Source organism: Sinohyriopsis cumingii, chromosome 4 (genome assembly GCF_028554795.1).
Source record: "Sinohyriopsis cumingii isolate HCF-2022 chromosome 4, ASM2855479v2, whole genome shotgun sequence".
NCBI classification, from domain to species: domain Eukaryota; kingdom Metazoa; phylum Mollusca; class Bivalvia; order Unionida; family Unionidae; genus Sinohyriopsis; species Sinohyriopsis cumingii.
This window is the reverse complement of record NC_142964.1, coordinates 32525951-32670129: the sequence shown is the minus strand read 5'-3', so window position 1 is coordinate 32670129 and position 144179 is coordinate 32525951. Positions and strand designations below refer to the sequence as shown.

The following is a 144179-nucleotide window of genomic DNA, read 5'->3' as shown; positions in this document are numbered from 1 at the left end:
AAAAAAGCACATTTCTTATCCCTCACAGATTACTTAGGAGGAGAGTGTCAACCCTCCTCAGTGACCTATAACATTTGCTACAAGGGAGGAAAATTCATGGTGCCATCCATGAGGGGGAAGGAAGACTCACTTCCTTGAAAAGGTTGTCCCCACATCCCATAAGGATTAAAAAGAAACATAAGGAAGGGAGTGGATGATGATCCAATCCCCTTCCCGAATTTGAGTGTAAAGGCTGATTCCCTATCTCCATCAGGATTAGCTGCCAGCACAGAAACTGGGAGCAGGGTGTGTTAACCTAATCACTGTTCACAGACTTATAATGAGACCCCAAGACCATGACTAGCGTTCAAAGCCCAGTGACAAGTACAGTGACCAGCACTCAATGATTGCCTGTGATCTGCACCAGTGACCAGTCACTAGACAAACGCAGCTATAATGCGCCATAATAACAAAGTTTTAATGTACTATCATGACACAGCATTAATGCACTATCATGACACAGCATTAATACACTATCATGACACAGCATTAATACACTATCATGACACAGCATTAATACACTATCATGACATAGCATTAATACACTGTCATGACATAGCATTCAAGCACTTGCATGACACAGCATTAATACACTATCATGATAGCATTCAAGCACTTGCATGACACAGCAATAATACACTATCATGGCATAGCATTCAAGCACTTGCATGACACAGCAATAATACACTATCATGACACAGCATTAATACACTATCATGACACAGCATTAATACACTATCATGACATAGCATTCAAGCACTTGCACGACACAGCTTTAATGCACTATATTAATACAACTTTATTAAAATATACTTTTAAAATTTAAATGTATGCATATTATTTAATGAAAATCAATTTTAGATGCAATAAAAGCTAGAATCATTTTTTCTACTATAAGTAAATCATTTTCATAATCAACTAAAATGAGATTATCAGAAACTCTGTTAGATAAGCATCAAAACGAATGCCATTATTTTTTATTTCTATTAATACATCAAGCAATACATAACAACAGATCTAAGAGCAAAGATAGGGACTAAATTGTATTCCAAAATTTCCTTACCTTTATACTGACCAATGGAATATGATTCCAAAAGTCAAACTTATCAAACAGTTCATATCTATCCAGTGTGACTGAAAGATGAAAAGAAAGTCCTAAATTGATAAAACAACTGTGATATTAAGACAATTAAGAATAATAAACAACTACCATATTCAAACCTGAGTGCAAATTTATTTCAATCCTGAGAATCATCTTCACTAGCCAAGGTTCCAATAACCCTATCTACTGCTCGGCAAATTGAACAGATATATTGGTGCTTTGTCCTAGCAACATCTATTGGATTTCATGTGTTGCCTCCCTTAGTATGTAATTCCAACTAACCAATAGCAGGGTGCATTGTACATCAGCCAAAACCAATGGTGGCAATTAACCTAAAAAAGATGCTTTGTAAGTTTAACATCATAAGTATGACAATATACCAGACAAAAGCTATTACAGGTCTTTTTGAGTGAAAGGTATTTGTGCAAACATGGACCGGCACTGGAAAAGTGCTTATTTATCAGTTCATTCAATTTGTGTGTTCCCCTTGTCTTGATCACAAATGAATAGTATTCAAATTTTAACAACTAAATTTTGATTGGATGCAGTGGCTTGACACCACATCCAATGAAATTCACAGACCGGAAGCACAGAAATATCTGCTCAATATGCCATGGTGTAAATAGGGTTATAGGAACCTTGGCTAGCAAAGACGGAAAGTCATTATTTGAGAAGAATTCGATTTCTGTTACAATATCAACTTGATAACTTTTTAAGTTTGAAAATAAAATATTAATGAAACAAACTGGTTTTGAATAACTTTAGTCTCAGCATTCAGAAGCAAAAAATACTGATCACCTAAGAGCTTTATACTGATCACCTAATAGCTTTATACTGATCACCTAAACGTTTTATAATGATCACCTAAGAGCTTTATACTGATCACCTAAGAGCTTTATACTGATCACCTAAGAGCTTTATAATGATCACCTAAGAACTTTATACTGATCACCTAAGAGCTTTATACTGATCACCTAAGAGCTTTATTCTGATCACCTAAGAGCTTTATATTGATCATCAAAGAGCTTTGTACTGATCATCAAAGAACTATGTCTAACTTGTTTGCACACTGAGAACTGTAACAAACCAAAGGGTTACTTCCTGTTATGTGTTCCTTATAATGTAAATCACATTTTAGCATGCGCAAAAATTATGCAAATGTGATGAGAAAACTATAGTTCGAAAAATCTATATTGCCGAAAGTGATTTCGTTAAGTATTAAGAATCAGTTACTTGTATGAATTTTCTGCCATGCTAAATCAAATGTATTCACAAAAAATAATAATACATCTAACATCCTATAGCTTACAGTAATAAATGGATTAGTCTTAAACAACTAGTGATACATGACAATAAATTTACTTCCAAGAGTTAATATTTTGACATTTTGCAGCCAATAGCATAGTGATTTTATTTATAAAGTTAGCTAAGAGTCCACTTTAAAATCTAAATTATTGCATTCTCTCTCTCTCTCTTTCTCTCTCAGTGCTAGACATCCCTCTGCAGATTGTAGTGATATGATTGAAAAATTGTTCAAGCAATGTAAAACATCCAAATCACACACACACACACACACACAAAATGACTAATAAAACAGATATGAAAAATGATAATACATTAACTGATATTTTGTACCTGCATTCAAATGCCGATTCTGCTTTTTCAATTTGTTTTGAGCTTCCCTCAGAACTTGAGGAGTAACACGAAACTTAAATGCTGGTGTAATTGCCTCTTGAGGTGGAGGAGGTGGAGGAGGAGGAGGAGCAGGTGGAGCAGGTGGTTTAGCATCATGTTCTTGTTCCATGACAACATCTATAGTTTCAGCTGCTTTCTTTTTCATTTGTAGTTGTTTTGCTGGTGGTGGTGGTGGTGGCTGATCTTGTTGTCCTGGTGATGGTAGTGATGGTACCTTTCTACTTTTAGCAACATTTACTTTCTTTATGGGCCCTTCTGGAACCTTGAGGTCCTGATTAGACGTCTTACTTGACTGAGCTTCTTTCCTCGAGTTAGCTGGAAAATTACCACATAAAAATTACTACCATCTGATCTCCTAAACTTTATACTATGGTAAAAATATACATGAAAGAATCAGAGCTTGTCTGATTACCATTTCCAAAATGGCACTGAATAAATGTTATCAAAATAAGCCAAAGATGAAATGTGGATCAATTGCATTGTATACTACCAAGGGCAATAACTGCTTAATGAATCTGTTGTTTTGCTTGTAATTTAGCTCTTGAAACACAATGCAGTAGTTTCCATTGACATTAATAACCAATGAGCGTGATATACCAAATCTGTATTTACTAGTCCTCTATGTAGGAGTTCGTACAGTATGGTTGACTTGCAAAACAGCTGATCAAGGGTTTTCATTGACCTCAACCTCTCATTAAGGTATGTGGTCATGAACTTAACTAAATGTGGAGACAAATCGTTATCTTCTTATTAGACATACCATGACCATGATCTCTGATCATTAGACTTGAGAACCTGAAGATTTCTGTATTGCCTTAATGCACGAAGTATGGTTAAGGAACTTACTGTAAAACAAAAAGTATTCTACAAATCCTGTTTTAGTTGCAGCCAGAAGGAACCCCTGATCTTTGACCCCAAAACTAATATTCCCCTTTTAATATAATTACAAGGTCTTTACAAACTTTGGTCAAGGTACTAAGGTTATGTAAAATAAAAAAAATGCTCTCTGAAAGTGACCATAATCTTTGACCTTTTGACCCCAAAATCACATAACTTCTTTGTTACTAAACATATAACTTTGATGAAATTGTTGCACAAAAGCAATATTTCTCCTTTCGGTCACAATGACCTTTGACCTTTTGAACCCAAAATAATTTTTTCTTATCCTACGTGCAAGCCAACTTCAACATTTGGGACATGACAGTAGTGTGGAACTAATATTATTCTCTCATTTCCTTCTCTCAGTCACTGTGGTTTTTACATTCCACCTTTTCACACCATACTCCATTGGATTATTCCTTATCCAAAGTACAAGCAATCCACTGAGTTTTTTCAAGGTCTACCTTGCAGAAATATTATTATTGTTCGTCAGCCACTTGTCTTCTTTCAGTCAATGACCTTGACCCTTAACATTTTTATCCTAAATCTATTGGGTTCCTTGTGCATCAAGCTCATAATTAAGTCTGCTAGCTGTAGATCATGTAAAACTCTAGTTAATGTATAAAAACCATTTTCTTTGAGTCATGGTGACCTTCACCTTTGACTTTTGTGAACAAATCTATAGGATTCTCCTGTACCCTAGGTACAAGCAATCCACAAAGCTTGGTAACTTAAGACAACACTTTATCTCATGTGGGCACCTTTGGATGCCTTTACCTGATTTGCACGGAAACACGTTTTGATGCCAGTACACCATTCTCTTGAAAGCTTCTTTTGACCCCTGCTATAAATATCAGCCATTATGAGTCGGTTTTCATAGCCCCACCTTTGGGGAAAACCCCCATATTATATAATGCATTCATTGATATGAATGACCATTACATCAGATCACGTGGTTGCTTTTTAAGATCTGATCGTAATCTGCCATTTAAAATAACTGGGTCATATTCTCCACTCTCTAAAATGGAAGACATGGATTTTATTCAGTACTTTCTTGAGTTAACTCTGCACAAATGGAAGATGTTTAAAGGAAGTTTTCAAAAGGCATATATCTACAATTTAAGTGATTGTGTAGAAACCATTTTTCCTTTTGAGTCAGTTATCTTGAACTTTAACTGAAATGAGCAGTTTTCTTCAATATCTCAAATATAAACCTGTAATAAATTAAAAAATAATAGGTTGATAGAAAATAAATGTTCTTTCTATACCAATACCCCATGAACAAACTGATAGCTTAATATATTGACAAGCTATCACTAAAAATCAAGGAGGAAAAAAAGGCCTGTAAGACATAACAAAAATAAGTAAGTCAGTCTACAACATTTAATCAGCCAATCAGGTGCTATTATGTTATTTAATCAACCAATCAGTTGCTATTATATCCTCTTGAAGTTCCAAAGACAATAATTAGTATGTCTCTTCTTCAGTTAGTTCTCCTTGAGACAAAAAGACCAGTACTGAATAATACCTATCTTGGGTATAAAGCAGCATCAAAGTTTATACATAGATCAACAATTTTAATTTAATTTTGTTTCTTGCCTTTTAAGTATCTAAACAAAGGAGACTAGTGTAATATGGAAAGTCAAAAAAGTGTTGTTTTCCATAACATAAATCTGTCATTTCATCAAAATGCAATTACTTCAGAAAATTCCATGTAACCAGATTTGGTGTATCATGCTAAATTTCTTATTTCCTAAAATCCACAATCACATACAACAATATTGTAATACCTAACTCAACAAAACAGAACACCTGGCACTATTTGTTAACCTGACCTAACTCAGCAATCCTTAATATTATAGTCACTATTAAGAACTATATTCCCTTTCCAATAATAATAATAATAATAATAATAATAAAAACATGAAACAAAGTCAGAAAAAACATGATGCGGTTCACTATAATGTAATGCCTTTATGGTATTATGAATGGAGATTTGCACGCAGAAACATTGTCCATTCAGTGTGTCAAGATTGTTTAATGTAAGTGTTGGGGCATGAGATGATGTTTCACCTATGAGACTGTTGAATTTTTGATCACCTCATTTCATGTCACTGAAAACATTATGCCATGTGAATTGCTTCTTCTAATCCTGTATGTATGCCACCCACCATCGTTTAGCTTACCATCCGCATTCTTTTATGGATAATAATAATAATAATAATGACCTTATTTAAAAAGTGTAACACAATTAGCTAAGAACTAATCTACCTTGATGTGTATGCTATGTGTTTTATACTAAGCATGAGCATAAAAACCTTGTTCTGGTCCTTGTAATGTCATGCTGTTGTCATGAATATCAATGAAATAATCATCAAACAATTCATCTGATGGCATCAACTCTACAAGCCCTGGAAGATCAACAATTAAGTGGAATAAAGTTTGCATGTTATTGTTAGCGGTTATTGTGCCTTATTGATTTCCAAGTTGGACCATGTGTGTGTCGTGCTGGAATCTCTCATGAATAGTTTCGGAAATGAATTAACTTACCTTTCTAAAATTTGGGCTACCAACTTTACCAAGGTCAGACATATGATGGTCATCTATAAATTAAGACCTCAGCCATCCTCCAGATTTTTGTTACCGAAACAGTGAGACTCAGGATAGTGATGAAATCAATGTGCCCAGCCAAAGAATTACATTTGTCTTGTTAGACTTTTGTTGAAAAATAAGTTAGAACAAATGTTACTATTCATTGTGTAAGTTCTTGGCAAAATAGAACTTGTTATTTTGCTTTAATATCCAGACTAATATATATCTGAAAGGGACTATTCCTAACTGTATTACAACTCATTGTATGTTGCATTCTCACTCGTTCGAATCTCGGATTTGCTCAATGTGGGTATGTCAGAAAGTTTGCCAGTAGCTTCTCATGGGTCGGTGGTTCTTTCTGGGGTTTTCCTGGGTTCTTCCTCCACCATTAATACTGGCTGCCATGTATAGCCTATCGTGTGCTGAAAATGGCGTTAAAACCCCACAACAACAACAACAACAACAACAAAAAGCATTCTCACTCGAACTGCATTTCGCTTGTCCGTTTTGTTCAGTTCTATGGATCATATGTATGAATGTACAAATAAGATTAAAAGTAAAAATGCACACCATGGATATTGAGAGGAAAAGTTAATTCTGTCTAAATTTTGTTCAAAGACATTTTCCCATGCAGTTTTGAACAGTTGACTTGGTTACTGCCATGGCTACATTGCTAGCCCTGAGAAGGACAAGCTTGATTGACTAAGATCATATGATGTGAATAGGCATCCATAATAAGAGTGCAGATAGTGCAGCGGTAGATAGCTGTCAGAGTGGTAAGTTAAAAAGAATGTTGGACATATATTTAAAAATAAAATTGAAAACCACCAATTACTTTTCATATAACTGATTTTAACTTAACATGATAAAACTCTGAAATAAAATCAAATTGTTATAATAAAATTTTAAGTAGATTTATTACACAAATTTAAATGCCTTATAATCATTATGTTAATGTAGTAGTCCTTTATAAAGTCACTGCTATTGCCCAAAAAAATTATTTTTCCATTGAGAGATCATGCTACTATGTCAGAATGTGTTACAGTCAATCTAATAAGCTAACTGTTATTATGCAAAGAAATTAAATAACAGAAATTATTTCACCATAAATTGCCTTTTGCCATCATGAGGAATAAATCTACTCTATATTTTCAGCATAAGCTTATAGTGTTGTGAGGAACACTGTATTGATGTAACAGTCACTATGCAATATTTAAAGGCATGTTCTATCTCACCTTTATTATTTATCATTTAAGTCCTGTAATCTGGTCTTTTCAATATAACACACAGGGTGTTGCAATATTAATGAATAAATTTTGTATGCTGCCAACAAATCTAAAACATCATATATTCAGTTTAATTTGAAGCAGATTAATGGGAGAGAGAACTTGAACAACAGTCCCTCTTTCCATACAGTGTACAAAGGTTTCCATACAGTGTACAAAGGTGCTTCATTATAATAGAAAATCAAAATTCCACATGGTTCAGCAACATGAAGATATAACACGTTATGCAGGGCTGAATTAAAGGTGAGGGCAGATGCCCCTAGCCCCATCCCCCTCTAGTCATAAGAGTCCCCCTGGTTGCATTGGATAAAATTATATGTGTTTAAATAAACCACATATAGATCTAAACCATCAAATACTTTGCCTGATGTAGCTATAATAATTATACATGTATAAGGACATAGCCTTCATTGTATATTTGTAGATCTATTAAGGACACACATTCCCAATTTTAAGTCCCCTTGGTCCCCCAAAGTACTAATCCAGCCCTGACTTTCTGGATCTTTACCATTTTTCTTTGACTCCATGACTTCAAGCTAGGTCTTCAAGAGCCTGAAAGATAAAATGACAGGCCAAAATAGCACTTAAGACTCTGTTTACTTTGTAAAGTTAAGATATCTTGCTTGGTCTTCAATGGTAGTGAAAATACACATAACATGACAATCAGTAAAAGGCATTATAAAACTGAATGACATTTTTCACTCTATTGTCACCTCGGATGCAGGAGATTGCAGGTTTGAACCCCAGCCGAGTCATACCAAAGACATTAAAATGGTAATAGCAGGTGCCTTGCTTGGCACTCAGCTTTAAGATGTTAGTTGTAGGACTGGTTGGCCTGGTGTCAGGATAATTTGACTGGGTGAGACACCATGCTACATGTCTGCGGCATGAAGCCCCAGTGCTAGACATCACTATAAATTGCCACAGTGCAGACATCGTAGCAATATGGCTGAAAAATTGTTCAAGCTACGTTAAAAACCCAAAACACACACAACACACACACACACACTAGTATGACTCAATGGTCTTAAAACAAGTATATGTAACAGAAAAAAGTAAAAAGCAACAAGCTTTGTAAAATTCACTAAATAAATTATTTCCTTGGAATACAAATGAAAATGAAGAAAGGAACTGATGGTATTGTGAATTAAATTCCAAATAATCTTAAAATTACAGACACAACTCCTAATGATTAAAGTTCTGAATAAACTTTAGTGGAAATCCAAATTAAATAAAATGCTTAAAGTTTTATGTGCCTGTAGTGGCCTATGTCATTGTTATGTACCAACAGTCTTTTGTCTGATCACAATAATACAATTCAAGAAGTCTCTGTTCCTAAGAATCTTTTTTTTGAAGAGCACTTTGTATTTCCAAAGTAAAATCACTTGAATTAAAAAATTTGAATAAATAAAATTCCAGCCCAAATGAACCACTGAACACAACAATAATACAACTGATCCTGCCTCAAGATCTTATAGCATGAATAATTAATTTCTAGTCAAACAAGATTATATAGTCCTCTACCTGACCTCATGTCACAATCAGTATTTTCTATTATAAAAAACACATTATCTAATAAAAAGTTTACTTCTGGAAGGTTCATAATGTTTACAAAATAAAATCTTAGTTATAGTTAGAGTCTACTACTAATATTATAATATAAAATGTTTAGTAAACAGCAGGAGGCAATCTCATGTGGAATTTCCAAAGTTCTAGAATCCGATGAGATAAACATATTTACTACAAAACTAAAATCAATGATTCTGGTCAGGTAGAAAATGAGCTTGATTTTGGACAAGGTCAAGTCCAACATGTAATGTCACATTATCAATAGCATGTAATGAATAAAGAAAATAACTAAAAACAACAATGCAAATTAAATATAAATAATAACTAACCTAAATATGAAAGCTATAATTTTCATTGTGAATCAAGAGGTGAACAGAATATTATCTTGAAGTGGCACCTACTTGTTCTACTAACTTATTTTAACCTGATTTTAATTATAATGGATTTAAATTATATATTTTCATATAAATTTTCCAGCCACCATCAAGAAATAATTCTGATGTTAGTGCTCTGCAAGTAAGCTAAGTGAAATGCTGCACACAAAAAATGACCCCATTCAAAGAATAAAGGTGTTTTTAGAATGTGTTCAATCATTGTGTAATCTATTGTAAACTTGTTTATGGACACAGAAATAAAATAAAACTTATGAGTTTTACTTCAAGAAATCTAGCATAATCAGAATGTACAAATATGACAGCTTACATGTACACTTCATTTGTTTAATTTGCCGAATAATATCTTCTAAAGTTAATGCATTGATCATTTTATCTTATGGAGGAAGGGTTGGGGTGGGGTAGGGAGGGACTTGGATTCTATGAAAAACAAAACATCCTGTAGCCCATTTGCTGAACAAAATCTTTAGTAATAATATACACTCAATGATATTGGTTATCTCCCCAAACCAGCCATTGGCTAATATTTATGGTATAGAGATGTTTTTTCTTAGGAACTAGACTGCCATTGGGAAATTGATTTGACCTTACATACAAGAGTCATTAGTCTAAAATGATAATCTACTGTCCAAACAAGATGAGATCATTGAGTAAACAATATGCATGTATCAATAGGTAAACTGGGTCAATGAATTGGCAATGTAGCTGGATTATTTGGCTGTTGTTAATAAACAAAGTTATTATATGATGGAAGCTTTCACATCAGATCTATCATGTGTTTTCAATTCTGGTAACCCACAGTTTGGGCCATGGGGTACCAGTTACTGTAACTCCACAGATTAGCATTGCCCTGTGTAATAACAATAATGATGTCAGACTTTCTCTCCTGTATCCAATCAAAAGATCTATACTGAAATGAGAGAGAAAGAGAATTTTCTAAATCAAATAATTTAGCAAGGAACAAAAAGGTAGACCTTAATAACCACTTGTATTTATCATGTCCTACATATGAACACTGAAAGAAAACATTAAACTGCACACAAAAAAAGTAGTAGATCAAAGTTTGAGATATCTAGATTCTAATGACAGGGAAGGGTTGTTGTTGTTGTTGTAGGGATTAACGCCAATTTTCAGCACACGATAGGCTATACATGGCAGCCAGTATCAATGGTGGAGGAAGAACCCGGGAAAAAACCACAGGAAGAACCACCAACCCACGAGAAGCTACTGGCAAGCTTTCTCACATACCCACATTGGCCGAATCTGAGACTCGAACCCACGCAGACAGAGGTGAGATGGCAGTGATCCGTAACAGAGAGCGCTTTAGACCACTCGGCCACTCGGGGCCCTGGAAGGAAGGGGGGAGAATATATTTTAGAAATTGATATATATAAAAGAATGAAATGATGGACGTTACAAGCTGATTGTATATATTGTGCTATCCTGTAAATTAACAATAAAAGAAAGCTTTCATTTGTGGATTGACAAAAATTAATAAATTCAAGGAAAACAAAAACATATTCCAAAAGCACCATTAACCTTCTTAACCATTGCTCCACAAATTTAATTCAAAGAACTTCCCAAAACTAGAGCAATACTGGTATATTTCCAGGTAAATTTAAGTTTGACAGTTAGAAAGTTCTGTACTTTCAACTCAGTTTTATTTCAGCAGGTGAAATAATGGCAGTCATATTTATCCAACTGCCCAACTGTGTATAAATGGCTTTTTTTAAAATATGGCATGCATTTCCATTAAGAAAGATCCTTAATTATACATACTATCTTCACTTCCTATAGGCCCTTCAAAATAGTCAAAAGCATGTTACACAAAGATGGAGAATAGCCTTTTTTTAGAAACATCAGTATTATCCTATGAACCATCAATAAATAAATTGTTACAGGTGTCTAGAGTGATGATGCAACATTTAATTTTTTTTTTTTAAATTGGATTTGGGGAAAGAGAATCATAAGGGAAACATGTATTGGCTGGAGAAAAAATACTGAACAGAGTTATTTTTAAAATTTGCAAGAAAGCCATGGGCACACTAAAAATAAGCCAGGCAATATTTTCTCATATGGTACCAATGATATTGATGTTGTTGTTATTCTAGGGTTTAACGCCATTTTTCAGCACAAGATAGGCTATATATGGCGGCAAGTATAACTGATGGAGGAAGAACCCTGGAAATCTCAGGGAAGAACAACCGATCTACGAGAAGCTACTGGCAGGCTTTCCCACGTACCCACGCTAGCTGAGCCTGAGACTCGAACCCACACAGACAGAGGTGAGATGGCAGTGATCTGGAACGGTAAGTGCTATAGATCACTTGGCCACTTGGGGCCCCTCTAATGATATTGAGAGGTGGGAGACCCAAAATGTATTGGCAGAGAAAACTTGGTTGTTAAAGCACCCCTGATTTCTCTACCATTATCATTTAAATGGCCCAAACTACAATATCTACAATGTATCCCATTCACAAATATTTTTAACTAATTGGAGTGTACGTGTGGATAAATTTACACTATAAGATATTAATCTGACCAATTAAGTCTAATTTCAACTTCATATTTGTTACCATGCAGTCATAAGCCCTGTAAGCTGAACAGAAAATAGCCAATTATATAGGACTCACTACTGAGAGTGATTTCTTTCTGACACCATGGTCAATCACTGCCGATTGATTTTAAAATAAAAGAGGAAAACTTATCAGGACTACATTAATATAAATACTAAATTGCCAACAATACTCGCTTATAAGTCAAGTCCAACTGCAAACAACAAAGATCCTGATCTGCCATACCATAATCTGCCTGCAGATCATAGTATATACTACTATCATAAAAATCATACAGGTCATGCAGGCATTCAACACCAAATATTTCAGTAATGGGTGTCATTTTTTAGCATTTATTCTACACACTTTTAAATTACAATTATTTACTTTACTTAGATCCTCTAAGTACAATCATGTTCCTTTGGGAGGTCATTATTTATATGCCCCAAGCTGGCAATGTTAATGTAGCATATGAACATTTTTGGACCAGATCAACCTAAAGGTGTGATCCAGTACAATCTGGAAATACAACACAGAAAAATGGTTGTCCCAGATGGCATGGACTGTATTAAAGTTATTCAAAACAGCAAGAAAGGGAAACTACAGCTTTAACTGAAATATCTATGAATGAAAAAAAGAAATGGAAATAAGGAATATTCATGTTTTTCACAGGAATAAATGAGAGGTAATATACATTATTCTATGGTTTCATTTGATCGTTTATTCTAACATTCCCATGCTTTTTATTCTACATGTTCATTTAATCATTTATTCTAAGTTTCCCATGCTATTTATTCTATGTTTTCATTTGATCCTTTATTCTAACTTTCCCATGCTTTTTATTCTTTGTTTTTATTTGATCGTTTTTTTCTAACTTTCCCATGCTTTCCACTGATTTCTCCTTCCACTTACCAGTCAATCAAATCTCTGTGTTCTATACTCTGGTCCATACTATATGACAGACTATCATTTTTTACTATAAGCTCAACTCATGATTTGATTGGACAAGAGCAAAAAATAAAGTTCTAAATTAGATCACTTTTACATATTGTAAACAGTGTGTTGGATGGTTACTTAGTATGTCAATTTTACCTCAATACATCCAGAGCACTCTCTCTCTCCATCTGGCTCTGGCTCTCTCTCTCTCTCTCTCTCTCACTTTGAAACTGAGATAAGCTGGCCAACTGAGAGTCAGTGTGATAGAGAAGATAAAAGCAATATTATGGTCAGCCTTCTCTCGCTGTCTTGGTTGGTCAGTCAACATCTGTTTTACCTCAATTGATGCAGTTATCTTGCTCACTCTAAAAACAATCTGCTGGTCACTAGCAAGTAAAGGATAATAATGACTTGAATCAACTATGAATAACTTTAAACGTTTGAATTAACTTTTGACAGCTCTTCATTTGGTTTATTTCCCTGTCATTTTTTAGTTAATAGCACGTTGATCAAAATGGTTGTGTTACTGTTTGAGACCTGAGCAATGCAATGTAGCACTCTACTTTCTTCATTTACACCATTTTTAATGCTAAAATCCTAACAGTCTCTTTCAATATGAATGAAAATAGATGCTCATAAAAAGAAGACAATTACCAATTTCCAGAAAGGCTGTAGACAGCTGCAATAGGTAGAATTATATATTTTTAAGCAGACATAATAGGCAGGGACACAAAAAGTTCAATCCTTCTGTCAATTTTTATTTTCCTGTAGCTAATCTTAATTCAGTTAGAAATGTAATCTTGTTTATTTTGTATGCAGTGTAAATATTTCAAATATATCAAAAGGATGTATGAATGCTGGCTGATTTGGACCATGACTGTTTCGGACCAAATTATGAGCTGATTTGGTTCAATTAACTGAGGCAAATCTGGACCATGTAAAATATTCAAAGAAAAACAATGGAAAACACATGCTTGACTTATCTGAGTAGTTATTACTAGTTAATAAAATTTTATTACAATGTAAATGGTTGATTTTCATCTTTGAAATTTGTGTAAGATAGTTCTTCATAAATTTCTAGCCAAAATCAGAACCAAACAGATATGAGCTATTGTATTTAGATTTTTTTAAATAAAAATAACAATTTTTCAATGTTTACATTATAAAGAAAACACAGTTACTCTATGAATTAATATCTCTGAAAAAATGCAAATGCATTATATTTCTGGAATAGCATTAAATTCAGTAAATTTTAAAATGACAATAAAAGTGGAACATAGCGGCATTGATCACATGGGTTTTGCAAATTGGTGGTCAGATGACCACACAATTCTTGTTTGCAATTAAATTAATGAAGGGCATTCTGATCAAGCAAAGTAGTAACAGATGGTGATAAAATGATGAGACAATTACAGTGACATTGAGCAAACAGTCATTCCATTAAACATGGGAAAGACAGGCTTTCATATGATCATTTTAAATCTTTCAATATATATATCACTAACATTTTATTTACTCTAATTAATACAAGCGCCACAAAATTAGCCGAATATACACATATGTTACTGATGTCTGATATAGTATTGAAATAAATGATAAATATTACAGGACCCAAGTTAGATTTGTTTGGATGCAAGTGTTATTTAGCACTATTAGTACATGTAATTACAGTAAAGTACAGCAAAAATAAATCTAACAATAGCATTAATACACTTAAACAGAATAAACATATAAACAAAAATGTTACCCCAGGTTTTATGATTTCTTCAGTCTTAGTAATGGTATTATTTATAAATAAAAATAAACTATTTCAATTTTGCTAAAAGGTCAATGAACTGCTTTAAAAAATATCACTGCTAAATTGAACATGCAACATAAAGACTAATACATTATTTCATTTGATTTCTATCTAGAACAATGCCATTATCTCACATACAATCAGGGTTTTGTCTCCTGAAATGAAGCTCTGAACTGCTCAGCAAACCTGGGAAATAATGAGAAATATCATACTCAAACAAATGTAAATGTCACATTTAAATTTACTATTTCAAATGATCCAGTCAGCCTGTAATTTAGTCCAAACCAGCCTGCACCCAAATGTACACCGTCCCCAAGGTAATAAGTCAATAAACTTTAACATACCATGAAATGTTGACATTTTTTATTAAAAGAAACTCTGCATGCCTTGTTTCCACTGAATGAAAATGTACACACACACACACACACACACACACACACATACATCAATCATTGTTGAGAGATAATGTTAAGTATTACTTATAGAAGTAATAAACAGTGTCATTATATTAGAATGAATGCTGCTAATGCCGTGTAAAAATTATAGATACTTATAACTACAATATATACGACAATTGATTTTACGACATCTGCAGTTTTAAGAGAACAGGTGCGCCGGCGTTCATCAAAACAGACTAAACTAATGTACGTTTCCTTGCTTATTACGTACCTAAAGATACTTCAGTGCATACAGACGCATGGAATTGTTTGTTCTGGGATCATCCTGCTCACATTTTCCGTAAAGCTAGCAAGCAGAAACCTTAAATTTCTAAAATGTAATTGCCGTTGTCATAGCCAATAACAACAAATGCCGTAAACAATTTATGGCCGGTTTGATTTGTTTCGTTGGATGGACACATTAATAGGTTGTGCAACTGTAACAGAACCGAAAGTTTATGGAGAGAAGAACAACTAAAGTCTCACTGATAAAAATTTTTTTTTTTTTCGTGGGGTGCATTTTCATTGAATTTAGATAGGTTTTTGAAGAAATTATGTACGTCAGATTTTAAGTAATGTATTCAGGTTAATTCCTTGCGCAGTTGAATGTGTTTAGACCAAACGAACACTACTCAAACCCCTCTTTTATTAAGCCTTCCCAGATGGAACAACATTAGTACGATAAATCAACACCCCAAATCTTTGATGATACTGATGGACGATATCACCAAGGGTGAGGGGCTGATTTATTGGCCTAGAACAATAGTGCCTTTAACATGTGTGTAAACTATAATGGATTCAGTTTTTTAGAAAATTTTAGAAAGTATGTTTTCAATGATGACAAGAAAATCGCTGTATCCTGAAATCTCATCGTTACATATGGATGGAACTAATCACTCTCTAATTGTTTTATATATATATATATATATATATATATATATATATATATATATATATATATATATATATATATATATATATATATATATACATAAGATTATACGATATTTTGTGTTTAAAATACTTGTATATTTGTTTAGGTATATGGACTATGCGGCCTGAAATAGACTTCTTATGCCCTATGATTTTAAAGTTTTAATTTCCAACAGTCAATGGCTATTTTGAATTTGTCCTCTGACAAGATGGCTCAAACAAACAATATATAGACACTATAAATGACTAAAGTTTACTGCCATTATAACAAATTGGCGTGCCTCTCATTAATCCTCAACCATCTCGACATTGACGTACGCACATCTGTAGCAGGCATACTTAAATGGTCCTACCAAAAAACGCAAAGACAGGACAAAGACACGCAAAAGACAAAGACAATGAAAATACGTCTTAAATGTTCAATACTGGAAAATCTTTACTGGTCGATAGAAAATTGATCAAAATGAATGTATAAGAATTAGACATTTAACTTTGTGCGTTACTTTTTTTTTTTTTAAATGTCTACTTGCGCTCAGTGTTATAATGAATTATGCTAACTATTCAATAATGCATCTTGTCAAAACAATAGAATCTTCTAATCATTATTTGTAAAATATTTCATCTCATTTAATACTGATGCAGAAAGTTCCTCGTGAGTATGTATTTTTATGTACATATAGTAAGTACTGGAAAAAGATGTTTTAAAACTACTTAATTGGAAGTGTCCTGTTGATCATAATTGTTTTATTTAAAAAAATATGTGTATGTAGTCTTTGAGATGTCAGTTGTAGACTTTTAAATGCAATTTCTCTGCAATAATTTCATTTGGCGATTTTCAGTTATGAGAGTTGAGTTGTTTTCACCTTTAATTGTCGCTTGTCTCTTTTTTTGATTGGTGATGAAAGACTCTCATGTAAATTTCTAAAATAATTAATTCCGGTAAGTGCTGAGACAAGAGATAAGACACGCTAAAGATGAACAAAGACAGGATAAAGATGGCGCAGATATGTTATATATTTACAATGCTGACAAATACTGTTGATACAAACATTTTTTTATTTAAATATATAAGAATAGGAGTAATGTTTGCTTTGTCTGTGCGTTGATCATTTTGTTCTTTAACTATTTAAATACTATAACAGTTATAAATTGAATTTTCATCACCTTTCATAGCTAATTCCACTCTCTGTTATACTGACCATGTTTTCATGTCGATTTCGAAAAACAATTATTACATTAAGTGACGTGGGCAGGAATAAGACACATAGATGGACAAAGGTGGTTTGTACTGTCCATATAGTGATCTATTTAGGGGTAATTGGGATGGTACATCTATTTGTACTCAAGAGTTGTGGTAAATTTTCAACATGGACAAATGCAAAATGTTCTGCCCTACTACAGTGTAATTTTGACTACCGTGTTCTTCATTATATGCCTGTGTAACGTTGAATATTGACCTCCGTAGAATTTTTCTGCACATAGTACTTTGCTTTATTGTGTGAATGGTATTATTTTTAAACAGAGAACCAAAAGTTAATCACTCCATGAAACGAAATACGAATATATATATATATATATATATATATATATATATATATATATATATATATATATATATATATATATATATATATATATATATATATATATATATATATATATATATAGTGACTCTAAGGTCTTAATCTAAATAACAGAAAAGAGCGAAGTCAAACAACTTTTGTCAAATTCAACAAAAAATGTATTTCCCTTGAATACAAAAATACAAAAGTAAACATTTAAAATGTATTTACGATATTGTGAATAAAATCCTGAATAGTCCAAACAGTTAAATCACAACCCCTAATGAATTAAGTTCTAATTGAATTCCATTGGTTATCCAAATGAGATCCAGCGTTAAATTTGTCTATGTTTCTGTACTCTTAAATGTATCCATATGCCAGTGGTCTAAAATGTGGAAATGTGCCAACAGTTTTTTGATGCTTGAAGATAATATAAACGTCCTTCTCCCAATTCACTATAATTCCAACTTAGTGTTTTCTCCAAGAATATTACTGATGAGCACATTGTATTTCCAGTGAGTATTATTTTAAATAAATTATTCCACCCAAATGAAATACTAAACACAATAATAACAATGATTATGCCTGAGATGTTAAATGCAAGAATGAGTAATTTCTAAAGTAAACAAGATTATATAAAAGCTAAGTCACCAAAATAGAACCAGATGAGGGATAAAAGTTAATTCCTTGAACATTCCGTATTGTCAACAAGATAAAAGCAGTTACTAAAATTATAACAAGAACATGAAAAACTTCCGGTACACTGCGTATTTACATTGTTGAAAACGAATGTCCTAGTCGCAGATTAAGATAAACATGTTTACAGTAATAATGATCTGCATACTTAATCCACGTTCATATGAAAATATTAGCTATGTATTATGTTGTTTACATAATAAATGAACTTGATTTTGGTCAAGGTCAAGTCCAAAATACAATTATACTTAACATATAACCATGGAGAAAACTTCAACAAACAATCCAAATTAAATATGCAAAAATCCTCCCCTCATCAAAGAGAAAGATTTATACAGTAAAGCATTCCTTTTACATTTAGTCAGATATATTTGTGAATAAAACTTCCACAAGATGACGTCTTGTGAATGACGCAAAATATACGTGAAGCAGTATAATACTTCTACATATGTGAAAATGCATCTGTCGTTAGATTAGCTTCTCCTTGATGTGTCTGATGTCAATATTGTATATTCCTGCAACATCAAACTCTATCGTAATAGTATCTGAATGTTTTTTTCATCTTATGATCACCGAATACATTAACCAGAGAAGAAGCTGACCTATTATACACATCAAAGTGTTGCAAAGCCAATATCAAAGCCAAACATTCCTTCTCAATCGTGGAATAATTTCATCCGGTGCTTGTTTAATGTTTTGTGATTTTTGTGCAAAAATAGCATACTAGATGATCTACACCATTTTTGTCTTCCTCGATCAATACTCCAACAACCCCAACATCACTTGCATCAACATAAATTTTAAATGACTGAAATTTGGAGCTGAAACAACTTATGCACTCTGATGTATGGCCTTTAACTTATCAAAAGCTTCCAGACACTTTTCAGAAGAATGAAATTTGGTTTTCTTACTCAATAAATTGATCGGGTGTTCAGCAATTGTGGAAAAATTGGAGCAAAGTTTTCCATAATATCCAGCCATACCCAAATATCGCATCAGATGCTTTTTACTGATAGTCACAGTGAATTCAGAGATATCCTTGACCTTAACTTCTATAGGTTTAACTTGTTTGTGTCCTGCAACATGTCCAAGATATATAATACAAGCACGGCAAAACTCATTTTTACTTAAATTAATTATCAAAGTTGCATTACTGAGTCTATAACAGGATTTCCAGCTGGTCTTCAGGTGGTCTTTCTATGTGTCTTTATAGATGATGATATAATCGAAGTAAGTGACACAGTTCTCTAGACCAGATGTAATTATGTTCATTAAACGTTGGAAAGTACAAAGCGAACCTTTCATCCCAAACAGCTTTACTTTATATTGATCAAGTCTATCTGGAATTACATATACCAAAATTTCCTTTGCTCTTTCTGTCAGTGGAATTTGCCAGAATCCTTTCAAAAGGTTAAACTTTGTGACATATTTTGCATTTCCGATTTTGTCAATGGAGTCATCGATTTTTGGCAATGGAAATGAAGCTGACTTTGTCACACTGTTCACTTTGCTGATGTCAGTGCACATGCGGAAAGTATTATCTGATTTTGGCACAAAAATACATGGTGAGCTCCAGTCACATTTGCTCGGTAAATTAAATCCTTCTCCAGCAAATACTGAATTTCTTTGTTTTCAAAATTCCTGTTTGAGAGTTTGAGAGGGATATTCACGTATGGATTCACAGGTGTGGAATATACAATTTCAATGTAAAGCTAGATTTTATTTGTTTTTGTTAGAACATCTTGAAACAAGTGCTCGTATTCAAATAATAGCTGTTTTAGTTCACTCCTTTCTTATAGATGTAGACGTGAAGGTTACTGATCCAGGTTATTCAATTATTTCTGAAGATTAGTTACAACAAAATTACTTAATTTCGATTGCATTCAATAGCTTAAATCCCGACTGCTTGGGACAGGTACAACTACATTAATTGCATGGTTGAATAACATGGCTATCTTTATCAATATACTCCTTCAGTTTTAACATCACAAGAGTATTAATCATGTAATTTAAGTCACTTGCTTTCTTTCCAACTTTAAAAGAACTCAGCCTGAAGAAAAATGTGAGGCATGGGCAAGAGATCCAGAACTCAATAAACAGGCGGAAAACTCCTTTCCTTTGTATTTTGGCCATCATTAATTTCATTTATGACATGCTTTTAGGTAAGATACCGACACCGTCTACCATTATTCTACTAAATGGTTCATCAAATGCAGTAATAGGTTGCAGATGAGGTATCGACTGATTAGGTTTTCCAACCAGTTGAAAAGTTTGACAAGATCCACAGTATTTACCAACATCAATTTTAATTTTTAACCAATAAAAAGATTCAAGATCTTCTAATACGTCTTATTGACTCTAAATGACCCGCCAATGAGTTTTATGGATTAAAGTAATATTTTCCTGTATATACCCCTTGGGAACAACATTTTGAAAGCGCAATGGCCGCACGTCGCCAGTGAGGACCTCAGGTGGCCTCCATTTCCTCATCAGGACCGTATTACTAACAATGTAGCAAACGGGCACTTTTTTTTACTTCATTTCTGCTAACAGTCCTCTGAAACAAAAATGAGATATCAGGATATTATTCCTGTTCGACAAGGAGTGATTGTCGTTTCTCGTTCTCATTAGAATAAAGAGAATGCATAGTGAAAAAGAGGATCTTTGTGATCAATGCCTCTTGATTTATCAAACCACGAACCAAAATGACCTTACCAAAAGCCTGACCAATATATGTGTCAGCTAAAGAAATAATTTCCTGATCAAAATCATTCTCAGGATCTTTCGTTTTCATAGTTCTAGTACCTACACAAGCTGGACATAAATCAGGGATTTCATTTTCAATATGATTGATTTTCTGATCCACGATACGCTTGTCACTTTCAAGTGGATTAACCACAATCTATATCTCCATCTAAGTCATTGCCTAGCAATCAATGAATACCCCCGATGGGAAAATACGTTACTTTTCCGACTGTCAACGGTCATGAGACTAAGAATGATAAATGTACGCAGTGGAGAGGAAAATTAGCAAAGTCACACTTTACTCCCTGAATAAGAATACTTTCATTAGAAGAAGACTTCTCATAAAAAGGCAAAATACCTGTTAATAAAAGACTCTGAGAAGCTCCTGCGTCCCTTGACATTTATTAGGCATAGGATTGACAGAATCACCCATGAGTAATATAGAACCTTTCAACATGAATGATTCATAATTATCCATAATAAAATCAGACTTGGGCTTGTTAGACACAACAAATGTATTGCTTTTAAAACATGAACTTGAACTTGACCTCTTAGAAATAAGAGCATTTGGAATAGTTCTGTCTTGATTATGTTGCTTATTGTTCAATTAGTAGCAATCAGAAATAACTTGCCCTTTCTTCTTGCAATAGTTGCATGTAGGAAGAGACAAGGATTTCTGATCAGTCTTATCAGAAACCTGGTTCCTAAAAGTTGTACTAGTATGAGATTTTGAAGTACTCGTTTGAGACTGAAATGGCGTTTAACCAATAAACTGCTGAATATAAGTCTTTCTGGCAAAATAACGTTGTATGTCAAGGAATAATCGTCAGCTATACGAGCAGCATTTTCTAAGGTTTCGAAGTTCTTGAAGTGTTCAATTGACATGAGTTGTCTGAGGTTATCGTAGTCTTGACGAACTGTCTTGGCTAAGCACTATCTATAAAATAATTGTTCTTTTTCTCTTGCAAATTCGACATGGGTCAATCCTGTTTCCTTATGTACAATTTCTAAACATTTGTCGAAATGCTTCGGGTACCAACTCATTAAAAATATTATAAATACGAATTCGCTTGTTGTATTATGCAGTTTGTTCCAAAGGAAATCGGAGTCGATCTGACTACAAAACCGCCGTATAGGCTAGGTGCATAATTATTTTCTGGGTGCGGGTTTGGGGGAAAACATGCAGTGGTCAACTATTAAGTTTTAAGGATTAAAGTCAAAATATGTTTAAAAATTACATCCGTGCTTATTTCCCCTTGCCCCCTATGTGCGGGCGCCCATGCAAATAGGTAGCCAAATATATTATTTTGCTACTCCGTCTATATGGACTGCCATACTTAATAACAGTTTTGTTTAGAAAGTTTTACAAAATGTCGTCAACGAAATGGCGAACATCTGATCTGCAATATAGCTGCATCGTTTACTGCCTCAGCTATGAAATTTGAAATTTATTCTTAAATACTCTACAGGAACGTCATATCTGCCTGGTTTGAGGTTAAAGTGATTGACATTTATGCGTGTATTAAAACTTATATTTTGATAAATTTTAACCATAATAATCAGCAAGAACAATATTCCAAAATATGTGGCATCTTTTACATCTCACAATATTGTGAATGCATTTAAAGGACCCAGCTTGTTTATAGAGCATTTTGTTTGAACCAGCTTATAATCTTGACTTGTTCGTTACAAATAGTTTTTGACATATTTTACATTAGATTGCTTATTAAAACAAGATATTGAAGACGACATATAGTGTCCGCCAATATATGGGTTGACATATTTTACATTAGATCGCTTATTAAAACAAGATATTGAAGACAACAGATAGTGTCCGCCAATATATGGGTCTCTCTCTCTCTCTCTCTCTCTCTCTCTCTCATTATTGCACATGTATAAACTTTTCTTGAAATTGTTATAAGAAAATGTATCGTTACATTTTACTAACAGTGATCTTGATCATGCAAAACAAAATCTATGGGTCATTTATGGGGAAATGAGTATATATATATATATATATATATATATATATATATATATATATATATATATATATATATATATATATATATATATATATATATATATATATATATTCATAAGTTAATAAACGCTGTATGTGTATTGGTGATGATTATTATATGGAAATATCTGCAAGGCGAAATCTGTTTTTAACGAAGAGAAATTAAACTTGAAGCTACTAACATCGAGATTGGTAGGGATCTTTTTAAGGCTAATTTACAATGAAATATTTTCAATACAATTTAAAATATTTCTAGAAATGTAATGTAATGATTTGGATGTCAGTAGCGAGTTTTCTATGATCTTTCTCACCCATTTTTAGATATCTGGACATGTATGTTAGTTTGTGACGCCATAACATAAATGTCCAAAATATGTAACACGGAGTTGGAAACGTCAAAGGAAACTGCTGTTAGGCAATCAGTGGCTCTAGGGTAAATATCCTTGTTACTAAAAAAAGATTTTCTTTATGCATTTCATTTCCGTTTACAACTACGCCTGTGCACAAATTGTATATATCAAGTACAAAAGTAATAATATCGTTTTTATATGTATAAATTTTATATACACAGCACAGTGAGCTAATGTAGAGCTTTCAATAATCACGTGACATTGTGCGTCATGAATTTGAATTCGTAACTTTAAGCCTGAGAATGACAAATAACTTTGACAGTGATGACGATTATTCTAATGTAACTTTTGGCACTGAATTAAAAAGCTTCCCAGTCTCACAATGGGAAATTAACTGAAACTTTAAGATCCAATTTATTTGATGCTTTTTATGTTAATCGGCAAGATTTTCAAGTTTTAGTACTCTTTTCTTCTTTCATCCATCTCTTTAAATTCGGAAATTGTTGCTACGGTTAACTATGATTTAGCAGAATGATTTTGAGCAAACATGTTAGGATTTTGCTTGAAAAGTTGTATGACTTCAAGGACAGGTTAAAATTTTAGTACTCTTTTCTTCTTTAAACTATCTCTTTAAATTCGGAAATTGTTGCTACGGTTAACTTTGATTTGGCATAAAGATTTTGAGCAAGCATGTAAGAATTTTGCTTGGAAAGTTGTATGACTTCAAGGACAGTTTCAAATTTTAGTACTCTTTTTCTTTTCTTCTTTAAACTATCTCTTTAAATTCGGAAATTGTTGAGCAAACATATAAGAATTTTGCTTGAAAAGTTGTATGACTTCAAGGACAGGTTTCTGTAGTTTCATTCTCTATAAGATTGCTAAACATTACAGCTTTTGCATGTGCGAATCCTTGATATCCAAATGTTGAATTTCAAGGAAAAGTCTAATATTTATACTTAAAAAGATCAATGGATTCAATGACTGCATATTCAACCTCCAGAAGTGGATTCCTAATTTTGGTGTGTGTGAAAACAGCAGCTCAGTAAGAGCCAATAAAATATATGCAGAAAACTACAGTAAAAGGAGATAGAACGAAATACGTCTTATGGAACTGTCATTACAGTTTCTAATTTAACTTTCAAGTTATTCTCTGACTATACTTCGGTCTATTTAATTTTACGTCTTTATTTTGGCAAATAAAAGCGCTTGTCTCGTTACTTTACTTGGATATTACATATGTACCAGCTTTATTCGCGGGGATAGAAAAATGATTTTCCAGGCTAGAAATGAGTTGTTCCCAAGATGAACAGTCCAATAGCACTGTAAGACCGAGACCAGAGACCAGAGTTTGAGGTTCCTATGATGCACAGGAAGAGCTTTGAGTGAGGTCTAACGTTTATAAATATAGCCAAGAGAACAAATAAGTACGAACAGTATGCTTTAGTCAGTAAAGAAAGAAAAAAATTCAATAACCACTTTCCCAAATCAAAAGATTACCAATCACTAATTTGTCTAGAAAAACCATAACCCTATACGTTGCAGGCGGCACAACTTATAACTAAATAATGAACAACCTTAGCTTGTGAGATGTAGCCTTTAATATTATTTTGATATTAGCATTTCGGTTTTGAAAAGAAACTGTGAAATGCTTGCAATCTCCGCATTATGAAACAAAGATGAAATTAAGGAACTAGAGTACTTCTAATGTATACTTCCAAATTCATCAGGTCAGTAGATGTCAGTCTCATGACAGAATCTGTTTTTAAGACGAATAAGTATCCAGAGTAATTTTGGTGTTGCTCTGATTGTGAGGGTTTAAAACACAAAAATATGTTAAACAATTACTCTGATTGGGAATTAACTTGACGTGCAGTCACTTTAACTAAAGAAACAACAAGATAATGTTTCAGCTTTAAAGTATTTCTGTGCAGGTTTTATAATGTTGTTAGGTTTGTGTACAGGATTCCTGAAGTGGCTGCGATCAGTAAAGAAAATGACACTATTGAAATCAAAAGGTTATACAAGTATGGAAGCGAGACTGATGGTTACATGTGAAACACACACAAATCTAAAGTCTTCTCAAAACCTTAGACATGTAGTTCATTCATTACTATATACTTTACATATGCTTTCCATGAGATATTCCCTTACCCTAGAACCTTGGAAATAATTCGGATTCGGTGTCTCACAGTTGCCATCAAAATCTCTTTTATAGTATGATAGACAGGGTCCTGTCAGAACGGGTCATGGGGGTAATCTGAGGTAATTTTGTCACTCGGTATGGTAATTTTCCTTCAGGTTAATACTTTTTTTTTTCAAAATTAAGCTCGCGTCGAGAAATTATGTGTCAGTATGGATAGAGATTTTGCAAAGCGGAACGCTAATGTGGAAAATCCTTATCTTATCTTAAAGTTGACCTTTATCCTGACTCGGTGACTATTATTAATTTCTTCTGCGAGTGTAGTACACACAGTGTAGCAAAACCTCCTCAGTTTCCATCATCGCCTGAGATATATTTCAGAATAATCAAAATATACATTAACTGTAACACTTTTAAGAAATTAAATAGACAATGCTTGAAAATAAACTTTCTCACAAACATGACATTTTACACTGTATGACCTCGCTACATGTACTGCCTTTTTGTAATTTTTATTTATTGCTAATTAATAGAATTCATACACTCACGTTCCAAGCACTGGCACTTTATTTACTACGTCATTGCCAGGAGAAATAAAACAGGCGGGATATACAAGTGACGAAATCCGTAAGAAATGCAGAATGATAGACCGATCACATGCTTATAATCTCCAAGCTCAGTAATCTGAATGCAGCCTAGCAGACGACCACAAGGCACAAAAATGCCCCAAAACCTTAATGTCACCAAAACGTTAATGTTGAAACAGGAAAATGTGAACCAGGCGTTTGTTTTAAGAAATATGCAGTCAACTGGATATAATAGATACAAGCTCCGATAATGTCGAGGAAAACTAGGCATCCTTCAGAAGCTGTTTATTAAACTGCATCCAAAAACCCCGGCCTCACCACACGTAAACATCAAGGTTGGTTTGGTGAGAACTATGCTACCATACAGAGACTTTTGAACGAGAAACATCGGTTACAGACGGCCTAATAGCACTTTATCATCTAAGAGGGCGGCCGTCGTCAACATCAAGAGGACAGTCCAGTGCAAACTGAGAGCTGCAAAACTCATGCCTGAGCAGTAGGGCAGATGAGATTCAGTCTTACGCAGAAAGGAATATGAAGAACTTTTGTGATTCTTTGAAGACAATCTTCAGGTCACAGTCATCAGGAAAATCTTTAATATAGCACCACACTGCTCATTGACAAAGAAAATTTACATCAAACACAGACAGGGACACTTGAACAACATCCTCTCAGTCAACAATCATCTATCAGCGAGGAGGCTATTGACCAACTAATCCAAGTGGAAATTAACATATCACTTGCTGATCTTCCAGACCTGACTGATACTGTAAAATCAATCTACCTTTTGTCAAATTGCTAAGCGTCTGGAACAGATTCTATACAGCTGAAGTCTACAGATTCGGAGGTTCGCACATGGCACAGAAACTAACAATACTCTGCCAATCAACGAGGACCCGGGAAGTATACCCCAGAAGTATAAACAGGCATTTGACATCCACTTGCATCTATGAAAAGGCCACAGACAGTGCTTCGAAAAACATCGGGGCATCTGCTTCCTGACAATTGTCGGCAAATTACTTGCCAGAATTCTGCTAAGTTGTCCTGTTCATCACATATAAAAAGAGCTCCTACCAGAAATTCAGCCTGACTTCAGGAAAGAACAAGGGACCAAGATATGGTGTTGGCAGGCTCGTCAACTCCAGGAGAATGACATAAACAGACCTTGAACCTGTACACATTATTATCGACCTGTAAAAGCCTTTGACACAGTCAGCCGTGGAGACCATTGGAAGATCATGACAAAATTTGGTTGCCCAGAGAAATTTATAATGATCGTTTGGCAATTCCATGATGACATGCTTGCTCGTGTTATGGATGAAGACGAGTTATCTGAACCATTTCCAGTCACCACATGAGTCAAGAAAGGATGTGTGTTGACCGCAGCCTTCGTCAGTGTGATGTTCTCCACCATGCTTTCCGTGACTTTGGCATTACGACTGACATCACATAGGCTACCGGACTGACAGCAAGGTGTTCAGTATGAGAAGTCTACAATCACAGACGAAGTCACAGGAAGTAACTGTTCTTGATCGTCTATTTGCTGACGACTGTTCTCTGAATGCCAAATCTGAGTCAGGCATACATATATGGACCATTTCTCTTCATCTTGTGCCAATTTATACAATTGGCATCAAGAAGAGAGAGAGAGCTCAAGACCGATCAGGTCAAGTTCTTTATTTATTTTTTTATTTTTTTGGGTGGGGTCCCAAATTTCAAAAGGACCTTGACTTTCCTCGAACAGAAATGTGTTTAAACTTCATTTAAGTCTATGTTCAGCTCATATTTTTACGCTCCGTCTTAAGGATATGAAATTTCAATGTGTTGTATGCTGTTGAACATACGCCATTAAAACTTCAGCCCTCGTTCTTCGTTCAGGAATATTAGAAGAAAAAAATGTATTATGCGCCGGTGTTAGATAGGATAATTATACCCTCGGAAATCAGATTTCTATAAAATCTCGATTATCTGGTGAAATATCCCTATCCTACTCTGACGAATACGAAGGTTTATTATTACAGTCCAGTATAATACGTCCCAATTATGTTTTACCCCTTTAATGTAACCAGGAGTTTGGGACGGGGTGCTCTGCACCGGCCCTCCACGACTAGCAGAGCCCCGGAAAATGAAATACGAAAATCCAGTGCTTTTAGTTAAACATTTATTTTAAAATTAAGACAAATAGTCACTTTGCACGACTTTGTGATGAGGGTGGATAGTAATATTGTGTGTTGATATAGCGACAATTGAAAGTTAACATTAGATATACAAGAGGAATCAAACATTACCACGTTAGTTCTTAGGCTTAACATAAACTTCAAATGATCAACTGATGAACACCCAGTCATGTACTGCTTATTTCCACCACATGTGCTATCCAGCTCATCGAATGTTCTATTCAACACGCCGTTTGGAGTGACCAATACCCGCTCACCTACTAACCATACAGGGTATGGTGCAAAAGAATGAGTATAAAATGAAATTTAAATCCTTAATTAACAAATAAAAACTTTATATACAACGTTCTTATTATCCCCTTAAAACCAAAAGGAAACCCCTATCTCAAATAACTTCCCTATTAAACCATTATAAACAAAACTAGCACATATGTACCAGTGAAAAGCATCGATAGACAAAGGGATGAAAATATAAGCAATATATTTGCCAACATATTTGTATATTATCGCTCATGGAGTGAACGAAGAAAAAGGAATAGGGCTGCTTTCACACATACACAGACATGAACTTCTACAGACACCTAATGACTTACTTTTACAACCCGGTCACAGACATATTTATACACTGACATTAATGCTGTATTCTGTCAAGTGTGTTTAGAATGTTTAATAATGTTCATTTGTATCGATTTTGTCACATTAGATTTAGTTCTCGCACTAAACGGATGCCTATAGTTGTTTGATAAACACTGGCAGCAAGTTTTGCCGCAAACATTTTAAGTGAGTCACATTTAGTTCTTGAGTTTGTTACAAATTTACGTTTCGCTGCTCTAGATATAGTGTACTGATTAGCCTTTGATTATTCGGTGTCGGTTCAATACGTTACAACTGTTGCTTTGTTGCATAAAAATGTGTGTGTCAAAACAAAGATTGATCGAGAAAGTAAGTACAATTTTCTGTCCATGTTTGAACCGGCAAAACTTAAGTACGTCGAAGTTGTGCATCGTACATGGGGTGTTGGTACTGGCTAAGAAAATATTTTTTGTTGTCCTTCAAAATGCGGAGTAATCCCCAACTTCCATATTCCCCTATAACTTCGCCATCGTCCCCTTTTATATAAAACTACCATCTCCTACCACCCTTGTAAGAGAGAAAAGGGGTGGGAATATATACTAACTATGCACTCAAACATACTAATGCACTTCAAAAACAGTTAAGGAAAACAAAAGGAGTAGGAGTGCTTATACACAATCAGGATGCAGAGAAGAACAAATGCAAACTTAAGGACTAGGTAGTGCATTACTTGTACAATCTAAAAGTGTTAATGCAAAAATAACAGCTAGTTTGTTAACTAAATTATGTCGCATTGCAACTTTAAAACTATCTAGGCTAAATTATGTGCTACTGCGACAGTAAAAGTCAGTTTCTACGCTAAAATGTGTGCTACTGCAAACCATAAAGTCATTTTTTTTCCCCACTAAAATATGTGTTACTTCACGTATGATTAACATGTGTGTGTCTTTAAAGGGTCAGAATGGGATTATGTCACAAATTATTCCATAGGTTTAATATTATGGGTGTCTCTACTGAATCAAGAAGGTCATTGTCACGGAATAAGGCAAGAAAATAATTCGGTTTTGCATTAAATGAGGACAATGTATATTTGACTTTGTTGACGCGTACAGTGTTAACTAGAGTAGCTCGCTTTTATTACCTTGACATAGAGTTACTGAATGAGTACATCTCGCTGTTGGTTGCTCGTAGCGTGATGCCCATGTTTCTCAACATGCACGGGTACTCTACCCTTGGGTCTTGGCCGTCTTGTTTTTTTTTATTTTTTATATAGTATAAATAGTAAGGTTTTACTACAAGCGGGACATCATCGCTTGGATCTTGTCACGGAGTGTCGGTTTGGGACTGGTGGAGGGGGAGGTGTAGGTGAACCATAATGAAACTGGGAGGCGTTGTTGCGCCAGACTGAAATTGGTGGGAGGCGTTGTTGCGCCAAACTGTAACTGGTGGGAGGTGTTGTTGCGCCAGACTGAAACTGGTGGAGGGTGTAGTTGAGCCAGTATGAATCTGGGAAGTTGAACCAAAGTGGAACTGTGATATGTTGTGCTTTTTATTATTCAAAGTAGGAAGTTGAACCAGAGTGCATCCGGCGTGGGTCGGAACCATGATGTTGTTTTGTTTCATTTTATGCAGTATATTGGTTATATGAAGCGTCGTCATTATCAGTGGTATTTTACTATGTCGTCATCATCTCAATCCTAGTCATCATCATATTTATATTAATTTCCACTTAATTTCCCTTTAATCCCCTTATAAACAAATTGAAACTCCTATCCCATATAACTTCTCTACCATATCCTTTTTAAATAAAACTAATATCGACCACCACATTTATAATCTGTATAACCCCACAAGTGATGTGCAAGAAGAGAAAAAGGTAGAAATATACACACTATACTCACAAACATACGCATTTACTATCTCACGTTGGGTGAAGGAAGAGAAGAGAAGTGCCTACACATATATAAAAACATAACCTTCTATAGAAATTAAACAGGATGGATGAAAGAACAAACCCGCTCTTAAGGACAGACATTGGCTTACCTTTTACAATCCAAAACACAAATATACTTGTACACTATCATACTGTTTTTCGCTTTTTCTGTCCCACTTTTTATCTTGTTAAACGGCAGCTGATTGTCCTTTTCTGTCTTTAAAAATGTCGAATGATACCCACCTTCTTATTCTCCTATAACTTCCCTACCATACCCTTTTAAAGAAAAATACCATCCCATAGCACACTTATAATCCCTATCGCCCTAACGGTCAAGTGCAAGGCGAAAAGAAATGTAGAAATATACAGGCAAACATACTTAACAAACATTCCCCTTCCAATCCTTCCCCGAGAATATACTCTTCCGATAAAATTTTGACTAGTACATATTCACTGCACAAAGATGTCGCCGGAAGGTACCAAGTTAAATGCTTGTCGCCTAAAGGTAGGAAATCTCGTTACACGCACACAAGCATGGGGTGGTGGAGATATGAGAGATCTCTCGACTCCTTAGGGTTGTTTGGTTATCATTATCTAGGAGATGATCGACCACTGTGTTATTGCTCGGATAGAAATATAAGGGATGGAATAACAGAACTGAGCAGATGTACAGAATATAATATGAACACCCGTATGTAAAATACAACAATTTAATCAATTAGAAAAACAAAATCAAATCGAAAATGGCATGTGAAACATTCAATTTCTCGCAGCAACACTTCCAAAATTATGCGAATTGTAATTAGCCGTTATGTTACTGATAGAACAAATTTCATCATATGATCGAGTGACAGATCGAACTCAGATTTCCTGGCATGACAACATCACCGGGTGATTCCGGTCTTTCCCAAATCACTGCTGGTGATCGGTAGGAATTTCCGTCTTTTTCCTTCCTCTCTTTTTCTGTCTCTGTCTCTGTCTCTCTCTCTCCTCTTTGGGTGCAGACTGTACTTGTTTCCCCACTGTACAATATAGGTGTGTAGAGCTATTTTCTTTTCCTTCAAAACCAAAATATATCACCCAGCCTAAATGCATGTCAGACTTGTTCTTCTACAGGGATCAACCAATATTCCTACTCACTTGCGTAAGATATCGTCTATCGAACTCAACTAGTTATTGTCATTCGAACTAATACACAAACAACCTATTATCATAAATCGATATCTTGTTATCGACTATCACATTCTTAAATGCTAACCATGACATAATTAGCACTCTCTGATACTATTATTGCCTCCACTGTGTCAATAAATTTACCAGCTGACTTATGATTCGACACGCGTTACTCGATTCTCAGTTGAAGAGAGTTCACACTTACACACGAATTAATGGACTTCACTCTTTGTCCTAACTGCATTACTTTGCTAATGAGCGATACATTTACATGCATTTCCAAGATCAGCCCTCAATATAAATGATACAAATCATATAAGACAGATAATTGACATATTCACCCAATTTGCCTCAAAAGATATGCATGAAGTCTTACTCTACACGATTTGCTACATACAAACAATTAAATCCGAACTCTTTCATATAGCTAAATATTGTATAACATTCGTACAATACGTCAATCAAAGGACATGCACAGTTATTTCTGAACTCGAGGAAACATTGAAGCATGAATTTAAAATGAATAAATTCAAAAATCATTACAAACTTACATCAATGAATATAAATTGCATGCAATCGAGACTAACTTCGTGCTTTATTCTACATTTGCTCTCACTATGCAGCTGAATCTCTCACTTTTCGTGTCCTCAACTTTCCGACACTCTTCCTTAACGAGAAACACTTTCTATTCCCAGAAGTCTAAAGAGAAAAAAATTGGATTGATTAATTCTACGAAGGGAACTATTCTAAAACTCTTAATTCCGTCTGAGAACACACAAGCCCTCGTTTAGCTTAGCCAATCAGGATTGCTACTTTGACCGCCAAAATTCCTTATCATTCCCATCGAAGTCAGAAAATAACCCACATCCGCCTTTTAAATAACTATTCTGGAAAATATCATGCTATGGCACCTGCTTCGAATGGACTCCAATTTCCTAAAATTGTCCACCTGGTTCATATCAACCTGGGCATTATATCACTATGACCTCAAGTTAACATTGCACTCTCGTCTCATACTAGCTGTTAAACAAGCTGGTACTAATTAGAATTCAATTCATCCCCCAAGCAGAACAGATTTTATCCCTCGCAGTCAGCAGATTATTACAGGACTAGCTAATACATACATTTTACCGGGTACGTGTCACGCTGACCAAGGAATATTGTAATGTGAAATTTATAGTACAGACTGGCTATTCTACAAAATTTTGCACCATTACAATGGGAGCAAGCCGGTAACGCATTAGAGACTTATGTAATATCTCTGTACTATTCACCTAATAGTCATGTTGCACGCACACATATTGGATATTTGTGGCCACAAATTAAACATTACATAATTAAACAACGTGAAGCACTGATAAAGCCAAATAAAATATTCTGAACTTTAAGATTGGTTAAGCTAACAATCTCATGCACATTAAATAAGCATGCAAGGAAAAGGTTCCATGTAGAAGTGTTCGTTAGTCATGTAGATTATCAATTTCTGGCGGACATCGTTCACATTTTTACGACTCTGTGGTCATACAATAAGTAACAAAAACAAGGAAAAACAACATGTTTTGACAAGCTTAACAAATAATTTCATTAATAAAGTTCTGAAAATGTGAGAGGAACTTACAGTATTGCGAAGTGAATTCAAACTAATCCTGACAAAGTTCTATGAAAGTGCAAAAGAATGAAAAGTTCCGTATAAATTTCAAAACCGGAAATGTACTGGTCCGCCAAAATCGTGACGCCGTCAGAAAGACGTCGTCCAGAACTCGTTTGAATAATCCACAACAGTTCCAGAATAATATTATAGTAAAAAAAATGAGCATTTTCTATTTCCCCTGAACAGTCCGAACAAATGTTTTTCCTCTCGAATGATTTCTAAGTACAACATAAAACACGTCAGCAGACGTACAACAGGAACAGAAGAAATGAGAATGACTCCAAAATATGAATAAAACTGATTGGTCAGTTCTCTCCTTATATATACCTTCTATTACGACTATATTTCACAACATACCGCAATTTATTTAAAAACTGCCTATTAATGTGACCTAGCCCACCCAATAGGAAGTAATTAATTCTGCTATGATCGTCTAAACTCCATCAGCTAATGAAATATTATTTCAAGGTCATGATTAAGACCTATTTGTACGATTATTATTAATAATTGTCAACACATTCGTGAGCATCTATTTATAGATCCTATGTAATTTTACGCTCTTAACAGACCGTCTTCACGTAGGCAAAATCTAACTAAAGATAATCCGTACAATTTACAGCCATGAATAAAAATGACACTAATTAATAAAAAAAATCATGTACCAAGAGTTACAAAAAATAAAGATATACATAACAACATGCATGCATAAAAAATATAACACTGGATATAAATACATTTTGACAGTGGTAGAAACTGAAAAACGTATGGAGCAAGAAAATGAGAAAAAAGGGAGCAAGCCATGCAGATTTGCACTTTTTAAAAATCTATCTCTTGATTTAATTTCATTTAATTTTTTATTTTTTTATTTTATTTTTAGGTGGGGGGTAATTACCGAGCAAAAGTCTTATAAGATACAGTTCAATGATGGAAAGAAATTTTTTCAACCGAAAGGATAAGGAATTTATGGAGAATCAAAACACATAAAACTTTCCGCTTTTTGAGACAAAATAGCGCCTGTCGTGGAAGGGGCGTATCAAACCCTACGACTAGATTGTGGATATATTATATTGAAAGTGAAACTTTTAATATTAAATTATCTAATGCTTCACCTATAATAAATTTAAGTTTCCAAATGCATCATTCGTCAGTTAATCAAAGAGACTCATCATTATTTTTGGTATGTTTTCTTTCTTGCTTACTTCATCCAAGGCCATGTAAATTGATCTATGCTGAGTGCTATTGTAGCCCTTGATTTCCTTTGGTAAAAAACGTTAGCTCATTGTTTTGTTTCGTTTATCAGGCAATACTACATCATTCAAGATTTTATGACTCTGTTAAACACTTCCACTACGTGTACTTTTTTTTCTGAACAACTTGAAACGTATTCGTTGTTTTTCTGTCTGTTAGATCCTTCACTGTCCTGTCCTAAACCGTTTCCCAGTCCCTGCCTGAGGCCCCGCGAGTACGTAATTTAAAAAAATATATCTATAGAGAGAAAGTAGTTTTAAAGCTATGGAAGAAACTTTTGACTTCAATATCATATAAAACTTGTTTAAAAGTTTATTTCCAAATGCCGTACACACAGGGGGCCCCGGGCGTAAATCCAGGAGGCCCCGCCAAAATGATCCAAATCGAGTCCCGAGTTTGCTAAGGTAAGTAGTGAAGGGGGATACTTTACGTACAATGGGAATTAGCATTACAGACCCCCTTGGGAACATATACGTACAATGGAAATTTAACATGGCGAAAAATCGTGGGAACATATACGTACAAGGGGAATTTAACATGGGAATAAATCGTGGGTCAATATACGTACAAGGGGAATTTAACATGGGATTTTTTTTTTAAAAAAAATTTAAAAATTTAAAAATTTAAATTTAAATTTAAATTTAAAAAAGGGGTAGGCAATGGAAAGGCTATCTCTTTTCGAGAAATATGGGGGCCCTGAAAAGGGCCTTTGGGTTTTCTTCTTCTTCTAATTTCTTCTTTTTCTCCACCAAGTTCTTATTTTATCTCCTACACTCTTCTTCCCTTTCTTTTTTTTCTTCTCCTCCTCTTCTTTCTTCTTCTTCTCTTCCTCCTCTTCTTTCTTCCTCTTTTCATTTTCTTCTTCTTTTTCAATTTTTTCGTTCCATTTGCGTATTCTTATTCTTTCCTCTTCATCCTCCTTCTCCTCCTTTATCTCTTTCATTACACCACTAATCTTGTCCTTTGCTTTTCTTAAGTTATTAATTTCCATCTTTACACGATGGGGACTATAGGAATAATGGTCTTCAACGAGTCTTATTAGCATCTGTTCCATTATTCCTAAGTTGTCTAAAACGTCTTGCAAGGTTTGTATTTTGTCCATTTGGTTTGACGCCATCTTCTTTTTATTCTTTGCAGAATGGTTTGAACAACGAACACTGCGGGTTCTTATAGTGAAAGCGCGGACGTGAAGGAAAACATCCCCTAATAACATAAAATTGATCTTACCTAGATCATGACCGAACATCGCGCGTACGTGAAGGAAAACATCCCCTACTTTCTCATTTCATATAATATAACCACAACTATACTCTCTACATACGCTAAGAATCCATAAATAAACCCATAATCTACTATTCACACAAACTTACTTCAGCATTTACAAACACAAACACACAAACACATACACTTCCACTATTAATAAAGAGTTAGTGTTTATTTTCACACTACTCTACCTACACACATTGGCAAATCGATCATTATTTCTTTTCTAGAGTATTGGGTAGCCCTGAAAAGGGCTGTTTTGTTTGGAACTTCATGGACACCTGGTTAATGGTGGCACCTTCCAGGCCTGGCGCCACATACACATCTTATCCCCCAGTTACTTTTTACCTTTTGGGGGGAGAGAGCAGAGGCAGGATATGTCGCTTCAGAATCCCAATTTTCGCTCTCTGGGATTCTGAAATTTTTTCTTCTCTCCTTTTCCTCCTCCTCTTCTTTGTATCTTCTCTCCTCCTCTTTGTATCTTCTTTCCTCTTCTTCTTTATATCTTCTCTCCTCCTCTTCTTTGTTTCTTCTTTCCTCCTCTCTTATCCTTCCCTCCTCGACAATGGCTTCCGCGGCCATTTCATTTAATATGCGCCTGGCATATTCCAGATGCACATGAAGTTCCAACAGTTTCTCCAGTCTCGTGTTCATTTTTGGTGTTGATCAATCAACAAGGGTAGCTGGACTGCCGAACGAGTTTCAATTTATACTGAAAGCGCGGACGTGAAGGAAAACATCCCCTAAAAACATAAAATTCATCTTACCTAGATCATGACCAAAAAAAACAACAACAACGCGCGGACCTAAAAGAAACACTCACTCACTTTTTTATGCTACCCATCACTATTGTAAATTTTTTTATAAATCACTTCAATAGACTATCCACATAAGCAAATCAATCCAATCTAACCCCAAATATACACCTCAAACACCAAAAAAAGACATCATTTTAATCTACTATCCACACCAACCTACTTTATCACTTACAAACACACAATCCTATACACAAACACATACCCTCACATTTTTTTGAAAAAGAGTTAGTGTTTATTTTCACACTACTCTACCTACACACATTGGCAAATTGATCGTTATTTCTTTTCTAGAGTATTGGGGTAGCCCTGAAAAGGGCTGTTTTTTTTGTTTGCTATGGCATTCTTTTTTAGTTTCTAAGAATGCGATGTCCTCTGAGGATAGACTTTCTGGCGATAGGTCTGCTTCTTCGGAAAGAGAAGAAGAACTCTTTGGTGTCGATACGGCAATCGACAAAGCCTCTGTCAGCTTCAGGTTGTTGCTGCTGTTGCTGCTGTTGCTGCTGTCTCTGAAGTCTGTACTTCTCTGTCCATTCTTCTTTTTCCCTGTTCATTTCTTCTCTGAAGAGTTCTTCTATCAGGTCTTCAGTGATTTTTAACATTCTCACATTCTCTATTTCTTCTGGCTTCGGTATCAGACTGTGTCTGACCCTATGCAAATTCACGTAGGCTTCGTTGAGCTTAGCTAGTTTGGAGCACATCTTCGTAGGAGGATGAGTCGACAATGGATGGTTAGACTGGAAACAACCCCGGTTCTTAAAGTCAAAGCGCGGACGTGAAGGAAAACATCCCCCCACACGGTTTTCGAGCCGCAACGTTCAGTGAGTGTCATGAGAGGGATAGTAAGAAATTAAAGAGCATCAATCCAACATTCTTATAGCTAAACAAACCACAAAGGCATTTTTTTCAAAACACAACATTTTTATTCAAAAATCACTTAACACTAAACAACAACAACTCTAACATTTTTTAACAATAATATAACACTATAACATCAAACATTTTTTTCTAATCACAAACATTTTTTTCTCAATTAACAATCTACTTAGAACAGGGCTGACAACGTTGTGAATGAAATTGTGATTTCCACTGTTGGAAATCATTAGGCCATTGATGGACACTACGTTTCCTAGCTTGAGACAAAAGATAAGCATAATGGTCACAAAACCATCGATCTACTTTCACATCGTTTCTAGCAGAAGAACGAGGATCGAAATGAGTCACTAAATGTTCTAAGGAATAGCCCAGGCTGCGATGATGCAGAAAATACACACAGTACTGTCCACACACCAAGGAATCTGTGCCTTGTAATTTCACATTATTGAATCGGGTGGTTTGAGCATTTCTTCTCATAAAGTCGATGATATCGTCTTCCAAAGGGGGCAATCCGTACGAATCGAAATATTCCACACATCCTTCTTGAGGAAAGTAGACGGCTACCCAGTGGGTTCCTGGGAGATGACTGTCGTCCGTGTTGATCACGTAAGCTTGATGGTCTTTAGGTTTGCGATGAGGGAGTTCATCTTTAGCACAGACGACAGGATTCCAAGAAGACGTATACGAACTGTGGTTCAAAAGGTAATAAAGTTCCCAGGTATCCATTGTTTTGTGTTTTCTTCTTCACAGGTAATAATAAGTTGTCAATTCGATCCTGACTTTTTGCTTAAAAATGTCTGACGAATAAAAGGTTATTCGTTCTGTTTCCTCACTCTGATTCAGGAGTACTTCGATACGATGGATCTCTTGAGTGGTTAATGGTGGACAAGAATGTTCACGCAAGTCTTTATACCACTGGTGCAACACGTCTTTGTTCGAGATGAGACTCCAAGCTTCGTCCAGATACTCGTCCAATTTTTCTTCTTCACTTAACATCAGGCATTTATCGTGTTGAATTTGACTGGGATGATCGTTTTGACATCCATAGCAGTTTTTCTTGATCAATTCTGTTATTTTGTCGACCAAGTGTTTGGCAAAACAGGAGACTAAATGGGCTTCTTGTTCTGGCCATCTTGACTTCATCATGATCACTTCTTCCACAGTCTCCTCACATTTCATGTCCAAAGTTTCTTCACTAGGTAAAGAGGGATAACAGTCTTCCATGACTTTTAATAATCTAGAATGACTTCTCTCAAACTGTTGATTTCTATGGTATTATCGAATTCTGCATACAGGATGACGTTCACTGTCTTGTCCAGTGGCTTTGCAAACTGAAGTTCCACACGAATCTGGCCTGATTTTATAGTGTGGAAATGTCCCTCGTCGCTGCCTTGGTCTGAAGTGAAATCGAAAGCCCACAAAGCATAGCCTCCTGCATAATCCTTGTACTTAATGCCGTGACTGGTGTTGGTTCCTAACTGACCGGTGGCTTCGTACAGGGACAAGTACGATCTCAAGTAATTTGTGTTCTCGTCAGTAAAGTCAGGTTCGAAAGGTCGGGTACACAAGGTCTTGCCATCGCGACTGACTTCGATTTTCTTCACGTTGAAGTGTTGAAAGTTGAAAGGATTTTTAGGGAAGGCTCCGTTGAAGGCTTCATTCTCGACCATACCAAGGATTAAACGCTTGGGTAACTGTCCTTGAAACAGATGATCTTCGATCATGGAATGATGTTGAGCGGGAATGGTGAACGTTTTCACTTCCACACGTCGTATGGGATACTTGGCGGTCGTTCTGCTCAACGTTTGATTGATGTCGTTACCTACTTTAGGTAACACTTCTACGCGTCGTACGTAGAGTTTGGCTTCTAGGATTTTGCTTTTAGGAGCCTTAGCAGCCTCAGCCTGCAAATGGAAAGTGGTACTGCTGCGATTCAGTCTCAAGCGGACATTGACTCCGTTCAGCAAATATTTCTCTTGCAACCACATGTCCAAATGCAAACGATCCATCAGTTCTAAACTCCTATTGTTTAAGATTTCTTTTGCTCTTGTCTCAAAGCCGGAATTGGTTCCATCCAATTTGTCGAACTTGGTCGCTGTGTCAGGTACCCACAGCACACAGGCATTGAGATGACTATCCTTGGCTTCTTTTCCGTACGTCAAGAGATTTTCCAGGTAGGCACGGTAAGGGTAAGTATCCATGCTGCTGATGACCAGTTTGTTATTCAAGTACAAATCCACTGAGCTGAACAAGGAATGCATGAAATTGTTGACGGGAGCTATATCTTCAGTGTCATCTACTGGACCATTATCTTTATCTAGAACTTGGACTTTCAAGTACAAGTAACTGCTATTCAGATCGATGTAATCTTCGGGCTGTCCCTTGATTTCAAACTCGATGGGAGCGGAATCGATCAATGAGGAGACGGGATTAAATTCCACCCATTGGGATTCTTGCATGGTCATCATGGTGGGGGGCATGGCAAACAGATCCAGTTCCGTCTTGGAACAGGCGCAAGACTCTCGGAGCATCATTTTTTTCTGTGTTTCAATAATCGAAAACGTCTAAGTCTCGAACGGTTCTTCTTTTCTTGGTCTTTCTCGCTTGAAGTCTGGTGAAAGGGTGTTTTCTTCTTCGTCGTCTCTTTCTGCCTTGTCCTTGCTGAATGCTTGACTCGGTAGCGTGCAGGGCATTTATAGGTGTGTCTCGTCGGCCTAAAATGTCTTTGCCCGTTTGCAGAAAGACATTTTTGCCAGCCCTCATGAAGGCTTCTTTAGGGTTTTGTTTGTCGATGATGACATTTTGGAGAAATTCTTTGCCTTGCGTCAGTGCCGCATCTTTCAAGGCGTGCAATCCGCGTGTCACCATCGGTTTCAACACTGGGGCCACCGAACGAAAGGCCGATTTTAACATGTCTCCTAAACCGTGTCCTCGCTGTCGAGCAACCCCTCGGTACACTGGATACATGACTTACTTACGAATCGTGAGAAAACCGTTTTCGAAAATGGAGTTTCACCGTGACTTTTCCTTTGGTGAATGGAATATTTTGTCCCAAATCTCCTTTTATAGTAATGTTGACCGTGTCCAAATACGACTTGCTGACAGGCAAATAGTGAGGATGAACAAATTCGCGGTGAACGTGGTAAGTGTTTCCACCTTCTTCGTCAGCGTTCGTGGCAGAATCCACTTTGAAAGGAATGACACGCAGTAACGGCACGGAGGTATGTCCCACCACGTTGTACTCCACCACATCGGAATACACAAAGATCAAATTCAGTCCTTGGTTCAGTTCTACCGGGGTACGAAAATACTGGCCAAAAGTCGTGTTGTCGTAAATGATGGGTAATTCGTTTTTTTCTTTTTGTACTTTCTCCCTCATCTCCATGTCACCGCCCAACATGTCAAACAATCCAGGACAAAATACAATGGAGACGATTTTAGGCCGTTCAAATTTCATCAAGAAGCGACGAGCTACTTTGTGGTACTCCATGGTGACACTTTTGTTCTTGATATTGACATTGGAACTCTTAAAAGCTTCCCCAAACACACCATTAAGCTTGGTAGCTATGGTGTTGACCAAATGTTGACCACTGAAATAATAGCCTGCGGGAATCACCAAGTTGTAGGTCCACGTTTTAGTTTTGTCATCATAGGTTTTATTGGTATATGTGCTACTAGTCTTATCCAACTCTTGTTGCAAATGTGAGTCATGAACTTCCACCGTAAAATAATTTTGCTGGGTAAGGACATTGAGGACTTGGGTTGGGTGAATCATTTCTACCAAAGCCACTTCCCAATGGGCTTCGTGATCTAAAGGGATGGCTTGAGGTAATTTGGCCGTGTAACAGCACAACGTGTTGTTGGGAAACACCTCCATGGAACTGTTACTGGGTAAAGTTAAGTAAAATTGGTTTTGGTGACTCATAATTCCAGAGTTCTGTGGCTGTCCGAGGGGTTACTGGACGTCAGAGGCGTGTCTCCGCCCAAAATGGGGTTCTGGTTGTGGTTGATGTTGTTGGAGTGGTGACTGGCACTGGCGCTGGACACAACGTTCCCGTTCGAGGAGAATTTCAGGGAGGGATTGGGAAGCAGGTAACCGATGCAACTGCTCAATAAAATGGTCCACAATTGTTTGTCTCCTTGTTGCAAACTCAAATTGGCGATGGCTGCCCCGATGACACAATACACCACGAAGATTTGGCAGAAAAAGACGATTTGCGTTTTAGGCACACGTTCTCCACACCACACCCACAAGGGTTGTTTTTGTAAATCTTGCACAGAAGAACTAGGTGAAGAAGGAGTGGTCGACGTAGCTGCGTCTGCTGTGTGAAAGGGCATGATGGTCACTTCTTCTTTTTATAGTCGATGACTTGCGAAGCGTCGATCCAAGAATCGAAACTGGGTGGATATCCTTTCCAACGTACTTTGACTTCTTTGACACGTCGTTTGCCCACTTTACGGGTTCTGCGTTCGAGAATGCTTTCGATGTCGTACACGTCGTCTTCTTTTTTGGTGACACGTTGTAACTCGGGCAAATAAAACGTTCCTTTGAGTACTTCTCCGTTCATGTCTTCCAATTTATAGACGGTAGGATGACGGCCATGCACTCGTCCAGTGACGCGAAACAATTCGGTCGTCCAGTTAGGTAAGTAACCTTTGTCGAAAGTGCGTTTGGTTTTGCCAATGCGCACCCAATCTCCTACGGCCAACTCTCCACTTTTCTTGGGGACAGCCCTCGTCGGGGACGTACCGAACAGGCGCTCGAACACCAGCACTTCGTTGTCGGGAGTCACGTCTTGCGGGGCACGTCCGATGCTTCGATGGTAAGATTGGTTGTACGCTTGCACCAGGTGCGGTAAGATGTCGATGTACTTCAGAGTGTGGTGATGCGTAAAATATTTCCACATGCGTTCTTTCAAAGTGCGTTGAAAACGTTCCACGATGCTGGCTTTGGTTTCGGGATTCTCGGTGGTAAAAAAATGAATGTCACGTTTCTTTAATTCTTTTTGGAAAGCTTGGTTCAAAAATTCGGTGCCTTTGTCCGTTTGCCATCGAAGAGGGTGACGACCGCTTTGTTTCAACACCCGTTGCAGGGCTCGCACTAACTCGCTGCTCGATTTGGAAGTCAAGGGTACGACCCAAGCAAATTTGGAAAAGACGTCGATGACACAAAACAAATATTTGTAGCCACGATTGTAGCTTGCCAAATGAGAGACATCGGCTAAATCGGCTTGCCATTGATGATCGATGCCTTCCACTCGGGTGCGACTTCTGGCAAACTTGCGTCGAATGGGTTTGTGTAAAGTGTAGGTAGCTTGTTCTTGTAACCATCGTTGCACTTGAGGTAAACGGAGACTTTTCAGTCGAGTTTTGGCAGCACGATACAATTTTTGAACTCCTGCGTAACCTGCAGGATGCGAGGGATCGTAGTAAATGCTGGCTAAGACTTTTTCCATTTTTTTTGTGTTTGTGTGTTAATAAGGCACCCACTCTTGGAAGAGGATACTCTTTTTCTCTTGGGGTATTTTCTTGGATTGCAAGGCTTTGCGTGTGCGACCGGCAATAGGTGTCGAAGAGGAGGAGGATGTCTGAGCGGGGGATATCGGTTCTTGTTTCACTTCTGTCTTCACTTTCTTTTTCTCTTGTGAGGAAGAAGGGGTGGCCATCATCTTTTTAATCCATCCAATTCTGGAGGTAGGTGGTGTTGTTAACTTGCGTACTTTTTCTGGTGGAGTTTGAAACCCTTCTTCTTCTTCTTCTTTTCCTTTTTCTGTCTTGACCACTGGTACTGGTACTGGTACTGGTACTGGTGATGGTGCTGGACTTTTCATCAAGGTCTTAAAATCTTTCAAAGTGGATAGAGCTGTTTCGTCTAAAGCTTTCTGGTGAAAGAGTTGCAGTCGTTGCAAGAGTTGACCGTACTTTTGCGATTTTTCTGTTTCGGACAAATCTTGGCGATCCATCAAGGACTGCAATTCGTGTTGTAACTGGGACATCTCGCTCAAATTGGGATTGGGAGGTAAATGAGGGGTGCGTTGTTCTTGCCACCGATGGTATTCCATCCATCGTTTGTAAGGCACTAAAGCTAGTTTTCGTCCTTCCATGGGGTTGTCAGGGGTCGATTCTGAGATCTTGGGACTTCCGAAGGCCTTTTATCTTGCTCCCACCAGTCCTCCCAACATGGTTCCCAAGACTCCTTTCAGTATGGGGCCTAACAAGAGAGGCAAAATACCTCCACGTTGCACTAACATCTTCTTTTTTTGACGAATGGGAATTTTCTTTCGAACCATTTGGCGAAGAACGTGACGATGCTTGCTTAAGCATTGTTTCTGGTGTTTGGACAAAGGAATCGTGCCTTTCAAAACGTTCAAACAACATTCGCACACAGTATCGATGACCTCTTTGGAGGCCGTTTGAATGAGTTTTTTTCGTAGGGGTGGAGAAGCTTTGGACAGGACAGATAACAGGTCCCCATGTTTGGCTAAACGTGGTGGCAGTCCTTTCCTTTTCTTTCCTTGGGGTTTTCTGGAGGGTGACATCTTTGAGTCTTTAGGAGCACCAAAAAACACTGATACCCTACTCGGTCACAGGCCTTTTTTATACTGGAACGCGTCGCCACTGATTGTCTTTACGTCGTATTAGTTTGAGGACAGGCATGACACGTCGTGCAGGGGTACGTAACGGACTAAATCGAGCCAGTTCTTGCTTGGACAAATCCAGTAAACTTTGTAACATGCCCGATCTTTCATGGACTTTGATTTTGGGAGAAGGTACTTTGTGAGCAGCAGCCACTGCCGCTAAATTGGAGGGTCCTGCCACTGGGGAAGTTCTTTTGGGGGTCATCAACGGAGAAGTTCTTGGTGTGATCAACGTCTCCAAGTACTCTTCAGTTCTGGGTGTCATTAACGGAGAAGTGGACAAACGTGAGGCTGCCGGAGACGCAGTCACCGCTGTGGCAGGTCGTGGTTTGCGAGTGTAAGGTTGCGTCCTGGCCGAAGTGCCTCTCTTGCGACTAGTTTTCTTCTGTGGACTTTTCTTTTTCTGAGGACTTTTTCTCTGTTTCTTTTTCTGGGGGCTTCTTTTCTTTTTCCGAGGTGGTGTCTGGTAAGAGGAGGGTCCTGCCACTGGAGAAGTTATTCTTCTTGGGGACCTGGTCTTTTTCTTTTTCTTCTTGGGGCTTCGTTGGACTTTTGTCTTGGGGATAACTTTGGGGGCATTAGGATCCCATCTTAAGAGTGAGCGAATGATGACCCCTCCTAGAGTACCGCTCCCTCCAGGTTTCAAAATGATTTGTTTTTTGGTTTGAGTGTCGATGCGGGGATCGGCCAGTTGGACCAAAGCGACTTTGTTTCGATCGAAAAAGCGTTGGGTTTGATGAGGAATCTGAATGATTCCTTGGAGTATTTGACGTGCTGTCACCGTGAACCATCGTAAGACTTCTTTGAGACTAGCTTCTAAGACACGAGCTCGTGTTTGTGGATTTTTTTCTCGACTGATGCCATACAAGGCACGAATCAATTTGACGGGAAGATGCGACTGAAGGGACGTCATGTTCACACTGTGTGAGACAGACGAAAAAGGGTCTGAGGTTTTTATAGATTTTTTTTCATGGGGAGTGAAATGAAGTCGAGGACGGAGACGTGTACAGGACAGGCCCTCCGTCTTGGCACCAGTGGTGAAACAAGTGGGTACGAAATCGCAAATCCTCGGGAGTCGTAGGTTTCAAATCGACGAGTAAATAGGCGTGTGGCGTTTGAGTGGCATCGTCGTACGCCTGAGTCAGCCAAGGCGTCCCTAACTGTTTGGCTAAGACTTGCACTTGCGATTTATCTCGAGGGCTTTTAAACAAGACCACGTAATGCGCATTGAGACTGATGGTGCGATGGGCTTTACTTTGTTGAAACAAATTTTGGGTGATGTAAACGACACTGGCATTACGGTGATGCCCTTTGCGCGTGAACCACAGTTTAATTTCTTCTTCGTCTTCTCCTAACATGTCGTCGAAAATGACCAAATGGGTTAGACGGGAGTCAGAGACGATGCCGTCGTCTTCTTTAGGAATGCCTTCCACAAACACGATGGAATCGCCTTGACTTTCTCGCAAGAGGCTGTACGCCGATTGCCACTCTTTGTAACACCACACGATCCGTTGAGGGGGCCGATCGATCAAATGATGTTTATGTTCGATCAAACGTTTGACGAATTCGGTTTTGCCTGAACCGCTAGGTCCAGCAATGAGCATGTTAAAGGGATGACGAAGATACAAAGCCTCCCAACTGGCACGATCTAAGTGTTCGTCGATGACTTTGACAGTAGAGGAAGAGGGAGCAGAGACAGTAGAGGTAGCTATGGTGTGAGAAATGTCACTTGTGACACGAAAACAAACAAGAGAAGAGTTTATATACTTTTTCAGAACACGTTTATTGAATGTTTTTTTTCAAACATGAATACGAAATACAGAAATACATAAAAGCCGAAGGCTTAAGTACAAGGATAAAAGGCACATGATAACGATGAACGTGGAATAAACACAAGTGTCTGTACAACAACATGTTTTGGGTAATGTTCTAACCAGTTCTATAGTAGGGGGTAAGGTCACACAAGTGTCCTCCCGAAAGGGTCTTTCAGGTCTGTCCACGACAGTCCTGTCCTGGGTGACGGGTTCTTCTGGCACCGTCACTAACACGGGTTGAAAAGTAACTTTTTTCCTTGAACAACTCTCGTGCATACTGGACCACTTCTTGGGTCCAAGCCTCAAAAGCCCATTCTTTCCAGGCACGGACATCTGTCCAATGGGGATGTAAGTCACAAGCTACACACACATCGTCATACACGTCTTGGGTAGCTAAAAGTTGACGAATCTTTTTTTCCTGTTGAGGTCGAGAAGTATCCAGATGAAAACGCAAGGCTTTGAGCAAAAGGAGTTTTTCGTGACCATTTAAGGCCATGGAGGTGGTAAGTACTGATCGTAAAGAGTCCACAAAGAATCGGCTGGTAAACGAAATCCCAGAAAACAAGTCACTAAGACACACACCACTTGTCGTCCCAAATTGAATGGATACAGTTCTTGTAATAATTGATGGTAATGATCCACAGTTTGAATATGGTCATTGAGTTCCTTCCACGGAATCTGTTGGATGACATGTGACATAAACCGTGGCATGGCAGCCTGTTTTTATATTCTCTTTTTTTTGGATGCAATACACGTACTTTCTAGCCAGAGATCTTCGTTCTCCAGTAGGGAATCTAAATCTTGCATACTGTAACCGAAACGTCAGAGTTCGTTTAGAAGTTTCCTCTTCCGCTAAGTAGATTCCACGTAACAAATGTTGGTAATCCTTTACCTTGTCTTCCTCAATGTATTGCTGTAGGTGAATCTCGAAGTAACCATAATCATGAACATGTCGATCATTAGCGACCTCAAAGTTTTGAACAATGTCTGACCATTGAAAGAATTTCTGACGAATCAGTTCTCTTATACCATTCAGGTACCAGTGGTTAAAGATCTGGTGACGTATCGGATGCAATTGTTCTTTACGTTTCACTTGTATTTTGACCAGCTCTCGGTAAATCCTTTCTCTCAACTCCTCAGGCAAGCCCAAAATGTTCTCTTGTAAAGTATCCATAAGTATATACACTGTTTTTGGAATCGTTGGGTGGTGTCCAATAGCCTCGTTTAACTTTGTGCCTAATGTAATATCCACTCATAATCAGTCTTCTTGTACTTTGGAACAGAGCATAATTTAAAACCGGACGAATCACTTCGAGTTTGCGTTTCACTTGTATTTTGATCAGTTCTCGGTAAATGCCTTCTCTCAACTCCACAGGCAAAGCACGAATGTTCTCTAGCAAAGTATCCATGAATAGGTCATACTAAATCCTCTTTGGTCTGACACAAGAAATGTACTGTTTGCACAAACATGGTTTTACTTCAGTGTCGAATTTAAATCGTTGAGTCACTAATCTACACATTACAATTCGTTCAGAAGTTTCCTCTTTCACCAAGTTGACATTGTGTTCAAGATGTTGGTAATTCGTTAACTCTTCCTCTGGAATTCGATGCAGTACGTTTACAATGATGTAGGTAGAATCGTCCATACCAAACCAATCCTTTTTAAAACTAGACGATCGTTCATCAATGTCTGTCCGATGAAACACTTTCAATTGAATCAATCCTTGTATAGCCTTCAGGTACCAGTGGTTCAAACACCGGTGACGTAACGGATGCAATTGTTCTTTACGTTTCACTTGTATTTTGACCAGCTCTCGATAAATGCGTTCTCTCAACTCCACAGGCAAAGCACGAATGTTCTCTTGTAAAGTATCCATGAACAGATTATTATGGTAAGAAGTTACTTCAATGTCTCGGTCCCACTAAAGGTAAGTAATGACAATTCGGTGACCATCGAGCATGTTCTACGTAGGCCGAATCTTGCGGTTCCCAGTGGTGAAGTGACACACCGCAACTGAAGCACTTGACTTTATCTCCTTCGCCCAAGTAGAAAAATCCGGCTCTGGCTAATTCTTCGGGGGTCGGTCCTCCCAGATACTTAGGCCATTTTCCTTTGAACGATTGAAGACGATTTTCAAAGTCACAGTATTCCGACAAACGCACAGGAAACGAATATTCGTTTTTCACAGGTTCGTTTCGATGAGGGTTGGGTGACAGGAACAGGAGTTTGCTCAGGGCTGGGTGACATCCGTAGGGGGGTAGACGTGAAGGTGAACATTCCCCTTTAAAACGAAACCCAGTAAAATGTCCAAGAGGACGAGCAGCATCGCTTTCGCATCCCACAGGTTTGACACGCACAGCATCACTTTCCATGACAGGGGCAGTGAGAACAAAGTTCCCATGATGCTTTATGGCATCGCTCAGGTCACAAGGTACAGCATCGTATCCATCGCAAGGCTCACAATCGCACTCGTCTGCAAACTCCGTTACGCAATTACAATGGTAACCACATGGACAATCGCAGTTTCCTTCCGGACATTTTCCGTCGCAATGTCTGGGTCTTATCCATCCAGTATTAGTCACACTAGAGAAAGATACAACTTTTTTACAATCCCCAAACTGGAACGATGTCTCTTTCAAAGTATTCATCTTGTTCACTCGGTCTTGGTAGTCACAATGAACTATCGATCTTGACCATAGCCCCCTTTTTATACTAGTCGCAATGCAGTCTCCAGCTTGTACATCTTTCCTTTTTTACGTTTTTATGTCTTGTTTCGGACGGTACCGTCTCTAAGGTACCGTCAACATTGTACCGTAGTGTGATGGGTGGAAAGGCCATAGAAAGGTAAGGGCAGTGCCGAGACCATCGAGTATGTTCCAGAATAGCTGAATCTTTATAGATACATAGATCCATTCGTAACTTCAGTCCGCAAGCGAAACACTGTACCTCGTATCACAATCCTGTCTCAGGTCCCAAGTAGACAAATCCTGTTCTAGCTAAAACATGCGAAGAAGGTAATCCTTCCCTATCCGTAGGCCATTTCTGAAACGTATCCAATCGACGGGCACAATCACAATAGTCAGGTAAGAAGACTGGAAAATGGTAGGGTTTGAACTTGGAGTTCTCATCGGGTTTCTCACTCGATTCTTGCTGTGGCGAAGTCATCTTTCTTGTGGGTGGCTATCCTCTTACAACCAATGTTTTATACCAACGTGTCCATACGGTAAGGTGAAATGATTGGGAAGTCGCACTCGCTTCTGGTACACGATTTGATAGACTTTTTCCAAAGGTCGACTGACGATGTGATGAGTGGGTAAACGTACAATCTTGTTCGGTTGATAGGTGGTCACTTTAAAGTTTCCATCCTCTCCCGATTGCAAGGCTTCTTTCAATACCCCAAAGTTGACCACTCGACTGGTACGATAATTCAGAGTCAGTCCTTTCACTTTGCACGTCGTGTGCACTTCTCCTTGTTTGTCACGGTATTCGTAGCCGTAATTTTTGGGACCGCCACTGACGAAACTTAGAATCTTGTCGTCGGGATGCTCGTCTGTCCAGGCTCCTAAACGGTCTCCTTCGATGTCAGGGTGATGTTGAATCGGGTGATGGATGTAAATGCAACTGTCCGTGTCAAAGTACAGGACGCGTTCCCCTAACAGTTCTAAAGCTTCGTACAATTTTAAGCGAGCATGAGCTGTCACGTAAGCCACAATGATGACATTTCCAAAAGGGTCGTCTTGTACAAAGTCCAAATCTTCTTCGTAATTGACCAAGATCAAATTCTCTCGAACGACGTCCACGTGTTTCATGTATTTGGTTTTGTCGTGAATCATCTGGAAGTAGCGGGAAGGTTCTGTCAAATATTCCGTCTTGGGTAAACACGGTCGTTGTGCCATTTTACCCCACAAGCAATTTAACATCACTTTGGCAAACGATCGCCTGCCTTCGTTTTTCTCGATGTGGTCTAAAGTGATGCCTTCTTGTTCGTAGTATTTCTCTTTGAATTTTATTTGGTCTTCGGGAGTGTGACACCAGGAAGGATAGCCGCTGAATTCTTGCTTCAGTTTCAAAAAGGCATCCACGTAGTCGGCGAAAATGCCTTTCTGACTGGGATCACCCTTGTGGTATTGTTGTGTCTTGGGAAAGTGACAAATTTCGTACACTTCTAACAGTTGGTATCCCATGTCCAAAGCTTTGAACAATTCTACGCTGACCCAGGTTCTCGTCAAGGCCCGTTCTTCCTGGCTGTGATGACAAGGCTGGTCTTGGTTGCACGTTTCGGCACAAGTACGGCACAAGGGAAACATCAGTTTGCCTTGACAATGGTGAGGTAAGACGGGATGGTATAGGTTCGTGGGAGGCAAAACTTTACACTTGATCAATCCTTCGTATTGTCGAATGTTTTTCAGGTCGATGTGTTCCGTTAACAATTGCGGGTGCCCTACAGGAAAGCGACAATATTTGCACACGTAGGGATACAGCGAACACACGTCCAAGTATTTGATTTCTTCTCCTTTCTCTTCGTCGGCTTGGTACAACAAACAGGTGGCATTGGTCCTTCCTCCGTACAAACTATCCCTCGGGTTCGGCGGGTCCATGAACTGGTAACTTTCCACGAGGCGTTTAAACTCGGGATCGGTTTTCATACGGTGATCGTACTCGTGTTCCCACATTTCCACCACTTGGTATCCTTGCTGTTCTAACTTTAGGCGTCGCTGACAAGTGTCCTGGTACAAGTCTTCCATGGTTGCAAAAACTGATTTTTAGTGCCACGGTCAGGGTAACAAACAGGACATCCGTGAAATAAGCAACCGTTAAACTCGTACACGATCTTGGGGTTTTCTAAGTCCCAGCAATCGACCGAATACGTTCCGATGGTCTTTTCGCCTCCTCCGTTGCGGGCATGCTGAATCCATTTGTCTTCCTTGTCGCACAAGTAATGTAACCAACGTAGGGCTTTGACCGAGTATTGACGCTTGACATAGTGGGTCGTTTGAGGACTGATGACAGCCACGGTGTTTTCAGGCATGAATCGTTGGCGGTACACTAAGGAACACGCTTTGGCAATGGTGCAAGCTTCTTTCAAAGGATCGACCCCTCCGTGTTCCATGAACAGTTCTCGAAATTTTCCACAGCAACGCCGTAAAATGTCCACGTCGGAACGACAATACTTTAGCATTTCTTCCTGAAAGTCGAAAGGGTCCGAGGCGTGAATCTGGTACCAAGCGTAGAAAGCTTCTCGTTGTTCGGTACGCATGTTGTCGGGGTCGTAATAGTGAGCCTCAGGCAAATGGGGTAGAACGGCATGTTGATTGGCTTCCGTATTGAAAAAGTGTGGAAAGTACCCTTTAGCCATTTCTGTCATTCCAAACGTTTTAGGCATTCGACTCAAAGGCATGGCCAAATAGCTCATCGAATCTTTAAACTGCACTTGTCCCACTTGCATGAAAATGATTTTGGCTCCGTTCAAAGTCACTTTAGGACGCTCGGTGCCTTGTTCCGTATAGTATCTGAGAAGAAACTGTCCATCGTATCCGGAAAAATTGTGAGCCATCACCGTGGCATGACGATGACAATCTCCGTAACGTTCGATGTCCTCTTGGCTCCACGTCTTGTCGACGGGGTCTAAGACCCATTGGGCAAAATCGGCTAACGTGTTTGGTCCCCGAAAGATTTTTTCACGCCCTCCGGGAATCTTGCTGCAGTGAGGGCAATGACTGAAGATAGGTTCTTGAATGCACTTCTCGCACGCTCGATGAGCCACGCAGAAATTAGGAATGTGAATGCCAGTCTCTTGCATGCATTCGAAATCGAAAAAGATGAAATTGCCTTTCTTCTTGTGACCGTCCTCTTTCTCTGTTGGGGGTTGGTATTTTTGCACGTAACATTCGTGTTCCAAGTCCACGATGTGGTGACAAATGTGACATTTTTTCTTTCCTGAACATACGTGTGCCTTGGTATTATTGGTACGTATGACTTGTTCACACGTAGAGCACAATCTCAGGAGTTGACAAGCGCATTTTTTCTGTGAACCTTGCGTCTTCAAATGTTGTTGGTAACAGGTAGGGCTGACAAACGTGCGCAGACAAGTTGAACAAGGCACTGGTTCTTCGCTCAGACAGGGTGAAGAGGCCAAACATCCTGTGCATTTCGATCCACAATGCTTGTGTTGCTCTCGATTGTTATAACCATGGTCACATTTCTCACAGTAATAACCGTATCCCAGGAATCCGGTGATACTGGTAATGGTATCGAAATGGTCATCGTGATGATAAACATGAATGTATTTTCCGTCCTTAAAATCTTGGCCTCGAAACAATAGAGGCCCGCGCATTTCTTGAGGGTGCACTTTCAAGGTGTATCGTGGAGCTAGGACATCTTGCAATTTTTGCATCTCAGGAATGCCACAGGGTGTGTCTTTGGACAGTCCGGCTTGTTGTAACAGGAGTTCTGCTTCGTTTCGTTGTTTGGCTCGGTCGGAACGTTGAATAGTGTTCCAGGTTCTTTTCCATTCTACCGTGTCGTTCTTGTTGGCATAGGTTCGTCCCACCACGATGGCACGGGCTAAACACATCTGGTCATGAGGGTTGTTAATTCGGACGAGACTCTTGTTGGTGTTGCGAAGGTCGTCCACCAATAACATCTTTTTTGCGTCCAGTCCCTTGAGGAGGAGAGACGTGGGTCATGTCCAGTGTGGCTTTACCATCGGTGATGTCAAACTGATCATTAGATTGTTGTACGTGTTGAATCTTGTCCATGACTTTGGAAGCAGTCAATTCTGCAGGGGTGCTAAACTCGATCCAAACAGGGGATTTCAAACCGTCGTGTTGTATGGAAAGTCTCAAGCGATCGTCTTCTTTGGGTTGACATTGTCGCTTGAGTGCAGTGAGCAAAGAATCCCACACCTCAGTGATGAACACTTCTGCTTTCTCTAACGGCACTTCAGCCTTGAAATCTTTAAACTTCACTGTGTATTTGTAAGCCGTGGTTCTAAATTTTCTAGAGGAGCGCTTTTCCGTCTCTCGAATGGAATAGTACTTTTCAGGGTTGACTAAGGGTGGTGAAGTTGGTTTAGAGGGTTCGGATTCTGGTTCACTCATGTCCTCTTCAAAATCACTGGCATGAATTTGTGCCAAGATTTCAGCCCTGGTACGAGGCGATAGATCACGTTTCTGCCTCTTACTTTCTTCTTCTTCTTTCTTCTCGAATGAATTAGATCGTTTCATCTTGAAAGCAAAAAGTCAAATGACTCAAGTTCAAACACCATGAGCTACTTTATAGTCATGGCAGACCAGCGTATATAAAAGGGTGTGTGTCTTGTCCTTTCACTATTCATTTCACTCTCAAGCCGAGCACAACGATGGAAGAGACTAACCAGATGGAACGTTTCGTCAGAGCTTTGCGAGGGGTCATTAGAAAATTCTCTTCAGACCAGCCTACGGACTACTCTCCTTCCTTTCGAGATAAAAGTCAAGATACTTGCTATATCTGTCAGAAGAAAGGGCATTGGTCTTCAGAGTGTCCAGACCGTCAAAAAAGAACAAAAACAGGGACTAAAAAAGACAAAAGTCAAGATACCTGTTATTATTGTAAAGAAAAAGGACATTGGTCTCCAGATTGCCCAAAAAAGAAACAAGAGGAGTCAGAAGAAAAGAGGGATTCTTCAGAAGAAGAGAGGGATTCTTCGGAAGAAGAGATGGATTCTTCAGAGGAAGAAAAAAGACAATTCTATTTACAAGAGGCAAAGAAACAGGAGAAGAAGAAAAGAAGAAGGGAAGAAAATGAGGAAAAGACGGTGAAGAAATTCAAAAAACAGAGAGACTAAACAAGGAGAAAGAAGAAGTCAATGAACTTTTAATTAAAGTGTTGTGAATTGTGAATTGGATTGTAAAAAAATGGATAAAAGAATAAATGAATGATATAAGGTAAGAGTCTTTTAGTTTTGATTTTAAAATAAGAACGTACACTCACGCACTCATACACAGACACGTACTATAAGGGTAAAATGGGTGGGGTTTTTTTGAGTTATTGGCAAATTGAAATTGTATTTCTTTTCGAGAAATGTGGGTGGCCCTAAAAAGGGCCTTTTTTCTCTTTATGGTGTAGGGGTGAGTTTAAGCAATCAACTTTAACTGCCTTATGCCTTTGCCACGGCCAAGGCCTACTTCTGAACTGCGTAATGTTGATGATGATTGGGTTGAAATCACTAAGGGTGGTACGGTAGGCTTAGTCACAGGGTTGACGTGTTTAGCTCGGGAAGGTCGTATTCTCTTCGGTCGTAATAAAGAAGTCTGATACATTTGTTTCAGACTTCTTAACTCCGCTAAAATGTCCAACAGTACCGTGACCGTTTGATTTTCACCCTCTTGTTTCTTTGCTGCTACTTCTTCTTCTTGCTGTTGCTGCTGTTGTTTTTTTCTTACCTCTTCTTCTTGCTGCTGTTGCTGTAGGAGAAAAGCTTGTTCCGCTTCCTTTTGTCGTTGTATAAATTTCTCCAATTCTTCTTTCTGTCTCTGTCTAAAATTCTCCACTTGCGGTAATGAAGAAGGTAACGAAGGTTCCGGAACAAATTCTTGCGAGGAGAGAAAATCCACAAAATCCCAATTCACCTCTTCTGAAAGTAAGTCCGGGTTCCCTTGCGCGGTCTCCACTGCCGGTGCACCCCAATGGATCGTTTTCTGAGTTTCCGTCATGTTGAATCACTGTCGCATAGATTGACTGCACACAAACACTAGCGAATCTATATAGACCACGTGACGTCACAGACTGCTCTCTTCGGATTGGATGCGAGCTGACTGAATTTTGTAACGCGTGTTCGGATTGGTGAATGAACTCAATCCGTTTCAATCCTTCCTCTGCCTATAAATAAGCGCAGTTCACTGCATTGATTTACCTGTTCTCGGCGCCTCAACATGTGGACCGATGTGCACTCTTCAACGCTTGTGTCAACGATGATGTTCAGGACGGACATGCTCACGTATGTCCGATTGAAGTGGACCATTGTCCACAGGACAAACACCAGCCTGTGGATACGTAGGATCTACGTTGAAAGACAAGGATGCCTGAAAAGAGTGCTAATTTACGGACCAACAGTGAGACGCAGCCTAAGGACAAGAAGAAGACCAATGCGGTGCCATTTATGTTAATGAATACATTAACATAAACCCAAAGGCCCTTTTCAGGGCCAGCCATATTTCTCGAAAAGAGATAGCCTTTCGATTGCCTACCCCTTTTTTTAAAAAAATTTTTAAAAAAAAATCCCATGTTAAATTCCCCTTGTACGTATATTGACCCACGATTTATTCCCATGTTAAATTCCCCTTGTACGTATATTAACCCACGATTTATTCCCATGTTAAATTCCCCTTGTACGTATATGTTCCCACGATTTTTCGCCATGTTAAATTTCCATTGTACGTATATGTTCCCAAGGGGGTCTGTAATGCTAATTCCCATTGTACGTAAAGTATCCCCCTTCACTACTAAGGTAGCTACTGCCTTTTCCCATATAGATTTTCTCTTTTTGAAGATTTCCTTAAAAGCTAAGATGATGATGGTCAGAAACAATATTTTTCTCAATAAGGTGTAGTGTATCTTCAATCTTTAAAAACATACAATTTTTAGATTTGACATTTCTTCAGTTCTTATGTTTGAATCTAAAAAGCTAAGTCATATCCTGAATCAAGACGTGTTGCTAAAAATAGTGCTTTGATCTCCATAAATTCTATATCTGTTTTTGCTGAATTGTTGTTAACTGACGTTGTCAAATTGAGATCTTCGAACTGTACTGTAAATTAACTGGATACAAATACGTATGTTTTACCCACATAAAATTAGTAATGTATTCCTTCTTTTATTGCATTCTTTTAACTATATTGCTATCCAGCTGATGGTGCTGATTTCGAGTTTACCAGAAATATTTTTATTTAGTATAATATTGTCGAATCCCTAGACGAGTTAGATAAAGCTATTGTAGTTAACATTGTTAATAGTGATACAATTAATGAATGATTGCGCTTTGTAACTGCATATTATAAATTATAACTGTAGGTATACTAATATTCCGTTCATAATTTAGCAACAATAGTTGGCATCAAGATGAGTCACAATAATTTTTCTTAAAAGTATCTATTGAAAAATATCAACTATCTTAAAAACGTAAAAGCTTATGAAAACAATAAAAAAAAATAATAAAAAATAACGGAAAAAAGACGAGCCGTATAATTTTTCAGAAACGAAGACGAGTATTCAGCATAACCGACACAATATTTTAATTACTATGATCTCAATCACTAAAGCGCCTGGTAAAAGTGTCACGTGAGAGAGAAAATGGCCGACGACAGAGAACCACCCCCGTTTGAAGTTGATGAGGGTGATGCTAAAAAGGATGACGACGACCTGTTTTCAGATGCCAGTGAAGTTAGTTGGAATTATTAAGAATAGCAAACGTATTATATTTTAGCAAATCATGTGAAATTGAAGAGTTAGGGAACTTGGCGATATTGTTGAGCCGGCTTGTAAGGGGTGTGAGCCAATAAGGAAACGACCATGAACTCGTATAATATCGGTTTATTACTGAAATCTAGTTAATAAATATTTATGTCCTTAACAAGAAAGTATATTGACACATATGTAATTGGTCGTTAAATCTTTATCTAAAGGCTGTGAATATACTTCGACTTATTAAGCATTATCACAAATATCTTAGCTCATACGATAGTCCTACAATGAATGTTATACGTCCACCTTGATATTTGCTGTTTTGGTGCGATTTCTTACTTCAGCTGTCGGGATATTATACTAGTCCAACAACATATGATGTTTAACCCTGATATTTATGTTTTAGGGTGGATGTCTTCGTAAATAAAGGCGTGTAGTGTGTACCATCAACTGACAAGGGAATGACAGGGTTATATTTTTAGGAATATCTCATACACTTGGCAGTCCTAGTGATATGATGTACGACATCGACCTTGATATTTATTTTTTTGGGGTCGGTGTCTTATCCGTTGTTTTCACATGATGTCAAAAAACGTGTGTAAATCCATTCCGCCATTTTGATTCTCTGGTCACACAAACCGGTACCTAACAACATTGTTCATCCCACATAATTATGAAGGCATGTCTCATTTTGTGCGCAAGGATATAATATAACATCACATTCTATTGTGCATATCAATTACACGAGACCAAATGCGTGACTTTTCTCCTTTTTCTACAGGTAAAACATTGAAATTTCAACCATCTTTGTTACTCTTTCATAAACAAATAGATTCATCAATAAACAGATGCATAATAATAATAATAATAATAATGAGGACTTTGTATAGCGCCTAATCTTTAGAAGCTCTAAGTGCTTAACAACATTAGACAACACCTATAAGATAAAAAAATCATATAATAATATTATTACAAAAACAAACACCATGACATTAGAAAAACATTAAAAAAATAAAAAAAACATGCTGAGAATATTTCAGGTAGGAAACATTATTAGGTCTTTAAGTTTGTTCTTGCTGTCGAAAATAAGTGAGTTTTGAGAGCCCTCTTGAATGTGATCACTGTGTAATTGTGTCTAAGTTCAGTGGGCAATTCATTCCACGTTGCTGGGCCCTGGTATGCAAAAGAACGCTGTCCATATGACTTTGTTTTCATAGTGGGAATAATGAGTATACGATTGTCAGAAAAGGAGCATAAGTATCTTGCTGGGGTGTACACATGGGTGAGGTCAGATAGTTATGTTGGACTAGAGTCCGACAGTATAACGTAGCACAGAGAACAAATTTTGTGTTTGAATCTGGATCGAATGGATAGCCAGCGTAGGGTACAGAGCAGCGGGGAGGTGTGCTCTGATCGTGGTAATCTTAAGAATGATCCAAGCAGCTGTGTTTTGAACTTTTTGAAGTTTCTGGAGTAGATATTGAGATGAACCAGACAGAATTGAGTTACAATAGTCCAGTCTTGAAAGTACTAATGAACACAAGTGTTTTAGTGGCATCAACTGAAAGATATTTGCGAATTGAGCTGATGTGTCTCAGCTCAAGATATGCAGCCTTGCATATGTTCATGACATTTTGGTGCAATGTGAGAGTACTGTCCAGAGTAACACCTAGGTTTCGTACTGATTGTGTGAATTTAATGTTGGCGTTGCTGATATTTATTGTTTGAGGTAAAGGATGTGAATGAGAAAGTCTTTGTGTTGTGATCAGAATGGCCTCAGTTTTATCATCATTCATCTGCAGCTTGTTACATGTCATCCATGATTTCACATCAGAAATGCACCTCTCTACACCTTGGATGGTAGCATCAACTTCAGTTGGGTGGCTAGATTTGTATGTTTGGGTGTCGTCAGCGTACAATTGGTGAGACACTGGATGATGATATATGACACTTGAGAGCGGCTGAGTGTACAGAATGAAGAGAACAGGTCCAAGAACAGACCCCTGGTGAACACAACATAGATCAACTGGGCTGGAGTGTATTCCATTTGCAGATACAATTTGTGTCCTGTTGACCAAGTAGGACTTGAACCACAGTAAGGCTGTATCATGAATGCCAAATACATGCTGGAGATGGTGAAGTAACATATCATGGTCTATTGTGTCAAATGCTGCAGACAAATCAAGGAGGGTGAGGACTGTAATCTTTCCGCTATCCAACGCAGAGAGAATGGCATTAACTACTTTCAGAAGAGTAGTTTCAGTACTGTGGCAAGGGCGATATGCAGATTGTACATTGCTAAAAAGACTGTTTGAATTTAGATGAGATACAAGCTGGGATAGAACAATCTTTTCTAAAATTTTGATATGAATGGGAGATTAGAAACTGGGCGGTAGTTCTTCAAATCGTTATGGTCTAGTGTTGGTTTCTTCAGCAGAGGCTTTACAATGGCAGTTTTGAAAAATGATGGGAATTCCCTGGATGAGAGAGAGGTATTAATAACATCAGTTAGTGAAGGCAATACTGGATCTAAGCACTCAAGCAGCAGTGATGTTGGAATTGGATCAAGTTCACATGACTTTAGTGCACTCTTCATCACGATTGTACGTATGAAATCCATAGAGACAGGTTCAAATGCTGTTAATAGTTGCCTGTCAAGTTCTGTATCCCAACTGTATGGTGATGACGAGTCAGTTGAAATTGTGGTGTCAAGCTTATCTCTAACAGTTTGTACTTTTTCATGGAAGAAATTTGCAAACATGTCCGGAAGGTCGACTGGAGAGAAGGTAGTTGGAAGTGGTGTTGATTTGTTCCTTGTTAGTAATTAGCTTGTTAGTAATCTCGAAGAGATCTTTGCAGCTGGAACTTTCCATGATCTTAGTAGTGTAGTGGGCTGATTTTGCTGCATGGATTATATTTGAACATGGAGTATATATAAACAAACAGATACACAAACAGGTAGAAACATGTAATTATTTTCAATTTACATGGGCTGAAATCAATAATTTGATTATAGTTCAAGTTAAAAAACCAATTGTTCATATATATTTTCATATTTTTTAAAGTATTTAAAAAATAATCGGTTTTGACAATCAGTACAAAGTCGTGCTTCATTTGGCAAATGTTTAATTTTAATACACTTAAGATGAAATTTCTTTGAACGGTTATGGCTTACATTCAGTATCATCCTACGTCCATAATCTTCACCACAAATTCAATATTTGACCCTACTTATTAAAACTGGTTTGTCAGCTGTCTTTAGCACATGCATATGTTTGCGAAAGGCATTTGTACATAAAAGTTCTGACATAATACACATGCTATGACAGTTTATTTCTGTAACCGTTTTTGTATCCTGAAGATCATTGTCCGCAAATAATCTTTCAAGATGACAAGCTTAGGGACATCACACAAAATATTTTTTTAAAAGACAATATTGTATGTTTGTATAAAAAAATAACTGCATTTATATTTTTGATAGCAATATGCATGATTATGATTCAACTTCTCTCTTCTATCTTTCGATATAAGCCAGGTAACTTAGATTTATTTTTATTTTCGTGCTATGGGGCACATAATTTCAAGTATAATATATGTATCATTTCGATTAAGTAAATATCCTAATCAGCAATTAAATATGATTATTATCTTGAATATACACAATGATTCGTGTTGATAAAGATTTGTTAGGGACTCAAAATGGCGGCACAAGATACGCGCTCTTTGCATTATGGGTGTTTGCATACACACTCATGACATGTGTGAAAACAACCCATTGCCTAAATAATGGTGCGGTGTTGCATAGACTAAAGATATTCAGACTATACTTACTCTAATGTCTTCTTCCAAATGCATATTCTGACAGATGCAAAAGGGCGTGTTTTCAAGTTCAGTTGACCTGCATTTCACTTGGCTGAAATGCTGTGGAAGCCAGGAATGCCAAAATTACTTAAAAGGATGATAAGTATCTTCAAGAAAATGAATCTATCTAAACACTTTATTCAATATTAATATCATTTTTATTAATTTTGTTAATGCCAAATGAAACAAAGCTATCTAAATACTTTCTTCAGTATTAGTATTTTTTATTTGTTTCGTTAAAGAAATATACTTCAGCTTATCTAAATTTGGCATTCCGAGTTCAATTTCATTCCAACCAACTTAAATATTGTCAGATTCATCAAAAACAGCACATATCAATGATGATTTTGTTTTGTCAAGTGATGACCTCGTTGACATGTGCTCTATGCTTGATTATTCTGGCTTTGTCAAGGTTGTTGTGACAGTGTCAGGTTTCTAATCATTATTCAGGAATAAATATGTTGAGTTTGTGTACTTTAATTCTTCTACCAAAAAGTATGGGACTTTCATTTAAAGTTTTTGAATTGTTATACAACATTAGAAAGAGGATTTATCATTGATATCACATGACTATTGGACCTCTGATATCACAGACATGTAGATTGCAAGATTTATATAGTCATGTGACAAAAATGCAGATGGGGAGTACCAGGTAAAATTTCATCAGTGTTGTAGTTTTGTCTTGTCTGTCCGCAGATTGAAGACACAAGAATTATAAAGAGGTCCAGTATAAACCACCATTGCATGGTTTACTTAATTGGATAACAATGGCTAGATTGGTATGTTTGATGGCTGCAGTGAGTAAGCCCATTGTACTAATTTGCATATGTAAAAAAGATCATGAAGTGGAACAACCCAATATAGGTAAATAAAACATGCTTGATTCATTTAGGAGAATAAAAGTTATTACATACCATTGCCTTGATTGAGAATGCTTAAGGTATCTGTATTAAAGATTATTAACAAGTTTGTGAACTGTGCCAACATTTCTTACCTCATATATATAAAATGGAAAACATGATTATTTCAGTTGTTGGAATAGTGTTCAAGTTTGAATAATTTTGGAAGGCGATCTAGGAGGCAAAACAAGCCAAAATAAATTTCAGAACTCTTGGTTGATGGAGTTTTACATTGTGAAGCACACCAGCAAAAATGAGGGGTGCATTTAATTCTTGGCACATATGGCAAACAACATATCGACATATGTCAAGGAGACCACCTATATGTAACATTCTGATTACTTAATTGACCCATGCTTTTGAGTATGATTTTAGCCATGAAATAGATTCAGAGATCTCGGAAACGCTTAATTACCTGTATTTGAACACCAATTTTTTATCTGGGATGCAGAAAATCACTGAGCAGGGAGTCCTCCGTACGCATGTGATAGGTGTGTGGCAAAATTCAAAGACTTGCCAGTCCTGCTTCAGTCACCTGCTTTGTGGTAAATGTGTTGATCAATTAGCTGTGCTGACATTTACAATGACAGAATTCAGTGACTGAAAGACCCGTTGATGTACATACATGTTGCCATTATAAGAGTACATCAAAAAGAACATGATGCAATAGCTGGGCGGCCAGTTCAAAGGCTTTGACTGGCAGCGGGTGGGAAAATGTACTGATATTTACAGTGATTGAATTCATAGTCAGAAAGACCCGGAGGTGCACATGTGGTCACCTATAAGAAGTACATCAAATAAACAACTTTAGCTTTCGTTATTGTGTTCATTTCTGAATGTATCGGAATAAGTAGTGCACGAGAATCAAGACATGTTAAGACTTAGACAAAATGCCATTCGTAAATTTGGATAAGTATTTTGGGATTAAACGGCAAACTTACAAAGATTGTAACGAGATTCAGAATAGTGCTAAAGCTGCTAGAATTGATAGTTCGGATAGGACAGTAGCTAAGTGTAAGAAAGTGTCTGATGCCTAGCATAGTGTTTGGAATAAATCCTTACTTGGATTGACAAAATTCAGTAACACTCTGATGGACAAACAAGAGCTATTTAAGAGGTACATTGACTGACCATACTTTTTTAAAAATGCCCCTCACCTTAGCCCGGTTAGTTCTAGTGTTTGTAGCGAAATGTATTCATCAATAGATCATTAGCTAGGCCAAGTTTTGATATCAATTACGTTGACAAACAAACTCCTGCCCATTCACAAGCATATGTTTTGATAGCTGATTGACCATAAACCCTTTTTCGAGTAAGGTAGCAACTATCAATTTCCTGCATGTTATCCTTTGATGATAAAACATACAAACATGTTTTTTTAAGATCAGAATCGGTGATCTGGATATATATTAACTGCCTCTTGCACACTATTTTGTCATAAAATTAGTTTGAAACTGTAAGTGAACCAGTAGGCCTAACGGGAAATAATGGCAGACTTCGCTAAGTCTGGGATGTACCAGTTTATTAGATTGTCTTTTTTCGTACATCATTGGGCAAATATTTTCAGAAAAATATACAAATCATTGAAAGCAAAGCCAAGGTATTATTTTATTAAAGATTTAACTTTAAACTGCAAATATGTAGGTCAGAAACATAGAGGACAATGCTATGTTGTGGAATTCGTGAGATGAGCTTTATGGTCTAAGCTGTTTTACGACTTGACACGTATTTGCGAAAATACGGGGGAAAAACAGCAAATCAGATACTATTTAACCATTGCCTAAAATTACTACAAGGACATAGACAAATAAATCATAAATTTGCAATCCTGTCAATGGACTGTTGTAATGAAGCTATATTAAAGTGAGTGATTACATTACGGAAACCTCTCCATCTAAAAATAGTTGCACTCACGTCTGTGTTGATTCTGTAGGAAAGAAGGGACTGCACCTTTTGATGGTGGGACTCCTATTTTTACCAAACTGGGAGTCCTGTACTCCTTGTTTTAAAATCCTAGCAAGATCTCTGAGATTGGTTGATAGACAATAATAAGCATATACTTGTTTTTGCATGGTTGATTTGTGTTATCACACATACTGGACAGAGGATTTGAACTGTAGCTTGAGCTTGTGAAATTTGAGTCTGGGCTTGTGATTTGTTTTATAGTCTCCTGGCCCTGTGTCTAAAATGATTTGCTTTTAGCACTGGCAAGGGATTTATTTAAAACATTTTCAGTATTTATTTTCTATGAATAATAATTATCACATAAGAGGGTAGGAAATTATGTTATGTTGCTTAAGCTGTTCAAGAGAGTGGTTGTATTTTTTTCAAGATTACGGAGCAGTATATCTTTTAAACCTTTTTATGCAGAAAATGACTATCATCAGCCTCAGATATATAAAGATTTTCTATCTTCACTGATTATTTAGTTCAACTGGTTATAGACCAGAAGAACTTAAGGGATGTCTGCGGTAGACCATGTTTCCATTATCACAATCTGAAAAACTTGTTATTGCTACTCCATGGATGATCATATCATAATGGGGTTTTCAGTAAAAGATTTCTTATGATGACCGGTTAAAATAATGCACATCTGATGGATAAATTAAGAGTTTCCATCCAGAAAATCATGTTATTGATACTTGTCCTGAGTGGAAAGTATTATTCACATGTAGTTTTCACCAGAAGACTTCTTATTCCATCTAGAATGCTGCCGATCTGATATCTAATACGGTCACAACAGCAACCATCTTGAAAATTTAATCGCAGTGCTTTCTGAATGTAAGGTGATGTCATCATCGGGTTGGTCCAGAATTAAAATTATGCTGTAGGACATCACAGCAGCCATCTTGAAAATCTTGTTATTGCTGCTCCTGAGTGAAAAGTGATACTGACATGGCGTTTTCACAGCAAGGTTTCTTATGATGTCTGATTAGTCCTAAATGAAAATGCTGCTACTTGCCCATCCAGTATGACTGCCACAGTGGTGAAAATCTTGTTATCATTACTTCTGATTGAATGGTCATATCAGCATTGAAAGATTTCTTATGATATCTCATTGTTTATAATGGCTAGTTATATCAACATTGTGGTTTCACTAAATGATGACTTGGGATGTCTAGTTGGTCTTACATGGAAATGGTGCAAATCTGTTATCTATTATGGACACCATCATAGCCATTTTGAAAATCGTATCATTACTTCTCCAAAACAGAATATCAAAACGAGGTTTTGACTAAACACGTTCTTGTGATATAACTTGACTTGTTGGTCCTGAATCAGAATGTTGCTGATCTGACCCCCAATATGAAAATGTTGTTTTAGCTACTTCTCTTAAAAGGAAAGTCCTTTTGACATGGGTTTCGTCAGAAATATTCCTGTAATGTCTAGTTGGTCCTAAACGAAAATGACCCAAACTGACTGTCAGTATAGCCACTATGGTGGTCAACTTGAAAATATTGTTATCTCTACTCCTTCCAAAAAGTTGGCTGTATCAGCATGGATTTTTCACCTGTTGACCTCTTACAGTACCTAGTTGGCCCTAAATGAAATCATGCCAGTCATACATCCAATAGTGCTGCCATGATGGCTGTCTTGAAAGTATTGCTGTCTCTACTCCCTTTGAATCTATGGTTATATTGAAATCAGATTTTCACCAAAAAAAACTTCTAATGACATCTACTCTGTCTGAAATGAAAATGATACCATTCTGACATTTAAAAAAAATCAACCACACAGCAGATATCAGAAATGGTTTCAATACTCCACAGATAAGAGGAAGAAATGGTTTTATCATGAATGAATAGAAATTCTTTTCACTCAGTAGAACATCAGTTCCTTTGAGAGAGTCTTGTTTAAAAATATTTATTTCACCGCCACAGTTTCAAAAATGAACCAAAATATTATGCTACTTTACATATGATCATGTGTAATATCCTTGAACTCCACCTATACTGTTAAATGTACATTTAAAGGGTATTTAAATAGAGTTTCCATGATCCCTAGCCCCAGGGACATAGCCCGTGTGTAATAATTGGAAACTATTGAGATGCCTACTTTATAACCACATATAGACACTCTGGGCATCAGAAAAATATGTACATACAGCTGACTTTGTCCCATTGTCCATTCCTACAACCATTGAAAAAGCCTCTGGATAATAACTTGGAATCTTTTGAGCTCACCACCCTGTAGCTATATATAGACTTATATGAAAAGCAAGTTATTACATCTGAAATTACCCCACAGGGTCCATCCTTGCTTGAAGAGATTTATCCTCAGGGTGAATAGCTTGAAAACTATCATGATCCCCTCCCTTGTATATACTTACTGTATATGACAGACGAATACAACTGACATTTACCCATGCGGCAGTCCAAGCACACAGAAGCCTACCCAAGGGACTGAAACTTCAGGTTTTATGTCATATTGATGAAAGTGCAGAGATGCATGTTTTACATACACAAAATTCTAATTTTGTTTTTGGGGGGGAGGGGGGTACCAGACAGTGTTACTTGCAACAAAGAAAGAAAAAGATACAATTAAGGAACAATCCTTTCAATTGAATACACATTAATGAAACTAATGTTCATTTTGGCACATGTATGACACATAGATTTCTTTATAATCAGCTCAGCAGGTCATAGACCAAAAGAAATAATGGGATGGTCAATAGTTTATCGTCTCGCCATACCTGATCTTCAGGTCAGGTCCATCTGCAAACAACATGGACCCAGATCTGCAACACATTATGTGATAGCAAATCTGGGTGTAGGCAGCTTTTAGTTGGACTTGTTTCCAAGTCAACTGTAACAACATTTGACTCTTATCTACCATTGCATAATGCACTGGCATAATGTTCTGCTGAATGCTCCTTAAAAACTGCACTCACCATCTCTGCCAAAGTATTATGTGACAGCAGATTTGGGTTTATAAAGTTTGCAGTTGGACTAATAAGCAAGTACATGTATATATGGTAATGTTATGTGTAATAGGAGTTGAGAAGATTTATAACTTTTGATGTTGTACACTATTTCGTTTACAGATATTATTAAAAATCTTCACTCAAATCGGCTCATTAAATATCAAACCCGCATTAGAGTATTTACTCTGAACTAAAAACTTTAATAATAGCATGTAATAATTCAAAGTTTGCAGATTTAATCACTGAAATTTACAAAAACTTTTTCAATTTCAATTTGTTAAATTTCCATCATGTTTTGAATGAGAATGGCAAGAACCTGCATTCATTTAGTTTGTTTTAAATCAACAGTTTAAAATCATATAGTCACGATTTTATAATTTTCAAATGAACTCTTATTGCTGTCACTTTTCAAGCATTAGTTTCTATTTTTAAATTTGATTTTGTACTAAACTTGCTTTCACAACAGTCTCATATATGATGATATCAGAAGCTGTTCTTATTTCTGCTTTGAAAAACAAAAACGGGCTTTAACTTGATAAGTATTAGTTACTTCACTTTAAATCATTTGGGCCTTGAAACATCCATCCATCCTACCTGGTAGTATTGGAGCAATAACAAGTGTATTTCAAGAAAAAAAATGACATAACATTATAGTCGCATTCTGGTTTTTGCCCTGCAGAAGTTTAATTCAGTGAGAATTGCTTGGTTGACCGTTTATTTTGGATTGTTGCCCAGAAATCACTTGTTTAGCCTTTCATTATTGTAGATATTTTAGCCTACTCTAAAAATCACTTTTGTGGCCTTTCATTGTTGTACATTTCAGGGCCTAATCCTGAATTCACTTGTGTTGCTTTTCATTAATGAAGACTTCAAAACCTATTCCAGAAATGTTTTGTCTTTCGTTATTATAGCCTTAAACCAAGAACCACTTATTTGGCCTTCATTGGTGTAGACTTTAGGGCCTAGTCCAAAAAACATTTATTTGGCCTTTCATTAGTGTAGACTTGAGGGCCTAGTCTAGAAATCACTGTTTTTGCCTTTTATTATTGTAGACTTCAGTACTTTGTCCAGAAATCACTTGTTTGGCCATCATTAGTGTAGACTTCAGGGCCTAGTCCAGAAATCATTTGTTTGGCCATCATTAGTGTAGACTTAAGGGCCTAGTCCAGAAATCACTTGTTTGGCCATCATTAGTGTAGACTTCAGGGCCTAGTCCAGAAATCACTTGTTTGGCCATCATTAGTGTAGACTTCAGGGCCTAGTCCAGAAATCACTTGTTTGGCCTTCATTAATATAGACTTCAGGGCCTAGTCCAGAAATCACTTGTTTGGCCTTCATTAGTGTAGACTTCAGGGCCTAGTCCAGAAATCACTGATTTTGCCTTTTATTATTGTGGACTTCAGTACTTTGTCCAGAAATCACTTGTTTGGCCTTTCATTAGTGTAGACTTCAGTACTTTGTCCAGAAATCACTTATTTGGCCTTCATTAGTGTAGACTTCAGGGTCTAGTCCAGAAATCACTTGTTTGGCTATCATTAGTGTAGACTTCAGGGCCTAGTCTAGGTCCCACATCTTAGAAACATTTTGTGCAAGGAGCTCTAGCTCAGGCTAAAAGTACAAGACTAATGACCGTTTAAAAGTTGAATTAAAATAAATCTCTAGATTTATTTTAATTCAACATTTAAACGGTCATTAGTCTTGTACTTTCTTGTAGACAGAGAACTTTCAGATTTTCTAACTTGTGCACATCTGCTAAACAGAATTCTGTGGCATGTGAGCATCCCAAGTATTGTATTTGAATTCTGGGTTTCAGCTTGAACGTTTTGGTCAGCATGTTTCAGGTATACCAGGCGGGGATCATCTTCTGCTTGTGATTTCGTGTAAATAGCATAGATCATGAATTTCCTGATGATGGAAGTCAGGATCTGTACTGCTTGCAGTTGAAAAAGTGTTATGTGTAGATAAATGCAGCATGATCTTTGTTTCTTTTTTATAGCATCAGAAGACAGACAGTGTTAGAGAGACTCAAAAGGAAGCAGAACCAGTGAAGAAAACAGTGCCAGTTTATGTTTCACTCAATGACCAGGATGATGAAGAAGATGATCTATTTGCAGGTAATGCATATGATCGCTTTTTGTTTGAGCTGTAACTGATGGAAAATTTCATTATTATAACCGCCCATCCTTTTTCTACAGAGTGTTTACTTGTGCATATGCACAGAAAATTTTCTTTGACCCAAACAAACCTAAACTGATCAAGTACTTGATTCCAATACCACATACTGAAATCAAGAGTTGACTTGAGTAGCATATTGGTTTTTGAGCAGTGATACTCTTTTATTCCACTGAATATCTTGTTTTTGAAGAAGAAATTTTTTTTCATAAGTGTGTTTGGTTAGCTGTTTAAAATGGTGGAAATTTTGTTTTCTTTGATGGTTGTGACCCTACTGTTACATGTCATTCTTATTCATGACATAGTGGTATTATCAAATAATCAATCACTGGCACTGTGTCAGTGATGAGTATAAAATATTGGTTATATGTTATTTATTACAAATTATGTGTGACATGTTTGTGGAAACTTTGAAAGTTTCGTTAGTGATAGTACCAAAGGTATAGAGTGTGCCCACACGTTTTGAATTTTAATCTTTCTCCAGGGTTGTAAATGACTCCTAAGCTGTTAGTCCGTATGTCAGTTTTTGTGAACAGTGACCCAAGTCTCAACATGTGTACTCACACAGCACTTAATCTCAGAGAAATGAAAACAAATACATCTTTCCATCTTTATACACTAAATAGACAAAGGGAAGAAACTCTTGCCTATTAATTCCCTGTACTAGCACTAGTTTGGCAGTTTTGACTAATTGCTAATATTATCACCATAGTACTATATGACCTTCTGAAATCCTTGAATATCTTTTTGTGATTTCAACCCATTCATCCAGAAAGAGGGTATAATAGTTGTATTAATGTACATCTTACAAGTTGTACACATTGTGTTTGATTTTGGGTCAGTAATTGTGAATATTGTATTAGCTATGCACTTTATTCTGTCCTTTTTCTCAGTCACAGAATCAATGGTGCATGTTGTTGTTTATTCACACACAATGCATTGTGAACACTTTTGGGTTGTTACCTTTTTAATCGTGTCCTTGTCATTTCAGCTAGACAGTGGCAATGAAATACAAGTGCTAGATATTTAAAACTAAAGAAGACACATTTAAGATATGTCTCACTTGCACAAAGTGTTTGTTATCCTCAGCCTGCAGTGTTTGTGTTATATTCAGAAGGTATCAGTTCCACTGTGCTGCAGAAAAGCATCAAGAGCAAGCAGACATGAAATCTCAAATGGAGTGCAGCATTTTGAACCAACACATGAAGATGTAATTCCCACCTGTCCTCAATAGAGTATGAAGCCAATAAAGCTGTCCGAATTTTAGGAACCTGTTGATCCTAATAGTCGGTCACCTGGGTACCCAATCAAACGGCAATTGTATTAAATGTGGAGCTGAACTGCTTTGTTGTAGGTTCATGCATGCCAACCCCAAGAGATTATTAGTGTATTTATTATTAATATAAATGGCAAAAAAGCATACTCTGAGCTTAAAAAGAGCAACCTACATATTACATGATATACTTAAAGAAAACTGTGAAAGATGTATGTTTATTTTTGCTACTTATCTGGATCTGCAGTTAAAATTCTTGCCACAAAGCAGCTAAATCCATGTGGATTAGTAGTTAGAATGAGAGTATAGATGCAAAACAGACTGGTAAATTATCCATGCGTAACACTCACTTTTAACTAGTCTAACGTTCGATGAATGGTTGTGAAGTTCACAAAGGATGATTGCTATATTACATTAGTGTCGAATTCTTTTTTCAAAATTTGTAAAATGCTATTATTTTTCTTTTTCCTGTTGCAGCATGTTTCTAAGTTTAGCAAAATCCCTCTCCTCTAATATTTTTTAGTCTTACAACATCCATGAGTCACATCAATAAAGCCTGTTTTGCTTAATATCTGGTGCCATTTTTTCTTCAGTTTAGTCTGGTCTGCAACATATGTGTGGTTCAAAATATAATGAATCTGTGACAAGTGGTTTTACATTCAAGAAACCAATCTATTTTCCTGTAACTGTTTTATATACAGTTACTATAACTAGAAAATAAGGAAAATAGATGAAGTCTAATGATGGATAAATGCACAGCAACCAATAGTCACAAGACATGAGCCTCAGACTGTAGGTAATCCTTATTCTGTGTCTTGCTCACACTTTGATCTGAACATGGAAACATTTTGTAAAAAAATTGTAATGGGTACTCGGTTGCCCATTTTATTACCTGGGTTGTTATCAGTGGGTGGGTACACAAATATATGGTTACCCGTTGACAGCTTTAGATGCCAACTGTGTCGTTTACATCTGGCAAATTGGAGGAACAAAAGGCTGCAGAATTGCCATCCCCACAGTCTTCCCAGATCCTCTGTAGAGTTACCGATGCAGCACATGGTACAGAAAGCGACGATGCAGTTGCTGCCCTCAGGACAATATTTTTCAATACAGCCATTGCAAATGTTCATGGCAGGTTTGGAAAGGAGAGTATCTTGTCTTGGCAGTCCAGTGGCAGTAATTCCCCTTGAATGTCCAAGAAGAGCCTTTTGACCTTTAGATCTGTGTGCATGGAGTCTTTGTTAGAGCTCAATTATGTATATCACCATCCTTACATGATGTGTTCCCACACTGGCTGCCGACCAGCCAGTCCTGTTTGGAAGGCTATACCTATCATGACCAGATAACCATGACTGTGGTGAGCTGTGCCACAAACCGGCCAACAGTTCTGTTGTGGTGGCGCTCTACAGTTTCGTATTTTGCATAGGGTTAGGATTTTAAAGAAAAAGAATTTCCCCGGCTTTCGTCACTGGTTATACTGGCTATTTAAAAAAGACCTTGTATATATTAGGTATAATGCAAAGAACCTTTAATTCCTTTATTTTGGTGTATGATTGATAAGTGTACTATGGGTTATAGAGTATACAGCTTGGCCTTACTTCAAATGTGCACCTTTCAAAAAAGTGCTAGCTCTACTTGGTCATTTTCACTTCCTGAACTTTAGAGGTAAATTGCATAAAAAAGAGCCGATAACTTTTTTTTACATTTTATATATTTGATAATTCATTCATTGCACTTTCAGAAGCTGGTATTGTCTAGTCTGGCAAAATTCATTTTCCCTATTTTAATAGCTGCTATGTATAGTGTACTTTAAACTAATTCAGACTGATTTTTTAACACAAGGGAGCAGTCATTTTAGTTAGCAGTGTGCTTAAATCATGTAAAATTTCCAAAAGTACAATATCCAAAAGAAATATCATCCACATTACATTAATGTAGCATAGAGGTATGCCAACATTCTCTCCACTGTGCATGTTTTAAATGCGAACTACTTCACCTTACATACGTCACTCTCTCAAAAGTACATATTATCTGGTGAGCACCCCCTGTGTGTGGAACTGTATGGGGATCAGTTTGATTGATTCATCTGTTTGCCACATGTTTTGCATAATTGGTTCCAGACCTAACCATGCTTCCAACAACCATACATACTGTCCAGCCAGCAATTAAGCCAACCACCCAGCTGGTCATCCTGCACCATCTCCATCCAGCCATATCAGCAAGACAAATCGTGGAACTTACCTGAACTCTGATTTATCTAGTGAGTCCTTTGTTCATGGCTTATCCATTGGAGAGATACCATGACACATTTAGAGATGATGGCAATGCCTTGTCCATGCCTCCAGGAATGTTTTGGATGACATCTTCCAAAAACACATGGTAAGCTTAATTTCGGTGAAGGACAGGAACAATTTTATGACCCTTTTAGGTGATTTAGGCCTTTTTGTGAACTGTGCAAAGTCAGATCTCAATCCATCTCAGCGTTTTGTGCACCTGAGCATAAAGATTTTTACCATTTTCAGCTTTGTCCATCTCGTATACGCTTGGTGTGTGTTATTGAACTTGTGGAGTTTATTTCCATTAGAGAGTGGATCTTAGTAAGAGTTTTTTGCATCTCCAATTTGCCCTATCCAGCTGCAGATTTAATTCTTCCTGCCTGCCATTTCATGTGGTCTTTGCATATGACCCCGCTGGCCTATTGGCGCCTCTTTTCTCAATCTGTGAGTTATGGTCATGACCAAAGTAATATTATTCCTGCATCAGTGGCACACACAAAAAACTCTTTTTCTTGGCAAGAATCATATGGAACTTAACCAGAAGGCATAGCATGTATGGATGGTGGTTGATACAGTTGGGAAATGAAACATGTTGCCGTACTTCACCATTTTGAGTGGCAACTGGGGTCAAGAAGAGTTAACTCTACACATCAACCATTTAGAAATGAAGGATATAGACACCTCTCTTCATTTCTGGAAGGATCATTTTATGGGAGAGCATTCCTTACCATGTCAGAACAAGAGATAGGGAGGGGTGATTCAGAAGCCTGGGTATTGGATAAACTGCACTATCAGTCAGTTGGAAGGGATATTGGGCCTGTAACTACCAAAACATGGTTTAGTACAAAAAATAATAATGAAATTGAGGAGCCAGAACTGCAAAGGGATTATTTCAGTTCTTTTCAGATTGACAAAAGCTGGGTGAATGGTTATTCAATCTAGCTATAGATTTTCCTAGGAAAATTCCAACAAAACTGAACCTGCTCAAACAGCCATGGTCACAAGTGTTTCATCCCTGCTCAGACTAGATTCTCCTTTGTGACTGACTCTTGTTTGGCAAGCCTTACTTGCATTTGTGGAGAGAATTTCATGAGCTAGAAAGCCCTGCACTTTGAATGCTGATAGTTCCATTTCAGCATTATTATTCTTACCAAAATGTGGCATATTTTCAGAGATTGGTGCAATACCTACAGCTTCAACCTTTTCAGCACTTCATTCCCACAGTTGGTTGACTTTTCCATGGAATTTTTTGAGGGTTAGGCATAAGCTGTGATTGCTATGAAAGGCCATCATTCCATGATATCCAAGACTTTTTCCTCAGCAAACAAGCTTTTTGGCTGTTGTTTGAATGGGAGGCCATTCCCTTCAAAAAAATGCATTTGGAAAAGAGTACTTCAGTAGTCATTTGCAAAGGATGTACTAATGAGAAAGAAGTATTTTTATACTTTGCTCTTGTTGTCAGTATATAAGTATAACAGGGTGCGATCTTTTGTTGTATAAAAAGAGGTGTTGGGTTAAATTTAGGTGGTATTGACTGAAACACTTTAAAAAAAGAAACAGAAATAGACATAGCATTAAATAATTTACAACTAGACAGACAGTGTGCATGAATCAGCTTTATAATAATAGTTGAGTTTCCAGGTTTAAAAATGGACACACTATTCAGTGTTGAACATATCAATCAGTCACTGAGCTGCTTTGACAGATGATGCCCTTCCATATTACAAAATCAGCATGTTTACTGCATTGATACTTTTGACTCAACATTTTGAGAAAACTTTGTATGGGGAGACTTGGTGGGAATTTTAAGTGATCCAGGTGTGTGTGTTGTACCAAAAGTTAGCCCTGGTTTTCCTGGTCCTGAAGAAGACAATAGATAGTAAGTTCTGGTGATGGCACATCTTTGTCATTAAGAACCTTGGATTACCTCCAGTATTTTCTCCATGACAAGTCTGATAGGTTTGATTACCTCCAATGTTTTCTCCATGAAAAGTCTGATACATTGGATTATCTCCAGTATTTTCTCAATGATATGTCTGATACACTGGATTACCTCCAGTGTTTTCTTCATGACTAGTCTGATACATTGGATTACCTCCAATGTTTTCTCCATGAAAAGTCTGATACATTGGATTATCTCCAGCATTTTCTCTGATAGGTCTGATACACTGGATTACCTCCAGTGTTTTCTTCATGACTAGTCTGATACATTGGATTACCTCCTATTGGGCAGATGTTTGTTTTAGCATGCCTATTAGTGGTTCATTCATGGATCCTCTTTTCATGTCAGTATCCTGCCCATAACAATGGAAAAATTCCATTTCAAAAATGGTGGAATGGGAATTCTCCCATTGGAAAACCTGGGCAAATGACTGACATCATTGCAAGAGGCAGTATCAAGATACAGTTTACTACAAAACTTGTTTGCACCGCTGTTCTTTGCTGGAATAACAGTTAATGTGTGTTTCTTTTCAGAGGAGGAGGTTGTACTAGACTCGGAAGAGGACGAAAAAGATCCGACAATTACAGAAAAATTTATACCAAAGCTAGAAGAACCCAAGAAGAAGGAGCCAACGGTTGCAGAGTTCTTGGCAGCTGTACCCCCCGAGGCTATTCGTCCCCTTTCAGCAGAAGAAGAGCGGCCCAAACTACCTGTATCTCAGTCATCAACATCATCATCAAAAATAACTTCTTCAACAAAAAATGCAGAAGAGAAGACCGAGGTTTGTTTGTTGTTAAAAATGCCCTTCATTTACTTGGTTGCTTCTAATAAAACATTATTTTGTGTGGCAAAAAGTATGCAATATTCATGCCTCAGTTGTAGAATCAGATTGTTTTTATGTTCATGCCTTCTTTGGTTGACAGCTATCTCAGTTATACCCAGGGAAGTGTAGCTTATGAATTCATATTATTTTGTAATTACATTTAGATTATGTCCCACAGTCCTTGATAAATTGCTCAGAAATTTGGCAGGCATTGTCAGGAGGCCTACATCCACATGTTGTTCTGACATGCATTTTTTAACTTTACTGGTTATAGACCAAAAACGTTTATGGAATGGTCTGTTGTCCATCATCTGGCACCCATCACCTCTCATCCATCTGGTTGCATAAGTTTGTTATTGGTACTCCTCCTAAACTACTGAGAGGGTTGCCTTGAAACATGAACACATATATTCATCCCATGGTTTAATTGGTCCTAAATGTAAATTGTTCTGCTTGGACATCCAGAATGGCTGCCTTAGTGGTCATTTTGAAAATATTGTTATCTCTACTGCTTCTGAATGGACAGTTAACACAGCATGAGGTATTCACTTAAAGACTTCTTTTGATGTCTACTTGGTCGTAAATGAAAATGGTGTTGATTTGAAGTGACCTATGGCTGATACAGTGGCCAACTTGAAAATCTTATTGCTTTTGCTCCTGATTGGATGGGCATATCAACATGGGGTTTTCACTAAAAGACTTCTTATGATGTCCAGTAGGTCCTAAATGAAAATGGTGCTGATCTGATCTCACTATAGCTGTCACTGTGGCCATCTTGAAAATCTTGCTATAGTTACTTCTTTTGAATGGATGTGCATATCAGCATTGGATTTTTACTTCATACAGTGTCTAGTTGGTCCTTAATGAAAATGATGCCGATCTGACAACCAATATGGTCACCATGCATCCACGTTTATTATGTATTTTCATTATGATTACTTAAATATTTTGCAATCTTATGATATAACTCGTTCTAATTTTGAAGCTAACTACAATTTGTGAACACCACACAGATATAAACACAATTGAATCTTGCTTTGTTTGTGTGTTCAGTAGATACTTAAGTATAATTTGAGAAATAGTAACCATCCTAATGAGTGTGATGTCCAATACTTGTATCGATGAACAAAATAACACTGATTGCAACATCCAGGAAATTAGAAACAAAAAGTTTTTTATTTAGGCATAAAAATGTTAGTGAAATCTTCTGTGCGAAAGAGGCCCAAATTGAGACCAGGATTACATAGGAATGAGTACTAGGTACCCATAAATTTATTTATTTTTGACTGTTAATGAAAATTAACAGTCTTTATAAGTAATTAGAATAGAATTGCCTGTACCTGTCTTTGTTGCAAACAGAAGTAAATTGATTACAGATTTGTCCCAACATAAGTTCTCTTGTGAGACACATTTGATATTGTGAGTTTTACTGTTGCTGTCAGTATCTCTTACAGATAGCTTTATAACACATTCTGTTAATGATTACAGTCTGCCAAATAGTTTTTTCCTCATCACTGGTATCTGCTTATTTTCTCTTTTGAATACATACCCTCAACCACATTAATGTTATAAATAAAGCTTCAGTACATCCCAAGTCCACTAATTCCAGAAAGATGAACATTCAATCTTTAATGTCTACATGCCATTCATCTACAAAGGGAAGAAACTCTTGCCTGTTACCTCTTTCTACCACTGCCAGGTGGCACTGGTGGTAAACCAGATTTAGCTTTCACTGCAGTACAAGTAACGTCATTCTGCATCAAATCCTTCAAGATCTTTATGGTTTGAACCATCCATTTACATGCATGGTGATTTATTAGGTTTTTAAACTTGCTGCAAAGGGTAACCTTTCTTGGGAATTCTCAGACTTCATTGGTTTTTTTTACTTTCCCACCTGGTAAGTCACATGCAATATCAGCCCATATTTGTAAGCTGTATTTTTAATTGCAAACATGGCATCAGTTTGATATATTACATAATTGTGGGTGATTTTGAATTATTGATATTTTTAGATTGTTAGTTCCAATTTTTGTAGTAGTTGTCTTTTCACAAATATCCATAAAATGGTCAGAAGTACAAGGTCAACAGGAATGATTGGACTTGTGTCTCGCATGTAGGAAATGTACTTCAGCAATAGTATGTAATATTTGCATCCTTCAAAAGCACGATAGTAGTTTTGCTGTGGGAAAGAACAGAATTATCTCACTTTTCACCTATTTTTTCTTTCAAGTAAATTGGGAAACATTGAATCTTGTCCCCTTTCAACACTTCATCCTTTTGGGTATGGAGTTTTTGACTATTCTTAATTTGACTTATCTCCCTCAGATATGAATTGCACAGATTATCAATCTCTGTATCAGTCTCAAATGAAATGGGTTTCTGCAAGAGGGTCTCTGCAGCTCATGGTTTTTTAAATGCAGCCAATGATTTGATTCTTCTAGGTATTTCATGTTCCTTCTATAGATAGCATTGCTCAGTCAGTGGCACCCATTTTCATGTCTGCATCAGATTAGACAATTTTTTGGTCCTAATGACACAGCTGGGTAAACGTTTGAGCTGGTCATCCAGTCCCTATCCATCCATTGACATGCTGAGAAGGGAAGCTATGAAAGATCCCATCTGCACTCTCAGACTTTATTTGAAATGCATGGAGAAGATATGTGGGTCCCACTCACCCCAAGCCCTGGCATTGTGGCTGAAGCAGGTAATATGTGCATCATACTCTGAGTTATTACAGGATAAGATATCCTTCATGACAAATGCTGTTCATTTCGTTAAGAGCAATCCTGGCAAACCTTGCATTCCAATTGCCATCTTTTAGTCTGAGATATAAGTGAAGCCATTTCCTGACTTGCTGAGTCAACTTTCTTTTTTACTATCTCTGAGAGCTGTCATCAAGGAGTTGAGAATTGAGCCTGGTAGATCCAGCAGCTACTTAATAAGGAAAAGTCTTTCTTTTCTCCTTAACTGGTGTTGTCATCACTGGTATAGTAACTGTTGGTTTTGCCACCTTCATGTTGGGAATTCTTGCAGTCTCATTTTGAAGGTGGTCACTGATGCTGCATTTCCACAACCTTTTATCTATTCTCCTGTCATTAATGTGATCTGGGAACATATTCAAAGGATAAAAGAAATTTGTTAGTAAATTATGTTTCTGTGAGAATTCTTACCCAATATCATTATTTGTAAACCCTCCCACACCTCCCTGCATCCATATTGATGTAACACTCAGCTTAAACTATTGGTGCCACCTGGCAGTGATAATGGGAGGTTATGGGTAAGAGTTTTTTCTCTTTGTATATATATGTATGTAGACAAGAAATACAATTTTCACCTTTCTGGGAGTGCTGGATTTGAGAGGTAATGAAGCTTGTTTTTCTAACGTTAGTGTGATCAGGTATGCATTCTTGGAGAAAGATAATCTACGTAGAAGGTAAATTTTATAGTAAATTATAAAATTTGCTTTCTGTGCAGATTCAGTCTTGGCAGGCAGAGATTCAGTTTACAGTATTCTGTCATACATTATGAATACCTTGCAAGTATTATTTATATCATGTATGTGCTTTTATGCATTTATTTAAGGGAGAAGATGACCAATACTCCCTGGAGATCATGGTGACAGAGCCAATGAAAGTTGGAGATGGTATGGGAGCCTATATTGTCTACAAAGTCATGACCAAGGTGAGAAAAACATTTCACATGCATACAAAAGCCTTTTTAGGTCAACTAGTTATTAACCTGGAGACCTTATAGGTTGGTCTGTTGTCCATCAGCTCTTATCCTTTAGTACATGTTTGTTATTGCTGCTGCTACTATGAAACTTTATCCTCCCATGCTTTGTTTGGCCCATAGACCACAGCTTGAACACACCTCCACTGTCTGGAGCCCACACACAAATTTAACCATTCCAAACACTGAAAAATTCAAAGCAGAGCAGCTTTGTGGGTTAATATAAACTACTTGCAAACTGGCCATATAACTGTGGTAGCAGTCAGTTATTCTTACTAGTGTTTTATTTCCTTTGGCAATTGTACAGTGGATTGGTTTTGGTTCATTGTGGTTTAATGCCATTTTTGAGCACATAATGGCAAGCTTTCTCACATACCCACATTGGTTTCATCTGAGACTCAAACCCCTGTTTACACAGTTGAGATATGGGGGAGCTGTAATGGCAAGCACCTTGAACCACTTAGCCACCCAAGTGCCGTTGTACAGTGGAATAAACTTATTTCACTGTCTTGACTGATCTATCTTCCTACCAGTCTGCAGTCTATATCTTTGTGTGTTTTAGTTTTAATACTATCATACTTTTGCCTTTATCATTTGGCTTTTGCTGTCTCTTGCTTAATATGAATAGTTTGCACATAATCATCAGAAGAGGTTGCTGCAGTATGGTGGATCAAACTCACAAATATTGCTATCTCGCTTGAACTAGTCAGCAGTTCACAGTCTGCAGTATGGATAGGTAGATAGGTAAAGTGAGAAGCTCACAAATGTAAATGGATGTCACAGTTAATTTATAGAAGCTTTATCTGTTTGTACTCAAAAACTAACCAGCAGAATGGAGCACAGCTGAGAAGTAATGAAACTAATCCATTATATCCTGATTATTTCTCTGTGTTTTACTCAGCAATCTATTTTTTGTGTACCAAATCATCACAGGTAATTTCTTATGTGCAGACTGAGACTGTCAATTTATTTCTTCCATTTCAGACTAATATTCCTGCTTTTAGGCGAAATGACATGTGTGTACCCAGAAGATTTAGTGATTTCCTTGGTCTTCATGAGAAGTTGTGTGAGAAACATGTTCACCATGGATGCATTGTACCTCCAGCACCAGAGAAAAGTGTACTTGGTATGACCATAATAGAATAAATGATTAAGTTAATGAGGTTGTAACAAGATTGGACTAAGAAATATCTACAATAATCATTAATTACTGTTGTTCAAACGTTAAAATATTATGGTTTTAAAATTTGGATTTTCTTTCTTATGCTGGTAATAGAAGACAGGTGATAAAATTAATTCTGTGAATAATAAATAACCAAGAGAAAACATAGGACAGGGCTGCTAAGCCTAAAATATTCTGCATGGAAAGTTGGCTTATGGATGATAAGAATCCATTGACCAACAAAGTTATAAGTGGATATAGCATTTTGCATTTTATTTTGTGTTAATTTATATGATCGGTCATACGTTCAGTTGTTAATTCATTTTTTTATTTTCTTTATTTTCATTTTTTCTACAGGTATGACAAAAGTAAAAATGTCTAAGGAGGAATCTGGTTCAGCAGATTTTGTGGAGAAAAGAAGAGCAGCTCTGGAGAGGTGAATAATGTTCTTTTGTCATTGTTAAGGTGGCGCTCTACAGTTTCGTATTTTGCATGTGGTTAGCATTTTAAAGAAAAAGAATTTCCCCAGCTTTCCTCTCTGGTTCTACTGGCTATTTAAAAAAGACCTTGTATATGTTAGGTATAATTCAATGAACCTTTAATTCCCTTTATTTTGGTGTATGATTGATGGGTGTAATATGGGTTATAGAGTATACTTCTTGGCCTTACTCCAGATGTGCACCTTTCAAAAAAGTGCTAGCTCCACATGGTCATTTTCACATCCTGAACTTAAGAGGTAAATTGTATAAAAAAGAGCTGATAACTTTTTTAACATTTTATATATTTGGTAATTCATTCTTTGCACTTTCAGAAGCTGGTATTGTCTGGCAAAATTCATTTTCCCTATTTTAATAGCTGCTAGGGATAGTGTACTTTAGACTAATTCAGGCTGATGTTTTAGCACAAGGGAGCAGTCATTTTAGTTAGCAGTGTGCTTAGATCATGTACAGTTTCCAAAAGTACAGTATCCAAAGAAATATCGTCCACATTACATTAATGTAACATAGAGGTATGCCAGCATTCTCTCCACTGTGCATGTTTTAAATGCAAACAAATGCATACCTTACATACGTAACTCTCTCAAAAGTACATAATAACTGGTGAGCCCCCCCAAGGGTCGATAAGTGATTTTGCCCATTCCTTGAGCTGCTTTTTTATAAAAACTTCTATCAAGAGTTGTATCCCTTTCACTAGGACAATTGATCATTTACAATGTTAAGTCAGTATAACTATAATTTCAGGTGTTCTTCTTTATCTGGCTACTGCAAAATTGAAAACCATTTACTCTGTACCATCTGAATAACATTAAGATAGATGTAAATGAAAGCAAATTGCTTTCTAAAACTTTGAACAAAAAATTGGTTGAGTCGAAGAGATTTATTGTTTCATGCCTTTATCAATCACAAGTCCAAATTTCTCAGAGCCGTGACAGTTCGTTCCAGTCTCTCAGGCATTTTGTCCTGGGCCTGAAATCAAAGTGTGTGTTAATGTTTGAAGGTCTACAGATAAATTGCACTGATTATCACCATTGGTGTCTTCCTTTTTCTAAATATTCTCTGTGATGTGTTGTGCATATGAGTCTTGTAAATGTGATTTCATTTCTTTGTTGTAGTGGTTGTTTACTAAAATAAGTTTGTCTATACAAGAGGCAGACACAAACGAATGGATGATTCCATTCACTTCACTCTAATTGTTGTCTTTCTTGGATGGCTTTGTAAACATCAGAGATTACCACAGGAGTTGTTGGTCTCATATTTGGTTCATATATAGAATGATGACATTATCCACAAAACTAAGTTTACCTCACTTGATTCACTGTGTTAATATCATGATCTTCATTATAATGCAACTTTATATATAGTGATTTAACTTTTTTTTTTAATTAGTATGCTACTGAGTAGATGTACTTATTTTTAGGTCAGATGGTTCCATAATTGGATTTTGAATTCAATGCTTACAAGAAATGAAACTTTAATATAAAGAGACTGTGAGCACTCAGGGAAAAAATGTTAGTTTATATGCTTTCACAATTCTAGTCATATTGCTATCATGTCTGCAATGTGGCAGTTTATAGTGATGTCTAGCACTGGGGCATCATGCTGTAGACATGTAACATCATGTCCCACCCAGTCACATTATCCTGATACCAGGTCAACCATTCCTCATACTATCCTCTTATTGCTGAGGACCAAGCGAGGCAGCTGTTAGTGCCATTTTTATAAATCTTTGGAATGACTCAGCCTGGGTTTGAACCCTCAGCCTCTCTCATGCAAGGTGGTTGCTCTAACCACTTAGGCCACCTTAGCAGTCTATATGATTTGTAATGTAAGTTTAACTTGTTTCTTTTCATAATATTTATTTGGTAAACTTAAAATATCACATGTACAGTCTGGTACATACAAAGCAAAGAAACAATATACATGACAAAGACAATTACCTTATGCTTTCATTTATCTTACATCTTAGTCAGAATGCCACAACTATTAGCATTCTTTGCTCAGAACAGGAGCTTATGAATTTAGTGTTTATGGTTATCACTCTGCTGTTTCATCCTTTTACAAACCATATTTAATTCAGTTGGTACAGTTGACAACCTGTGAATCATTCCAAACATACACTACATTGTTGCCTTTTTTTCATATTTGTCCCATATTTTGGACCTGAATACAGGTGTATGTTTTTTATTGTTAAAAATCCATATTTTTTAAGTTAAAAAAAACTTAAATTGTCTAGTTTCTTACAATCTTTTGTTTAGAATGGGCACCAGATTCCGTTCAGAGAGTAAATGTATCACATGTACATACATGCCAACCATTACGCTTGGCATAATCGTTATGCTTTTTTTCACTAATTTATGCCTTTACGTGTAAATGTATTTGGATTATGCATTTTCGGTATATCCCCCTCCCAAAAAAATTAATAATCTGTTTTCTCATTTTTTATTAACAACCCATTAATCCCGCCGGCCGTATTCTAGAAAAGATGGCTTCTGTGTAACTACAACACAAAAGTACGCTTGTCTGTAGATTTGCATGCACTTTCCTAAAAGTATTATGTTCTATTTATAGCAGCTGCCCTATTTCCAAGAAACATGCTGGTTTCTACTTTCAACTTTTGACCTTGGTTTCTATTTATAGAGCTGTATGGTTTAGTTAGGAGAGAAGAGACTGGTTTTCTAACTTTTAATCTTTGCTCGCAGATTCTTTGTTCTAATTTATATCTGGTACAGATCCAGCCTGAAGGTATTTGGCACTAAAAGTCAAGTCAGATTTATTCTAGTCGATGCGTGTGTTAGAACAAAAATATTTTTCAAATAATTTCACAGATGGATTAGGAAAAGACAAAAAACCAATTCAGAGATGAATACATGAATTACACAATATAGCGTTCCATTCTAGGGAAGCTTCATGCCCCTTGCAGGATATGTGGAAAGGATTTTATTATTGGTCATGGTGGGATAACAAAGAAACCTCGAATTAGCTCATTTAACTGACTCCAATACTAAGGTAACTTCTTTTTTACAGCAAAACTAAATTGCGGACACAAATTTTAAAAAATGCAGCGGCGTTATCTACTGAGTTCGTAATAGAACACGGACTACCTTTAGCAGTAGAAGACTGCATTGGTCCTTTGTTCAAATGGATGTTTTCTGATTCCAAAATTGCAGAAAATATGCATGTGCAAAAACAAATCATCTAATATTGTTAGGTGTTTAGCAAAAGATACTTCACTTAAAACTGCAGAAGCCATGAAAATTGTGCTATTTTGTATTGCAACAGACAGGAGTAGTGATTATGACAAAAAAGTTGTACCCAGTCTGTGTAAGAGACTTTGACAACAAAAAGGGCAAAGTCAGTGTGCTCTTCTTTCATTACCAAAATTAAACAGAAGATTCCACTGGAGAAAATGTTTATCATTTGCTTGATAATGGTTTGAACAAACATAAGTTGGCAGAACTGTATGGGGTTTTCAGCTGATACTGCATCAGTGATGACTGAAATTCATAAAGGAGTTGAATTCTACATTTTGAAAAATGTTTCTATCATTGTATATATCAGGTTGTCTCTGTCATATGATGCACCATGCTGCAGGAAAGGCTGCTGATAAATTAGAAGAACTCCTGAAGTATCAAGTTGGCACTTTACCTGTACTTCATGCAGACAGAATTGGGTTTTTTCATCATATTTCCCAGCTAAAAGACCCAATAACTGGAAGATATAAATATCCTCTTCTTTGTCAGGATATGAAAGGAATAGTGGTTCTTTACCGTTCTAATGCTGACTGTGAGAGATTGTTCAATATTGTTAACAAAAATAAAACTGAATTCAGATCCAGGCTCTGTAACCCAGCATTTAGTACTCTACTGGTGTGCAAAACACTCAAAGTCTCAGATGGTACAAAGTGTTTTGAAATGCAGTATGAGAGTCTGTAGCTTTTTAAAGCTCAAAGTGTTGAAAACTTGAAGCAGTAATTGATGTTAAAAGTTCAGAGGGATAAATAAATCATTTTGTATGTATGCTTCTTAAAGTTTTATCATGTTATATGTGGATTACTTTTTTCTGCTCGGATTACTCTTTTGTCCACTTTGATTACACCTTTTCCTCACCAGGGGTTGGCATGTATATAGGGATATAGAGTTCTAAAATATGATTTGTTAATTCAAAATGGAGGCTGCCATGCCAGCTTTTAACCACCATACTGGATTGCGCAAAAGCAGTTGCCACCACAGGGACTCATTAAAAAGAAAACTAATGGTAACAGTGAATGGAGGGCTGGGGGGGCGGTACATTGTTACTGGTTGGGCCTCCCGCCATCTGTTCGTTGATGGATAATCTTAATTTTCTTGGTAACAAGCCCCTGTGATTGCTTCTATCACTGTATCTCATCTTCATAATATTCACCTTCTAGTCATGTTGAAAAGGAAAGCAGTAGATTCAGAATTTTCTCCAGCAACAAAAGGAAAACAGAACTGGAAGGACAATTATGCTGTTATCTTTAGATTTGTGAAACCATCTGATGGTTGTAGATGTTGGAAAGAGTTACATATGCATTAAAGTTTTAAAAATCAGTATTTGTTCTTGAAAATCAGTATATTTTGTCATAAGCAGTTAGTATTTTTGTAATCGGGGGTTGGCAGCTATGCTACTGTTACCAGGGGAGATAACCTCTTCTTTCTAAAGTAAAAAGTGGAATTTTACTCAAGTTTGTTACATTACATTACAATGTAACTAGGATAATCCAATTGAACAATAACCATGATTGACGTGGATACTTTGTAGGTTTCTCAAGAGAACAGCTGCACACCCAGTTCTTCGCATGGATCCTGATTTTCGTGATTTCTTGGAAAGAGATGGTGAGTTGCCCAAGTCTACCAGTACATCGGCTCTTAGTGGAGCTGGTGTGAAGAGGTTTTTGTCTAAAGTTGGTGATGCAATGGAGAAAATTTCTTTCAAAATGGATGAAAATGATGAGGTATGCATGTTTTTTTTTCTGTCTTAGTGTATAGTATGTATATAAATTAGACTAATTAAACAAGAATCAGATAAATAGTTGCTATGATTTTTTTGTGTGCAAAATTGCTTTTCTGATCTAAACTATTTGCATTCATAAATCAAGGTCTTTCTTTATTGGAGTGAAAAGCATGGATACTACTGGAATGAGAAATCTAAGGGAAAAAGTTGTAAAAGATGCAGATTCCATACATTTTTGGTTAACACTAGTAATTACCACACTTCATGAAGCATTATATTTACATTATAATAAGCACATAAGAAATAGAGTGAAGTATTTGGAAAAGGGTTCCCAAACTGTATCACATACAAAAAAAGACTGCCCAGTTTACTGTGAAACACTTTTAATTCATTTGGTTCTAATTTTCATTGGTGAGCCAGACCATGAATTTAAAGTCATCAAACAAAATATTTACCAAGTTGGCATTCTACCACCACCAACCATCGTAAACAGGTAAAAAATGCCACCTATGTTTTTTGCTTTAATACTATGGCTATCTGTAGTACTGAGAATATTAAATGTAATTAGGAAAATTACATGCATGACAAGGAACAAAGAAACTGACAGATTGATTGATTACAATTTAATTCAAATGCAAAATTTAATGAATGTGAAAACTTGCGCTAGATGTAATGACTCTACCCAGTGTACAGTATAGTAATAAAAGCAGATTTACACACTGTGTCCTTAATTACTTCCCAAAGCACATAATAGTCCTATTTATGAGTACATGTTTGCACAACGAACTGTTATTTAAACAATCGGCAGATTAGTCCTGCTTTCTCAAAGTCAGTTTCAGTCAGGTTTCTGAAGTGCTACTTTGTCATATTCGGCAGATTAGTCATGCCTTCTCAAAGTCCATTTCAGTCAGGTCTCTGAGGTGCTACTTTGTCATATGTGCAGATAAGCCATTTTGAGTGAATTGGCTTAAAGATAAATATCTTCCATTCAACTGAGACCTGATCTGAATGTAGATCTCCACTGTCGTCTAGTTCGTTTATCTGATTATTCACCTGTCGTAAATGAAGTCGTACATTATAACAATACTTTCTGCACCAGTCATCACAATACATACATTAATAAAAACTGCTATTCACCCGAATTTCATACCACAAGGTCATGGTCACCCAGCACAAAGGATTCCCATGCAGGATGTTGAAAACTTTGTCATGGTTACAATCATTGTTTTTTGTTTCAAGCACCTAAACCCTAATTGTTGAGAACTTTATGCCAGATAATACTCTTTAAATAACTCTGAGAACCTAATTAAGGTTACGTAGTGGTATTAAATGTGTCAGCTCAAATGTGTGGAAAAAGAAGTCTGGATTTTATTTAAAATCTCACATTTACACAATGAATAACTAAATTACTCAACTAGTAACTGCAGAACAGATTAAACCTGTTTGATTGCAAATGAAAATGTATGTCATTAAAGTAGTGAACATGCACAGACATTGTTTTGGGTGGGTCTTTGATTTTTTGTTTTTTTTTTGCAATGATAGATTGATAAAATTTGGTACCACAAATATGTATTTTTTACCCCAACCATGAAATTTGAAACCCAGAAAAATAAAGAGTTTTACATCATTTCAAAAATTTTAACTGCTCATTGAATCCCTTTATATGCATCAGTTATTAAATTTATTATTATAGAATTACAAACTGCCAGACTTACAAACACAGACCAAGGTGTCTTGTGTTCCAAACAAGATACAAATTCTGTTCTTACTGAAACCTTTCATTGGTAATTATTCGTTATATTGTGTGGCAAGACCTCAGATCTAATAAATAATTAGTTTTAGACATAATTTGTATTTCCTTTAATCCCCCTGTGGGTTCAAGGATGTAGAATAGGCTTGATGCACCCTCCTACAGGCCAAAAAAGATGATTAATGGAAGCAACCATTTTACCCTGTGAAGGACTTGAACTTTATAAAAGTGTCCCGTTGTTTATATAACCATTTTGACTTTGTTATTGTTATGCATGCCTTTTGAGGGAAGCTTAAATTTTTTACTCAGTGCTGTATAGCCAGGATTGTAATGATGTGCCATTAAACCATATAACATGTGCACATACACACACACACACACTACGTGCCCGCCCACTCAGAATTGTTTCATATTTCTTACGGGATATTTGAAATGCATTCACAATATAATGAATGCATTGTATAATGCATTAACTTAGCTCAGCAACTTTGCATAAATTACTGCCATTCCATTATCTGCAGGTACATCTTGTTCACATGCTCATGATTGTTCTTGATGTGACTGATAATTTCTAGATAGTTGAGATGTTAATTCATTATGTCACATTAAAGGAAAAATTATTCTTTGGTCTTAACCATCCTAAAGTGGTTAAACATAGGGTTTTTTTTTCTGCTGGCAGCAGCTGTGGTGTGAGCAGTGTTAAAGTTTTGCATTAAAAGTTCTGGGTTAAAGTCTTTCTAAGTCATTGGGAGATATACATCTACGTACAGATGCAAGTGGATCACCAGTTTTGGTAGAACAGTTGCTTTCTAAATAACATCTAGGCCTCTTATCTTAATATGGTCATGCTGACTAGAATAATGGAGTTGTGATAAAAGGTAATCAGGTAGATGAATTAAGGCATTTAATAAATCACATTGTTAAGATGACTAGTTACCACAAAAGATTAAAGAAACAAAATTTTCAAAATATATATGTCTGTAATGTATATATCAGTGAACACTAAAAAGTATTTTTGTTCTTTTTATTGATTTACACATTTCTGACACAGTGTGTCCCATGCATATATAATATGTATACTTCTTGCTTCTTAGTTGTTTTATTGCACTGAAAACTCTATAGGCTACCTGCATGTCATAGCTCATAGGTTAGAAATCACTGTCTCAAAAATATCTAGTTCCTAGATCACCAGTTGTGTTAATTTATTTTTTCTTGCAGACAACATTTGGTGTATGTGTTTTCTTTGAAAATTTGCGTTTTCACCTGTGTAAGCATGGTGAGATAGAGCAGTCACTTTTCCAGTGGCTTCTCTCATGATGTTGTCAGCAGCAACAAGATTAGTCAAGTTTTTCAGAGCCAGGAATAGTGATTATTCAGACAATCATATGGATACAGGCAAGACACCTTGTTCCATGGAACTCATTAATAGAGATGTTAATTGTTGAAAAAAATTGTTTCCAAATTGATTTCTCTAATATCTTTGGTCATACTTACTAGTTTTACCTGTTGGTATATTGATGACAAATTTGAACTGCTGTTGTTATTTTTTTCTTTTTTAATGACTTGCTTGCTTATGATTTTACACTGACAGCATCAAGCTTGAGCTGCCAGCTCATGATGTGGGTCAGTTCTAGTTGCAACATTAAATGTGGCTATTAGGAACTTAGTACATACCCCTATAACTAGTTATGATAACATTTCACAAGAAGCACTTTGGTATCAAGACATATCATGTCTTAATTTTTTAAAAATAGTAATATGCCATCCAATAAGGCTGTAATTACTAATAAAGTAGGAATAAACTTTTGACAAACATTTCATAAAAGATATAAAACCTAATTTGACTACATTTGCCAAGAGAACATGCAGGGAAAAAGGCCTCTCAAGTTTGTATCATTGATGCTTAGGAGACATTTAAGTGGCTGTTGTAACAAAAGAGAGGAAGAGACAAAAACGCTTTTTTTTAATTCGTCTTTGTTTTGTTGCCATTTAAATGTTGTAAATATGATGCCAATCTGCTATTTTTTGGCTATCTCTTGGTACAATTACTTCTTTTAAAAATTGATTTTGATTAACATAAGATTTGTCCCCTGAATGCAAATCTACTGTCATAGGAGGAAAAAAGCATGACCGATAAATTATTGAGATTTATCGACTTGCAGGCATCTTATTTTTTCATACATAATTTGGTTGTTAGTTCCTTTCATAGTTCACATAAAAAGTTTGTTTTGTATTTCCATAGCTGTACATTTATCAGTTGCATTTTGTAGCACAAAGGTTTCATTTCTTTATTTTTTCTTCAACATTTTTTAATAGAGTTTTCCTAAAGCTGTGTAAATGTGTTATATGTATATGAAATGAAACAAATGTTTTCTGTCTGCTTTTGTGCTTGTTAATGTATTGCTTGTTTTTTTTTATGGGTTGGTTTTTAATGGCACCTTCAATACATTATTGGCTATATCATGCCAGTGAAATGGGAGCTGAATGCCTTGCTGAGGGAAACACTATGGCAGCCAGCATGGCTGACCTGGTTGAGAATTGAACCAACAAGCCTTGGGTTACAAGTCCTGCACTCATTTTCATGTTAGGAGAGATTTTGCCTCTTTTAGCAAAAATAAACATAAGTGAATATTTTATAAAAAGTTAAATAAAGCCATGGCATAATGTCTTGTGGACAAAGCAGAAAATTAAAACACCTTAAACATTGTAAGATGAAAATAACCTCCAATACAGTAAATATATTTTATAGTTGTTTGACTTATGTACAAATACAGTTTAATTTTACAGCATCTACTTTTAGAATATTTGTATTATTTAAGAAAAAGAAAATTATTTTATCTTTACATCCTGAACAAAGCAAAATCTCAAACAGGATGTCGTTTCTGTTCATTCTAAAACTCGCCTTGATGCGATTACAGAGATTCTTACCTGCTGAAACAGTTCTTCTCAATCACCATTGCAGTGCTCAAATATATTGTTTTGAGTGATTAGTTTTATCTCAGGGAACACATTTCCTTCAACATTTTTATTCCTAGAATCATGGTGATGAGAGTCACATCATGATGCACTGTTAATTAGAAAAAGATGTAAACACTAGTATTGATGACAGTCCAAATTTTAGTTATCTGGGAGATCTCAAAATAATGTTATGACTGTTTTGTTATTGGAATAGTTATTAATACACATAATTAAAGGCACAGATTTATTTGGTCATATTTGACATGTACAAGTACAGGTATTAAAATGATCTTTATTACTTCCCCTTATTAATTTCCAACTGCACATGGTCAAATTCAGCATGTGCTTTCCCCCATAAAGCAATTCAAAGATGGAATCGTTGTTCATGGACACCTTCTGAGTGGGTTATTGATTGCTATAAAAACTTACTTGGAAAGCCACTATAGGCTAAGAAGAAGCATAAGTAATTTGAATGTCAAAACCTGTGCTTTTTTGAGAATCATGACAGGAACTGATAGGGTGCCAACTGATATGCAAAAGGCAATGTCAGGCTCATAATTTTCTTCATCCAAAATATTGTCATCCCTTTTGGAACAACATAGGCTGAAAGAATAGCTTGAACAAAACAAAATAGCTTGAACAAAACTTTTCATTTGCACCTCCAACAAAGGTGTCCAAGTTTCTTTTCAACTAAAAGGTGATCAGTGTTGTCTAAAACTAGGAAATAAATTCTGTACATAGCAAGATTAATACTGCACTTAATTTGGTCTCAAGTCCAAAACAACAAATTGTATTTGTTTAAATGTTCATTATTCTGGTACGAAATGTAATTATTTTTAAAGAACTGTATAAAATTTAATGAGGACAAATATGGACAATATGAAAAATATGGACAATATATATTATAACAGAAAATGCTGTCAACTTGTGCTGTTTATTACATTCAGCAATATTATGCACAACAGGTATCATTGCCATATACTTTATATATTCCCATACAAGTTCAGTTCAGCTGCAAACAACATAGTCCCTGATCTGCCACTGCAAAATGCTCTGGCTGATCAGAGTGTTTATATTTGTTTGTTATACTGATTATTTCTAACAAACTGCATAGACCCAGATTTGCCAGCACATTATGCCACAACATATGTTTGGTTTGCAGTTGTACTTAGCTTAAAAGTGAACATATATTGTAGCTCTTGGTTTCAGCAATTGTATTATTCTGCTCTTGCCCAAGGACATAGTGCACTTGTGCCTACCTTTAAACTTTATTTAACATAATTTTTCTCAGGAAGTACTAACAAAATATGTATATTCAGCATTTGGATGTCTGTGCAGTTGGGTATTTGAAGAAAAGAAAACTAGTGAACATGGGTAAAATCACGGCCAAGGACAGGGAGCCATGTATCCTTGTGCATGTTTAAATTGGGGATGAAACTCCTGTATGAATCATATTATTTAGTCCCTTATTTACCTTCCAAAATGTTACAGTATATTTGTTCAGCTGTAATTCTGGAAGAAATTTATTTTTAGCATCTGTTTTACATTTTTTATTTGATAGTTAATGAATTACGGGATTAAAAGATATTTCAATACTGTGTGTATTGATGTAATTTAATTTTTGAACCTTTAAAATTGGAAATGGTAAAATTTATTGCTATAGAACCTACCCTATTATACAGCAGTAGTTCATGCAATGTTTATTTATCACAGTTCTCCACCGAGTGGCTAGGTTTCTATTTTCATACTTACTTTTGCTCCGTTGTGCCCCGCTCCCCCTCTGACCAGTGGGACTATGACATGGAGGTAACTTTGATGTTTTTCATTTTTAGCAATATTGTTTTGTTATTATTATGTTTTTTTAAAATATTTGCCAATATTGTTTCATTATAATTTGTGTGTGGTATGCTCTTGTTTGGGTCAGATCCAAGTTGCACAATATATAGAAACATATCTGCAAAAGCTGTCACATCAATTAGGGACCATGTAATAAATTCAGTTTCTTGTCATCATTAACTGTAAAGAAGGAACTAGAACATGCAGTGTTCTGCTAATGCATTAATGGGATTTTCATGAAATTTCACATAAATCCAAACTCATTTGTATTACATGTTGAAGTTAGAGCAGTAACAGGAAATTGAACTTGCACAGCAGAGTTTTCAATGTCTGGAGCAACAGAGAAGGTGATACTTAATCCAGAAAGAGACTGGCACAAACACATTAAAAAGAGTCCATTTCATCTTGCTAATTATGTGTTGTAAACTTTGTCATTTCATTTTGTCTACACAATTTCTTTTATTTAAGTTTTATTTTTGGCTTAGAAGAAGTTCAGCCCCTCCATGCTTGTGTCATACTATCCACTCTCTTCTACTAAACATATTTTGTGCTACTAATAATAGTAGCAAAGCATTATTCTTGCTAGAATGGGTATTAATCCATTAGGCTTTCATGTAAAGTTTATATCAGGGGAGGGAACTCAAATTTAGGTAAATAACTATAGTTCATTGTAGTTAGCCCATTTATATATTTTTCCACTAATGATAATACTTGAAAGAACAAAAATAGAAAATCCATTTAATAGCAAATCACCTCACAAATTCTTAATATAATATTTCAAATATTAATGTAAATTCTCTACTGAAATATAAAGAAAATTAATGTCCAGTGATATAAATAATAAATATAAAATTAGTTTTCTTCACCCACCTGAACCAACAGTAGTTTCAGTACTTTGCTTTTCTTAAAAATCAGTTTGGTGCAGATAACAACAAATTAATCAAGTATTGCTAACAGTAACCTATTAATTGTAATGGAACAAATTATTCTTCTTGTTTGATTTAGGCATTAATGTAGTTTCTTCCTTGAGAAAAATTCATTTTTCAGATTTATCTGGAGATTGGATTTCTCCATGAACAAAAGTTTTTTTAATACCTTAAATTTTTATTAGGTAATATTTTTCCAACAAGAGTGAAGATTTTATTACATTTTGTCATGAAATGAGAAGATTGTTATCTCAGAATTATAGATTATTAAATTGCTGGAGAGGGTAATAAAGGCTAGAGCTGGCTAATGCTGAAAAAAAACAAGTTTAGAAATTTTGAGTGTCATTTAAAAAAAAATGTATTACCTTAACTGATATTATGGTGGCATATGCTTTTGACAAATGGAGTGTTACATAGAACCTGATTGTTAGATTTGCATTTTTCAGCATACTTTTTTCAGACTTGATTTTACTTTGCTTGAATACTTTGTATATATGCTTTTAGATAGTTTTAATGTGTCTGTGTTTCAGTTGTACTAGTATTTAGCTGAATGTTTGAAGTGAAAGAAAGTCTTATAAAACTTACCAACATCTTCTATAACTGTGGAATGAGGCCCAACAAAAAACATCATAAATGAGTGTTTCCAAGCCATCAGATATGTTCCCCAATCATATTAACATTAGGGATATAAGCCTACTACCTCACAAATCCAGCCCATCCATAAAAAAGTGAAAATAGTCTTATCCTATCTCATTAAGACAAATGGCAATAACTCTTGCTCATTACCTCCCTTTGCTGCTGCCAGATGTTGCTAGTTTTTAAGCTTCATTGCTGTACTGATAACAACATATATTATACCTCCAACAATCCAAGCTATCTTTGTGTCAAAATTGGACCATCCCATCCAACTTTTTAATTTGGATTTATTGTTTTGGACGATCATTCTCCTACAGGATGTAAACAGTATTTTTACATTTCATTCCAAATTTGTATGATTTTGTCAGCTTTACGAATTTTGTCTGCTAAAGTCCACATTACAACAAGCTAGCGTTACACTCGTGGTCACATGAGTTACTGATACATTTACTATTTTCACTTATTCCGTTATTAGAGAGGGTTGGTTTTAGCGAGTTAGTAACATGCTAAATTGCTAATTCATGCTTTGTTTTCTCATGTTGTTTCTGTAAAAATGTCAACTAGATGCATGAAATACAAAAAGTTCAAATCAAAGGAAGACAACTATGAGTCATGTATTGTATGTACTAAGTGTACATCATCCATGCAAATTGTATACTACATGGACAGAGTAAGTCTGAGCTACATTGGTCTAGAAAGCAGATAAAGGGAAGAAAAGATGGAATAAGTCAAGGAAGGATGATGTTGATGTCCTCAGTATGCATCCACAGATCTGCCAACCATTACGATTTTGCTGTAAGTCTTAAAAAAATTACCCTTAAAATATGAACTTAACATCATAAAAGCAAAAATTACAGTTGCCGAAAAATCTGGATAATTGGTTCATCCGTGTTTGATTTGGATCCCGGTTTCATATTAGAATTAGTGAAATTAATCAGGGAACCAGATTAATTTTGCAGCAGCACCTCAGATGCTTTAAACTGCATCTACTTGTTCATGTGAAGCTTCTGTAAGATGAAACTGTTGATTATAGAATTTGTTTACAAATGGCATCCAGCAAGTGTTGCATTTTTAAGACAAAAGGGACAATAACCTTTTGAAAAGTGTTAATAATCAACACAGAAGAATAAAAAGAAGATTTAGATTTTTGTGAATAAAAGCTGGAACAGTTACGTTTGTTTGACATCACATGCCAATTTGAATATGTCTAGTGGTGGGACATCTGTTTGATGTCATTATGTGAAATGGATAAAGAATTTCCAAGAATTACGTCAAGTTGAGAGATAGCAACTAGCCATTGAGTTGCATAGGGTTTGGAACTAAAGTTTGTACAACTGTATTAGTGGTAAATAAAGTCGAAGTGTACTTTACAAACTTTTCAGTTAAACATAATGTTTATCGATAATTTAATTACATTGTCTGGCTTTACAGTTACAGTTTATGATATTTTGTTACACCTCACTGAAAGCTAGTCAGTCTTATGGAAACAAATCAACTGCCTTACCGAGATGGACTCATCGGGTTTGGCAGGTCTGCATCCAATGTCAACTCCACTGCAAGTCTTGGGGGGGGGTGCTGCTCACCTCACCTCCTCCACAGGCAGTTTGTTGCTTGCAATCATCAGCCACAATAACAACAGCGGCAGTGGAGGAGAAAGATTTTGGGATGGTACAACCGTCCACCTTTGAAAAGATGGATCATCTGGTCCAGGAAACAATAATGCAGTTATTGATAACAAGCCAGATATTACCTTTATTTCCCTTGTTCACTTCCACTCCTTTTTCCAACTAATAGTGGGAATGACCCCCAAATTTTAGGCTACCCACTTGGCATATGTCCCCCGCATGTCAGAGCATGTTCATTGGGCCTGTAAGTCCATACGCATATGTTTTGTTCCAGATCCATTGGATCAGTTTCAAAATACAGCCTCGCAATCACTGGCTGCCCAGCATCCCAGGATGGGGACATTTTTTATAAAATGGTCTGGCCAACTAAGATCAATGGGAATCTTGGTGACAGATCCATCTGTTTAGCCATCCCATCATTGACATGCCCATACTGTGACAGAGATTTCAGTAAGAAATCTTTCTGCCCTTGGAACGACCAGTACCAGTGATAGCCGAACAGTCTTCTATACTGCCAACCATATGCCAGGCAAACTAGGTGACCATTCCAGCAGTGCCAGATTTCATAAGTTAACTGCTTATCCATGTGCGAGAGTTAGTGACATTTTCAGATAGGACAGAATTGTCACTGATGCCACCTGGTGCAACTTATCTAGAGCTACAAGCTGAACCAGACTAGGACTGAACACATAGTGAGTGTGCCAAAGCTCCTACAAATCAGCTGTTCTCAGATCTTACCATGGAACAGACTGAATCTAGCTTCAGGGTCGTTGTCTTGGAAATATATAGCGTGTTGGCAACTTCAGAATGCCCTCCACTGCCTACCACTACTCAAGACTATAAAGTTAAATTATTGGCAGACTTCAACGAGGAGGAAGAGAGGCCATCTGTTTGACTCTTTTATCAATCCGTCAAAATTAAGGAGATCAGTGAGTAGCTGTCGAGTCGAGTAAAATTGGTGACCTGGTTAATTCTAAGGCTTTGGTACTGGTATCCTGGCCCTTGGTAAAGAAAAATAACTCTAGCAGCAAGTCACATGTCTGCTCCAATATTTTACAAAGAGGACAAGATGTCTTCCATGCCATATCAAAGCTAGTCTGGAACATTGTTGCTACATCTTCAAAGATAGATTTGGCCTCATTGGCGATTTTCCAACACTCACTGAGAAATCTGGCAATAACCATACTTGGAAGACTAAGGCCAGGACTGCTAGAGTCATTAACTGGGCAGCTCACCATTCCATGGCTAATCCATTGCCGCTTCGTTCTGTGTTCCACATCGCTGAAGCCTCCTCATTACCTGGCTTTACAGCTGACCCTGTTTGGGTCACCATTACTCTTTGGAGGGAAAATCAAAGAAGTACAGAGACAGGCAGCTCAGGAACTGCCCCTCCAGCTCACAGCTCAACCCACATGGGCATTTCAAATCAATCAGCCCCTGCTACTGTGGAGGGATGATAAGCGGACTCGGGATACAGAATCTTTTGTCTGATGCAAATTACAGATCCCAGCCCAATGCCAAGAGACAACAGTCTAACCAAGCTAGGAGGCAACCATACAGAGGCAGCAAGAAACCAAGTTTCTCTGCCTTCAAACATATTGATCTACTCTCCCCACCACCCACAGACAGCTTACCTGTGGGCTGCCACCTCTTGCAATTTCTGGCTCACATGTTCACCCTATTCTCTCAGAATGATTGCATGATCCAGGGGGCTTCAGATTTCATTTATCCAACCCCTTCCCCTTTCCTCCTCTAGCTTCTTCACAGATGTACCATCTGATCAGGAGAAGGATGCCTTTCTACAACAATAGTTATGGACATTCATTGAAAAACAGGCAGTTTGCAAAAACTACAATCTCCTGGGTTTTTATTCCAGGCTGATTTTTATTTGGAAGGCGAACAGCAAGTTGATCAATGAACAGAGTCACCTCTACCAATACATTTTGCCACCAAAATTTGAGATGTAGAAATACACCCACCCCCCACAGTATTATTTTTTTTTGGGGGGGGGGTACATTTTCTTCAGCTAGCTGACCTGGTTGCTTATAACACGGTTCGGTATATAACGCGGTTGGGTTCTATGGCTCCCATCTACCATGTTATAGCGGGGTCACACTGTACTGTAAAAATGAAAAAATATGAGAACTTACAGTTTCCAGAATCAGATCCAAAAATAATACAAGATTAATCCATGAATAAAAGTTTTGAAGTCCTAATATTGAAATGTTCTAATGATTCCAAGTTCGAGTCCGAACAAAGACATGTAGCATGATGTCCCACCCAGTCACATTATCCTGACATCAGGCCAACCAGACCTAACACTAATCTCTTAATGCTGAGTGCCTAGCGAGGCAGCTGTTTGTACTATTTTTATAAGTCATTGGTATGACTCAGCCCAGGTTCAAACCCGCGACCTCTGCATCCAAGGTGGATGCTCTAACCACTAGGCCACAGGAGTGATCAAAACAGCAGAACTGAAATTGAACCAACTTTGACACAAATTTTCCAAGCATAGGGGTCCTTTCAAATGATGCTGATAGCAAGCCATCAGATATGGATGAAGATAGAAAAAACTAGAGGAATCTTAAAATAGTCAGGTTTTTTTAAAATGTGATCAAAGTGTTGGAAGTAATTTTAGCAGAAAGCATCCTACTGACCCAGATTTCTTGGGATTTGCATTTGTCTACTAAGAACTTGAACAATCTCAGACCCACTTGGGCCTCATCTTTAGATATTTTTATCCTTAATTAATATCTATCACTATTTAAAAATAAAAATTCCTGCAAATAAAATATAGGGGTTATTAGATCCAATCAACTAAGTTAAATATAACTTTTGATTTAGTATAAATTTTCACTGCATTAGACTGCATGCAATGATCCCCCTTCCTTTTGACCACAGAGCCACCTGTAGGAAAATTTAAAAAAAACAATTACTGTCTTGAAACTTTGTGGGTATGTATCTGGTTTGTTGTACAGTATTCTAAATATAAACTTGGTGGGTATGTACCTGGTTTGATGTACAGTATTCTAAATATTATGTAGTTAGAATATAACTGTTGCATTAGAATAAGCATGTCTTGCATTGAATTTGCTTGCTAATTCATTAATGTTCAAATTACACTTACTATATATGCTTGCTTATAAGTCGAATCCAGGTGCAGACTACATGGACCCAGATACTTCTGTTGCATAAGGTGTAGGTCTATGCAGTTTGTTAGGTGTAATCAATAGAATGAACAGCATAGACTCTGATCTGCTGGTACATTATGAGATGGCAGATCAGGGTCTGTATTGTTTTCAGTTGGACTCAACTTATAAGAGAATTCACACGGCACTTGACAGTTTGTATTATATCACCATCTGTTTACTGCTATTCTGTTTTCTTTGTGGTTAAATTTGAAACTGGCTTGAAACCTTTAGCATTTATCATTTTTGCAATGTTTAAATTCACACCCTACAATATTGATACATTCCTTGTTTATCAGAATTTTGTGACACTCATAAAAGCAAATATTCTAATCAATCTTTCTCCTTGGTTATGAAGAATATTTATTTAGAAAAAGCTTTATTTGGAAATTGTTTCTTCAGTACTTGTTACATTATGTAAATTGTATGTAGGTACATTAAGCATAAAATGTTCCAATAATGCCCGTTATTATTCAGTTTTTCTTGGTTGTTTATAACAGGTTTTTCCTAGGACTTAAAAACTGGGAGACCTATTATGGAGTTCTCCAGATGTTTTTTCTTTTATATACTACTTTCTGAAAACAGGGCAATTACACACACACAAAACATTTGCAATAATTTGTGAGAATTAATTACCCACCATGGATATCAAAGGTGAAACCCTGTTTGAACTCGTTAAATTGCTAATAACTCTCTGTGCATCTTTAATAAAATGATTGTTAATCATCGCACATGCTTAGACATTGTATTCAGTCAGTGTCTGTTAGAACTGTTGATACTATTTATGCAATGGTAGGAGCAGATAATGTTCTTGTGTTTGTCTGGTTGAGTTTGCATTTAGATTACTTTGATTGGACATTCTTGTTTCTTGCTCTTGTTCTTGCTCCTCTAGATAGTTCCACTGATATGAAGTAGAAGTAATTTCACCATGTTTCCTTGCTGTGGGCCTTTGTTTTTATGGCTCATTTTCTGTTAATCATTTCTGGAATATTGCCTGGATTTATTTTAAGTTCATGTTAAAATGAGTAGTAAGATAATTGGCAAAATCAGTATGTTTGCTTCATCACTACCCTCCAGTGAGTAACCAGAACCTCTGACAACTAATTACTGACACTTTTATGTTTTCTTACAGTGGTTTGAAGATAGACATCAGCAAATAGAAAATCTAGACCAACAGCTGAGGAAACTACATTCCAGTATGGAGGCTTTGTCTCAACACAGAAGAGGTAAATGTTGTCATTCTATAAATAATCCACCCACAACCCCTGCAGTCATTTCAAGAAGAAAGATTTTAAGGGGAGGGAATAACTTTTCTTGAGAGGTCTGTCTCAATTGAGTCCACTTCTTCTTTTAAGGACACCTTGCCCAGTACCAAAATATTATACTTCATCCACTTTGTCACCCTCATGAGAGGCCACCCCATTGAGAAGGTCACATTTTTGCTGCTGATGGGGTGACATAAAAGGTTGAACACTGTAATATTGAAGGAATTTTTTTTCTGCTCACTAATTTTAAAGTATTTAGAATTTGGGCTTGTAAAAATAATGTGCACATTTTATAATTGTGACTTTTGGCTATATTGGTCATAGACCAGGATAGCTTAGATGATCTGTTGTTTGTCCACCCATTGGTATGGAGTTTTACCAGAAGACTTTTCATTATATATAGTTGGTCTTGGATGAAAATGGTGCTAATCCCAGGCCTGACCATAGTAGCCATCTTGAAAATCTTGTTATTGTTACTCAACCTGAATGGATGGTCTTATCAAGATGGATTTTTAGCTGAAAGACTTCTTTGATGTCTAGTTGGTCTTTAAAGGTGCTGCTAGGATGTCTAACAGAGCCACCACAGCATCCAGCTTGTTATTGCTTCTCTACCTGATTGTGAATTTTACTGAAAGATATCTTATGATGTCTAGTTGGTCCAAAATGAAGATGATGCTGAATTTGCATCCATTATGGCCACCACAACAGCCATATTGAAAATCATATTATTGCTACTCCTTAATGAAAAATCTTCAGAGTTAGGGTTTTACTGGAAGACTTTTTATGATGTAAGGTTGGTCTTAAATAAAAATTGTGCCAATCTGATATCCGATATGGCCATCACAGGTTGGTCTTAAATAAAAATGGCATTGATCTGACCTCAGATATGGCCACCATGGGATCCATCTTGAAAATCTTGTTACTGCTGCTCTTGAAAGTAAAGTCATATCAACATGGGGTTTTCATCCAGTGGCTAGTTGGTTCTGAATTAAACTTATTCTGATCTAGCCATCTTGAAAAATCTTATCAGTACTACTTCAGAATTGATGGTCATATTAGCATAGAATTTTAACCAAAATACTTCCTACAATATCCAGTTCATCCTAAATGAAATGGTGCTTGCATACTTTTAATAGGGCTGAAAATCTTAATTGAAAATCTCTAATTCTTCTGAGGCAATCGTCATAGTGGCATACGGTTTCCTTCAGAAGTCTTCTAATCATATCTGGTTTGTCAATGGTGCCAATCTTGCATCCAATTTGGGTGCCACAGTGGCTAAGTTGAAAGTCTTAATGTTCAGTAATATCAAACATGGCTTCAAAACTCAGCAGTTAAAAAGAAGAAATGGTCTTATCTTGAATTCCTGGAAATAAATTTTAGACAATAGAGCATTGGTCACTTCAAAGAGCCATTGTTCAGATATTAAAATTTTCACATGGGTTGTGGGATTTGTGACAAAAATAACATCTTAAATTCTAAACATGCAAGTTTTACCTCGGGTTGCCAAAGTCTATGTGAATTTATGGAATAGAACATGCTGCACAAAAATGCATCTTTGTTTTCTTGATGAGGATTGATTGTGTTAAATAATTCTCAATCAAATGTTGTTGCTTGTTTCTTCTGTGAAAACAACAGGACCTCTTCTGCAGTCTTTATATTTAAGTATCATCTTTAGAAAAATAAATGAATTTACAGAACTATATACATAATAGCATTGTTCAGTGGAAAGAAAAGTCTTACATACGTATTTAGATTTTGCTTGTTTATGGGATGATATAAACAAAATATTTTGGCTTCCTTTAAAAGCAAGGTATTCATAGCAGTAAGCACCACAATCTTATCATCATCATCATTGGCGACTCGGTCTCGAAAGACCATGCGAATAGCGCCCTTGGGGTGTTGCCTGTCTCTGTTGGCAACGTCTGCTGTGGCTGTGCAGGCCTATACGTGAGTGACAGTCCCTACTGCAGTTGGTGCAGACATACTGGGAAGTCTGCATTACTGTGGTGTTGCGTTCTTCTTTCTCTTACGTTTCTCTGCCACCAACTGGCCTCTCCTCGCATCAGCGACTGATATGCCATTGTTTACCATCAGTCTCCAGGTGCTTCGGTCCTCAGCCAGCTCTTCCCAGCCATCGGGTGAAATGTTGCATGCCTTCATGTCCCTCTTGCACACATCTTTGAAACGGAGTGAGGGGCGTCCGACTCTTCTCATGCCAGTGGCCAGCTGTCCATATAAGATGTCCTTTGGCAGCCTTCCATCCTCCATGCGTCGGACGTGACCCAGCCATCGAAGGCGGCGTTTAATTAGCAGGGAGTACATGCTGGGGGTACTTGCACGCTGCAGGATCTCGCTGTGTGGAACACGGTCTTGCCAGCTGATTTTCAGGATGCGTTTTAGGCACCGTATATGGAAGGAGTTGAGCCGGCGTTCTTGCCTCATGTAGGTACTCCACGTCTCACTTCCATATAGAAGGGTGCTGAGAACGCAGGCCTGGTAGACTCGGACCTTGGTGTGCTCTGTCAGCGCGTTGTTTTCCCAAACCCTCTTTGTTAATCGAGCCATGATGGTGTTTGCCTTTCCAAGCCTTCTGTCCAGCTCCATATCAATCGAGAGAGTGTTGCTGATGGTTGACCCTAGGTAGGTAAAGTTGTTGACTGCTTCCAGGGTGACACCGTTGATTTTGATTGAAGGGGCAATGGTGGTATCTTGCACACTGACATTTGTTTTTTCCAAGCTGATTGTGAGACCAAAGTGCGTGCAGGCAACAGCAAAACGGTCTCCCAGTCTCTGGAGGGCTTCCTCGGTGTGGGCCACAAGAGCTGCATCATCTGCAAAAAGCATCTCCCTAATGAGCACAGCTCTCACTTTGGTCTTTGAGCGCAGTCGTGCCAGGTTGAACAGGCTCCCATCAGACCTGGTGTGTAGATATATGCCATCCGTGGACGTGTCGAAGGCGTAGGACAGGAGCAGGGAGAAGAAGATCCCAAAAAGTGTTGGTGCCAGCACGCAGCCCTGCTTCACACCACTGTTAATTGGGAAGGAAGTTGAGGATGATCCATCATACAGGACTGTTCCCTTCATATCTGCATGGAAAGAGATTTATCATGCTGAGGAGTTTTGGGGGGCAACCGATCTTACTCAGAAGTTCAAAAAGGCCCTTCCTGCTGACCAAGTCAAAGGCCTTGGTGAGGTCGATGAACATTATGTAGAGTGGTTGACCTTGCTCTCTGCTCTTCTCTTGGAGTTGTCGTAGGGAGAAGATCATGTCTGTCGTCGACCTGCCTGCTCTGAAGCCGCACTGTGATTCCGGGTACACACGGTCTGCCAGCAACTGCAGCCTGTTGAGTATGATGCGGGCGTACACTTTACCAACAATACTCAAGAGCGAGATCCCTCTGTAATTATTACAGTCACTGCGGTCGCCCTTGTTTTTGTAAAGGGTCACAATTGTGGCATCACGCATGTCTTGGGGGACTACTCCTTCCTCCCAGCAGCGGCAAAGTAGCTCGTGCAGTGGTTTAATCAATGCTGGTTTTCCACGTTTGATAGCTTCGGGCGGGATGCTGTCACTACCTGGTGCTTTGTCGTTTGGAAGGCAGTCGATTGCTTTGCTGAGCTCCTCTAAGGTTGGCACTTTGTCGAGCTCTTCCATGGTGGGCAGATTCTTTATGCTGCTGAGGGCTGCATCAGTGACTGACGTTTCTCTGGAGTATAGTTCTGAGTAGTGCTCCACCCATCTGGCCATCTGTTGCCCACGGTCTGTGATCTTCTCTCCCGTCAGGGATTTCAGGGGAGCGACCCCTTTCACTGTAGGGTCTAGAGCCTTCTTGATGCCACTGTACATGCCTTGGATGTGTCCGGACTCGGCACTGCGCTGGATCCCTTCACACAGTTGTTGCCAGTACTCGTTCGCACACTGTCTAGCAATGCGTTGGGTGTTACTTCGGGCACTTCTGAGAGCAGCAAGCGTCCGTTCATTAGGGCATTTTTTGTAAGCTATGAAGGCTTTTCGTTTCTCCTCGATTTGTGGTTCCATCCTTGATAGGTGTGCATTGAACCAGTCCTGGCTGGGTCGTTCCTTCTTGCCAAACGTTGACATAGCTGTACTGTAGATGGCACCCTTCATGGCGTTCCACTTGGCTGTAGCGTCATACTCAGGCAGGTCCTGGAGAGCCTTGTTCAGGGCAGACACATACTCCTCCACCTTGGCAGGGACTGACATCTGTGCAGTGTTTATGCGAGGACATCCTTTTGGTTTTGTGCGGTGTAGCACGTGTGGCTGTAGTCGCACTCTGCTGCTCACAAGGGCATGGTCGGAGTCACAGTCTGCACTGTGGTAGGTTCTGGTGGAGAGGACGCTGTTAAGGGCAGATCGCCTGGTGATGACCAAGTCGAGTTGGTGCCAGTGATGAGATCTGGGGTGTTTCCATGACACTTTGTGTTGTGGCTTACACTTGAAGAAGGTGTTTGTGATGCACAGGCCATGGTAGGTGCATAGCTCCAGCAGTCTCTGGCCGTTTTCGTTGGTCTTTCCAGTGCCATGATATCCGAGGCAGGTAGGCCAGGACTCGTGGTCCGCACCTACTCTGGCATTAAAGTCGCCGAGGAGGAATAGTGGTTCATTTTTGGGGCATCCTTTGATCTGTTCGTCCAGCTGCCCATAGAACTGATCCTTCACGTCTTCTGATGACGTGAGGGTTGGGGCGTAGACACTGATGATGTTGACAGGACCTGAAGTAGTGGTGAGGCGGATGGACAAGAGACGCTCAGTGCCCCCTGTTGGAGGTTCAACCGAGGCCAGGAGATTGTTTTTGATGGCAAAGCCCACTCCGTGCTGACGGGGCTCCTCAGGTTCTCGACCCTTCCAGAAGAAGGTGTAGTTTTCCTCTCTGAGGGAGCCACTAGAGGCGAGCCTGGTTTTCTGGAGGGCAGCTATGCTGATATTTAGTCTGGTGAGTTCTCTATCGATGATGGCCGTCTTTCTGGTGTCGTCCACTTCTCTGAGGTCGTCGGAGATGCCTGTACACATGGTGCGCACATTCCAGCTTGCAAATCGAAGAGCTGGAGTCTTCTTTATTGGTTTCTTGTTTCTTTTGTCTGGTGTGGAATTACCGTCTGCTTGTCATGCTGAACAACACACTGAGCTCCAGACACCCACTGGAGCAGGCAGACGATGGCGGGTCAACACCTTATTGACCGGGGGCTGCCCGGCTTGAGGCGGGCGATAGTTGGCCAGTGGGACACGATGATCCCTCCCACCGTCAAAGCTGACCCGTGGCGCCCCTTCCCTACGCCAATCGGGTGGGACTTATAACCCGTAAACTGTCAGCTTCCGTGTTGTTTCCTCACTCAGTAGCGAGACTGGAGTGTCCTCTCCAGGGCGCAAGCCTGGGCATGGAATATGGAGATCCTGGGCTGCCCAGACGTCAGGATCCCCCTCTCGTCCTTGCTGGTGGGGTCCAAAGGAATGCTGAGCATGACATTTGGCACCAGTTTGGATGCAGGAGCTGCCGGAAGGAGGTCGTAGTCGACCCCCAGCCGCCTTAGGGGCTCCACTCCTGATTTTCTGTCTGGGTTTACTCCCGTAGCCTTTCCTTCTCCCGAAGATATCCACAAGGCAGTGGAGCCATAATCCAATGGATGGGACTTGGTTGGTTTTGAATCAGAGTTTCCTTCTCCTAGATGAACTGCCTGACAAGGTTAACGAGCTTCATCTGCCCGGGTTTGGGGTCAGAGTTTCCCTTCTCTTAGACTGGTTGCCTGCCAAGGCTAATGAGCCCAGTCTGCCCACCCAGTTATACCGCCGGGTACTCGGTCGCGCCACACAGCAGGCTCTGTTAAAACAGGGGGCACCGCGTGAAGGTGCTGCTGTGGACACAATAGTGTAGGAGAGGCCATATGCAAGTAACCTCCTGCCCCGCAGAGCGAGACAGTGGTCCTGCGGCGATCACTACACCTGGGAAGGAGAGGCTATGAGAGACGCTTCACTTTCCTTTGGCAAGCGGGACGTCAGGCCCAGGCCACGCACCCCCACAATCTTAAGTCAATGATAAATCCATTAAATATTCACCATTTACATGCATATTTCATATTCTTGCTACACACTTATGTCAGTGATAAATCCATTAAATATTCACCATTTACATGCATATTTCATATTCTTACTACACACTTATGTCAGTGATAAATCCATTAAATATTCACCATTTACATGCATATTTCATATTCTTACCACACACTTATGTCAATGATAAATCCATTAAATATTCACCATTTACGTGCATATTTCATATTCTTACTACACACTTATGTCAGTGATAAATCCATTAAATATTCACCATTTACATGCATATTTCATATTCTTACCACACACTTATGTCAATGATAAATCCATTAAATATTCACCATTTACATGCATATTTCATATTCTTACAACACACTTATGTCCTTTGTTAATCATTACAGAATTAAGTCAGACAACAGCTGTGTTTGCCAAGAGTGCTGCCATGTTGGCTAATGCAGAAGAGCACACAGCGTTATCACGAGCCCTGTCCCAGCTAGCAGAGACGGAAGAGAAAATTGAACAGCTACACAAGGAACAATCTGATCAGGACTACTTCACCATGGCAGAGCTTCTGAAAGATTACATTGTCTTGATAGGAGCGGTCAAGGTGTGTAGAAACTGTACATGTGTGTTTACTGATTCTGAAAAACAATTCTTTTGTTTCAGTAGTTATTTTTAAGATTAAACCAAACTTGCACTGTGGGTGCATCATTTGATACGCTGTTTTAAATGCTCAGCTCCTTGCAAATGATAATACCTACAGTTAGTTAACTCAACCTTGATTACAATTCATAAACAGACTCAAAATTCAGTGCATTTTTATATATTGAGATCAAGATAGCAATTCAGGAACAATTTTATTTTGCCAAAAGTGGGTCATTGTGACCTACTTTCCTGGATTTATTTAACAGTTCTCTGGAATTATGATTCCTATCACAGAAAGAAATGTCTCTTTTGAAATCATACTTGGTATTTACTCATGCTCCATGTTTATTATGAAAATCCTTTAACATGTATATACATAATTTTACAGGAAGGTTCCTAATACCGCATCTGTGTTAAAACAGAGGCAGACATATGTGCTGATAATTGTGAGGAAAACTGTTAATACAGAGCTCGTATAAAAATGTTTGATCCATATGTATTGATAAACCTCAGTCAATACTTTATTTAAACATATGAGCAAATATATGTCTTTGGATTCATATAGTTTAAGAGATTATATTTCATAGAGGTATATTTAAAAATTAAAGAATTGTTCATAGAATCTGTCATAGTATTATTTGTGATATTGCTATGATTGACTTATGAAATGTTTTGAGTTCAAAATATATAAATATATACTCGTAAATCAAGTCAAACTGCAAACAACAAAGATCCTGATCAGCAGTAGCATAATACACTTTCAGATCGTTGTCTCTGTTGTTTGTTCTACTGATTACTCCTCACAAACTAGCACAAACCCAGATCTGCCATCACATTATGTGGCTGCAGATGTGAGTGTGCAGTTAGCAGTTGGACTTGTCTTGTGAGTATATATGGTTAGTGCAACAGACAATATCAAACATCATTTACTTTGAAAATTCATTTTCATGCTCGGTGATGAAATTGGTGTCTATCAGCCCTAAAGTCCTTCCACCCAGAACACCTTGGTTTTCATGTATGGGTCAGTTTTTCATGTACTTTATGTCTGCTGTATCATGCAATATACTTCTAAAAAAGCTATATCATTGTGACCTATATTTCATGTTTCAATGAAGTTTTAGTTTTACTGATCATAGTCCAGAACAGCTTTCAGGATCACCTGTTGCCTATCATACATTTTCATCTTGAAAATCTTGTTATCACTACTCCTAAACAAAAAGTCATATGGACATGGAGGTTTTTACCAGAGGACTTCGTGGGATTTCTAGTTGGTCATATATGAATATGATGCTAGTCAGACCTCCAATGAAGCCACCATAGTGACCATCTTGAAAATCTTATTGCCATTCATAGGTGGATGGTCATAAACATGGGGATTTCACCAAAACACTTTTTATGATCTCTAGGTGGTCTTAAAATGAAAATGAGGCTGATCTGATATCCTGTGGTCACAATGGCAGCCATCTTTAAAATCTTGTTACTACTACTTCTCCTTGATGGATAATCATATTAATATTGAGTGTTTACCAGCAGACTTGTAATGATCATTTGGTCCTAAATGTTATTTGGTCATTGTGGAGTTGACAACTTGTATGGAAGCCACAGCTGCAACTTTGGAAATTTTGTTATCACTCAAGAATATTAACGATAGCTTGAACACTCCTCAGTTAAAAAGAAGAAATAGTCTTTTCATGGATTCCGTGAAATCCTTTTGTAACAAAAAGAAAAATGTAGGATCTTCATCCCGTGAAAATTTCAGTGATTTTTAACAACTTTTAATTAAATTTTTAGCACACCTTGTGGTCCTGCATGTATTGTCATGTATCTATCAACACTTGTATGTAAACACTTCACTGCTGATAAGATTTTGATCATACCTGATATGTAAGCTTATATTATCAGGATACACCACTCCCTCGATAACTCGCACCCTGATAACTCGTGAACCTGCTTATAACGTGGTGTCAGGCTTGGATCCCATTTTTTAAACCCGAAAATTCCCAAAAAAGTTATCCCTATTTGTTGAACTTGAAGAAAATCGCGATCAAAATTGGTTACAGAAACTTTGATGTAGTGTTCATTTTTTCGTGGAAAATGGTAGATAGGACCTGGAAATTTTAATCATCACTATGAAATATCAAATTTAAAAATAACTTATACAATTTTTTACATTTTCTTTCCAAACAACATTCCTAGTACACTGCAATTAATGATATGTAAGGAAATTTTGATCAATGAAAATATCACTTACGCCGAGTGGAGGCAGTACTTTAATAAATAAATACAAATTAAATAATTTTTTTTATCAATTGAAATTTGTGTTCTAGTTCCATCTTTTAGTTTCTTTTAAGTGTAATCGTCATAAGTGCAATGTGTCCTCTTGTAATTAAACATGCGTCAATCTACCGTAACTGCTATGTCCGCAAGAGTTTCTCTGAGAACCTAATTAAGTGCTGACAGTGTTTTGATAACTGACTTGTGGAAGTATTTGTTGTATTGTTGCACTGAATTAAAAGCTGGCCTCCTTTATATTATCACATTAATTATGTCTTTTGAATAAAAAAAGGAGGTGGAATAAAAGAAAAGTTAAAAGGCACAAAAATGGGACTAACTTAAAATCTAGCGGCCTCAGTCATATGTCGGGTGAACTCACTTCATTTGATCAATCGAACACTGTAATAAACGTTAATGTGCATGTAACAGAAACTACCTTAAATTAACCGACTCTTTCATAACTGTGATAAAAAATAACAAGGCAGCCAAGCGAAAAGAATACTTTGTTAAATAAAGAGCTTGATTTCACAGATACGGACCATTGTGGGCAAGCGAGTTTAAGAGAATTCTTGAACTGGCATTTAGGGATATCCTCAGGGATGATAAGAAATTTCATTATTACTTCCAATGAAATCACGACATTAACATTGTACTAATTGAACAATAAATAATTGAGTTTCGACGTAGACATGTCACGAAATAAATGTCGCATGTTTTTGACAAAAAAGGAATCTTGTTTGGTAGTGTATCAACAGGTAGTCTAGTTCCCAAATTGTGGACTACCGATTTGGCAAGATACTATTAAATACCACTACTGGAACCAGACTCATCAAGAAAACAAAAAGCAGTGATGTAGTACACAGATTTTTTGCGTACACATGATGGTTGTTCAAACCAGTTGGAACAATCTTTCATATGTTGGATATTTTGAGAAAGAAAAGGTTATTTAAACAGAATAACAAACAACTTCATTAGAAAAAGCGCATTATTAAAAAGTATTATTGACGTGATTGTAAAATGAGGATTCAGTCATTAAACAGCCTAGTTCCCTAATGCCGCTCCTCCCCCCCACGGTTTTCTCTCTGTCAAAGCGATTTTTTTTTCTCAATTTTTGGAGGTTCCTCGGTAACTCACGCCTCGCTTATAGTGCAGTCTATGTTTGTGGACCCCATTGTACGCGAGTTATCGAGGGAGAGGTGTATTAGTCATAAGCAAAATCCATTTGATGAGGCTATCTTGCATCTGATAGGTGTAAATCCAATCATTATGCTTTTGGTCATTTTTATTTACCTAATTTTTATGTCTTGCACTCCACTGTATATGGATTATTCTTTTTGAGGGTTCATAAAAAGTTAAAGTAATATCATTTTTGTTATCATCTCTTTGGTCCCACACTTATAAATTTGAGAACACTTTTAAAAAGAAGACTAGCCTGCTGTGTTTGAGTAGCATAATAATTTATGTATTGTAGACCTCCATGTTCTTTCCTTTTTCCTATTTATAGCAACTTCATATGACACATTTCCATGAAAACAGACAGGTTTCTTCGATTTGAAAACTTCTCACAGATTCATTTTAATTTTATATACAACTAGGTAGTGAACCAGTTTGTACTTTCAAAACTTGGTGCCAAATGTTAAGTGAAACATGCTTTATCGATGTGACTCGTGGATGTTATATAGCTGAACAATTTTAGAAAAGTTTTTTTTAAACTTCAGAACATATCAGATCAGAAAAAGGACAACTCAGTAGCGCTTTCGAGACTTGACTTTACGACTGTTCAGTGATAGTTAGACATAACAAATTTATCAGTTTCTTATGCTTTTTTGAATTTTTGTACTAATCCACATGGATTTAGATCTAGTTTGAAGCAAAAACAAATATCTTTTTTATAATTTCCTGTAAATTATGACATGTAATATATAAATAACTTTTTTTATGCTCAGAATTTTTGTCACTAATATTAGTAATAATTACACTTATACCTCTCTGTGGGTGGCATGTATGGATAGGTTCAACTTTGATTAAACTTGGTATGTAAGCCTATATCATCAAGATCTTGAATAAATTTGATTGTAAACTGTATTCATGCATATTAATGAGGTGATCTTGCATCTGACTGGCTAAGCTTCAAAAAATGTATGAAGCCTATATTGGCCAGGTCCAACAGTCACTCAGCATTAGAAGCAGCAGTAGTCACACCACACTTTTACCATTTGAATATTTGTGAATTAGATGTTTTTGATTTTGTTATGTCGAAAGGGACAGGTTTATAAGACATTAAATGTTTTTCTTTTATTTCAACATAGGATGTGCTGCATGAGAGAGTAAAGGTTTACAAAACTTGGAAGGAAGCTGAAGCTACCTTGACAAAGAAAAGGGAGACCAAAGTGAAACTGGAGCTTTCCCATAAGACAGATAAAATTTCTCAAGCCCAACAGGAGATCACGGAGGTAACACAGTGTGAGCCTAGTAATGATAGTAAATTAAACATTATAGCTAATTGTTAAAATTGTGTTCATGTGGTTAGTAACATGATTATAAAAATTGATTATTGTCAAATTAATATTTTGTAACAATTTTGTAGTATATAAATAACATATTTACTAAATTTTCACAAATTTAAAAATGGAATACTTTGACTTTGAGTATACATTGGTCCCCCTCTTGAACGGCCCCCCTGACCAGTGGTCCCCCTCTAGAAAGGCCACCCTCATTATAAGGCCACTTCCCTGCAGCATTAGGGGTGGCCTTATAAGAGGGGACTACTGTACAGGTAGCACATGTTGGAGAGTAACTTCGTTTGTGGATGCATCTTGTTGGGTAAAATACTAATGACAAGAATAACTCACATTGACCGAGATTTCATGCTTCATTGACTTTAAGTTTGCATTTTTGTCATTTTATCAGATGCTGTTTGCCACAGTCATGGCATTTGATATGTTGATGTGTCTTTGTGTTTTCTTTCCACCAAATGAAGGTCACTATAACCTATATTCCATTTCTGAGCTTGTGCACAGGCTTTAATATTGGTTGATGGCAAGCTTCTTATTGGCAGATAAAAACAAAATTATACAGATGAAATTAAATGTTTGTACAATACAATGTAACTTTTCCCAAAGTGTGGAAAACATTTAATGTCTTCTGTTGCTATTTTGAAATACTGTTTGAAGATCTCATGCTACATGTCTGTGGCATGATGCCCCAGTGCTGGACATCACTATAAACTGTCACACTGCAGACATTGTAGCGATATGACTGAAATTTTTTTAAAGCTACGTTAAAAATCGAAATCACATCACAACACTGTTTGAAGATCACATATTGGAGTCCTCAAGAGATATTCACCAAGCTAAGCAATTTAGGTTTGTAGTAAAAGTAGTATGATAAATGATAAGTAAAAAGTTTACACCTCCACAGCCCTTGGTTTGACCTGAGGAACTGTGCAAGAATCCTGGGTCTCATGTCAAATACAGATGTTCATAGCTGCCAACCCTCACGAATTTGGTGTGAATTTCACGACTTTTTCAGCAATTCACGGATTCACGCCATAAGCCAAAATTCATGAATTTTCCAATCCTCAATTATTTGAAATCTTTAATAAAATAACCAATTTCCCATTAAGCGCTAGTCGTGATATTCGCAGTTGCCGAAACGGTCCAGTACTGCTGGTCACGATATTAGTAGATCTACAGCCCATTAGTACAGTTGGCCCGGTAGCAAGCATATTAGCCTATTTTAATCTATATGTATAAGAGTAGTTTTACAAATGCTTTTGAGGGAAACTGGAGCCTAACCGGAAATTTGCTTCGCGCATGTGTCAAAACACTGATTTGAGTTACCGTTCAGCATTGCATATAAGATAATGAAAATGTCTTCACCACCAAGAAAAAGAAATGTATTACTCAAAAAGTGAAGTTTAATTTGGAATATATCAAAAATTGGCTGTGCATTCTGCCATTAAACATTGATATTCATTCATGCTTTTTGCACTCAGTGTACCATTGCAGAGACGATGTGAGGAAGAATGTCGGTTGCAAAAAACACATAGAAGTAGGAAAAATTAAGAATTCACAGATTTCAGCTCTGGAATATTTTAAACCATTGGTGGAAGACCTGCAGGCTACCAATGCTGAAGCATTATTTGTGAGTTTTCTTGTCAAACACAATCGACCTTATCAGCTGGAGACCATGCTAAACATTTGTTCTGACAAATGTTCCCGGACTCGAAAATCACTTCCAAATTTTCCTGTGGAAGAACCAAAAATGCTGCAGCTCCTGTGCATTCCTCACAGCAACAGTGATAGCAAAAGAGTATTTTCTTTAGTGAGGAAAAATAAGACAGACTTTAGGGCCTCCTTAGCTGCAGAAAATTTGTCAGCAATTTTAGTCCCCAAGATCAACCAGCAGGCAAGAAGTCTGAACTGTTTAGAAAACAAATTTGCGATCAAACAGTTGAGGAAGATCCGGTCTGCCACAGTATCATGTCTTGATAAATAAATATTTCTGCATATATGTAGTGTTTTATTTTTATTTTGCGAACTTGATATAGTGTAGTATTGACGGTCGGAGTGGTCAGAATGGATGGAGTTATTGTCAATGTATTTTTCACGAATTCATGTCCAAATTCATGATTTTTTATCCCTTTTTTCACTAATTGTGAGCCTGGAAGGTTGGCAGCTATGGATGTTTTGTATGGGTTCTCCTGTTTCCTTCACCCTAGTGCTCATCTCAAGCCAACACTTGGCAAGAATGCTTGATACAAGGTAATTGAGCTTGTCCTTAAGTGAATGTACATTTCACTGAAATGCGTGTATAGGTTACATGTCATACCTATGCATAGACCACTTGTATAATACATTTAAACCTATTTGTGGGTAAAATATACAAAGCAATAAAACATGTATTTAACACATACAATATAGTCACACCTATGCATTAACCACATGCACAATACAGTCAAACCTATGCAGTGTTGACTCAGTGACTGTCCTGAAATGCCCGTCATTGACTGGTGGCCTAGATGGTTACACTAACAGGCAGCCAGAGAGATGGAGAGATCAATATTTACCAGGAGAAAGATGAAACAGTATTTAAAATTCTGAATCTTAACATGACATGCATAGCTGCCAACACTCACGAATTTGGTGTGAATTTTACGACTTTTTCAGCGATTCACCGATTCACGCCGCAAGCCTAAAATTGACGAATTCTCCAATCCTTGATTATTTTAAATCTTTAATGAAAATAACCTATTTCCCGTTAAGCACTAGTCGTGATGTTTGCAGTTGCCGAAATGGTCCAGTACTGCTGGTCATGATATTAGTAGATCTACAGCCAATTAGTACAGTTGGCCCGGTAACAAGCATTGTAGCCTATTTTAATCTCTATGTATAAGAGTAGTTTTACAAGTGCTTTTGAGAGAAACTGGGGCCTAACCGGAATTTTGCTCTGCGCATGCATCACCAACACTGATTTGAGTTACCATTCAGCATCGCATGTAAGATCTTGAAAATGTCTTCACCACCAAGAAAAAGAAATGTATTACTCAAAAAGTGAAGTTTAATTGGAATATATCAAAAATTGGCCGTGCATTCTGCCATTAAACATTGATATTCATCATGCTATTTGCACTCAGTGTGCCATCGCAGAGACGATGTGAGGAAGCACATCGGTTGCAAAAAACACATAGAAGTTGGGAAAATTAAGAATTCACAGATTTCAGCTCTGGAATATTTTAAACCATTGGCGGAAGACCTGCAGGCTACCAACGCTGAAGCATTATTTGTGAGTTTTCTTGTTGAACACAATCTACCTTTATCAGCTGGAGACCATGCTAAACATTTGTTCTGACAAATGTTCCCGGACTCGAAAATCACTTCCAAATTTTCCTGTGGAAGAACCAGAAATGCTGCAGCTCCTCTGCATTCCTCACAGCAACAATGACAGCGAAAGAGTATTTTCTTTAGTGAGGAAAAATTAGACAGACTTTAGGGCCTCCTTAGCTGCAGAAAATTTGTCAGCAATTTTAGTCCCCAAGATCAACCAGCAGGCAAGAAGTCTGAACTGTTTAGAAAACAAATTTACTATCAAGCAGTTGAGGAAGTTCATGTCTGCCACAGTATCATGTCTTGATAAATAACCACAAGAACAAGTGAAGTTTATGAATACCATAATAAATAGAAATGCAGCTATATTTCTGCATATATGTAGTGTTTTAGTTTTATATTGCGATCTTGATATAGTGTAGTATTGATGGTCAGAGTGGATGGAGTTATTGCCATGGTATTTTTCACTAATTCATGTTCAAAATCATTACTTTTTATCCCTATTTTCACTATTTGCAAGCCTGGAAGGTTGGCAGCTATGGAGCTAAGTGCCTTACATAGAACTCCCAAAGGCAGCAAACTCAAGCAGGATTGGGTGGGTTACAAACCATCAACTTCTCAATTGCAAGTCCAGCATTCAGCAAGCTGAGCTGCCATGGCTTCCTGGATTGATTTTTCTTTATTCTGTCACATTCCACAGTGCACATGACATGTACACATTTTTCCTATTTCAGTGGAGTCATAAAGTAGAGAAAGGGCAAGCAGAATTTGAAAGAATATCAGCAACAATAAAAAAAGAAGTAGCTAGGTTTGATAGACTTAGAGTTGAAGATTTCAAGAAAAGTGTCATTTCATACCTGGAGCATCTAATGGAGAATGAACAAAAGGTAAAGATAATTCTAACACATCACCAATATAACATGCTTTCTTCTTCAGAAGTAAAGTCTGTGACATACTGTGAGAATTTTAAATGCATTTACGACATGTTTTTTGCTGTAATCTATGGTTTGGAGAGTTACATTTTTGGATATTTTAACAAATTTTCCACAGTGGATAAAATTGGAGATAATTCTTGTTTGGTTGAAGACGAGGTGATGTTCATGGTGATTTTAGATTTGCAAATATCCTTTTTACAGACTCTGCTGGTAAACTTCAGTTGACAACATGGAAAATATTATAAAACTTGTTTCCAGTTTTGTGGAATTTATCTCCTCACATTTATTTTGATATTTACTGGTTTTATACAAGTACAAATTTTTTATTTAATAAGAAGAACAGTAAATTAAGTGCAAAATACTTGTTTCAATATTATATTTACAGAGACAATTGTGATTGTTATTAGATTAATGGAAGGATTGATTGATTGAATGACAGTCACTTGGAATCCTTCAAAAGTTCATAGCCATGATTTCTTGCTTGTTTTTAATATACAATGCATCTATTATTTGGATGTAGCAATATCATTTTCAGCAAATTTTATTTAGATTCAGGATTTTTACATACGTGCTCATTTCATATGTTTGATAGATCAAACTAAGAATCTATTGTTCGCTTGAAAATCTTCACTGTTTAATTTTAACACTGTAAAATAAGTCTTATACAGTCACATCTGGGATGTTTGAAAATGGCCTCTTTGGACAGCTTGCTGCTTAATCGAGCTTTATTTTTGCTCCAGTTTGTTACAAGGGGCATAAAAGAAAGTGACTTTTAAAGGCAAGTGTTTGCCTAACAGAGGTGAGGCAGGATTGACTGTTTCCTTGAGTGAAAAGTTTAAAGACCTAATGATAGGTTCATCTTATGGTTTCTACATATTTTAACCTATTGCAAGATGGATTTTTGATTTGGGAATATGGTTGATTTATATAAAGCACAGTGATACCTGTTTTTAATTTTGTAAAGGACACACAGAATAATGTCAGATCAAGGATATTTATCATGAGTGGTGGATTGTGGAATTGGAGTAGATTTTTTAGTTCACCTGACAGTAATGCCAGGTGAACTTAGGGGCTGGCTCTACATCCACTGATCCTTATCCATCATGCATTCTGTCTTGTATGTTCACCTTTCTACAGTTGTTTGTTACCTCTGGGATCCATATTTCTAATCCAATTCCAGTCAAACTGAGAATATGGATTCATATCATCAAAATCTTGGATGATTTACATGATGAGCGAGAACCATGCATATTAATGAAGTAATCTTGGACAAAGATTGCTTGATCTTGCTACCACTCTGGAGACCATATTTCTGTCTGATTTTAAACAAATAATACTAGTATTGTAAAAACACAGCCTAGGCAATCTTCGGTAGCCAAGGTTCCAAGTGTTAATCCTATCTACACCTTGGTGGATTGTGCAGATATTTCAGAGCTTTGTCCTTGCAACATCTGTTGGATTTCATGAATTGTTTCCCTTAGTATGTAATGCCAACTAACCAATACCATGTAACAGCAGTGCATTGTAAATCAGCTGAAAATGGTGGAGGCAATTGACTTCAAAAGGATACTTTGTAAGTTTAACATCGCAAGTATGACTATATACCAGAGAGAAATCTTTTCAGATGTATTTGAGGAAAAGTATGTATTTGTACAAGCATTGACCAACAGTGGGAAATTGCCAATTTATGAGTCCATTCCATTTGTGTGCTCCTCTGGTCTTGATCTTTAAGGAATGGTGTTCAAAGTCGAACAGCTTGATTTTGATTGGATGCAGTAGCTTGCCACTGCAGCAAATGAAGTTCACAGACCTGAAGCACTGAAATATCTGAACAATGCACCAAGGTGTAGATAGGGTTAACACATGGGAACCGTGGCTAGCGAAGATGAACCTAGGCATCCTATCTTCCAAATTTTATATCCTGAAAATAAAATTGTTCTCAAGATAATTACATAATTATTATCCAGTCTCTTGCTCATAATTGAAGTCATCCGAGATCTTGAGGATATATACCCATTTACCAGGTGAATTATGTGGTGGTTTACTGTTATGTAAGCTATGTGAGTGATATATATATATATATATATATATATATATATATATATATATATATATATATATATATATATATTTTTTAATTCAAATAATACTATCATACAGGTTAGAGAATTTTTAATTCGTACTGTATGGAGATTTGAACCCAGATCCATGGGTGAATGGCACCCATCACCTTGCCTGCACACACCAGCCCATATTCCATCACAGCTGAGCACACATCACCAAAAACTGATGCTACTTAATCAGTGTTATATATGCACTTGTGTGTAGCAGACACACTCGCATAGCGACCTGGGTTCGAATCTCCATATTGTACAAATTAAAAATCCTCTAACCTGTATGATAGTATTATCTGTATTAAATATTAATTCTGCCTACTATTATCAAGCATTCTCCTATAGAATCTTATATATATATATATATATATATATATATATATATATATATATATATATGTACACCCTACTGAATCTGCCACAGTCAAATTATGGGCCTTGGTATAGAGGCTGTAATTGAAATCAGGAAATGGGGTTGATATATTTGTATGGATTTATGGTCTTAAACTAAGTAATAGAAATAGAGTGAAAACCAACAGGTTGTGTAAAATTTAACCAATAATTTATTTTCTTAAAATACAAAGTGAAAAATTAAAAATAACTTATAGTATGGTGCTGATGTGCCAGTAGTCTGGAGTAGCTTGATCTGCTAACAGCCTTGTTGTATCACAATGATAAAATCCATAATGTCTTTAAATAAATTCACAGTAATTCCAACTCATCTGTTTAAATTAGGGTTTATGAGCACCTTGTAGTTTCAGTTAGTAATTGAAATAAATTAAACCCTCGCATTTGAACACAACTAAATGACTCCACTAAGACTGATGCTTAAGATAGGAATATTTGATTCTCAGGTAAACATCCCTTGTGTACAAAACTAAGATGTGGTTTCAGGACCAGAACAAGAATTGAATAATCTTTTCCAGAATCATTCAGAAATTATGTCAACTGATTTTCCAAGGGGGAATCCTAATACCTGAACTCAGATCTGTCAACAAGGCTTCTTGAACAACTTCCAAGGTCAAAAAGCCACAATAACTTGTTTACCAAATGAAATGACCTCATCCTAAAGTACAAACCCACTATCTTGTAGCTATGTAATGTGTTTAAAAATTACCATTACAAATAATTTTATAATCATACAAATTGACACATATTTTATAGATATGCATAAAAATATGTCCTTTTGGATGTGTCCACTTAGGCAAGTTTATCTGTATCATACAGTGCATCATACTCATGAGAAACAGAACATATTAGATAGTTCTAAGTTGCTGCATTTGTATGTTAAAATATTGACAGTTTTTTAAAAATAATATTGCATGACCATTGGGAGAACAGTATTCATCAGAGAAAACGAATTCATATTTACCCATACAAATGCGGCAACCATTTTATTATATACTCATTTTCTTATTCTACCTAAGGCTTAATTATATTTAAAAAATGCACTACAAGAAACAAAGTAATTGAATTTATGATGTATTCCAAAATAAATACACAACCGTAGATTCATAAATACACAATAACATTAATGTGCACATTGCGCCACCCAGCAACCTTTGAACTTCATTATGTGCTTGACAGTAGTTTAAAAAAGAATTGTCATTTTGATCTACTTAAAATTGGAATTTGGAGTCATATTGTGAATGAATACACATTGCAACAACTTTTTCATTTAGACTGGAATGGATGGATTTTGTTTTTATATTGAACAAGCTCAGTTCTACTTTTCTGATTATGATGGTTTGGATTATTGGGTCAATTCAATACAGTAAGGAGAAAGGATTTCATCTGGAAATGTACTCAAAATGCCAGTTGAGTTTTGGTGTTTATCAGATTTGCAGGATATGTCGTTAGGATTTGCAGAATTAAGAAAGTACATTTTAAGATGCATAAATGTAAGTATATTTATTACCATTCTTATTACCAGCTAAAGAAGACAATGTTTATGCCCTGTCAATTGCATCTCACTGTTGGAGGGACACCAGCTATGACCTGTATCATATAGTGTGTCTTCTATCACTAGTCTGACATTGTATCAAGACAGTTACACTGGGAAAATTGCAAAGCAGCTCTTGTGTGACAGTCCATTTAGCCAACAGAAATAATACTTTTTTTATGTCTTAGTTTATTGTCTTTATGGTTCTGTGTTTCCAACCGAAACCTTTGGTTGCATTTTTTTCTCAAATCTAGTATTTTGACAGAATTGTAAAATGGTATGTCTCTGATAGATATGAAATAGCCCTTGGCCTCAATATGCTTTTCTTTGCTATATTTTTATAAACCATAGAGAGTACTGGTCATAGTCTGAACCATTCTATTTGTGAAAAGGTACAAATATTTCTCCTAAATAATTGTTTCAGTGATTAGAACGGTATTTTCAATTACTGCATCTCTCACATTATTGACATTGCGAATATCATATTCATTCATGTGCTTGTTTGATAGTTTTATTTCTGACTCATTGAACTTGTCTGCATCATTAAGTTTATTATCTATACTTTCAATGGAGGAAACACTATATTATGTTTAGCCACGTGTCGTGCACGTGCATGCAGTATCAGCTTGTTCAGTATTGTAAGATACTGCACGATTCTGACAGTGTAAAGTTACGGAAACAAAAATGAGCATATAATAATTTACAGTTATAAAACCACATTCGGCTACAATCACCAATTTATTATTCATAAGGAATATATGTAACTATATCATGAATCAAGTAATATTTCCTCTTCTTTATCATTTCAGTTGATAAAGTATTGGGAAGCTTTTCTACCAGAGGGAAAGGCAATCATATAGGCTTTGTGATTCCATCATTTCACAGACCACCTTACCTGTTACAAACTATCATCATTTGTTGATTTTCTATGCCACAGTTTGGTGCTTCAAGTACAGTACTGCAGTGGCTGTATAGAGAAGAAGTTGAGAGAATAGATAATACTGGTTTGAGCAATCAAACCATAAGTGTCTTGGCTTTAAATATTATTTGCAGATGTGAGCAAGAAGTGATGGTGAAGAAAAAGTATATGTCCCAATTATCTTTGTGGAAATTGACTAAAATTTTTGTATTAATTACACATTCATTCCACGAAGTTGTATATTGTTAGTGCAATGGGATAGAATTATCTGTAATTATCTATTTGCAAGTTTCATATTGCATTACTTGTATTGGATAGGTTAAACATGGATAAAGTACTGTATTTTGCAGCCAATAAGTCAATGTAGAGTACCACTCAATGTAACTAATTTGTAAATTTTTCATCCTTCATCCATATACAAGTTGTAGTAGTGTTTAAGACAAAGTCAGATCAACACATTAGCTTTGTCATTTTTTCTTGTAACTTCCAGTTTCATGAATATTGTATCACTGTATGCTGTTCCAAATTAATTATGAAATTGCAGTCTCTGATGCTAACATACTTTTTCCACCATTTCATTTTGGAGAAATGGGTAATTTCCGTGTGATTGTAATCTGTATTATTCAGTTACCTGATGATTGTGATCCTCCTCATGGACAAGGGAACTACTATATTCCATTATCAATTGACACCACTGAATAAACAGTTCATTCTCCTTTTAAATAAAATATATGTTGTCATAGGAACTGCATTGCTTTACATTGTTATTTATATGCTAATAAATTACAGTTGTTTGGGGGCAAGATTTGACAAACAAGATAAAATCAGTAAGGCTACCAATAGAAATATGAGGCTGCAACATGGAAATTAGAAATGGAAAGAAAATTAATGAAAATGTAAATGAGAAGAAGGAGGGCTTCATTGCTTGTGGTTCTCAATCCATTTGAGATCATAAAACTGGTAATTGGTGTGGATTAATGATAGAGAACAAAGGGGTTACCAGCACTGCCTAACACCCAAAGTCACTGTCATGGTTTAAATTGTTAACTGGCTTGGATTGTTGTCATAAATCTAAGATCAATTCATCAATTATAGTCAGAGAATCAGTTCATCAATTATAGTCAAAGAGAGACACCAAAACAACAACTTGTTAAGAATAATAAGGGTGTGTTATTACATTTTGTTTTCAGCTTAAATTCAAAATTAAAAATGAATCATTGATTATCTACAAGTATTCTATCTCTGCTCTGAATGTTAACCTATATTATGGACATTCTTTTGTGAATATGTGGCAGTATTATGAATATATGATAATTTTGTGCTTAATCTATGGTATTTCATAAATATTATCGAACATTTGACTTGTTAATATGGATTGTATCAATGAAATTTTTTTACCAATAATCACTCATGTGTATAAAATAAAATATGGTAAATCAAATATCAGTGTACCTATCATTAAAAAGTTATCAGGAAGAATTAGGTTTGATATAAAAAAGAAAGGATGAATTAAAAGCAACAACTGTTCATATTGTGTTGATTTATTTGGGGGTGAATGTTAAGGAACAATCGATGTGCTTTGCATAAGTAAAGTACACTATAGAATTTAGACCATAAGAGTGCTACGCAGCCCATGAATTATGAGCTCTTTGTTTTCTTTTATTTCATGTTTGAGCAATCAGAAAAACGCACATACAAATGCATACAAAATAATGATAAAAATTTTAATATAAAATGAGTCATATTAGTAATGTCAATTTATTGACATGGTAATTGGTACAGCTATATGACCTGTTTTGGATTTTGCCAATTACATTTCATAATCGCACTATTACTGGTACTTAAAGCAATTTCAATGACATAATCCACGTACAAGTTGATTCAGGGTATAAGATGAATCCTAGACTTCCAGATCAAAAAGTATTGACTTATTGCCTGGAAAATACAGTACTCAATATCTGTTTATTATTTCAGACATCATGATGTACAAATTCTGCATAAATGTTTTTGTTATAAATTTATATAATTTTGTTGTTGAAAAATCTTTCAGTATTGATGATTATGTACATGCAGTTCTTCAGGAACAAAGACTTTGATATACCAGAACATTATGTGATAGTAGATCAGATATCATTTGCAGCTGAACTCAATTTGTGAGCATATGCAATACCACTTTAGGCAGGCAGATAAAATTTGGCAGACTTATCTGTATTGATATGTACATGAGTGCAGTAGATTTTCAGGCCTTTTTTTTTTTTTTTACATTTTTTTTTACACATTTCATCAACTGGACAAAAACCATGTGAGCTTGATTAATTAATGAGCAGCTGAGGTATATAAATGAAATTAGGTACATGTTTCATATTTAGATGATTTTAATTAATGTTTATGCCATTATTGTAGTTTTTTCAGATTGTTTCCTTTTTTTTGTTTCCTTTTTTGTTCTTGATGCTAATGAACCTTTCTTGAGCAAGCATTGATGTTATACATTACATGTTTTGCAAAGACTTTTGGAGGGGGGTCTGCGGTGATGGCATATGTTTTTTTTTACTTCTGATCTAGTTCATTTTTTGCTAAACTAAATAAAACTTATGTGGTTTAATAAATGTGCCCTTGAAGTAATTTTGCTATTATATCTATATTCTTTATTTTTGCCAAAAAAGATGGGCTGATATTTGTGATGGCTTCCATCAGGGTATTTTTTGTTCCACAACATGGACAAATCCAGCCATCACTTTATTCAACTCACTACAGCTGCATTTGTGAAATGCAACTGTTATCTGCAAATTAACCTAACATAAGGTGATATGCAGCAAAATCACATGCTACATGTGAACTGAATGCACTAATCTTTTAAATTGCCATCTTATTGTACCCCCATTTACCTTCTCATTTTTTTAAGTTTTGTTTTTCTATTTATTGATCACAATGATTACTTGAAGCTATCATTTTTAATTTGATAAAAACAGTTTGAAATGTATTGTTAAGTAATATCACTTGTACAGTATAGCTGGTTGAAATTATTTTGAATCATCCTACATGAATTGCATTAAGTACCTATTTAGAATTTACTTAAGTATTTTTTGCCTGCTTATAGAATTTTCTCATACTTTCTTCCCAGATAAGCTAAAGAAGATAAGAGAACTTGTGTAATGTGACTTATTAGACATTTCCTCGTAAGGAGTTATGTGAGAGAAAAAATGTATACCGTATATACTCATGTAAAAGTAAAATCCAACTGCAAACAACATTGACCCTAATCTGCCATCACATAATGCAGTAGCAGATGTGGGTCTGTGTTGTACTGATTACTCCCAAATAGCTGCATAGAGCTAGATCTGTCAGACAGTTTGCAGTTGGGTCTGACTTTTACTCAAGCAGTGTATTCCCTAAGGGTGCAAGACTGAGAGTCAAAATCTCCTTGGTGTCAAAACTGGGGGTCAGACTGAGTAAAAAACAAACTTTGGTATCAAAACTGGGGGTCAAATTAAAAAAAATGGGGTCTCTGAAGTGCAGATGAGGGTAAAGGGAAACACTGTCAAGCTTATACAGTCATTGTGCTGTTGCTTACGCTAATTATAACAGTAATTAAAGTCAGTGATAATTGCAGATAAAGCTGATGAATAAATAATCTCAGAATATTTTAGACATTATATTAGTCATTATGAAATAATATCTCGTTAAATATCCTTGGTCAGTGTGGTTTGACTTGTACAGGAACAGCACCAGTTGCTTTATGGGATGAATTACTTCATGGTCATTACTTTTGACTGTGCAGTATTTTTTAACAAGCACAGTAAAAAAAAAATCACAGTTTATAAGGTTTTGTTGTTTTTTTCTTCAGTTTTTTTTTAAGCCCACATTTCTTTTAAGATATGCGGTATTATTTGCAAAAGTAGAACTTTGCTTTTGTTGAAAATGAACATGTAATGAGTAGTTCTGGTCATCTTGTCTCTAGTGGCGTGCCTATTAAAACCCAAGCTGTACTTGTTACCATATTTACACGCATACAAGCACATAATTTTGTTGTGACCAGATAGGTCCTGAATTCTTCTTCTGATACCTTACATCTGTTGATGATTGATGTTTGGTACAGTTTATAAAAGATATGGAAAATACATATACATATTTGTCATAGTTGAAGGCAATTGGCCTTTAAAAATGTGTTTATAATAGAGAATGGTTGTATGTGTTTAATGTGTTACATAATGCATTAAATAAGTTAAGTGAAACACTGGTAGTGCAGATAAGTGTTGTTATGGTATACAATATTGGGAAGACTTTATGGTATATGTTATATATTATTATTTAATATAACAAGAATATTTGTAGAACAGCCTTTTTAGTTTTTTAGTGCCTGGTATCATTTCAGCAGTCTAGCAGCACAAGTGTCATATTTTTTTCTTGCCTTCAAAAACATAGTATTGATGTAAACATTAAAAAAGTTTGCATATAGTTTCCTTGATGCTGTTGTATATACAGTCATTAAACTTTATGAGTTTATTCATTATGGAGGATACTGCTTATTAAAGACAAACAGAGGTAATGGTGACCTACTTTTCGTGATTCAGTTACTTTGCTGGTTATTAGAAATGTCTCTGCTGAGCAAGTGAGATGTAATATTTCTGTGGATTTCCTGTAATAAAAAATACATTAGAATCTGAATAACATGAATGAGAGATTGCTTTCTCTAATCAGTCAAGTTCATTGTAACTGTACACATTCAATTGGGTCTTAAAATCCAGTTAATAAATCTGGCATGTTAAAAATTTTGAGATACTACCGTAGTATGCATATAGTACCATTTTATAATAATGCTTTTATTTTAACATGCGTAGAATTCCAATTTTTTTTTACAGGACATGATGTATCTCTTTAGTAATCAAAGACAAGAAAAATTGCCCCGAAAATAGACCATGAAGAGTTGATTTTTACACTATGTTACTGTATAATGCATATGATGTTAAAGTTTTTTGGCATTCCTCTTGTGGGTATTTCTGTCTGGCTTAACTTTCACGAGGATTGCTGGACTCAGATTTGTCATATAATTATTTATTGATTAAAAAAACCAGAATGAGTTAACTTTCCACAATATCACTAACAATTTGCGTCTACTGACTTTGGTTTCTGCAGCATAACTTCATCATGGTTTTGATGGAATGTTGAAATTGCATATTTGTCATTCAGTTTTATGCTGAGGAGACCATGAATGTGTTTGATTTCCTGTATTCCACATTATCATTTAGAAGAATTATAGCCACTGATTTCCTGTCACTGGCATTCACAACATTACTTTACTAAGGAAAGTTGGATTTCACCCAAATTTATCATGCATAATTATATTCGTAGCATTCTATGTCATTATAGAATGGAGTTACTGCCCATTCTCTAAACTTCTGTTTCCCAACACAAGTAACCTCTGTTTAACGCTTTATTGAGCAGATTGTACTGTACGTACTTGCTTATAAGTCCATTCAAAATGCAAGCAACAAAAGATCCAGAGCTTCCAATGCATATTGTGTATGAGATCAGGGTCTTTGCAGTTCTGCTGATTAAACTGCACAGTTGTCCCAGATCTGTCAGTGTATTATGTACCATCAGATCTGGGTTTGTGCAGTTTGCATTAGTATTGACTTATAAGCAAGTATATGTGTTAGTTACCAGGGCCCTTTGTAGTGCACACATTAATCATAAATCTGCATGTAATTCTAAACCTGACAATAACTGAAAACGATCCCAAGGTATTGGATGGGAGATTTCAGTTTAGAGATTTTACTCAGGTTTTTAAAACTTTGTAAAGTAAAATAAAATCATGTATTATATTTCTGCTTTGTTAGTACACTTAAAAGAGTTTCAGCATAAAGCAAATATTTTCAAACATTTGCAGTACTAAATTTCATGGAGAAACAAAATTGTGCATTGCATAGGTACTCTAATAAAAGTGAAGATAATCATAAAAAAAACTTAAGACATGAATGAAAAATATAGTAGAGGAGATGCAGAGACTATTGATAGTTTATGACTATGAGGCTTGAGGCAAGTATTGATAAGTAATAATTATTGATTACCAGTAATTCATTGGTATGTTTTTTATGCCAATAAACAACTAGTTTTCCTCAGAACCATTTTTTATAGGCACTATAAGGATTAAATATTTATATTACTGTGTATATTGGGTGAAAACAAATGACTCAGTGAATTCAATGGTAAAGTTCAAAATATTTGTAAATTTGAAATATATTTACTTTGCACAAATCAAAGAAAAAATAAAATGGTAAAGAGATCATCCACTTTGTTTCTTTCTTTCTCCAGATCTCATACATGAAGCAAACTAAAGATCTAGAGAGCAATCATAAGAACTTCTTTTTAGCTCTACTGGTGAAAGAGCAGAAAATATGCAACTGGATTGCATCTGTTATATGCTTGCCATCTGTTAACAGATGTTTTGTTATGGCAACTACTAAATTACTTGAGGGGATAGGCATGAAACTTGGCATACCACATAGCTGCCAACCCTCACGAATTTGGTGTGAATTTCACGACTTTTTCAGCGATTCACGGATTCACGCCGTAAGTAAAAAATTCACGAATTTTCCGATCCTCAATTATTTTAAATCTTTAATAAAATAACCGATTTCCCGTTAAGCGCTAGTCGTGATATTCGCAGTTGCCGAAACGGTCCGGTACCGCTGGTCACGATATTAGTAGACCTTCAGCCAATTAGTACAGTTGGCCCGGTCGCAAGCATTTTAGCCTATTTTAATCTATATGTATAAGAGTAGTTTTACAAGTGCTTTTGAGAGAAACTGGGGCCTAACCGGAAATTTGCTTCGCGCATGCGTCAAAACTGATTCGAGTTACCGTTCAGCATCGCATTTAAGATTTTGAAAATGTCTTCACCACCAAGGAAAAAGAAATGTATTACTCAAAAAGTGAAGTTTAATTTGGAATATATCAAAAATTGGCCGTGCATTCTGCCATTAAACATTGATATTCTTTCATGCTTTTTGCACTCAGTGTGCTATCCCAGAGACGATGTGAGGAAGAATGTCGGTTGCAAAAAGCACGTAGAAGTTGGGAAAATTAAGAATTCGCAGATTTCATCTCTGGAATATTTTAAACCATTGGCGGAAGACCCGCATGCTACCAACGCTTAAGCATTATTTGTGAGTTTTCTTGTGTCGAACACAATCTACCTTTATCAGCTGGAGACCATGCTAAACATTTGTTCTGACATGTTCCCGGACTCGAAAATCGCTTCCAAATTTTCCTGTGGAAGAACCAAAAATGCTGCAGCTCCTGTGCATTCCTCACAGCAACAGTGACAGCAAAAGAGTATTTTCTTTAGTGAGGAAAAAAAGACAGACTTTAGGGCCTCCTTAGCTGCAGAAAATTTGTCAGCAATTTTAGTCCCCAAGATCAACCAGCAGGCAAGAAGTCGGAACTGTTTAGAAAACAAATTTACGATGAAGCAGTTGAGGAAGTTCAAGTCTGCCACAGTATCATGCCTTGATAAATAAATATTTCTGCATATATGTAGTGTTTTATTTTTATTTTGCGAACTTGATATAGTGTAGTATTGACGGTCGGAGTAAGAGTGGATGGAGTTATTGTCATGGTATTTTTCACGAATTCGTGTCCATATTCACGACTTTTTATCTCTATTTTCACTAATTGTGAGCCTGGAAGGTTGGCAGCTATGCATACCATTTCATCCTGTGGACTAGTTGGTCCTAAATAAAAATGGTGCTGATCTGATATCCAATATGGTTGATGTGGTGGCCATATTGAAAAATTTGTTATCTCTACTCTTTCTGAATGGATGGTCATTTAGAGATAGGGTTTTACTAAAAGGAAATTATGTAAACCAAGCATGATATCTCTGGTATTATCCAAAATATGCACAAAACTGAAAATAGTAAAAACAAAATTTGTGTGCTTTTAGCTCACCTGGAAAATAAGACCAAGTAAGCCTACAATATGGCCCATAAAGCCAAATTAGCTTACAGTAGGGTCCTTAAGGCCAGTGGCTCATAAAGCCAAGTTAACTTATAGTGAGGTCCTTATGGCCAAGTAAACTTATGGCATGGTCCATAAGGCCAAGTGGACTTACGGTATGGTCCATAAGGCCAAGTAAGCTTACAGTATGGTCTAAAAGGCCAAGTAAGCTTACAGTATGTCCTAAAAGGCCAAGTAAGCTTACGGTATGGTCTAAAAGGCCAAGTAAGCTTACAGTATGGTCTATTATGCTAAGTGAATTTATGATATGGTCCATAAAGCCAAGTAAGCTTATGGTATGGTCCATAAGGCCAAGTGAACTTGCAGTATGGTTCTATGCCCATCATGTTTCATCCATAGTCTGTCAACATTTCCAATTTGCAATTTCTCTAGAATCATTGGGCAAGTTTTATCCAGATCGGCAAAGAGTATCCTGTCAAGAAGTCCTTCAAATATGTTCAAATGATGCTGATCTGGCATGCACCTAATCAAGTTACTATGAAAAGGAAACCATATTTTACCAAATTGAAAGAAAGTATCCTGTCCAGAAAGCCTTTCAAGCTTTATACATGAAGCTGATCCACCATCAAATATAGCAGAAGTTACTAAACGTTGAAAAGCTTTTAAATAACTTCTTGAAAACTGCTCAACAGAATTTGACACAATTTTGGCAGTGAGCATCAGTGCATGAAGGTATTTCATATTGGTACCATACAGCATGATATCCCATTAAGTAAGGCTGTCAGTACTAAAATTAGAAGGGAAAAATTGCATTATTATCAAAACTGATTTTGACAGAAGCATTGCATCATAGGTAATTCAATTTTATTCAGATCATGCAGATTTCTCGTGAAAAAAGGGTAGGATTCCAACTCAGTGTCAAATATTATCAGTATGACAAATAGAAAAACATGACTTAAACCAAAATTTGACATAATGCATTCCGGAATGATGACCTTTTGAGTTTGCACAAAATGGCAGCAATCTGTCTGCAAATATGGCTGCTGTGACTAAAAGTAGAAAATGTCTAAACGTGGGCAAGCATCATATATTATCTCGATTACCCTTGCATTGTTTTTCAATGGTTATCAACAAGATGAGTGATCTCAGGCCAGTTTAGGACTCTTTATTTCTTTTTTGTTTGATTATTTGTAAATGTTGATGGAAAGTTTGTCCATTGGACATGGGTAAAAGACTGAAGACAAACTTGCTTCCCTGCTTAAAGGGTAAACCCTGTATCTTATCACAGGGGCCAACATGCTTATCAAAACCGCTTTGCTTCCATAATGGTCTTGATAGTTGTACAGGGCAAGATATTGGCAAGCTGATTACATATAAATATGTCCTTTATTGATTACAGAGAGACAAAATGAAAACTTGATAGATGCTTTCACATTGTGGACTTATTTTGTGGAGAGATATGTTTATATGCTGTGGACTTATTCTGTGGAGAGGCATATAGAGTTACCAATATCCCTTCATTCTGTTTGTTCCTTTCACAAATTTGTTTGCATTTTATGGTGACCTTTGAAGGACTTTGTAGGTTCAGATCAAAATGTATTATGCAGATCAGTTAAGATCAAGGAGACCTAGAGCAAGCTGGGGTTTTTGCTTTCTTGATTGAAATTTAGGTTATGTCCCTTGTCATACATGCACATGAATTGTCCTTGTATCATCAGTTTATGTTTTGCCTTAAAACTTTTGAAGGACTTCATAGATTAAAATACAAATTTGATAGAGGCTGTTTATTATCTAGAAAACCAAGGTCATGTTAAATTTATGACAGAGTTGTAGCCCCTGTTCAACTTAAAAGTAGTACATACATCCTTACTTTTGTTTTGACTGATTACACATTGATGAGTTTCATGGATTTAAATAAAAATGAAGTATGAGACTTAATATTAGCAAGACTTAAATAAAGTTCCAGTTTCACCTCTTTCCCCTACTAAAATTGTATTAAGCTACAGTTCTTAATACACTTAGGAATTTGCTGTTGCATCGTTCACAAGGCTTCCTCATTACATTTTAGCACAGGGGCCCCGAGTGGCCGAGTGGTCTAAAGCGCTCTCCGTTACGGATCACTGCCATCTCACCTCTGTCTGCGTGGGTTTGAGTCTAGGATTCAACCAATGTGGGTATGTGAGAAAGCTTGCCAGTAGCTTCTTGTGGGTCGGTGGTTCTTTCTGGGTTTTCCCGGGTTCTTCCTCCACCATTAATACTGGCCGCCATGTATAGCCTATCGTGTGCTGAAAAATGGCGTTAAACCCTATAACAACAACAACAACATTTTAGCACATATGTTAATTTCCAATCTTTGAGGGGCCCCGAGTGGCCGAGTGGTCTCCGTTACAGATCACTGCCATCCCACCTCTGTCTTCATGGGTTCGAATCTCGGATTCAGCCAATGTAGGTATGTGAGAAAGCTTGCCAGTAGCTTCTCGTGGGTTGGTGGTTCTTTCCGGGTTTTTCCTGGGTTCTTCCTCCACCATTAATACTGGCCGCCATGTATAGCCTGTCGTGTGCTGAAAAATGGCGCTAAACCCTACAACAACAACCAACCTTTGATGGCACTATTTTTGGTTACAGATGGTTTCCAGCCTCTGTGTTTTGCATGGAATTAAATTTGAGATTTTAGGTTTTTATTGGATACGTTATCAAGTGTAAAACAATTGTTTTTCAAAGGTTCTGAGAAAGTAAGTTCATACAAAGATCAAACATACAAATGACAACAGTAAATAAAAAAAAAAGAAAACAATGTATACACAATAAATAGACACTACAAATTAAGAAGCAAAGGTAATATAACTCGGAATGAAAATAAAATACTAAGACATGTAAAACATGCATATGAATAAAGATACAAACATGCATACAAGAAGGTATTTGGACTTTATTACATATGTGTATTAAGCATAAATAATAATTAAACATAAAACAATTTATAGTACGAGAAAAACTAACACATTATCCACCATTTATCACAGGACATGAATATTACAATTTCTTAGAAGTTGTATAAATTGGATTCATTGTTCCTTACAAATTTGAAGATTGGTATTAGTTTGTACATATACTGAAAGGTTATTCCATGCTTTAGACTCCAATTGCTTAGAATCAACTGATGTGACATCTACCGATACACAACAAATGTGTTTAATTTGCTAGTTAAATTTCTTTCTGGTATTGACTGAAAATTGTTCTTGTCTATTGTAATACCCAATTAGTTACAGTTCTCAACACTTTACACTAACTTTTTGATGAATTTAGGCGATAAGTTAGTATCAGAAAGTTTTGCTTCATATTTTTGTACACGGGTAATTAATTAACTTAAACTGCAGAACTGCTCTTATTTTGTCAACAAATTTAAAAGCAGTATCATCTACATATATGTTTACTTCATTGTCTTTCAAGTCCTGCTTATGATATTCAGTTATCTATTCAAACATAAAGGAAACCGTGTTAATACAATAAGTTAATGCAGTAATTTGACTGACCGATAAAACCTGTGCTGAAGGCTATTTTATTGCTTTTCTTTTCCTTTTTTCTGTCAAAGATTAGTGTGGTGGAATGTGGTACTTCTACTGGAAACAGGCATGAAAGCAGACTTTGAAATATATAGTAACAATTGGTTATTCACATATTTGGTTGGTCAACAGCGATTATGGATAAAGTGCAGAAATAATTGATCTTTTTATCTCTATCAGCGCTATACTCCAATCACTCTTGATGTAGCATTACACAGCTCTTATTTCAAAAAGTTATGGACTGCCCAGAACAAAAAATGTCACATGGTGTTTGATCCTTGCACTATGCAGAACTTCAAAATGCACGTGTATAATACAGCACTCAAGCTGATTTACTGTTGAGTAGAGGACTGGCTTGTAATGCAACCGTGCTTTGTTGACGGGGTTTTTATGTTTATATTTTTTTCTATAACGCGTATTCCCTGTTGACAAAACTTGACTCATCCATGTGACTAAGCAGTATAGTGTTCAACCTGTTTAGAACTGCCCGTGGCAGAGTCTGCCTTGTGAAGAGTTTTGATTGAATATCTTAATATTTAGACAAATAATTAACCAGCCAATCGAAAGGGAAAATAAACGGAAATTAAACTGTAATGGAGGTGACCTTACTATGAAATGGCTGAAGGATGTCTTGCTAAAACGATATGGCTGTATTTTCTATTTAAAAAGAACAAATTAATATCTTGTGTGAAATTGTTTTTTGCCTATGGACATTGAACTAATAAAGGTTTATTATTATTATTATTATTATTATAACGTTCTATATTGCCGCGTCTTTTGACCATTTCCGAGATGCTGAACTCCTACAAAAATACTGATAGACTGGCGATCTTTTCATGCATCGAGAACACATTCGATCTCGTACATTTATGAAATTTTCCATTGTTCAAATGAGATCTCGTTCAGTTATGAAATTTTCCATTGTTCAAATGAGATCTTGAATGATGTTGATAAACTTCCTTTTAGGTATGTTTTCTAGTAGTATGGCGGTAATAGGACGTACCGGCCTATTATTATTATTAGTATTATTATTATTATTGTTATTACACTGACGATTCTTAAGAGTTTGTGGTTCTCCTAGTCCTCTTCATAGTTAAAACTATACAGCTGACTTAGGATTTGTGTTGCCTAGCCTATACACATATCTGCCCAGTTGACCATGCACACACACTAATACAGACTACGAGTGACCACCACTAGCTGCCCACAAAGTACTGGTTCTGACACTCATTCTTGAGAAGGAAAGTCTTCCTATTTCATCCTCACCTTTGCCATGGCACGAACGAGACTGCATGAAAGTACACATGATTGAAAGCGGTTTTATCGAATTCGTGACAACATGCAAGAATAGAACAGAAAAGACAACTATAAAACATAAAATACAGAAAACTTAAAATAACATCGAACAAATAGATTGTCGTACTCCACGAGCTGCACTTGCAAAACGAAAATGGCTAGAAACAAGGAACTAAGTGCTGGAAAAATATTCTGACACGAAAAGGATGGACACAACTGACGGATCATTCTTACAATGTTGCTATAAAAAAAAAAAGGACACAGGAGATTGCCCTGTCCGAAATACCAGCAGAGAGGAGACCAACAATATCAATGGTTATGATCGTTCTGGATGTAAGCAACAAAGACTTCACAATACTAGCAGAAAGTTTTAATTGGAAAGGAAAAGATAGAGGATACAGTTTGAGGCAGAGTGGAGATAAACCAATCATGCCATATGGGGAATTGCTAATAGGAGCTGAGACAGCAACAATTAAGGAGCAGGAGCCAATTATGTGGAAGATCAAAAAGAGAACAGATGAACTGCATATATCGGACATACCTCTCTCTAAATCCCATTGAAAGCCACAATTTAGCGTTTTGAACAGAAATTCCAAGCAAAAGAGACAAAAGCTAGAATGCCCCCCCCCCATCAAATATTAAATGGAATTAGAATTTTAGAAACAGAAAGGGAAAAACTCTATACAATGCAAAAAGTATTCATTCTATATGGATTTCTTGTTAAAACGTGGTACTGAGGTTGTATCCACCACAGAAAATGCAATAAATGTGTGAAGGTAGGACACATGCCTAAGAAGTGCAGAACACAACAAGAACAGACGAAGCAACAAGGAATAACTCATATTAGTGAGTTAACAATCTTTCCCAAAGAGAGCAAACAGCAGCAACAAACTGAGAAAGAAGAAGAAACAACAAAATAAACAGGAACTAATTCAACAAAACATGGGAGAAACAGGGAATGGCAAACAACAGCAACAGTCAAAAGAGCAACAGAAAGAAGCAGAAGAAAAACAACAACAACAAGATAAACCACAGATTGAACGACTAAAGTGCGAAGTAAAACAGCAACAACAACAATAACAAGCTGAGAAACCACAAGTAACACAAAAACCAGAAACGATGACAACAGAACAAATACTGAAGAAAAAAGCCAAACGAAGCCATTAAGAAACAACAGGAGACAAGAAATTACTACAACCTTGACTTTAACGAAGAGCTAGCAGAAGAAATGCAGTGAAAAAACAAAAAGATCCGTTTATGACAAAACTCCTACAATCAAATACAAACTATATAGTTGATAAGCAACTCTAAAAATTTATTTCAACAATTACAATTACCCCTCAATTAGAAAAAGAAACAACAACACTAAACAGTATGATATTATAGCATTTTTCCAAACATAACATGACCCCTCTAGGTACACATACAACTATGTAGAGGGCTTACCCTGTAGTTTTTAGGAAAAAATATATAGGGATACCCCAAAAAAAGAAACAACTGATAAGTTTGTGGTACATGACCATCCAGCTCGCGTATGATTAATAGAACCCAACTAATACATGGCATTCAAGCAAACCTAACAGCTTTGTTACCTCATGCAGCAGAGCAACTTGATAAGTAGTTGCGTTCAGTGCTTTTCAAAGAATAGCAGAGAACTCGCCCCATGGAGAAGTCGCCCTGGGGGGAACTCATCCCAGGTATCAGGAGAAGTCGCCCCATGGTGGTCGGAGAATTCGCCCCACTTCGTCTAGAGAAGTCGCCCCACTTCGCCTGGAGAAGTCGCCCCAAATATAATATATATTATTTCTGAGATGTCGCCACACGGTTGTTAAGGCTTGATTTATTGTTGTTTTTCTTCAACTTAAAAACTTATTAAATCTATAAAATGCGAAATTTTGTCAAGTTTTCCATTTGGTCAACTCTGCTTCTGTACTTAACGAAAAATAATTTAATTATTTTTGTAAAGTGCTTTTACGCTGGTTTTATTTGATAAATTTAGGAGACTATAACATTTATTAATTATACGACGTAGATTAGATAATGAAGAATTTGATTGTATTGTGAAAGGAATTACATCTCTCTCTATTTTACATTCTGCTTTGTTTAAAGCCTGATGTTGAGTAATAATACGGGCTTTGTTCAGCGCAGAATCAACTATATGTGTATGATAATTTCTATTTTGTAAATATGTTTGTAATTTATTCAACGAATTTTATAATTGACAAACATCTGAAATAATGCGTCGGTATATTTTCTACTGGCTATATGATATACCGTTTTTACATGACATGGGATGACATGAATAATATTCCACACATTGGTGGATATTAGTTTCCTTGATATAAATATTTGTAGAGATAGTGTTATCAATATTTGATATCACATTTACATCTAAAAATGAAACATGCGTACTAGATGCAGTATAAGTCAATTTAATTGTCGGATGAAAATGATTTAGGCGATCAATAAATTTTTTCAGTTCTTCAATTGACTGCTTCCAGATATAAATATGTCATCGAAAAATCTGAACCAAAGAGATGGATTAAACTTTTCGTTTTGAAGAAAACCCTTTTCAAATTTACCCAAATATCTACACAAGATAGTGTGCTATTGTTAGGATTGTTATCAAGAAAATATTTACACGCTTTAATACCATCTGCATGCTGAAAGTTGGTATATAGTGATGTTACATCTAATAATACCAGGATTGAAATTACCAGATAGCTGTGGAATAGACTTCAACTTTTTAATGAAATTTGTTGTATATTTAATGTATGATTTAATTATGAGTTTTGGGTAATATGTAGAATTGAGGTGTACGCATGTTAAGAGGGAAAGTATCAAATTCCTAATATACGGAATTTTCTTTTTAGCCATCTCATTAATGCATGTTGAAATTTTTTATTTAATTTCTATTGACGGATCTTAGACAATATGTTTGTAGTTGTTTTCATCATTTAATTGACGTTCAACTTCTTTAGCATAATCTTCTTGATTCTTAATAATAATAGTGTTTGACTTATACTCCTTTTTAATCACTATACTGTCGTCATTCATTAGATTATATAAAGACTTCATTTCGTCTTAAACATATTACTATGTTATTGCTTTTTATGATTACCAGTTAATATCTCTTTTGTGAACGCGTATAAATAAAAATCTAAATATGAATCACGTAAAAGATGTTTTAATTCTGTTATAAAAAAGGTTATCTGGGTTTTGGGGCGACTTCTCCAGACAAAGTGAGCGACTTCTCCAACCACTCTGGGGCGACTTCTCCGGATGCGTTGGGGCGAGTTCTCCAAGGGCGAGTTCTCCGCGGGGCGAGTTCTCTGCATGCCCTTGACAAACATGCCTCGGCAACCATGTGTAAAATATCCATTCGGAAATATTCTCCATGGAGTAGTAATGCTAAAGACCAGCTTCCCACTCAAGAGAACTCCGTAAGGCTGAGAGACTCGGGCTTTCATCCAGTTTTACTATCTAAAGGCAAATATGTGAGGTGGCTAAGAAGTATGTCACAAACATAATTCATGCAGCGAATTTAACCTACTTTAGCACTATGATCACCGAAAGTTCCAACTGCAAAATGATCTTCGATATTACTAACTTGCTAATGTCAATGAACAAACGTACACAAATTCCAACGACCTTCACACCCACCCTAGTTGAATATCCGACCCTGTTTGCAAATTTGTTCCGTGAAAAAGTGCAATCCATTAGAGATCAACTTGACAACGCAATTTAAATTGACTCATCATCACCACACAGTTGTGATACAGAATTTCAAAGGCAACTTTTAATAATATTTTAGACTGTGCATACAAATTTCTTATGGACAATCCTGATGAAGAGCGACCCAAAGTCACGTGAACTCGATTCGATTCAGACATCACTACTGGTTGAATATTGAGGTTCAATATGGCTTTCACTTACCAGTTTTATTAATACTTCTATCTTATCCGGGGAATTCCCATCATGTTTCAAAAGTGCCATTGTAAAGCCGGTGTCGAAGAAACAAAAGCTTGATCCTAACGCTTGATCCTAACGATTAAAAAAAAATACAAAAAAAAAACAACAACAAAAAACAAGGAAACTACCGCCCCATTTTTAACCAACCTTTCTTGTCAGAAATCTTAGAAAAGTTGTTTTTCCCAACTAGTGTCTCATCTGAATTTAAATAGTCTTTTTTTTTTTTTAGCAATTTATAGTCTGCATATGGTCCTTCCACAGTACCGAAATGAGCCCCGTATTATAAGGTTCTAAAAGCCAGTCTTCATCCTACATTAAATATTTTCATGATATTTGCCATTTCAAAGCACGCCTGCATCTCATGCAGTACATGTGATGTAGACAATAAAAATAAAGGGTCGTGTCTAAAAGAAAGTATGTACATTATTCCCTGACGAGATTGTTATAATCCACATGATGGTCCAAATAGCCCAATCGTCTGGATTACTTACTGTACGTAGAAAGAAGGAAAGAAAGAACGAATCAACAAAAGCATGAAATGAAAAGATAAATAAAATGGAAGACCAAGTGAAAACAAACGGAAGCTATATTAAATATAAGAGATCTATCATGGCGATTGAAACTAAATGTAATAAACAACCTTGAAAACCTCACAAATGCAATCCACGACCTTGAAACCCTACTTCATAATCTTGTATGAAATTATTTCGTGATTTACACTTTCAGTTTTGATTGCTGTCTTCTAAGAACCACTGCAACTGATAAATTTGGTAACTGTCTCCTAAATATAACAGCACTCGAATACATCGTTCAACAAAATTAAATAAATATGCAAAGTTTATATACAATAAAATCAAACAATTCATAAAAGCAAGGAGTACAACTAATTGTTTAATCTAATCGTAAATGAGGAAAATATGCATACGTTTTGCTGTTTTGTTTCGTAAAATAAAGCAATCGAGCGACATCGTATAATTGAAAATAATAAAATTAACCATGATGTAATCGCCGTCCGATAGTAAAGCCTATAAATATATATTAAGGAGTGTACAGGTAGAAACGACAGTTGTCAGAAACGAAACAAGGACAGGTGGGGTTCTATTTGTAGTTTCATACTAACAGTCTGTTATAAGACGAAATAAAAGTACATGAAATTTCTTTTATGCTATACTACTCAGGAATAACTGTCTGTATTTATTGATTTATCGATGGTTGTTTGGTTTCTGTTGTGTTTCTTGGTGCATCTTTTGATCCGCCAATCGATTTAGAAATATATCGATTCTTCAACATCGATACGTTACTTGATTAAATTAACTTATTGTTCGACATATTGACACATGTTTATTGTTTGTTATTGTTGTCGTCGAAATAGTTTTGTTTTGCAATTATGTACTAATAAATAATTATGTACTAATAAATTAAGGAGCAAAAGTCAAGGGTAGGAGAACCTCGGTTAGAAAGCATACTTTTCGATAGCATGCTAAAATGTATAAACATATAAACAACATTGTCTCCGCTCTACAATGACGTAGATAACAGGTTTTTAAATTGTGGTACTCTGACAACAGTTAGACGATTAAAATAATGCCTTGAAAACGCTAAAAATGCAGACCCGTCATGGGGCTTCGCCTTTTGGGTCCCACTTTAGGGGTTCTAACTCACAGACTCCGTACTTTTTTAGTCCAACACGTCGGTCCTACACGTCGGATCGTGGAGATTTTATTTTAATCCGACTGGAGTCACCTATGACCACAGAGCTATATGCTACGCTTACTATGAACCAAACGGAAAAGTAAATGTTGCCACATCAGAATCTTTTCTATATGTTTTAAGTTTAAGAAAATAAATATGCTGAAAACAATATTTGATTTGTCAAGAAAATAAGACACTACATTCAGTTAGAATTTGTTAAGACTAGTCTTTTCAGGTACAACATAACATAAACAGGACCTTTTTCTTTGCAACAGACTAATTTATGTGTGAATGAAAGACAAAATCTGAAATCGAGTGCATGATCGGTAATGTAAATAAAAAATTAATTTCTCAGGCCATGTTTATTGTATCATATATTAGGTTAAATTTAATTGGAATAAATGCACATATGTATTTGTCTAGCTGTGAAGGCACCTACGATGCTGTTCCTGTAAGTACTAGAGAACAAAATTATAAATTCACAGAATTTTATTTATATTCAACACAAGATAACTCAATGGTTAGACCACAATATGTAGAGAGTTACATAGTCAGTTTGACATAACAAGGTAACAAGGCGGAGAGAGAGAGAGAGAGAGAGAGAGAGAGAGAGAGAGAGAGAGAGAGAGAGTTGAAACAGAGAAATCTTTAAATGCTGTCACAGCTACTTACTGTACCAAGTGGACTCAATACATTTGCTAATGTGGAAAATTTCATCGCACATGGATTTAATGAATGAAAGGATAGGAATAGGAAACGGAGAGAGAGAGAGAGAGAGAGAGATTATGTTCGTTTGTAGGCATGAAAATAATCAAAGACATCATATTTTAGTAATTACTGACTAAGTAAGCGTGGGTTTATCGACTGAAAATTGAAACGTCGTAGTTGAGAGAGAGAGAGAGGTCACGAAATATCCACATCGGTGGTAGTCGTTCAATCGTTGAAATCAGATTCCATCTGGACTCTCTCTCTCTCTCTCTCTCTCTCTCTCTCTCTGTACACACTATAATTTAATAAAGTATCATTGTCAGATAAATCCAATGAACTATCTCACGTTCCCATCAAAATGTTTAATTCCAGTCCTTTCGGGGATATTGTGATAGCCTCTGTCCGTCTATATTTGATCCCAAAGCATGGAATGGAATTTCACGAAACGTTGTAGTTATGTTTCCCCAGTTGTGACCATTTAGGACAGAATATCATTCTCGTCTCCCGCCCTTGGGGTCACTGGAAAGTGATCAAAAGTCAAATATACAAATATTGCAAATTTTATGTATTTTGTTATATAGTAGGAAGATGCATCCCATGTGTGACAGGTTTTTATGGCTCCTTCGTCACTATTAAAGGTGCTCTGATTAGTCAGAACGGGTCATGGGGTAATTTGAGGAAATTTTGCCACTCGGTGTATTTCTTTTTTCATTTAGGTTATTGCTTATTTTTTAACATTAAGCTTGTGTCGAGCACCTGTGGTCCCTATCAGAGGGTGAGGATGAGTACCTGAGGTGGGTGGGCGGATGGGTTGAACACACATATTTACCTATTGCTCGCATACGCACAGTCACGTTTTGATGATACAAATTTAGTATTAAGATATAAATGTTGAACCTTATACCGTGTTAAAAGTTGTATACAGGTATATTCCGACAACAACTGATAAAAAGTAAATATATAAGCAAGATAATGCCAAAATATACTAAATATAGGTATGACGTATTCTGTAAAATCAGCATTAGGTACGTGTACCTACATTAGTCACGCGATAAGGCCGTGTAAATTACTGAGGAAATTCTCCACTGCATGATTCATTGTTCGGAACCATTTAAATAAAAACAAAAAAAAAAAATAAAACAAAATAACACGTAATAATAGCATAATTAATTCATTGCAATGATAATATCTTACGGGTCGAAAGTGTGGGTTATTTTGGTAGAAATTTATTTTCTACTTCAAATATAATTTGTAATTACTTATACAACTGATGAATATATTTCTTTAACAAGTAATCAGTTATATACTTTTTAATAAACTTAAGAGCGGATTTGACGTATATATCTTTGTTTAATTATTGTGCCACACAATGTAATAAACATAATGTTATCTTCTAACAGTAAGGGCACATTGCTAAGAAACAGCTTTTTATTTACTAACCTCAATCTGGTACGTTCAATTGTCGTGATCTCATATGCCCGTATGTTCTAGAATCATCCATCCAATCATGTCTGTTTTTAGCTAACACGTGAGCAAGACGGTATAAAATCACCAACGGCTGCTACGTCGCAGCAAATGCGAGCGAATTTACAGAGACACTAGTACTGCAAATACAGCAAATACAGCAAGTGACGCCTTTACTGGATAGGTAATTATATTAAGTTGATTTAAGTATATCTAGTATTTAAGTGCTAGGGGGGAAAAAGTTTCACCAAATTTTGTGTTGCTGAGTTTCAAGATTTGATTTAATGTTCCGTCATAGCTGAGAGATCTCGTCTGATTGTTTTTCAGTAGATACGAACTTAAATTATCATTTCATTCATGCACTGGTTTAAAAAAAACGTATGTGTTTCAGAAATTGTTTACTTACTACTCGAGTCCATTAGCTACTGTACTGATTTGTTCGTTTTTTTTTTAAATTGTCATCCGATTTTGATAATTCAATATGGCGGAAGGGGTTGGGGTACAAGTAAATCCCGCCATAACCATCGTAGATTAAAGAAATGAAGCACGGACTTTTGTTACTTGTATAATCGAAGTGCGTCTAAATATTGGTTTTAAAATGTCTGCTGCAAGATACGGTTTAATATACAAAGATTAAAACATTTAATTTTAGGTTAATGAACCTAAAAGTTCGTGCAAGGCTCCTAAACTTTCTTTTATATAAAACTAATTTTAAATGACGAGTGTTCGCTGGTTTTTAATGCATGTTAAAGGTTGGTGGTAAAGTAGATAAAGACATTGCATTCGCTGACCGGATGCTATATAGAGGTTAGGCGTGGGGAATTGACTTGCCGAAATTAGTTTTGGCCAAAATACATGTGAAGATGAATGTATTATAATTTTTAATTGAATAATACAAATTAAGAACTTTTCTTTTATGTGATTGTGATTATACACAGCACTATTTTAGTAATTCAGTTTTTATTTTGTAAAAAAAAATATTTTACAGTTATATACGCCCATGTCGGCCAGTTGTGAGCAACAACTTAATTTCTGTAAACATGGATCTCGTGTTATTTCGGGTCAAAACTCCATTTTGTATCAAGAAAGTTGTCAACTCGCTGCTTGAACAGGATTTTAAGAAATTCCCTGGCATATAGTTTGTTTCTAAATTCTTAAGTACTTTTAACCCATAAACAAGACATTGTAAACACATTATATCCTATTCATTGTTTCTCTTCCACTTATTAGCTTATATTTTTTATATAAAATGTTGTACTTTACAATTTTTCTTACAATATTGGTTTAGGTTGCTTAATATCTCTTGCCATTTATTGGCATCGTTACGTTGAGTTTTGTAAAACTAGCTATAAACCTGACCAGATTACTAAACAGCTGACAGCATTGTATGTGTGTGGTTAGTTGGTGCTTTAATACTTTTTGCTTTTAATTCTGTGGGGGATATTATGATTTTGCTGTTTATTATACTACAATCAAGTATGACCAAGTGATGTCAATCACTTGAAGTATATTTTTCTTTTCTTACTGTTCAAACGTACAAATCATAATACACGTCTTTAATTCCATATGGTTTTAGAGTATTTTAAGAAAAGAGTATGGATCTGATAGTTTTATTAATATCAGCGAATATTCAGATTCTAAATACATTAAACAAAGATAGGTATTCATTTCTCCATTCTCTACTCCAGGGTAGCTTAAACGCGAAAGGTATATAAAAAAATTCATTGAACTCCAGCATTCCAGTTTGTATGTCAGAAGCAATATATCGTTTTAAGTTTCATAAAATGGATCAATTTTCAACCAAAATGCTATTTTATTGGCATGATATATTAATTGAGGACTGCATATTTTGACTATTAAAAATATTCAGTGCCAGATATTGTACATTTTTATTCAAAATCTAGATTTACAGTAGTTTGGCTAGACACTGCATTAATCTCTATGTAGACATTTGTCCTACTGAAATAGAATATTTGGCTATTCACAGTTTGGTTTTCACATTGTTTTTATAATTTGTTTCGTTTAGGCAATTCATAGTTTCATATCCAGAGTGTAATTCTGGAAACGTTCAGGTACTTCATACACTAAATTTATGGTTTGTAATATTTATTATTTATCCATGTGAAAAAGTGCAGAACATGTAGTAGATACCTTGAGTATATTACCTAAAGGTGTTGTCAGGCTTATTGTGTTGCAAAAGTGCATAATGATAATTTTTAATCAGTTCATAAGACTTGTAAAATGTGAAATGTATTGTCCGATTTCTATGCTGTTTAAAGTCTGTTGTGAATGCATATTGTTCTGACATCTGGAAAACAATGCCCATCATTGCCTGGATATTTTAAATATGTCTTGTTATTATTTTCAGATAAAGATGCAGATTTTTGTGAAAACTCTAACTGGCAAGACCATCACCCTTGAGGTTGAACCATCAGATACAATTGAGAATGTGAAGGCCAAAATCCAAGACAAAGAAGGAATTCCTCCAGACCAGCAGAGATTGATCTTTGCTGGCAAACAGCTGGAAGATGGTAGAACTCTCTCAGACTACAACATTCAGAAGGAATCTACTCTTCACCTGGTACTGAGACTGAGAGGCGGTATGCAAATTTTTGTCAAGACCTTAACAGGCAAGACCATCACACTCGAGGTTGAACCTTCTGACACAATTGAGAATGTGAAAGCTAAGATTCAAGACAAAGAAGGCATTCCACCAGATCAGCAGAGATTAATCTTTGCAGGAAAACAGTTGGAAGATGGTCGCACACTGTCAGACTACAACATTCAGAAGGAGTCTACCCTTCACCTTGTGCTGAGATTGAGAGGTGGCATGCAGATTTTTGTCAAGACACTTACAGGCAAGACCATCACTCTGGAGGTTGAGCCATCTGACAGCATTGAAAATGTCAAAGCCAAGATACAAGATAAGGAAGGTATTCCCCCAGATCAGCAGAGGTTGATCTTTGCTGGCAAACAGCTAGAGGATGGCAGAACCCTTTCTGACTATAATATTCAAAAGGAATCTACCCTTCATTTGGTACTGAGATTGAGAGGTGGTATGCAGATTTTTGTCAAGACCCTTACAGGCAAGACAATCACTCTTGAGGTTGAGCCATCTGATTCTATTGAAAATGTGAAAGCAAAGATCCAAGACAAAGAAGGCATAC

At 36.5% G+C, this 144179-nt stretch overlaps 2 protein-coding genes across 2 annotated transcripts in view; both read left to right on the top strand.

Moving 5' to 3' along the window:
* The first annotated feature begins 56763 nt into the window (after positions 1–56763).
* On the top strand, positions 56764–126642 carry LOC149800899 (sorting nexin-2-like). The gene is made up of 12 exons (XM_089954962.1): positions 56764–56897; positions 68599–68716; positions 74799–75046; positions 78671–78769; positions 79802–79943; positions 80337–80415; positions 85259–85451; positions 99502–99595; positions 106103–106308; positions 110930–111073; positions 115183–115335; positions 120249–126642. Exons 1-12 carry the CDS (start codon positions 56808–56810, stop codon positions 120297–120299), a joined length of 1617 nt encoding a protein of 538 aa, XP_089811088.1. The 5' UTR covers positions 56764–56807; the 3' UTR covers positions 120300–126642.
* Positions 126643–141093: 14451 nt separating this feature from the next.
* Positions 141094–144179, top strand: part of LOC149800898 (polyubiquitin-C) — a 4560-nt gene continuing 1474 nt past the window's right edge. The window contains exons 1-2 of the mRNA XM_089954961.1: positions 141094–141196; positions 143381–144179. The exon at positions 143381–144179 is cut by the window's right edge and continues 1474 nt beyond it. Of these exons, the coding sequence (XP_089811087.1) occupies positions 143387–144179 (793 nt within the window). The 5' untranslated portion in view covers positions 141094–141196; positions 143381–143386. The remainder of the gene's footprint in view (positions 141197–143380) is intronic.

What these genes read in the sequence shown, in the direction of transcription:
- LOC149800899 (XM_089954962.1), top strand. Translation starts at nt 56,808, where the DNA reads ATGGCCGACGACAGAGAACCACCCCCGTTTGAAGTTGATGAGGGTGAT. An exon ending in AGAAGATGATCTATTTGCAG is followed by an intron (nt 68,717 to 74,798) that starts GTAATGCATATG and finishes GTTTCTTTTCAG; the next exon opens with AGGAGGAGGTTGTACTAGAC. An exon ending in TTTGTCTCAACACAGAAGAG is followed by an intron (nt 99,596 to 106,102) that starts GTAAATGTTGTC and finishes TAATCATTACAG; the next exon opens with AATTAAGTCAGACAACAGCT.